The sequence below is a fragment of the Sphaerodactylus townsendi genome, linkage group LG06 (assembly GCF_021028975.2).
Source record: "Sphaerodactylus townsendi isolate TG3544 linkage group LG06, MPM_Stown_v2.3, whole genome shotgun sequence".
Classification (NCBI taxonomy): Eukaryota; Metazoa; Chordata; class Lepidosauria; order Squamata; family Sphaerodactylidae; genus Sphaerodactylus; species Sphaerodactylus townsendi.
Window position 1 is genome coordinate 115,780,542 of NC_059430.1, and position 140,754 is coordinate 115,921,295.

The 140,754-nt window shown below is 56.1% G+C and overlaps 2 protein-coding genes across 6 annotated transcripts in view; one reads left to right on the top strand and one right to left on the bottom strand.

Annotated features, from left to right (window-relative positions):
* Positions 1–15,335: 15,335 nt before the first annotated feature.
* On the bottom strand, positions 15,336–107,443 carry KIRREL2 (kirre like nephrin family adhesion molecule 2). 5 transcript variants are annotated; one of them, XM_048501198.1, is made up of 16 exons: positions 106,997–107,443; positions 36,115–36,264; positions 34,820–34,969; positions 32,665–32,822; positions 30,419–30,569; positions 30,135–30,240; positions 29,757–29,905; positions 28,024–28,151; positions 27,488–27,614; positions 27,266–27,366; positions 25,646–25,844; positions 22,530–22,562; positions 21,842–21,952; positions 19,144–19,253; positions 18,406–18,489; positions 15,336–17,019 (listed from the first exon to the last, which is right to left on the bottom strand). In XM_048501198.1, the coding sequence occupies exons 1-16, from the start codon at positions 107,052–107,054 to the stop codon at positions 16,576–16,578; spliced, it is 2,259 nt and encodes a 752-aa protein (XP_048357155.1). In that variant the 5' UTR covers positions 107,055–107,443; the 3' UTR covers positions 15,336–16,575. The 5 variants fall into 5 exon arrangements, with proteins under 5 accessions (XP_048357155.1, XP_048357152.1, XP_048357154.1 ...); XM_048501195.1 differs by having other exon boundaries at positions 18,406–18,615; XM_048501197.1 differs by lacking the exon at positions 106,997–107,443 and adding an exon at positions 50,323–50,416 and having other exon boundaries at positions 18,406–18,615.
* A 30,870-nt stretch (positions 107,444–138,313) lies between these two features.
* The window catches only part of NPHS1 (NPHS1 adhesion molecule, nephrin), a 58,578-nt gene continuing 56,137 nt past the window's right edge, over positions 138,314–140,754 (top strand). Inside the window, exons 1-2 of the mRNA XM_048501640.1 lie at positions 138,314–138,423; positions 140,227–140,341. Coding sequence (XP_048357597.1) covers positions 140,281–140,341 — 61 coding nt within the window. The 5' untranslated portion in view covers positions 138,314–138,423; positions 140,227–140,280. The remainder of the gene's footprint in view (positions 138,424–140,226; positions 140,342–140,754) is intronic.

Here is a 140,754-nt window from a genome sequence, read left to right on the forward strand (position 1 = left end):
GAGGCGCTCTGTGCGTGCTCAGAGGTGCTCTGTAGGGAGGAAGAGGAGGCTTGTTCTGCGCCTGGCTTGGCCAAGGGAGGGGGGAGGCGCTCTGTGCATGCTCGGAGGCGCTCTGTACGTGCTCAGAGGTACCTGTGGGGAGGAGGATGGCTGTTCTGCGCCTGGCTCTGCCCAGGGGGAGGCTTTCTGTACATGCCCAGAGGGGCTCTGTGTGGAGGAGGAGGAGGGCTGTTTTGCGCCTGACTCGATCATGGGGGGGGGAGGCGCTCTGTACATGCTCAGAGGCGCCCCAACTTTATGTGGGAGGTCTACGGGGAAACCTTTGCCAGCCCTTGGTGGCGAAGCGAACGGGGAATCCTGTTGGGTTGTGTGTGGCGTGGACGTGGGGATGAGGTGGCAATTGCAGACGTCTGAAAGGGGCTTCTTTCCCCACTTTTCTCGGCTGGAGTGAAAACGTGTGTGTGTGTGTGTATGCTTGGGATCTCGCGCGTCCACAACTTACGCGTGTGCAGGTTCACGCGGGACGTCTCCGTTTAGGATTTAGGGTCTCGTCCAACTCCATAGGCTTTGGGATCTCTTGCGTCCAGAACCTACACATGTGTACAGTTTCAGACGTAACGCTTCTGTTGAGGTTTGGGGGCGGGACCAGTGAGCGCCTTTTCTTCACACGATCTGGGTTTTATTATTCGACATTCCAGAGCCAAATCCCGCTTTTTCCACCTTTATTTGTTCCCGGCAGGGTACTAACGGCTGCACGGGGGTGGAAGTCCAACCGGGGAAGATTGTCATTTACATTTTTCACCTGTTGAGCGTCTTCCCATCAGTGAAGAAACAGGAGGTCAACCCAGGTCCCTGCCCATAGTGAAATCTTGCAATACCTTCCGGGCTAGAGCCCTACTGGAAAGTGCACACATGATGTCACTTTCATTGGGCAACACTGCCTATTGGTGTTTGCTGGAGCCACTAACCTCTCCTGCCTTCCCTTGTATACCGCACAAGTTAACTGCCCCCCCCACCCCAAGTTTTTTTCCCTAAAGTCTTGCCTTGGCCTTATTGAGATTATTTATTTGCGCCTTTTAAGGTCTCCTGGAAATGGTTTTCTTGTGCTTTTTACGGCGCTATTTCATCCTGCCGTATCGTTGCTGCGAATCAATGTTCACGGGTCTTATTCTCTTTTAACAGATTGCAGCGGTTTTAATGCGGCAACGCTGCTTCAGACACGTTTCACGGCCGGCAAGAGGGATTCGGCGGGAGAAGTCAAGCTTCCTCCGTCTCCCTTCGCGCTTGCCGTAAATACGTTGGCCTAGTTGAGAGGTAATAGTCGGCTCAGGATGGCAAGTTTGCGGAGGGCTTCTTCACGCTACCTAATCTTCCCATCTTCGCCTTTTCCCCCCTTGTCTCTTCAATCCCTTCTCGCCCGGCCTGTCTACTTTGATGTCCTGCCTTCAGCTCAAAATGCACATATCCAAGTCAAGTGCCTAATTTTTATACCCGCTCAACCCCCACAACCTGTCAGAGATACTCTAAACTCATTTACCAAGCATAAACCCCCCTTCCACACACAACCTGTACCTTTCCCATCTCTTCGCTCATCTTCACCACTGTCAAATTGTGGTACTTCTTTATCCTTCCGTGTTTGTATTGTCTCGGGGCACCTAAGGTTGCCAACAGGCCTGGGGAAGAATGTACTGTCCCTTTAATAGAGGCCGGACTGGTGGCCAAAGCCCACAGAAGGTTTTCATTGCCTTGAGGTAAATTACATCCCATTAGGCCTCTCTTAAAGGAACAGGACGTTTTTCTTCTCCAGGCCTGTTAGTCACCTGGGAGCACCTGAGGCTGCAGCAGGTAACAACCCCATGGATGACAGTAAGTCAGTTTATTGCAATCGTAGACCAGTATATAAAAAACATGCTATCGGGAAGTTTTCAGGGAATTCATCAAAAGTCAAGTTTAAATACAATTTCCATCAATAAAACATGTACTGTATTGAAAAAATTAAAATGAGATTTTTAAACCTGGTACTACATTTAGCACTAAACCAGGGGTCTGCAACCTGCGGCTCTCCAGATGTTCATGAACTACAATTCCCATCAGCCCCTGTCACCACGGCCAATTGGCCATGATGGCAGGGGCTGATGGGAATTGTAGTTCATGAACATCTGGAGAGCCGCACGTTGCAGACTCCTGCACTAAACCCTCTGCGTGCTTTATATACAAAGGCGCTAAATTTGGCCACCCACCTTGAAGACATAAGATTATCCCCTGCAAGTAATTTTCAAGTTGTACTTTATCCGAGCGATCTTGGAAATTAACTAATAATGGATAAATCATCTTCGATAGCAACTCATTGTAAAAAGGACAATTTAAAAAACGTGCACCAGGATTTATTTCTTCTAAACCTGGGGTCTGCAACCTGTGACTCTCCAGATGTTTACGGACTACAATTGGCCATGCTGGCAGGGGCTGATGGGAATTGTAGTCCATACACATCTGGAGAGCCACAGGTTGCAGACCCCTGTTCTAAACCACATAACCCACTTCCAATGAAGAAAGCACTGGAAATGGGAAGAGAAAGAAAAGTCCACCTTTCACTCCCAGTTTTAAGGCCTGAAGCAAATGGTCAGTGTTCAAGGAGCTTCTTGCACGTCTTTTGGCAATATGCACAACAACCCTGTGAGGTAGGGCTACATTACCACCCTTCCTCTTTTGGAAATAAGCCTTTGTCCTAAGACTCCTCAGAAAACTTGGGACAGAGGCCCGATTCGAACTGGTGACCTGCCAGATCACAGCTCCTTCTGCTTCTCATTGTAAGGTTAGCTGTTCCCCTAAAATTGGCATCATCTTGGGCTGAACTGTACTGTTTAGTTTGCGCTGCCCCAAGAACCGTGAATCTGACCTTTGGCCCTTGAAGGTGAACTCTGGCAGCAGTTTCACAAAGTCTTAGACCAGTGACAATGAACCTTTTTTCGGAGAGACCGGAAAGGTGCACCCAAATTACAACCCAAGGAAACCCTGCTTATTTATCCGCGAGAGTGCACCAACCACGGTCCAATTTAACCCAGAATACTGAGGTTTTTGGTTAGAAAAAATGGTTGGCTCCGAGGCGTGCATTACTCAGGAGTAAGCTTGATGGTAGTCGGTGGCTTTGCTTTTAAGCAACCGTGCAACTCTTCCAACGGGTGAATCACGACCCTAGGAGTGTTCATTCAGAAGCAAGCCCCATTGCCAGCAATTGAGCTTACTCCCAGGTAAAGGATCGCGCTTTAGTTCTTTGTATGAAAATCAGTGAGGTTTAACAGCGCTTAACAGGGTTACCGACACTGCTTCCCCAAAACTTGGTCTTAGGTTTAATGCTAATAATCGAGCCCAGCAGCCCAGGCCAGCCTAGATGTGTGTGTGTGTGTGTGTGGGGGGGGGGGGCACTCTGTTTGCACGTGCCCATAGAAAGGGCTCTGAGTGCCACCTCTGGCACCCGAGCCATAGGTTTGCGACCATTGTCTTAGACTGAGGTCTTTTGCCTCACCTTGATCCTTTTAACTGAATAGACTGGGAATTGAACCTGGAATCTTGTGTGCACCAAATGGAGGCTTTGCTACTGATTGCCCTGCCCCCCATCTGTGTTGTTTTCTTTCTCACTGCGGGGAGGGCAGATCTGCTACCAGTTCTCTTCCTGTGCCAGTCCAAATAAAAGGGCCATCAAACTTTTTTCAGCTTGGAGAGGCACTTACCCCATTCCAGCACACGGTGCTTCAACTAAGTTTTTGCCTGCTTTGCAGAACTTAAAAGCACAGCAACCCTGCCAAAAGAGTTGACCGTCTTGAGCTATTGGTGCATATGGGCCTTGTGCCTCTCCTAGAATGGGGATGATTAACCTCTGCACTCTGTTTTCAGTCAAGGGAGCAAGAAATAGATTTTCTTCTACAACCTGTGACCCTCTGCAGAGGCGTCGGGTTGCTCAGTTGAAACCCAGAGATCCGGAAGGACACTTTGACACTGCCAGGTGGTTGCTGTTATGAATAGGTCTTGGAGGGTGCTACTCAGAGTCCATGGCTGCTTCTCGTACTGCATGTCAAGAAACAGGGCAGCCCTCTGAATTGAGGCTGTGTTTGCCAACTTGGTCTCCCTCTCTTTCATCTTCCTCCACCGTTTTCCCTGCAGGAAGATAGTAACACTTTTAATGAACTTTGCCATCTATGCTCTGTTCTGTAGAAAGATGATAGTTCGGTCAGTGGAGGTGCAGTGATTGAGAAAGTGGCATACTTTTGCATTAGAAAATAGTCCCAAACGAATATCATTCATTTTTACACACTGCCTTTGTCAAAACCATTATTTTGTGCATTATTGTGCTTTATTCATACAACCATTATTTTGTGCATTATTGTGCTTTATTCATATTGTGCTTTATTCATATTTATGCCAAAATGTATTTTTACTTTCAAACGGATGGTGGGGAGCAGAGCTAGGTAGGCACTAGGACCTAGGCGGATCATTCTACAACGAAGAAGATCTGGCATGCTTTGTTCTGTGGCAGAGGAATATACAATCTACTATCATCTTTCTGTGGAACAGAGTATAGTTGAGTAGATTTTAGGATGGGTAGAAATCTATTTAAATTATTGATTGATGTTAGTGTTTTATAAAATGTTGGTAGCCACCCTGAGTCCGCAAGGGGAAGGGCAGCAGATAAAATTAATGAAATAAATGTTTCGTTATTTCGTTGTATTGAATTTGCTGCTCTGCTTTCCCCAGTGAGATGGCCGGGCTCAGAGCGGCTTGTGCACATCAAAATATAAACAATATAATATAAAGTTCAAAGATGACAAAACACCAAAATATGGTTTAAAAAAGCAATATGTTCATGACTGTTCAGCAAGAATCTATAATAAAATCAGTGGCACCAAATCCTAGAGTTGCTAACTGACCAGAAAAAGATTCACTGGACCTCCTCTTGTGTCTTTCAGTTTGATCCACGTTGAAGCTTTTCATATTATAGGGGAAAATTATAGGGTTTTTGCCTGTTGGTATCTGAGCAACCTGTTAAAAGAGTAGGAGAGGGCAGCGATGGCATTACCGTGGTGGTGAACCTTTGGCACTGCAGATGTTATGGACTACAATTCCCATCAGCCCCTGCCAGCATGGCCAATAGGGGCTGATGGGAATTGTAGTCCATAACATCTGGAGTTCCAAAGGTTCGCCACCGTGGACCTAGGGGCAGCCAGGGCAAGATACCACCCATTACGTCACCCACTGTGTAGAATGAAAAACCTGATGGATGAAAACACTATTTCCATTTTTGTCTGATTGCGAAAAGTATTCCGTGACGATTCCTTCCTGATGTCGATCTGACATTTGCAAATGTGCTATTCCATGTGTGCCTGTAGGAGGTTTTTTTTAATGATGCCCAAACCTGGTAGATCTAGCTGGCTGTGTTCGTCAGTCCTAACTGGAATATTGGCAAATAAAAATACAGCCAAGACTCAAACTGCAGTATGTTTTTGAAGGGACAAGCACTGAAAAAAAATAGGGGCCTTATTCTGATGCAGAGTGGATTAGAGGGGGATAAAGGGGTGGGATGCCCCATTTCCAGGCCCACTGCACAGCAGTGAAAAACTTAGCAGCTCCAAAGGGTTTTAAAGTTTCAGAGGATAATCGGAGGTATCCGTGTGAAGAGCAAGGATGCTTCTCAAAACATCTCCCTGGCAGCTGGCCTGGCAGGAACAGGATTTGTACAAGATATTACTGTGGATGTTGTGGGTTTTCTGGACTGTGGGGTCATGGTCTGGTAAATTGTTGTTTCACCTGCATCTATGGCTGGCATCTTCAGAGGCATGCCATAGACAGTGGTGGCGAACTTATGGCACTCCAGATGTTCGTGGACTACAATTCCCATCAACCCGCCAGCATGGCTGATGGGAATTGTAGTCCATGAACATCTGGAGTGCCATAGGTTTGCCATCACAGCCATAGGAAGATGTGTTTCTCCCTGTGACGCAGTGTGGAGCAATGGTGGTGGTCAGTGGCGTACCGCACCCAGGGACATGTGGGGGTCAAATGACCCTGGGCACAACTGCAGAGGGCACAAAATTGCTCCTCCCCCACACCGACCCGGCTTGGAAGACAGCTGTGGCGCCTATCTGAGCCACCTCCTTCCCTCCCTAGGCCCTCGGGGGCACTGCCAGCCTGCTGCCACTGTAGTACCCATCGGAGCCGCCCCGCCCCGAGCTCCGCCTCCCAGTGGGGGGGGCACCTGGGGCAGGTGTTGTCCCCAGGTGTCATTTCCCTTTGATACGTCCCTGGGTGTGGTGGGGTATATATTTTGTCCACAGGGTTCATCTGCAGTTGTGTGCAGTCGCATTAGCATGTGTCTGGGTGGAATTCATCCGCAGTTGCACACTCTAGTTTTCTGGGGAACAAACACTACCAAATCACGGCCACATAACCTGGCAAACCCACAACAGCCAGTTGATTCGGGCTGTGAAAGCCTTCTACAGAACACAGTCCTGTGGCTCTATGCTTTGCTTTGAAAGCTTCTGCTTTGAATGCCAAAGCTCCCAGTTCAATCCCAGATATTTCTGGTGAAAAAAAGATCAAGCAGTAGATGATACAAAAGACCTCCCTCCTCCTGAGCCCCTGGAAAACCACGGTCAATCAGAGCGGACTGTATTGACCTTGACGGACCAGGATAAGACAGCTTTTTTGGGTTTTATTGAAGGAGATGAGACGTGGCACGCCGGGTAGATGAACTGCTTTGTTTGTGGAAGGCCCCTGGTTCAGTTCTGGCTATTTTCCATTTGAAAAAGACCATCCCCGGATTTTTCGGCTAACAAGATCAGGCAGCAGGTGATGTGAAATGAAAGAGTTCTACCTGCCAGTCAGAGAAGACAAAACCACCATGGTCTGATTTCAGGATCAGACCGTTTCATGTGTTCACTTCAAAGAAATACACTTTAGTCTGGATAATTACAGTTGTTCCTTCCAAATCGCTGGAAAACCATGTGAATTTTTGTGGCCCTCCATACCGAAGAAGAAGAAGAAGAAGAAGGAGGAGGAGGAGGAGGAGGAGGAGGAGGAGGAGGAGGAGGTGAGGCAGGTGGGTTTGAGAGAGATCCAAAGAACTGTGACTAGCCCAAGGTCACCCAGCTGGCATATGTTGGAGTGCCCAGGCTAATCTAGTTCCCCAGATAAGCCTCCACTGCTCAAGTTGCAGAATGGGGAATCAAACCGGTTTTCCAGATTGGAGTGCACCTGCTCTTAACCGATACACCACTGCTGCTCTCAGAAGAAGTCGGAATGTAAATACATTGATATTATCCAATACTATACACACATTTCGTGTGTTTCTGAATTTCTAAACTTTTCCCGAGTTTCTAAACATCATCTGTGTTTTGTCAAAGGCTTTCACGGCCGGAATCACTGGGGGGCTGTGTGGTTTCCGGGCTGTATGGCCGTGTTCTAGCAGCATTCTCTCCTGACGTTTCGCCTGCATCTGTGGCTGGCATCTTCAGAAGATCTTCAGATCTCCATCTTCAGCCACAGATGCAGGCGAAACGTCCGGAGAGAATGCTGCTAGAACACGGCCATACAGCCCGGAAACCACACAGCACCCCAATCATCTGTGTTGTCTGCTGGCCTTTGTGTGCCGGCTGCAACTTCCGCAAAACTGCTCCCCACCCCCCAAAATTCCCATTTAGTTTCTTATGCTGACCTGTGATATGTCAAAACTGCAACAGGGAAAGTTGTGATGTGGAAGGGACAACTGTATGTACATGCCTCAAAGCTGCACATTGGGTTGCAAAGCATTGAAGGGGGGGGAACAGTTTTGAAGTGGGGGGCAGATGAAACTGGGGCGGTGTTGCTCTGCTGTCCCTTCGTCTCTGTCTGCAGGACAAGGCGGGAAAGTAGAAGGTGACGTCTCTGGACTCATCTCTACCAGCACCCTCCTGTGGATGATCATTTGTTTTTGCACCGCACACCACAATACAAGGAGTGAAGTCTCCGGCTGCCATCTGTCGTGGAAGATGTCCTTCAGGGCAGATCAGATGATAAAAGGGGGCACTTTTCTCTGAGCGTTCTATTTATGCTAGTGGCAGCAGCCGAAGTGCGTGTCCCTGTTTAATTGCGGGAGGGAGAAAACACACGGGTGACGTCACTTTCTTTTCTGGTGAGAATCCCATATTTGCTCATCGTGGATGTACATGTACATGTTTCACAGGGGAAGCTTTTCCTGGTTTAGAAAGCAAGGGAAGGGAAAAGCTGTACTTGCATCTGCATAGGGAAATTTGATAAACCGAGAGGGAGGAGTCAGGAGAGATCAGCCAGCGTGGTGGAGTGCTTAGAGTGTCCGACTAGGGTTTGGGAGACCCAGGTTCCAATCCCCACTTTGCCATGGAAATACACTGAATGATTTTTGGCCCGTCACATACTCTGCAGTGGCATAGTAGGTTAAGAGCAGGTGCACTCTAATCTGGAGGAACCGGGTTTGATTCCCCGCTCTGCCACCTGAGCTGTGGAGGCTTATCTGGGGAATTCAGATTAGCCTGTGCACTACCACATATGCTAGCTGGGTGACCTTGGGCTAGTCACAGCTTTTCGGAGCTCTCTCAGCCCCACCCACCTCACAGGGTGTTTGTTGTGAGGGGGGAAGGGCAACGAGATTGTCAGCCCCTTTGAGTCTCCTCCAGGAGAGAAAGGGGGGATATAAATCCAAACTCTTCTTCTTCTTCTGTTTGGCCTGCCTCAAAAGGTTGCTGTGAAAATAAAACGGAGGGGAGGGAAACTATGTAAGCTGCTTTGGGATCCCATGGGGCTGCAAGGTTTGCTTATTTGCCAGGATTCTTGGATTTGAATGTCTGTGTTGTGTGAAGTGCTTCTGACTCACGGCGACCCTATGAATCAAGCCACTTCTGACTAATGGCGACCCGATGAATCGGTGTCCTCCAAAATGTCCTCTTGTTAGCAGCCTTGCAAAGTGAATGCTGTGGCTTCCTTTATCGAGTCAATCTGTCACACATTGGGTCTCCCTTTTTTCCTGCTGTTTTCAACCTTTCCTAGCAATATTGTCTTTTCCATTGACTCTTGCCTTCTTATAATGTGACCAAAGTACAATAGCCTCCGTTTTGTCATTTTGTCTTGTAGAGACAGTTCAGGTTTGATGTGATCTAGAACTCACTTATTTGTTCTGTTGGTGGTCCATGGTATCCTATCCTCCAACATCACATTCCAAGGGAACAGACTTTCTCCCTGTCAACCATATATAGTTCACAGGGATATTCAAAACTCCAGTGATGGATTTGAATGGCAAGCATCTTTTAAGGAGTGTGTGTGTGTGTGTGTGCGCGCGTAAAATTTAGTTTTAATTTGTAACGTTTTCATTATAATTTGCAGGCTGCCATGAACTAAGAGGAAAAATGGAGTATAAAAAAACACATGTTCATACATTAAGCAAAAAAGGGGATAGAAACTTCTAACTGGTATATGTTGAGGACTAAGTATGTGTCTGGAAGCCTGGCATTCAGAAAGTGGGGGAGAGACAGTTAAAAGGCAAAAAAAGAGGGAAGGGAGAAATTAATCTGATGAAATGCTGAAAAGAGATTTTGGTCATGGGATTTCCAAGTAGTTTCTCTTCTTACTCAACATGGGGCAATGTTGCCATTTTGGGACAGGAAGCAATTCAACAATTCTGTGTGACTCTTTCAAAAGGGATCCACAAGCACAACTGCCAGGGGCTAGTAAAGAGTGAAGATTTTGTTTAAATTTTTGACAGAAACTAGAAACCAAATCCTGGAGAGGGAGACCTTAGGCCTGGGGCCAGCGGAATGCACTCGTGCTGGGTCAAATCCAAAACATGCCCGGAATTAAAATCCAGGTGATTGGACTGACGGACGAAGCTCTAACCAAAGGCTGTTTTCGTAAACGCCGCTTACATAATTGAGCCACTCGATGGACGCGTTTTTGCAGGGTTGGGTGCTTGTGGAAGCCGGCTGTGCGCTTTTGTCGAGGGCTGTTTGCCAGTGGTGGGGAGCTGGTTCGGAAAGCGGCAGCTTGCTCAAAGGACTTGATCCTGTTACAGGGCAGTGTAAATACACACTCCCCTGTCACCTGTTTAACTCGCTGATGAAAACGACTTCACCTACTGATTGCGTTGCTTGCAAGTTAAAGGGGGAACAGTTGACCGGGTTAGTTTTTACTGGTCAGCTGGGAACCGTAATATGCAAATCGCATTTTATTTTAACAATCCAATGAGGCAGTGGCCTTTGACAGAACCAATCTGACAAATACCATCCGCTATTTGCACCCTTGAGTAGAAGCCAGAAATGTAGCCACAACCGAAGTACACCAGGATCAGTATCCGCTAGCAGGGAAGATACAGAGACAAGGGAAGCATCAGGAACTACCTGTGTACCCACAGGTCTCTAAAAGAGTGTAACTGAAATGCAGTCAATGAAAATATGAGTGTTTCAGTCGCCCCAGATCCATGTGCAAATAATCTATCCCGGAAGGGTAATTCTTGGAATCTACCTGCCAGAACATCAGAGAAAAGCCCTAAACCGCCCTGAGCCCTCTGGGGGAGGGCGGTATAAAAGTGGAATAAATAATAATAATAATAATAATACTTGAGGACAGTCAGTCTGGAAGGGCAAGAGACAGCGACAAATAGTGGCTAGTAGGTCAACCTTTCCAAAGATCAGTTCATCTCACAGACGTCTCCTAATCAGGTGAGTTTCAAATTCAATCAGCTTATTCGATACAAATGAAATACGTAAGAATCTCGGAAGCAGTCGCTACATTTTTAATTCGTGTCTTACAAGATGTGTAGCAGTGATCCTTTCAATGTAACTGGAATGTTCGGTACCTCCTGGATTTTATGCCTAATAAAGGTTTTTGGATTGGACTACAATTCCCATCGGCCCCTGCTCTGGGGCTGATGGGAATTGTAGCCCATGAACATCTGAAGTGCCAGAGCTGGACACCACTGGTGTCGAGCATACACTAAAAGTTCTGCTCAGAGTTAACTGGCGGGGAATCAGCAGTTCAAACACCCCACTTATTTTTGTAAATATTGATTCTCAATGGCTGTTAACATTCCTGGCTCTTGGGGCATATTTCGTCCTCATGTTGTTTGTTTCTCCCTTTTTAGCTGATTTACAATCCAGCCCCCCTATATATCTGTAGATATATATCTCAACATTAGTTCTCATGTTGAGATTCCCACCATGTTTTTAGGTGTTTTGCTGACATTATTTTTTTGATTGCCATGAGGGCCAGTCACTTGACAAGACTGACTTTAAATCTGATCCTTCTTGTTATTGTTGGCCTCGTTGATTTGTATTGTAATTGTATAGAATACAGATAGTTCTGTCAAGTATGGAATTAAAATGTATTAAATTAAAATTAAAAAAAAAAGAGTTGACTGGCTGCCTAACGCGTACGGAGCTCTAAGGATAGTTTAGCCACCCGTGGGCCACTAGACAGGAGGAACAAAGGGGACACCGTTCTAAAAGAAAGAAAGTTTGGATTCAATATTGGACAATCAGCGCAGAGTTTCCGAGTTAAGGTTGGGAAATGGAGACTTTTGGAGTGGAGCCTCATGAGGGGAGGGTTTGGCGAGGGGAAGAAGGAGAGTTTGGATTTATATCCCCCTTTTCTCTCCTGTAAGGAGACTCAAAGGGGCTTACAATCTCCTTCCCCCCTCACAACAAACACCCTGTGAGGTGGGTGGGGCTGAAGGACAGCTCCGAAGAACTGCGACTCACCCAAGGTCACCCAGCTGTGTTGGAGTGCACAAGCTAATCTAGTTCCCCAGAGAAGCCTCCACCGGTCAAGTGGCAGAGTGGGGAATCAAACCCGGTTCCCCAGATTATTGTGCACCTGCTCTTAACCGCTACTCCATGCTAGGAGAGTCCTCAGAGGGCTATAAAGCCACAGTCCCCCCTCCAAATAAGTCATTTTCTTCAGAGGAACCGATTTCTTTTGTGTGGAGATTAGTTGTAATTCTAGAAGATCCCCAGGCATCACCAGGATGTTGACACCCTACAAAATCAAAACATGAGGCTCGGACCGGGAAAAAACCTGTTAGGATCCTGTGAAAATGGGACCTTCAAATAAAAGTGAAAAATTATACACAAATAGCTGCTGCCTAAATGTATAGCACGGGCTTCCTTCTACCTGTATTTACACAGCTGGAACCACCTGTTTGTTCAGAGTCAGAGTCAAAACCTTTAATAGGCATCCACCTGTTTGTTCCATGGCACGTTTCTAAATCATTTTATACGCATCCTTTTTTTTTTTGGTGCGACTCGCAGTAAAAGTTTTTGCAAATCCCACCGTGGCAGGTGGCAACTATCTTCTCTCCAGAAAGATCAACCGTTCTTCGCCCCACCTTTGGTACGCAGCGGCGGCGAGAAATATTTTTGGCATGCGATGAAAAAAAACAATGCTTAGAAGGAAACCATTTCAGCAATGCTGAGATGTTGCAGATAAAGGCTGATGAGAAACAGAGACCGTCTGAGATCAACTCCCCCACCCCTCTCCGTTTTCAGAGACAAAAACACCACGACATCAGCCCATCTGGTTTCGCGAGAACAGAAAAAGCTGTGAAATACTTTGCATGTTAAAAAAAAAACACAAAACTGTTACAGGAAGGGGATCTTGCAGCCAGGAAATCACGGCTGGTGTGTGGAGCCGTGGCAGGGCCTGAGTAATACGCTTGGAGGGAGACCCTTTCTTGGCAAAGGAATCCTTTCTAGAAACAGGATTTTTTTCCAAGCTGTACTTCAAACCCGCTGTTGAAGATCACATAATGTTGACGGTCCCAACTGGACCCTGAACTACATCTGGGTTAGTCTTAGCATAATTTGTGTCCTACGGAGATCAAGGCACAATGTGTTTTTCTTTGCTTCCATTCCACTGTGCTTTCTTTGCTTCCCCTCAGAACAATGCTGCGAGGTAACTGAGGCAGGGAATGGCTGGTCCAAGAACAGCCATTGTAGCCCTGTGTGGATTTTCATCGCTGATCCTCGTTTGACATTCTAAGGCCGTGGTGGCGAACCTTTGACACTCCAGATGTTATGGACGACAATTCCCATCAGCCCCTGCCAGCATGGCCAAGGTTCGCCACCACTGTTCTAAGGCTAAGCACTGAACCACGCTTTTAGCTTTTACCCTGTGTCAAACTGGTGGAACCTGAGAGGGGTGAAGGATGATTGAAGGATTGGAGCACCTTCCTTATGAGGAGAGGCTGCAGCGTTTGGGACTCTTTAGTTTGGAGAGGAGACGGCTGAGGGGGGATATGATTGAAGTCTATAAAATTATGCATGGGGTAGAAAATGTTGACAGAGAGAAATTTTTCTCTCTTTCTCACAATACTAGAACCAGGGGGCATACATTGAAAATGCTGGGGGGGGGGGGGGGGGAGAATAAGGACTAATAAAAGGAAACATTTCTTCACTCAACGCGTGTTTGGTGTTGGGATTATGCTGCCACAGGAGGTGGTGATGGCCACTAACCTGGATAGCTTTAAAAAGGTGGCTATGAAGCTGTTCTTCAAAAAGAGTCGGCTATTTCAGAAGCCAGGAGAAAAATTTTCGCACCTCAGTTTTTGGCTTCTGATCCTCATGAGCCTTGCTGCTCTTAGCAAGGCCAGACTGGTGTCAAGAGCGTTGAAGTTGCAGGATTGAGTTATGAAAAATTAGAAAAGATAGATAATGCTTAATTCGTGCAGCCGTTATCCTCCAGTTCTAGGGACTGCCCGATGTAGAAATCTTATTGATCTCGTTCAGGAGAAAATCTAAAGCCAAGAATGAAGTTAGATTCTATTGTTGTTGCTGCTGTTCTAAGAAAAACCACCCACTTTTTATGCTTTTGAGTTCCAGAGTTCTTCTTCAGGCTTGGATGCTGAGCAAAACGAAGAGGGAAAGGGGTACAGAGAGATGTTATGGAGTGTGTTGGAAAAGCCAGGACTCCTGTTTGCAGCGTTCTTATCAAACAGAAGAAGGGGGCAATAAGTAAGTTTGCTTGTGCTAGGGCAGAAAGATCGCACGGGCACCTTCTGAGATGAAGAAACGAACACTGATTTCCTTTTGAAAGCCTGAAAAATAGCAATTATTTCACTGCTGTCCTCATTGGAAGACACAGATCTCCTGGAAAGCAGATTGGGAAAACATGGCAGTGGTAGAACACGCCATGAAATCAGAGCCTGACCTTTGGTGACTCTGACAGGCTTTCAAGGCAAGAGACACACAAGTGGGCCACTGCGAGTAGCAGAGCTGGACTAGATGGACTCTGATCTGATCCAGCTGGCATGTTCTTATGTTCTTAAGTGGTTTACCATTGCCTGTGTCTACAGAGCAACGATAGACTTTTCTGTTGGTTTCCCATCTAAGTACTAACCAGAGCTGACCTTGTTTAGCTTCACAGATCTTGTGAGATCAGGCTAGTCTGGGGCATTCAGGTAAGGGGGGGGGGGAGCATAATAGTTCTTATACTACCAAAGCTGGGGATTATTTTGACCGAGCAAATAATTGGGTAGTAGCAGTAGAAGAAGAAGAGTTTGGATTTATACCCCACCTTTCACTGTAAGGAGACTCAAGGTGGCTTACAAGCTCCTTTCCCTTCCTCTCCCCACAACAGACACCTTGTGAGGCAGGTGGGGCTGAGAGAGTTCCCAAGAACTGTGACTAGCCCAAGGTCACCCAGAAGGACTGTAGGAGTGCGGAAACACACCTGGTTCACCAGATAAGCCTCTGCCACTTAGGTGAAGGAGTGGGGAATCAAACCCGGTTCTTCAGCTTAGAATCCACCTGCTCTTAACCACTACACCACGCTGGCATACTATGTAGAAGAGGTATGAGGATATATTGTCAAAGGCTTTCACGGCCGGAATCACTGGGGTGCTGTGTGGTTTCCGGGCTGTATGGCTGTGTTCTAGCAGCATTCTCTCCTGACATTTTGCCTGCATCTGTGACTGGCATCTTCAGAGAATCCTCTGAAGATGCCAGCCACAGATGCAGGCGAAATGTCAGGAGAGAATGCTGCTAGAACACCGCCATATAGCCCAGAAACCACACAGCACCCATATGAGGATATACTTATAAGCACCTCATAAACAAGAATGTTCTGTTGCATGTTGTACCCGGCATTCCTAGGCTACAAACTCATCTGATACTGTATATTCTCCCTGCAAAGAAAGACAAGCTTTTGTTTTTAACAGATGTGTGCAGTGAAACTCTATATAGGCGAAAAATGAGGTGTTGTACAGTTTGTGTTTTGTTCTGGCTGCCTCTCTATTGTGGTTGTGCCATATGCAACCTAAAAATAAAGCATCACTCTGTTCCAGCTTTTTAAAATTAAATATAAATATTTGAGTTCTGCAGTAGGCAATACATTTACAATTTCCCCCGTTTTCCTTTCTATATGAAGCGCAACATAGACAGGCATGATAATAGCGTGCCGCTGCGAATTCCCATTCTAAATCAAAAAAATGCAAAAGGAAAATAATATACAGTGGTTCTGGAAAGATAAGATTAGAGAACTCAAAACGGTCACAGCAGGGAAATACATTTAAGGCAAAAAGAATAACTTTTTTTTTAAAAGAGAGAAAGATATAAACATATCCCATCTGCTTTTGGCTTCCTGTTTCATTCCGGGCTGCACCCTCGGTCTTTTTTTGTCAGATTGACTTTATAGAGGTTGTATGTGCCCTAGGAGTCCTTTCAGGTCTCGGCATGGTGAAATGGCATAAATTGTTGGGATGCTAGTGCCACCCCCTGGTCAGATGAGTTCACTGCAGGTGAATGAAGCGCGGATGTTTTATTTTGGTGCCTTCACCCTGGAACGAGGGTCTGGGTTTTATGAAACGGGAGGGGGTAGACAGTTGCATCTGTATTAATTCAGAGGTGCCCCCAAGTAAAGAGGGGAAGAGGGAATAATTTAACCGTAGCATCAAGCCAGGAAAAAGTAAAATGCAAGCATTATTGCCCATGCGTAGAGATTTCCCAGAAGCATGCGACTGCAGTAAGGTGTAAAGTCAAGTCTTCACGGCAGCAGGTTGCCCTCAGGGCAATCCCGTTAGAGAGCCAGACTGAGCATCACTTAGCCCTGTCGCTGAGGCTTTTATAGCACCATATTTTTCACCAGTTTTCAACGCCCTGGTCCACGGGCTTGTCAGATTTCCCTTGAATGACCAGCACTACCCACCCTTTTGAATCTAGATTCTGCCAGGCCAAGTTATCCTACAATCCATTGTAGCCTATTTCTACTGTCAGCAGAAGGCGCACCCTTGTTGGCTGCATCCTGACACAAAGAAGACAGCGCCGGTGTCCTCATGGCCACAGTCACGGGCCAGGCTCCAATTGGAAGATGGCAAACCGGCCGTCAGCCATCTTGGCTCCAACTTGTAGGTTGCTAAGCTGGCTGGCTGCCACCTTCTCTAGATGGTGAGAATTGTGTCCTCAGCTCAGGTCTAGGACCCCCAGTCTGTTGGCCTGGCCCGTTTGAGTCTGTCCGCCAAAGCGAGCGTCCGTTCCTTTTTCTGGCGACCTCCGAAGACGTTCAGAGTTGGGCGGGGTCAGGCAGGAGTCATACGTGGGTCTGCATGCGCTGCTGGGAAGGACGCCCGTAGTCAGACTGCTGACACAAGGACGTATACGAGAAGCGCGAACAGCCTGAGGCCTTGCTGGCCTGGTCCGACGGCTCGTATCCGCTCTCGGCCTTCTCGTAGTTGCTGGGCTTGACGTAACTAGTGAAGGCGCGGCTGTAGGGGGCTGTGAGGTAGGTGCTCCCGCTGTACAAGTTTTCCTGAGGGAAGAGCCGCTCGTGGGGGTCATAGGCCGAGCGGGAGCTGGGTGTGCCCAGGGTGTAGCGGTGGGAGTACTCATACAGCTTTGGTTGTACCTGCCCGGCCGAAGGGTACAGGGAAGAGGCCCCAAACAGAGGACGGGGGCCGGGGGCATATTCTGAGAAACTGCTCGCCAAGCAGGGCTCTTCATGAGCACGGACCTTGTAATAGCCGTTTGTGGGGTCCTGCAGGAGAAAAGACAATGGAAATGCCAATGAAGCACATTGAAGGCGTGCCCAAAAGGATCGGGGGGGTCCCATTAACTCCCGGTCATGTTACGTGGTCAAGTCACTCCAACGGAACTGACTCGCAGAATTCTTTGCTACACGATGTGGTGGTGACCATTAGCTCAGATAACTTTAAGTGCAGGGGAAGAGCTCCAGACCCATCCACCAATCAGTCTATCAGCAGGCTAGACAATTTAAAATGGAACTTCCATGTTCAGAGGTAGTATATCTCCAAAATACCTGATGCTAGGGACAAACGGTATAGATTTTTCTTTCATTATTAGTTTTTTAAAAATAATAATAAATCATATACTATATCTAAGGCGCTCTGGCGTGTGTATATGATCCGCTGTCTTGTTTTACTTTGAATAATATACATCCCCTAGGTGGGAATACAGCTGGAGAAGGGGTACAATTTAGAGCAGAGAAGGGACAAAGAGAGGTCAAATATCCCCCTTCCCATCTGCTGTTTCTCTGGTCTGAATTACTCCCTCTCAAAGTTGGTTTTCCCTAAGTGGGCAGCTAAATGTTACATCTAACTGTGCAGAAGAAATCTGGTGTGTGTGTTTGAAAAGCATACAAGGGTCTCTCTGTGCGAGCGATTTTAAACAGAGAAATAATGGCAAGGAGGGAACTGTTTTTCCAGAATACACCTTCAAGATAAACGTTTCAGAGGCGTGTGTTTAAAACAGTGATTTCTCCAGTATGGTGCCCATTTTCTTCTTCGCCCAAGCACCTTTTCCCCAAACCAAAGAGCCAATCTTGGTTTCCCTCCACATCATTAGAACAACAGCACCACAAAGAACCAATTTCATACCAGGAAGCTGGTTAGCATGTAACTTCCCACGATTTGGCGACTGATTCCAACAGAAGAGAAAAAGAGTTTAGATTTATACCCCACTTTTCTCAACTGTAAGGAGTTTCAAAATGGCTTACGAACTCCTTCCCTTCCTCTCCCCACAACAGACACCTTGTGAGGTAGGTGGAGCAGAGAGAGTTCTGAGAGAACTGTGATTGGCCCAAGGTCACCCAGCAGGATTCATGGGGAGGAGGGGTGAAACAAACCCAGTTCACCAGGCAAGAGTCCACTGCTCAAGTGGAGGAGTGGGGAATCAAACCCAGTTCACCCGATTAGAGCCCACCATTCTTAGCTACTACACTGGCTCTCACAACAGCCATTTTCTGACAGGCCCTGGGCCCTACATAGCAGCCATTTTGTGGCGATGCCCATTCTCAAATTCTAACAGCGCCCACAGGCTCAACCAGATTGGGGACCTCTCGTGTAAACATTTACTTGGTCCCTTCCTTTGTGGGGTGAATGCCATGTCACTTTGTCGGCCCTACCTTCAGCTCCTGACTCCCTTCATCATCTTCCAGAATTTCGCTGTGCTCCGTATGGGATGTCGCTGGAGATTCACTGCTAGTGGCCTGGAGAGAGATGAAGGGTGAAGGGTGAGCTTGGTAAAGCAGGTTCCCCGGTTCCAGCTTCAGCTCTTTATGTCCCTTCGTCGTAAGTACAGGTGACGGGGGCTTCCCCAAAGGACTGTACCACTGCTAAACAGAGAAAAAAACAACATGGCTTGATTAGGACAGGGGCGCTTTCTGTCATAACAGCTAAACAGAACCTCCAAGTCCTGTGGCAGTATACCTCTAAAACCCACACATATAATACAGGGAGGGGTACAGCCCATGCGACCCAATCAGAAGCATGTGGGTGGAACAGGATGCTGGGCTAGATGGATTTGCAGTCCCAATTCAATACAGCTCTTTTGACAACACTGGTGTTTGGTGGTGCGTAGAGCAGAAATAAGGACTTTTGACAGATCGAGGGGAAAGGTACCCATCAATGTTCGCCGTGCAGGCACCATATTGGTGCCGCGCAGATCAGGCGGCCACCAGCAGGGGGAGCTCACGCAGAGCTCTCACAGGCCGCTCTGTGCCACTCAATGGTAGGAAACTTCTGCGCAGTCTGCTACCACGGGGAGGAGGACTTTCAGTACCCAGGGGAGTACATTCAAGGATGGCGTGCTTCTTGGACTTTGAGCAGAGCTCCCTGACCTTGGAGATGCTGACTTTACTCACCATAGGTTCTTTGCTATCGTCTTCCGGCTCGCTTGGTCGGCTGGGGCTGCTCTCGCTGGTCGTGATCTGCACCAGGATGTCGGCCTTGGAGAGCTGCGTTCCCCGCTTGGCTGCAGGGCACACAGACGGACAGATTGAGCCGGAGGCACAAAGCGGCTCACGTGGTTCTCCCCTCTTCCATTTTGTGAGGCGGGCTAGGTGGAGAGTGTGCGCGTGACCCACGGTCACCTAGTCAACTTCCATGGCGGAGCAGGGATTTAAACATAGGTCTCCTAGATCCTGGCCCAACACTGTAACCCAACATGGGGCCTGTGGATGCTCTGGGGCCACAAACACCATTCCTGGGGCCTATTGAGTGTTTTTAGAAAGCTTTTGCTCACCAGGGCTTCTGATTGGCTGGGCAGATTTTTGAAATATTTAGCAACAACTGCCACCCCAGAGAAGGGATCTTCACTGGCTGGCTGAGGGCAAATGGCAGCTGCCCTGACACGAATGGTTCCACTTCCTGTAGCCGCCATTTTGTGGCAGCACCAACCACACCGTGTCAGAATTCCTAAAGTGCCCGAAGGCTCAAAAAGTTTGGGTACATGAGCTCCACGAAGGGAGGGCAGGATCTAAAAATTGTCCCAGGTAGGCAGATATCGATGTTACACCTATGTGTGAAAAGCAATTTTCAGTTTCTCCACTCCTACAGACAGAAGTGAGTATGTGTTGCATGCCACAGAGCTTGGGCATAACTGAAGAAGAAGAAGAGTTTAGATTTATATCTTCCCTTTCTCTCCTGTAAGGAGACTCAAAGGGGCCGACAATCTCCTCCCCACCCCCCTCACAACCAACACCCTGTGAGATGCGTTGGGCTGAGAGAACTCTGAAGAGCTGTGACTAGCCCAAGGTCACCCACTTGGCATGAGCTGGAGTGCAGAAGCTAATCTGGTTCACCAGATAAGCCTCCACAGCTCAAGTGGCAGAGCGGGGAAACAAATCCGGTTCTCCAGATTAGAGTACACCTGCTCTTACCCACTACACCATGCTGGCTCTTTCCATGTGAATATGAATATATCTGAATACACTAAATACCCTCGTTTCCCCCTAAACAGCTGCTCCTATATATCTTTATTCATGACCAGTAGCAATACACAAGGCAAATGTTGGCCTGGACCAGTCAGTTTTCTGACGTGTGGTTCTAAAAGATATCAGGGTGGAGCCTGACGATCTTTTCCCCAATGGCAGAAAGGAACTTTCCTGTCTCTCCCCTCCCACTGCAGCCCACTGATCTCCATGAAATGCTGGTCGGGGTGGGGGTGGGGGGTTTGAGGACCTTGAGGAACACTATGAGAGAAGGTCAGCAGTGGGGCGGGGAGAAATCGGCGCAACTGTTCCATTTAGTCTGGATCCAACCCACCGGCTGCAACATTCATCCAGCACTAAGGGGTGATTTGGACTTGCAGCCAAAGTCTACATCAAGTCCTCTCTCACAGACCCGGCTTATGAATATTAAAACCTAACTGGTTCTGGAGGGTTTTCCGGGCTGTGGTCTGGTGGATCTTGTTCCTAACGTTTCGCCTGCATCAGTGGCTGGCATCTTCAGAGGTGTATCACAGAGAAAAGTCTGTTTCACACTTTTCACATGAGACTTTTCTCTGTGATACACCTCTGAAGGTGCCAGCCACAGATGCAGGCGAAACGTTAGGAACAAGGTCTACCAGACCACGGCCACACAGCCCAGAAAACCCACCAGAACCAGTTGAATCTGGCCATGAAAGCCTTCGACAATACATTAAAATCTTAGTTCCTCACCGCTAACTTTGGTAGGTGAATTACTGACCCAAGGGGTGATGTCACATTACAACATTTATGGGTGGTGTTCCACATGGCCTGCCCCAGTTGTCTGTTCTTTGCCCCCAGCATGCTGGTTACTCATTTTACTGCCTTGGAAGGATGGAAGGCTCAGTCAAGCATGAGCCGGCTATGAGAACCCGCATGGTGTAGTGTAGGGGTGTCCAACTCTGGCGCTTCAGATGTTCATGGACTACAATTGGCCATGCCAGCAGGGGCTGATGGGAATTGTAGTCCATGAACATCTGAAGCGCCAGAGTTGGACAACCCTGGTGCAGTGGTTAAGAACTGGTGGACTTTCCACCTGGAGAACCAGGTTTAATTCCCCACTCCTGTTCATGAAACCGGCTGGGTGACCTTGGGCTAGTCACAGTTTGTTCAGAACTCTCTCAGCCCCACCTATCTCACAAGGTGTTTGTTGTGTGCAGGGTGGGGTGGGGGAGGGGAATGAAGGAGATGAAAGGTGGTTTACAGGAGAGAAAACTGGGGTACAAACCCAAATTCGTCTTCTTCTATCTGAAACGTAACTTCTGCCAGGATTGAACTCAGGTTGTGAGCAGAACTAAAACTACAGTACAGCAGCTTTCTGCTCTGCCCCATAGGGCTCCTATTCCAACTCTGGTAATGTAATATTTTATGTAATTAACGTGAACGGAGCGGCCAGAAAGGTCAAATGGTAGTTCTACAAACAGAACTCCTTTCCAGATGGAATTGCTGGAAAGGACTGGCACTACTGGTATCTTTTCACATTTGTTGACAATTTTACGTTTTATATAGATGTTTATATTTCTGCTGCCCTGAGACTGAAAGTGGAGGGGGAGCCTATTAAATCTAATTTAAAAAATTAAAAAAAATAACTCACCCTTTCCACAGCGTTTGCGCCGGTAGCAGAGAGAGACAGTGACTACCAGAAGCAGAATGGCCACAACACCAGAGGAAGCCAAAACCCCCAAGATCAGGACCGACAAGACCTCTGTGGGGAGAATTCCTTATTTTAATCACAGTTTTAGCCAGCAGTGTTTTAAAAGAAAACAAAACGGACCCGTAACTGGCAGATCAATACAAAAGTGAAGATAAAAGATTCCCCAAGACCATAAAACACCAGCCGTTAAAATAGAGAGAGAGAGAGAGAGAGAACACCCCCCAACAAACAATTAAAAACAAAGTTTATGTGCAGAGGGAAACTGAGGGAAAGGCAGTATTGTATAGTGGTTAGATGCAGACCCAAGACGGGGGCATTCAGGGTTCAAGTCTACTCTTAGCCACCAAGCTTACTATGTGACCTTGGGCCAATCAATCACTCGCTCTCAGTCTTGCCTACCTCAAAGGGTTCTTTTGATGGTTAAAAGGAGAACATAAGCTGCCCTGAACTTCTTAGAAGAAAGGCAGGATTAAAAAAAAATAGAGTGAAAGGTGGCAAACGGGTTAGTGTTAACACTACCAACAGCAAAAAAAGGATTACAATATTGTCAGCGAGCAATAAAAAGTAATATTGGGGGGGGGCTTACAGCGGGACGGAACAAAAGAGAGTTTTACTGTATACCACTTACCTGTAGGTTTTTCCCTGGTGGGGGTAAAAGCATCTGGGGGCATTTTCAGTGGGGAAAAAAGTGCAGAGGAAAAGGGGTTAAGGATCCCCTCTTCTCATGGGTTGGTTTCCATTTATTTAAACACTAAATGGTTGACTATCCCAGACAAGACTCACCGCGGCACACAAAACGCAACATGCCGCGCAGAAATAAAATACATAGAACCCCTCGATGCCACAGACAGTCACGGCAATCTGACAGTGACACAGATTTTAGGGTTGCCAACTTCCAGGTGAACCACAAAATGATCAACGCCAATAGATACTGTGTACAAACAGCACAGCACAACAGGGAACCAGCGTATCGAAGCTGCTTGCACACATTTACAAGATAACAGTATAAGTGTTTTAATAAATAAAGTGCAAATAGTGATCAGAAATGCAGAACACAATAGCTGATCTGTATCTAGACAAAGCGCAATAGCAGCTATATCTCTATATCAGCAACAAGCTGTCAACCAGTAATATACTACATCTCAAAGCCCACTTATTATAAATCCTTTTAAAATAACATTTTAATTAATTTTCTCAATACAGTTAACAAACTGAAAAAAGAAATACAGAAAAAAGAACCAAATAGAAAAAGATAATACAACTACCCCAAAACTGTATGAGTATTAATTCTAAAACGTTGGATGATGAAGAAGAGTTTGGATTTATATCCCCCCTTTCTCTCCTATAGGAGACTCAAAGGGGCTTATAATCTCCTTGCCCTTCCCCCCTCACAACAAACACCCTGTGAGGTAGGTGGGGCTGAGAGAGCTCCAAAAAGCTGTGACTAGCCCAAGGTCACCCAGCTGGTGTGTGTGGGAGTGCACAGGCTAATCTGAATTCCCCCAGATAAGCCTCCACAGCTCAAGGGGCAGAGCGGGGAATCAAACCCAGTTCCTCCAGATTAGAATCTTGAGATTACAAAGCTAATATTATCAGAAAGAACATTACACAGTCTTAAAATTCACTACCTTCTGTCCACAGGCTCTACTACAGCATCATTACTGAACAATTTCTTGTATCATGATCATTAGCAAATTAATATTCTTCCTGTTACTATTATTTTTACATTGTCAATTCAACCTCAAATAAGAAATGAAGTTCCCATTTCTCAACTCATTATAAATCCTGAAATGGGTATGAATATATGTCCCAAACGGTTTGCAAGGATATCCAGCCTTCCAATGGCATATAATACTTGTTATGTTGGTGTTCAAACACTTCTTGTAAATGGAAGACGACTGAAGAATCTAGTCTTCCAATTTAACACAGAGAAATTAAACTCCTGGGCAGCTGACAACCTCATAGAACAACCACATAAAAGATCTGTAGAGAAATTAATCTCCCAGGTAGTTGGCAACCACATGAAGCAATCCCAGGAAGAACGCCATTCGCAATAAGACAGCGTTTTCGTAACCGTCTGTCAACTGGCAAAGCTAGCCTCACATATAGGGGCTTAATACAGATTTAATGGAGGTCCGTTCCGCACTTTCAATCCCCTTTCAATGCACTTTGCAGCTGGATTTTACTATGCGGAATAGCAAAATCCACTTGTAAACAACTGCGGAAGTGGATTGAAAGTGCATGATTCTGCATGTGCGGAAGGGGCTTGAAACATCCCTCTATAGCAGGGGTGTCAAACTCGCGGCCCTCCAGATGTTTATGAACTACAATTCCCATCAGTCCTTCCCAACATGAGCATTGGCTATACTGGCAGGGCTGATGGGAATTGTAGTTCATGAACATCTGGAGGGCCGCAAGTTTGACACCTGTGCTTTGTAGGCTTAAATGCACATATCCGTAGCTGATATAGAGATATAGCTGCTATTGTGTCTTGTATATATATATATATATCTGCACTTTTGATCACTATTTGCACTTTATTTATGAAAACACTTACACTGTTATTTTGCATACGTGTGTATGCACCCTTGATCTACTGGCCCCTGTTGTGCTGTACCACTTCCAGGTGGAGCCTGCAGATCTTCCAGAATTACAGCTGATCTCCAAACAACAGGAATCGGTTCCCTTGGGGGAAAAAGGGCAGCTTTAGAGGGTGGATATGGTATATTATACCTCCCCAAACCCCACTTTCTCCAGGCTCAAGAAATTTCCCAGAGGTGGCAACCCTGCCAGATTTAGGGACCCTCAACGTCTCTCTTAAGCAGAGTCATTTTGCAACCGCTCCTGAAAACGGACAGCCAGGGGACCTGCCATGCCCAACAACAGAAACCTACTCCCGAGAGATAGAACAATGATTGAAAATGCTCCAGAACAGAGTCATGCTTTCCACACCTGCCTAACTGAAGACAATGTTAGGAAAGAATTGCCAGGCCGAACATGTGTTGGGCATATATTAGAAGAGGCGCTCCTTTCCGTCTCAGTTTATTTCGCCTTCAAATCACAGAATCAGCCACTGGTCGTACGGCATAAAAAGAGAGGAAAATGTCCCCGCAGAGAGGCATGGAGCGACACACAAAATATATTTGGGTGCTGTGTGGTTTCCGGGCTGTATGGCTGTGTTCTAGCAGCATTCTCTCCTGACGTTTCGCCTGCATCTGTGGCTGGCATCTTCAGAGGATCCTCTGAAGATGCCAGCCACAGATGCAGGCGAAACGTCAGGAGAGAATGCTGCTAGAACACGGCCATACAGCTCGGAAACCACACAGCACCCAAGTGATTCCGGCCATGAAAGCCTTCGACAATACACAAAATATACATTTGCCTCATGCATACTGCGAATCTGGATTACTTTCATGAATTACAAGTTGGAACCAAACTTCCCTTCCAATCTCTGGTTTATATACTGAGGTAAACCCACCCACCAATCTTTGATTTTATTGTTTTTTTTAAATTGCTTTATTTCTCTGCGATATTGACACATTTCTCCAGGGGGCTCAGGAGAGCATGTGAGGATGTAGCTAAATTTTATTCTCACAACAACCCTGTGAGGTAGGTTACACACACAGAGTGAGTGAGAGCTTTGAAGCTAAGCAAGGATGTGAACACGACGTCTCTGCTCTGTACTTATACCTAACCGGCTCCCGTATTGAGGGTGTTTTTCCGGCAGCGAAAATGGAGCCTCACCTTGGCGGCGCAGGCTGACAGCGGCGGACCGTACGCCGAAGCGGTTCCAAGCTGTGCAATTGTAGGGGAGGGCAAAATCGGCGTCATGGGTTGGGTCTATCAGCAGGGCCGAGAGCACCCCTTGCTCCGTCACAACAGTGTCCACTGTAAAGCGATCCAGCGAGCCGGAGTCCAACACCCGTTCACCCCATGCCCAGGCCTGCCACGAGAGGAAGGAGAGGGAGAGAGAATAAACCGAGAGCCGGGACAGATGGAGAAGCCAGAAGCCACGGGTGCTAAGTCAGAGTTGACTCCGAGCCAGCAAATGCACGATATTTGTGGCCGCTTTAAAAAATGCCTCCATATGGCCGTCACGTGGCTGGATGATAATGTGCAACAGTTCTCTGTGCCAAAAGAAAGGCATTTTTTGCTGCGCACCTCTACAGACCTTCTGTGGTGATCTGCCTTAGAGAGGAGGAAAATAAAACGGCAGATCTATGTGCCCGGCAACAGCCTGGTAACGCCTTGCAGAGCACTTTCAAGCTTCTTAAGACGCAAGGTGGCCAAGTCGTCACCCAGGCTGAGCTACGTCCCGCAAATGCTTTCCAGTTGCACTGCTGGCTTCCAAGCACAGCTTTGCGGGCTGCTTGGAAACCTCTGAGCCTGGAGCAAATCAAATGCCATCTCCAAGGTTTCTTGACACGCAGCCTCGCATACACCCTATCAGAAAAGATTCTCCCGTGCCAACGTGATAGACTCCGGCTGGCACACAAACGAAACAGAATGAAGGAACAGAATGCGGCGCGCCACTTCAGCCTATAGGCGGGGGGAACTTCATTCGCCGACCTTCCACTGTCGAAAATTAAAATATCTCTGCAAGAGGACTGACATTTCCACACAAACCTTTCAAAACATTTTGAGGCTGGAAAGAAAATGTTTCCTCCTCGGAGTTCCGGATTGATTTTGCCCCCAAATGTTTTATATCCAGCCTCAAAACATTTCAAATGAATCCCCTTTTAAAATGATGGAACGTTTTGAAACACATAATTCACACATGGGGGTAGACCAGTGATGGCGAACCTTTTCGAGACCGAGTGCCCAAATTGCACCCAAAACCCACTTATTTATCACAAAGGGCCAACATGGCAATTTAACCTGAATGCTGAGGTTTTAGTTTAGAAAAAACGAGGTGTGCGTTACTCGGGAGTAAGTTTGGTGGTAGTCGGTAGCTTTGCTTGGAAGCAACCATGCAACTCTTTGAATGGGTGAATCATGACCCTAGGAGGGCTTACTCAGAAGCAAGCCCCATTGCCAGCAACCGAGCTTACTCCCAGGTAAAAGATTGCGCTTTAGTTCTTTGCGTGAAAATCAGTGGGGTTTAGCAGCGCTTAACAGGGTTACCTACACTGCTTTCCCAAAACTAGGTCTTAGGTTTAATGCTAATAATCGAGTCCAGCGGCCCAGACCAGCCTAGATGTGTGCAAGTGTGTGTGTGTGTGTGTGTGGGGGGGGCGATTTCTCCACACATTACGAACTCTGTTTGCATGTGCCCACAGAGAGGGCTCTGAGTGCCACCTCTGGCACCCGTGCCATAGGTTTGCCACCACTGGGGTAGACAGATGAGGCAGCGGAAGCACTTACAATCCTGTCGGGGGGCGGGATGCTCCCCACCAAGCACTCCAGCCGTGCTTTGGCTCCCACCGCTGTCTGCTGGCTCGGTTCTGCGTTGATAACAGGCGGGCCTGCAACGAGAGTGCGGTCAGGGGGATGCCGCGGCCACTTTCCCCTCTTTGCCACGATCCCTTTGAACAGGTGCTGCGGCCTGCTGAGCCTGTCAGTCTAAAAGCAACCCTGGCCCCTCACCGTTCACCGCAAGCGTCACTTCCTTCTCCGCAACCCCGATGCGGGGCACAATCGCTTTGCACACGTAGATGCCAGCGTCCTCTTGTGTCACTGCCTTCAGGTGGAGGGTGTTTCCATTGCTCAGTACCTGCCAGGATGATAGGGCCGGAATAAGGCTTTCCAAAGACCATGGTTCGCCCTGGCATTCCAAAGACCATGGTTCGCCCTGGCACTCCAAAGACCATGGTTCGCCCTGGCATTCCAAAGACCATGGTTCGCCCTGGCATTCCAAAGACCATGGTTCGCCCTGGCATTCCAAAGACCATGGTTCGCCCTGGCATTCCAAAGACCATGGTTCGCCCTGGCATTCCAAAGACCATGGTTCGCCCTGGCATTCCAAAGACCATGGTTCGCCCTGGCATTCCAGAGACCATGTTCGCCTTGGCATTCCAAAGACCATGGTTCGCCCTGGCATTCCAAAGGGTAGGGGAGATCTCCTAGATTTCCTAGTACATGCAAGAGGCAGGCTACAGGGCACATGGACGCTCATGTCTTACCACGCTAGATCCCTTTTTGGTCCAGGCCAAGGTGAGAGGTGGATTCCCGGACCAGGTGCAAGTGAATGAGGCATCTGAACCCACATCAACCGTCAAGGGTTTGGGCTGAGATACAAGACGGGGTCCAACTGCAGAGAGAGAAAGAGGGAGGGGTAGAAGAGAATGGTGGTTAGGGTCTACGTCTGTGAGCTGGAAATCCCCTTGTGCCGTTCTTACCCCTGCCACGAGCGTCTAAATACTTCCATGCAAACTGTGCTCCAGCTTTTCATCTAGGGAGCATGCTAGCCTTTACAATACTGGATTAAGGGGAAAGAGTACATGATATGTCTTCAGTGCTCTACAGGAGGGGTTCCTAGACTGTCTGAGCCTGTAAGCACTTTGGGAATTTTGAGGGGGGTGGGGAGCACCACTCCAAAATGGCTGCTCTGGAAGGTGGAGCTAGACCCAAAATGGCTGCCTCAAATGGGAAACCCTCCTCTTCATTTTGTGGGAGAACTGCAGAAGGGGACGACAGAGAAATGTAGGAAAGACCAAGGGGATGGAGAAAGAGATGGGGAGGGGGATAACAAGAAGGAGAGCCTGAAGGGAACCTATCAGTTTCCCTGCTCAGACAATAACTCACTTGATGGGTTCAAGGATTTTACTGAAGACATGAGAGAAAGAGCAGAGTAAGGCAGTTCTGGTGAAAGGGCACCAAACCTGATGATAATATGTTGCAGCAAATCACCACCCCCACATGTGAACGAGGGCAACAGAAAGAGTCCAGCCCAAGAGCCCATCCCACCTGCAGGGTGTCAAGGCTGGAGCAACAGATAAGCGGCCCCTGCAAAAGACTAAGCGCTCCCCAACGATTCCCCCCTCTTTGCTAATGGCAGTCCTGACAGAACCACACTTTGACGAAGGAAAGTACAGGTGCTTATCCAGTCCTCTTGATCCTATAGTGACTGTGGTTGCCACTGCAGCAGAAGAGCCTTTCACTTAAATGACAATAGCCAATAATAAGCCCTCCTGATCCACTTTTGGAAAAGCCCAGGAGGTACCAGGGGAAGTACGCAGGGGGTGCCCCTGGGCACCACACTGGAGAACCATGTTCTAGAACCCATGGGCCAGAACCTTCAGATGTGTTTTTGAGCCCGACAGCCTGGGCTAGAAGCCCCCTCACAGTTGCCATTTCTGCATGGCCATTGAGAGGAGAAACAGGACAGTGTGTCCAAAGCCATTGGGCAGTGGAGGGTATTTCATGGCTGTGATCCTTGGTTATATATTCCGGTGTTTAGATTGTATCTCCTGTCCCCAGTTTTTTTGGAGTTGGATCCTATGGATTTTTTCTATGATGGCACCTTCCTTTGACACAGGGTGTCTTTCCCTGACACAACGTGTTCCTCTAGTAATGGAAGAACCTCTTGTGTTGGGGAAAAGACACTGCTGTTCATGGAATAGATCAGGAGTCTGCAACCTGCGGTTCTCCAGATGTTTGTGGACTACAATCTCCATCAGCCCCTGCCAGCATGGCCAGTTGGCCACGCTGACAGGGGCTGATGGGATTTGTAGTCCATGAACATCTGGAGAGCCGCATGTGGCAGACCCCTGGAATAGATCCATAGGATTCAACCCTTGGTGTGCTGTCCATGGTCCTGACCGTGACAACGGTATGGTCATAACCCCTTATATCCCTGCGGGCCTCCACCTTTCCATAACGTCCCCACCTATCTCGAACCCACTTCCTCACTCACAATGCACATCCACCAGTGTGCTGACGTTGGTGCTTCCCACAGCATTTGACACCTCACACGACACGGGTTCGGTGAAGAAGGACTGGTCGACCGTCGCCTCGTAGCTGTCTCCGTTGGCTTCTGGAACAGGCACGCCGCCTTTCGCCCACCTGTGGATCCAAGCACAACTTGTTAAATCATGACTCGAGGCACTTCGGGGAACGGGGCAGGGGAGGGAAGACAAGAAAAATTCCTGCGGGAGGACAGGACCCAAGATTTGACCCCGTCTTCCCAACTAGTGTGCCTGCAATCTCCCCAAATTGCCAATAGAGGGCATCAGAGCTACATTGTTTCCGCAGCCGGATTTCAGGCAAGTCGGATCCCGTGTTTCATCCTTACCTGTAACCTGTCACTTCGGGGTTGGAGGTGGCCGTGCAGAGGAAGCTGACCTTGCCCCCTTCAGGGACGGTTTGCGGCTGGACTGATAAGATGACGACAGGCGGGTCTGCAAGAGGAGGAGGCGAGCGGCTAAAATCTTGAGGTACAAAGGTGCCCAGGCAGGGATTCCCTGTGCTCATGGCTTCCTTATTGGCCAATCGCCCGTAACTATCTGTGTCTTAACCCTGTGGGGGATGCATTACCTATAAAGAAACCCCATTGGGTTCCCATCTGCTTAGACTCACATTGCACATTGAGGGTGACTGTTGTCTGCTTGCCAGCAGGGGCTGCTGGATTGCTGACCTGGCACGTGAAAGAGCACCCCATGTCCCTGCTGCTGGGGGTCAAGAGGAGGGTGCTGACCGCCACCTCCCGTTTTCTGTCCTCCATCAACACCTGCAGGAGAGAAAAGGGCCCTGGATCGTCAGCTGAATCCCGCGGCCCTGATTCCATCAGCCCTGATCCACAGTCACACAAACAGTACGGTGCAATGGTTAGAGCGGCTGATGAAGATTTGGGAGGTCCAGGTTCAAATCTGTCATGGGAAACCGCTTGGGTGACCTGGGGGCAGCCTCACAGCCTAACCCACCTTGCAGGGTTGTTGTGAGGATACAATGGGGGAGAGAGGATAATTATGTAAGCCCCCTTGAGTTCCCATTGGGGATAAGGGTGGGGAATAAATGAATAAATTGTACACTAGTCAGTCCTTTCAAAAATTATTTTATTCATAATGCTTGCATGCCACCTCTCCACATACCAGAAAGAACATCCCACAAAGTAGAATTACACCCAAGTAAATATCATGGCGTGTATCTAATCTGGAGGAACCGGGTTTGATTCCCAGCTCTGCCGCCTGAGCTGTGGAGGCTTATCTGGGGAATTCAGATTAGCCTGTGCACTCCCACACACACCAGCTGGGTGACCTTGGGCTAGTCACAGCTTCTCGGAGCTCTCTCAGCCCCACCTACCTCACAGGGTGATTGTTGTGAGGGGGAAAGGGCAAGAAGATTGTCAGCCCCTTTGAGTCTCCTGCAGGAGAGAAAGGGAGGATATAAATCCAAACTCCTCCTCCTCCTCCTCCTCTTCTTCTTCTTCTTCTTCTTCATCATCATCATCATCATCATCATCATCAGTTTCATTTAAAGCACAGAAGATCAATATTTAGGATGAATAGCGAGAAAATACACAAAATACAGGAATACAAATGAAAACTGATTATGAAGTCTGCGTGGTAACTCCCACTGTTAATGCTAAATATTGATCCATGCTTTAAATGAAACCGATGGCCTTTACTTGGGAGTAATTCTACTTCATGGGGTGCGCTTTCTGGTTTATATTATTTTATCTGCCACATGTTCCTTTGTTGTGCTACTCCTCCACATGCTGGATTGAAGCGGTTCGTGAAGTAAAACCAGTGAAAAGTATTATGAAGAAAGGAAGAACGATCAATATTAAAACAAACCAGGGGCATAAAAACACGTTAGGATGACGGCCACAGAATAATCCTTGGGCTATAAGGAGAGCTTAAAAAGTCCTCAGGAAAAAGAAAGGTTGGGCCTGGCCCCTAAAGGACAGCCAAGCAAGTTTCAAAGGGTAAACATTCCGGAGACAAGGAGCCACAAATGAAAAGGCCCTGCCTCTGATTGTCATTTCAGGCAGGGGAATAGATAGACTTTAGAAGAAGAAGAGAAGAAGAGTTTGGATTTATATCCCCCCTTTCTCTCCTGCAGGAGACTCAAAGGGGCTTACAATCTCCTTGCCCTTCCCCCCTCACAACAAACACCCTGTGAGGTAGGTGGGGCTGAGAGAGCTCCGAAAAGCTGTGACTAGCCCAAGGTCACCCAGCCGGCGTGTGTGGGAGTGTACAGGCTAGTCTGAATTCCCCAGATAAGCCTCCACAGCTCAAGCGGCAGAGCGGAGAATCAAACCCGGTTCCTCCAGATTAGATACATGAGCTCGAACCTCCTTATGCCAATTGCTGCTCCTTATTATATGGAGAGCTTAATAATCCTTAATATAAGGAGAGCTTTAAAAGTCCTCTTGTGAGGTTTGGCCTGGCCCCTAAAGGACAGCCAAGCAAGTTTCAAAGGGTAAACATTCCAGAGACAAGGAGCCACAAATGAAAAAGCCCTGCCTCTGATTGCCATTTGCAGGCAGGGGAATAGATAGACTTTAGAAGAAGATTTTCAGTTGGGGGGGGGTGCTGAACAGTACAGGAGGAAGCAATGGTAAAACTTCATACTGCGCTTCTTGGATAGATTTTGGAGCTTAAATGCATGGGGGAACACACCGGGGCCCCTTCCGCACCTGCAGAATAATGCACTTTCAATCCACTTTCAATGCACTTTGCAAGTGGATTTTACTGTGCAGAATAGCAAAACCCACTCGCAAACAATTGTGAAAGTGGATTGAAAGTGCATTATTCCGCCTGTGCGGAAGGAGCCTCGGACTTGCTGCCGTTCACTCATGCCACCCTGCAACGCAACCTCACCTTGGAATACACTGCAGAATCTTGCCGCTGCCCGTCTCGGTACCAGTTGATCTCGGCAGCAGGCTTGGCCCCGGCAGCCCGGCAGGATAGGTTGTAGGGGACGTTGGAGATCACATGCACGACGGGGCCATTTTGGATCTCTGGATCGTTGGGAGGGACTGGAAGGGGAGAGGGAGAGAAAGGAGGTCAGCCGCGGCCACGCTTGGCGAGGGGACACCCGCCTCACAGAGCGCGTGCAAAGCCTTCTGAAAAACGCAAGCTCCTTTGGAACCACGTTTGGGCTGGAGCAAAACAGAAGGGAAAGGTTTAATCCAAGCCAGGGCTCTATTCCAGATCTACTGAAGAGGGATCATTAAAGCATTTAATCATTCGCGACAGAACGGAGCTTGCCAGCGCCTTTCCCCCAGACAGCAGCCCCAGTGCAGGGATCTGAGCACTTCTCTCTCAATACATCAGAGGCGGGCAAATGCCACAAAGCTCAGGGAAGTCACTGGGGCTGTGTGAGGAAGACTCGGTCCCCAACACCTACGAGAAAAGCCTCCAGGCTCAGCACGCAGCTTTTACATCTTGCCCTGGAGAAGTAGAGCATCTGCTCGGCACGTACAAAGTTCTGGGTTCAACCCCCAGTGTCGCCAGCTGGCCGTAGGTCGTGCAGAACATCTCCACCTGATCACTTAAGAGGGCCACTGCCTGTCAGAGTAAACAAGGCTGACCTGGACGGAGCAATCGCCTGTCTCAGTAGGAAGCAGCGCCAGGGTGACAGGCTGTCAAAGCAACCCAGCCATCAATTTAGGTTCGGCTTTTGTAGTTGCAGGATAGACCAAAGAAAGCTGTTCTTCCCTCAACCCCTAACATGTGGAACTCACTGCCACAGGATGTGGCACTCCTCTAGCTTCCATGGTTGTCAAAGCAAATTAGTCAAATTAGTGGCAAATTAATGGTTTCCTATTAATGGCTGTTACCCATTTAACGGAAAGTCAGAAGGGTCAGTATTCTTATGAGTATCCTGTTGCTGGGAGCAATAACAGGGAAAGGCTTTGGTCTCTAAGACCTTGTTTATGGGTCTTTCAGGCGAAGAGGCATCTGATTGGCCACTGTGAGAAACAGGATGCCACTGTGGTGGCTTATCTCAGACCCTAGCTTACATTGTTCTCTGCTCCGCCACATTATCCTCACAACAACCCTGTGAGGTAGATTATGTTGAAAAAGAGTGACTGGCCCGAACAAGCTTCTATGGCAGAATCACAGAGTGAGGATTCAAGCCTGGGTCTCCCAGATCCTTGACTGACACTCTGACTATTCCAACAGACTGGCTGTCTGCTGTATTAGACTGCCTCTCTGGTGTACATTATTTTTTTAAAATATATATTTTATTTTAAGTGCTTAAGGTATAACATTTCTCAAATACATAAACATATATACATATACATATCTATCATTTATCTGTCTGTCTGTCTGTGTCTCTGTCTGTCTCTTTCTCTCTCTATATATATATACATTCCCCCTTAGTAGTGAGAAAAGGAAAAAAGGGGAAAAAAGTAAAAAGTGAAGAAATAAAGAAAGTACAGAAAACATACAAAAAGAGAAGAAGCATATCTTATTCTAATGACTATATAATTGAGAGGGTTAGGCAGTAGTGGTTGCACAATGAAGAGCATTCTCTCCTGAAGGACGCTTGTCAGTGATCCTCTGAAGATGCCAGCCACAGATGCAGGCGAAACGTCAGGAGAGAATGCTGCCAGAACACGGCCGTACAGCCCGGAAACCACACAGCACCCCAGTGATTCCGGCCGTGAAAGCCTTCGACAAGACTATAAATTGTTTTAAGAAAAAATATATCTTATTTAAATATTCAACAATTACAATATATTATGAACTGACTTCCGCAAGGACGTACTAAGTGGCGTATATTATTTTTAACATATTACAGAATCGAGTCTTGTCTCAGAACCAAAACTGAATGTGTCGACAGGTCTGGATTTTTCTTCCTTGGACAACACTTCTTAGGTTCCAAACACTGAACTGTACAACTTTCCGAGCCCCAGGATCACCCACACATGCATTGAGCGCTACCCGGCGGACAGTGTCACGTCAGGGGACCGCGGCAGAAGCGAGCAAGCCGTAGAGCAGACGTTGTGGAGAAAAGAAAACTCACTCAGGACAGTGAGTTTGGCACGTTGGGACCTCAACGCCGCTTGCGTAGCCTGGCATTCATAGACTGCGTCGTCATCCAACTCAGCGTAATCAATGCGTAAGTTATGCTGCCCGGCAGAGGCATCTCCAACGATGGAGTAGCGGGGCCAGCCTGCAATGAGGGGGAGGAGGACAATGTGGGATGGAATTAGTTCACAGGACCTGGAATGGAGGAAACACCCACAACACCCTACCCACAATTATTTTTTTATTTGAAACATTTATGCCAGTTATTTGGAGATCTCTGCGAGGCAGTTGACAGAACAACAACGAGGTGAAATGCATGACTGAAATCCAGTGGTGCATTTATTAAAGATGGTGGGGGTGCAATTTGACAGTTAGGGGCAGGGCTTCTTGGGTGGGTGGAGGCTCAGGGCTGCCTGGCACCCCCCCCCTCAAACAGCATCCGGGGCACCAGCCCTGGCTTGCCCCACCCTAGATGCGCCTTTGCTGAAATCAACATCCATCAGAAAATAGCTAGTGAAGTACCTGCCGCTGATCATAAAAGCACATGGAAGAAAAAACTCACTTTAAACTACCCTAATAACAGTCTAGAGCAGCGATTCCCAACCAGGGTTCCGTGGTACCCTGGGGTGCCGTGAGCATGTCCCAGGGGTACCATGGCAATGCTACCGGCCCCTCTCGCTTTTGTGATGTCTCCCACCAGCACCAGGAAGGATATGGAGCTGGCCCAGGGGGCAGGACCTGCCGCAAGGTCAGCAGCAACTTCCCCCCAATCCCCCCCCCCGTGCTTCCCTTCACCCTGGGAGGGGAAGGTGGGGGGTGGTGGTGGTGGCAAGCAGGGGAATTGAGAGGGGAAGGTGGGGGGGGGGGATGGCAGGTGTACTGTGAGATATGAAGAGTGAGGTCAAGGGTACCGTGACGTCGAAAAGGTTGGAAAACACTGGTCTAGAGGAAGACCAGGAGACAATTTAAAAGGTCAAAATCCCTATTAAAATGCCAACAGTCTGGAAAATGAGCAAGCACGGTGGCTAATGTCATGTGTGCCTGATCTCTCCAACTACACCGTCTACACTGTACGTCTCTCACTTTTACAGTTGCCAACTGCCAGGTGTGGCCTGGAGACCCCCCAGAATAATAACTGACTATGGAGATCGCTTCTCCTAAGAAAATGTGTGTTTGGAGGGTGGGCTGTAGGTCTTTATTCTCCACTGAAATCTCCTCCTCCCCGAGCCCTGTCCTTCCCAGGCCCCGTTGTCAGATCTTCAGGTATTTCCCACATCGTAGCAAACCTACCGGGCAGGTCTCTTTCTCCGCCCAAAGCCAGCCCATCCTTGGTCCACTGAACCATGCCTCGGTAGCCCATCACCACGCAGGCCAGAGTCACCGACTGTCCAGATACGATCACTTGATCCATAGGCTGCTGGAAGAAATAGGCAGCCAACCCTGTGGGGAAGGAAAGAAAGAGAAGGCTGCTAAATCAAGTCCCAAGAATCTGTGTAAACAGCCTAAACTTTGATTGGCTATGGTTTATTTATTTGCTTATACCCTGACCCCCCCCAATCCAAAGGGGCTTTCTTCAGTCTCCTCTCCTCCCTTTTATCCTCACAACAGCCCTGTGAAGCAGGTGGGGCTGGGTTGTATGACTGCCCCAAGGTCACCCGCTGAGCTTCTGTGGCAAAGTGGGGATTTGAACCTGGCTCTCCCAGATCCCAACACTCTGACCACCACACCACATGGACCGTCACAGCAAAGGTGCATCAGCTATCCTGTTACCTTGCTTGGATCGTGGTTAGCTTGCTCGGATCCATGATTCTAAAAGCACCCAAAGAGATGCCTCTGAAAGCGCGTGGCAAGCCACAAGAACCTTAATGGTAGCCGTTGTAAGGGCGTGGTCTGGGGGGGACTCAAGCCCCGGGGGCAACTTCAGAAGACCACACGGGGGAGTGCAGGAGGAGTTGCTGCTGTGGCTGCCGGTTGGCTGGCTCTGCTGCTGCCAGCCAGCCATAGCCTCGCCTCCAAAGCTTCCTCAGTCTCTCCAGCCTTGCCTCGATGGGCCCCTCTACTGCTTCCCTCACTCGTCCGGCTCCTCCCCCACATAGGTTGCCCTGGCAACGGGGAATGCTGGTGCTTCAGTGACCATTTGGCTTTGGATTGTTTGCATCTGCTGGAAGCCGGCCAGCTCTCCAGGAAGGGGTGGGGCTCAAATAGCCCCACCCCAGGAGAGGCTGAGGATTGTATTTGGCTGGGACCATCCACAGCTAATGCGCCTCTGGGTATCTTGACACCATGTTTTCCTTCCACACCAATTGTGTGCGTGCTTATGAAGATTGTGGGCCGAGCCTTTTGGATGTCTTCTGCATTTCTCTAGGATGGTGCCACGAGAGGCTTTGGCTTGAAAGGTGCGTGCCCCTGGCCCCGAGGCTACCCCTCTCTTCCACAATGGAATCACGGTTGACTGTAATGTTGCCTACTGTTGCGCATTTTGCCTCATGCTCTCATGTGCTCAAGGCAGCTCGGCTTCTCATGGGCGACTTGGTGAACCCTAGCCTGGGTGCTGCCACCACCATCTGGGCTGGGCTGCCAAAAGGGTCCCAAGCAGCATTCTCCCCTTCCACCATCACCCACTAGTGTTTTCCATTCTCCATGCCACTGAGCCATGTGTGTCATTGGCGTGGGCTGCGCCTGCCCACTCTTCTTCGGTGCAGACCAATGTTTGGGCCCCCTTGCTTGTTTTCCTACTGCCTTCCCTATTAGTCACTACACAGCTCGCACCCCCTCTAATGTCCCCTCAATGGGCCAGTGTGGGGTGCTGCCTCCGTTCCACTTTCTCCGAGCCCCTCGTCATGCCCCCAACCACCACCTGGTTGTCTTGCCCCCTCCCAGCTGCTACCTGCCTCCAGCAAATGCTCGTAAGTGCTCTAGCCGGCTACTGTGGCTGTGTGGGGCGAGCGTATGCGGATGGTGGGTGTGCCAGCATGCTTGGTGTCAGAGCATATTCATTCATTCATTCATTCATTCATTCATTCAATTCGTTCCACTTGTTATACCGCCTACCCCCGAAGGACTCTGGGTGGTGTACAGAAGATAAAACAATTAAAATCACAGTCTCATAATTAAAACAAAATTAATTTAAATACAGTCTCAATCAATACAGAAAACCTAGCATGAGATGGCAACCCGAAAGATAACAGGTAACCTTTAATGGCATAGTACAAAGACCTGAAACAAGATACAAAACAATGAAAAGACAACATACAAAACAAAATTAAGATTGTTTGTTTATGACTGTGCCGTTTGCTCTAGGGCATAGCTGGATTCATTGTTTAACAGATAAAGTGTCTTCTGCGGATCTGTCCAGCACCCTAAACCCATCAATAAGGTTGAGAGGAAACCTGAAAGAAACCTCCTATCCCCTGGGAGGGGATCGGGCACAGGACATGGCAGCCAATGATGATGGTATGTGGGGGGAATGGCGTGGGAGGTACCCCAAAAGCCCTGTGGAACAGCTATGTGGAACTGTCCAAGGTCCTGCAGGGCCCTGATAGCTGGAGGGAGAGCATTCCACCAAGCAGGGGCCAGGGCAGTGAAGGCCCTGTCCAAGGTCCTGCAGGGCCCTGATAGCTGGAGGGAGAGAATTCCACAAGGCAGGGGCCCGGGCAGTGAAGGCCCTGTCCAAGGTCCTGCAGGGCTCTGATAGCTAGAGGGAGAGCATTCCACCAAGCAGGGGCCAGGGCAGTGAAGGCCCTGTCCAAGGTCCTGCAGGGCCCTGATAGCTGGAGGGAGAGCATTCCACCAAGCAGGGGCCAGGGCAGTGAAGGCCCTGTCCAAGGTCCTGCAGGGCCCTGATAGCTGGAGGGAGAGAATTCCACAAGGCAGGGGCCAGGGCAGTGAAGGCCCTGTCCAAGGTCCTGCAGGGCCCTGATAGCTGGAGGGAGAGCATTCCACCAAGCAGGGGCCAGGGCAGTGAAGGCCCTGTCCAAGGTCCTGCAGGGCCCTGATAGCTAGAGGGAGAGCATTTTACAAGGCAGGGGCCAGGGCAATGAAGGCCCTGTCCAAGGTCCTGTGGGGCCCTGATAGCTGGAGGAAGAGCGTTCCACCACGCAGGGGCCAGGGCAGTAAAGGCCCTGGCCCAGGAAGAGGCCAGCCGCATCATTGAGGGGCCGGGGACCACCAGCAGATTTGCCTCGCGGGTCGCAGAGATATGGGGAGAGACGGTCCCTAAGGTATGAAGGCCCCAGGTGAGTTTGGGCACAAGAAGAGCTTCTTCCTGCAGCCACACTGCTTCAGCCTCCTCCACCCCATGGCACATGCATGGCAGAGATGCAACAGAAATGTCACACTTTTTGACTTTATTGAAGCAGCTCTCTGAGGCTTCTCCAAGATGAGAGGCATGGGAGTCCGGAGCTCCTAGTCAGTGGCAAGAGCCCCCCTTTCTCTTTCCTCCTTTATCTCCCTTCTCTCTCTCTTCCCTCTTTTCTTTCTCTTCCCCCTTTTCTCTCTCTTCCTCTAGGGTTGCTCTGTGTTCACTGCAATCCACTACCCCCCTGCAGCTGAGCCTGGTCCGGGGGGGGGGGGCACAATTTCAGTGCTTGCCCTGGGCACCAGCTTCTGTCCGATGCCCCTGACCTTAATCCCATATTTTGTCCCCCAGTGTTCAAAGGCATTCTACATACTGCATATAGAGGTTCCATGCCACAATTTTAGCTGTTGAAAGTCCCATTCCCCAGGTAAGTCCTGATTTACTCATGAGGTGCAATGAAATGCACAAACCTTGTGGTGACTGAGCGGATAGTACTACTTCAGAAAGCAGAGCCAGCGCAGTGGTGGTTAAGAGCGGTAGCTCTCATCTGGAGAGCCGAGTTTGATTCCCCACTCCTCCACCTGTGCTGCAAACTCTTATCTGGCGAACTGGATTTGTTTCTGCACTCCTGCACATGAAGCCTGCTGGCTGACCTTGGGCCAATCACAGTTTCTCAGACCTCTCTCGGCTCCACCAACCTCACAATGTGTCTATTGTGGGGAGAAGAAAGGAAGGAGTTTGTCTGTCGCTTTGAGACTCCTTACAGGAGAGAAAAGCGGGGTAGAAATCTAAACTTCTCTTCTCTTCCTCTTCAGTTAGGGGACAAACTGCAGCTTCAAATACTCCTATACCTAAAAACAAACTCCCTGCATCTAGAATGCTAATACACCAAGGAAGTGTGGAGTCCAGCTTTATGCTTGCACAGACGTTTTCAAAAATCTTAGCAATGTTGTGGGCTTGAGTGCATCTACCCTTCCCTGCATCATGGGTTATGAGGCATGTTCTCAAAGCGTTCCTCCTTGCTAGCGATTTTAGTTCCTCTGCCTCCGCACAGAAATGTGGTTGGAGAGACTGGGCGGGGGAGGGGAGGAATGTGAGGGGGAAAAGAGCGCTGATGGAGCACGTTTCAATTTTGAGGCAACGTAGCCGCCCCCGGGTCCCTGGCAGTTCCTTATCTCCCTGCCACAGACTGCTGAGGTGCCAGTTTCATAGGCTCGGCACATGCCCTTCGGTCGGGAAAAAAAGCACACTCCGATTCCGCTCCGCGCTGCCCTCATTCAGTGGTTTTCTTCTGTTCCCCTTTTCTTCCGGCCTCGCGAAAACGCACTGAATGAAACTTTGTGGAGCTGGGAGAACGAGACTGTGCAAGTCAAAACGGGGACTGCCCAAAACAGAGTTCTTCTGCTCGGCTTTGGTGGAAAACTGAGACTGATAGTTAGACCGAAGGAACCAGCTAGGGACAGGGCGGGAAGCCTGAAGGTCAAATAATACAGGACACTGAACTTCTGGGAATAGAGATCCAGACAAGCAGAACAGCTCTAGGGAGACTGGGGGTGGCAAAGCAAGAGTTAAACTGTTTTCTCCCTACACAACTTCTCCAATGGTACTCCTGGACAGCTTTTAAGACCCACTGATTGGAGGGAGAGAGGAGACCACTGCCATGTTTTGCTTCTATGGACTATGATACAAACAGGGACATTATACAAAGAGGGAGAAGAAAGGCCTTCCTTCCCCCAGCACCGTGGCCCCCAATCCTTCCCCCCACCGGCGGCTTTTCAAACTCCCATTATGCAGCCAAAGCTCCAATCACTTCAACATCACGCTGTGTGGGAATAAATCAGCATCTAGTTACATGGGACAGAGGGTTGCTTCATGTGGCGCATCGTGCTCAAAGGTTTCCACACAGCACTAAGTCATGTGCCAAGCGTACAGCAAAAGTTGTACCTCAAGCTGTTGACACTGCCCTGGCAAATGCTGGGAGGTTTTGAGAGAAGCACCCAGGGAAGGGGGAATTTGGGGGATGTGATGCCACTTCTGGGCAACACTCTAGGAGTTTCTCCTAATTTCTATGGGAAAGACCATAGGGACTTGGGAAATTCCTAGAGTGTCACTGTGGAGGGGATTTTTCTCCTTCTGGCCCTCAGTTTCTCAAGGGCATGGGATTGGGGCTGTGGGCGAGGGTTTACCATCACAAGCTGACAAATGGCAAGCCTGGCTGTATATCGGTGACATGTATGCAAGACAGCAGGGGCCAATCGCAGATGCTCTGTGTAGAGGCAGGAAAACAGACATGATTCAGTCCAATTGTGGATACCACAGGGGGACCTGTCCTAATCCTCTGGATGGCGGACACCCTTGTTTAATTACATTATACAAAGATTGCACTGGCTTGGTGCATTTTTTAAAATTGTGATCCGCCCTGACTCTGAGTGAGAAGGATGGGTTACAAGGATGGACTATATTTATTTATTTGTGTCATGGAAATGTCCGCTTACCAGAACTAGTTAACAATGCAAATATAAGCTGTAGCAGGCACACTACAACTAATGAAATACAACTGTCTGAAACTTTTTCCACAGATGCTGGAAAGTCCATCCCGTTTTCAGCCGTGCCTCAGTGGCCAAGACTCATTCTATGCAACCACCCAGGCTCCGCCCTCCGCCCTCCGGGCCACTGGAGTCTCTTAAGATTGGAGAGGCTGAAAAAGCCTTTATTGGCACACAGACCCCTCCATCTTGAGACTCTTATCTCCTCACTAAAGCCTGCTTAACTGCAATCCAATAAGGCCGGGCCTTTTGTCCCATTGTTTAAAAGTTTACCCACTCAACCAGGGGCTGAGCAGCCGGATAATCCCCTCAAGAGGGTCAAGACACAGAGGGAGCCGCAGACAAAGGATGGAAGGAGAGTCAGGAAGGCAGGCAGATTTCTCTCTCCCCGCCCCCCAACAGAATAAGTCTGGCTAATCATGCTGGACGGATCGGAGCAGCACCAAGTCTGGTACCAGCCGGAACTTCTTTTCTGGGTCCTCCACGTGCCCCAACCAATGGACAGATTCATAACCAAGAAAGAGAAGGGCTCCTGAGAATGAAAACCTGGGGAATTTCTGCAAGCATCGTTAGGAACGCGTCCCTATTTTATGGTTTACAGAACTGGCGTCTTGGCTTCTCCTGTGCTCCCGGGCGATCCAATAAATCCAGTCCCAACGAGATGACAACTGCAATAACGCCAAATGCTAAAATACACCTTATTTTACTGTTGCAAATGTGGTTCAGCTTTAAAATGTTTTAAAAAGGGAGTGCCGTTTTGACAGGAACGGGCTCCAGAAACACCCCAAGGCAGAATCCATCTGCTGCCCCTTCCCTCAACACAACTAGCATGCAAAACAGGAGCCCCCGGGGCACCTGAAAGACTAACAACATTTATTTCCAGCAGAAGAGCTTGCGAGTTGGTTCGCTTCATCAGATGCAAGTGGACTGTAAATTTGCTCAGCTCCAAGTGAAGAAAACGATGCATCTAAGATGATGAAGCACACTGCACGTGTGACTGGGTGAGCTGTCCGGAGCACACTGCCCTCCAAGGCTCTCCCCCCAAAAGCATGGAATTGTGGGTTCACGTGACCTAGAGTTGCCAACCTCCAGGCGGGTCCTGGCGATCTTCCTGGAATTATAACAGATCTCTGAATTACAGAGATTAATCCTCCTGGAGATAAAGCCTGTTTTGGTGGGTGGACTCTTAAGGCATTATGCCCCATTAAGGTGCCTCGCCACCCCAAACTCATCCATTCCCTAGGCTCCCCCCCCAAAAAAAAATCTCTGGGTATTTCCTAGCCCCATGGTGGTGAACCTTTGGCACTCCAGATGTCATGGACTACAATTCCCATCAGCCCTGCCAGCATGGCCAATTGGCCATTGTGACCTAGCCAGTTGAGGCAAACCTCAGCTGACCCCACCTTGCTCTTTTAAATAGCATCAACTATTTTACCTGGGTAGCTTTTTTTGCAGCCCAATCCAAACTGCATCTCACCTGCCCGGGAGAAACAAATGCAAGAGGTTCTTGTCCCGGCACCTTCTCAAAACAGGCACTGACCCAAACTGCCCATTTCACTCTATCATAAACTTTAGCTCACTGGATTCCACTATCTCAGCTACAGAAAAGCCACAGCAAAGATGAATTATGATAAAACCCAAAAAAAGTTGGCGGCTGTGAGTTTTTGGGGCTGTGCGGCCACGGTCTGCTAGTTTTAGCTCCTAACGTTTTGCCTGCATTTATGGCTGGCATCGTCAGAAGCACGTCATGGTAAGATGTGTTTCTCTCCATGACACAGCATGGAGTGTTTTGTGCAGTTGGGCGTTTGTTTGTCCACCTCTGAGGTGGGAGGGGGATGAGGGGCATTTGCATGTATCCAGGTGGAGTTCATCTGTGTCAGGGGTAGGGAACCTGCGGCTCTCCAGATGTTCAGGAACTACAATTCCCATCAGCCTCTTGTCAGCACGGCCAATTGGCCATGCTGGTAGGGGCTGATGGGAATTGTAGTTCCTGAACATCTGGAGAGCCGCAGGTTCCCTACCCCTGATCTGTGTTCATCTGCAGTTGCATTTGTATGTGTGTGTCCTGGTGGTTTGAATGTGCGTGAATCAGCTCAGAAATCAGAGTGAGGAGCAGCAATGGTGGGGGAGGGGCAAAGTTTGTGGCATCTGGTGGATTGTTGAATGGTGTTTGAAAAGTCCTGGTTTTTGTTTTGGTTTTTTTTAGTACCAGTAGTCAGGTTTTGTTGATTTTCAGACACTCTTCCTTTTCCTGGAAACTGTCTCGGTGTTTGTGAATTTCAGTGGCTTCTTGGATGTGGTTTCCCTGAAGTCTTGATATGCTAACTCCTGATGTGGTAAGCCAGCATGGTGGAGTCATTAAGAGCAGTGGACTCTAATCTGGAGATCTAGGCTTGATTCCCCACTCCTCCACATGAGCAGTGGACTCTTATCTGGTGAACTGAATTTGTTTTCTTGCTCCTCCCCATGAAGCCTGCTGGTTGACGCTGGCTAGTCACAGTTATCTCAGAATTCTCACAACCCCACCTAACTCAAAAAGTATCTGTTGTGGGGAGAGGGAGGGAATGAGTTTGTAAGTTGCTTTGAGACTCTTTACAGGTGAGAATTTGAGACTCCTTACAGGTGAGAAGAATGGGATATAAATCCAAACTCTTCTACTGGTCCTAAATGATTCCATCCATTCCTTTCCTCCTATGCAGACTTTAGCTCAACAGGTTCAGCAATGTAGGAAACCTTAAAGATTAATCCAGTTGGTTAAGCTTTGCTTTCCAGTTCTTGACCAAGGGGCAAACCAAGCAAATCCCAGAGAGAATGGGGGTCTAATACAGTGTGGTGTAGAGTGTTGGATTAAGACAGAGGTGTCCAACTCTGGTGCTTCAGATATTCATGGACTACAATCCCCATCAGCTCCTGCTGGCATGGACTTTATAGGGAGACAGCAGGGGCTGATGGGAATTGTAGTCCATGAACATCTGAAGCACCAGAGTTGGACCCCCCTGGATCAAGAGATAGTAGGATCCAGGCTAAGACAGTCATGTACTCTGACCAACCTCACTGGGTTGCTGTGAGAATAAAATGGAGGAGAACAATGTAAGCTGCTTGGGTATAAACAAAATAAATAAACTTGCTGGCAGGCCTTTATAGGGAGCTGGGTTTGGAGAAAGGGATGGTCCATCACACTTTCTCTGGGGACATCCTGAAAGATTCGCAGTTGGTTAGCTTCAGCCCTTGGCCAAGTTTTCCAGCCACTCAGCCATCACTATTTTATGGTGATGCCAGATCATCAAACCACTGCAAAGTACTTTGTTGACATAAGGACCCTGGACAGCACCAATCATAAAAAGGAGGTGCTGGCCCATCATAACCCATAAAGAAGACTGCGTTGTGCGAGGGGGTAAATTGATACCCAATGGGGAGCTGCCGGTATGGCGGGTGCTGCATCTAAAGGACCGGCTGAATAACAGAGAGGTTGGAAGGCAGCGCTCGGTGTTGATTTGCAGCGGTGTTAATGGGAAGGGCCTTCACCGGCCTCAGAATCGCTTTAATGGACACGCCGAGGCTGGAGCCGTCGCAATTTTCTCCATTAAGCACCGAAATTATACTATTTGCACATTCCCTAAATGCAAGCTTTATGTTCGCCGGGGGACATCCCACAAATTTTGTTGCTTTTAACATAACTAAACTAACGTAACTAAAAAAAAAAAGTGCACTCTCTCTCTCTTGCGCGCGCGCGCACACGCATACTCTTCTTGAACACACACAGCTGTAGGAACGACCCCCACCGCGAGCCCACAGGGAGAAGTCCATCTGGGCACCCATCTGGTGCCATTCAAGCAAATTTTGCACCGCAAGGCTGTGCCATGCCTCAATTCAACGACGGCGCTGCATCGGATCACCTCCTGTCATACCGCCCAAGAGGAAACGGCTACCGGGCCTGTAAGTTCGCTGCTTAAGGTGCCTGCTGGTTGTGGCAGACATGTTTCCTTTAGGGGTGCGATGTCTAGGCGGGGCATGGAGTTCTCCCTGAATTACCAACTTATATCCAGACGACAGAGATCAATTCCTCGGGAGCAAACGGCAGCTTCAGAAGGTGGATGGAATGGCATACCATAGAGTCTAGGACAGTGGTTCTCAACCCAGGGGTCGGGACCCCTGTAGAGTCCACTCTCCAAAGCCGCCATTTTTTCCAAGTTGCTGGAGTCTGGAGTTCAGTTGTAATTCCAGGAGATCTCCAGATGCCCCCTGGAGATTGGCAGGCCTATCTAGCTGCCACCATCTAGTTCAGCGGTTCTCAACCTGTGGGTCATGACCCCTTCAGGGATCGAACGACCCTTTCGTGGGGGTCGCCTAAGACTCTCTGCATCAGTGTTCTCCATCTGTAAAATGGATAAATGCTAGGGTTGGGGCAGAGGTGGGATCCAGCAGGTTCTCACAGGTTCCCAAGGGTAGGTTACTAATTATTTGTGTGTGCCGAGAGGAGGTTATTAATTGGTGATTTTGCCGCGTGATTTTTGCCTTAGTTACGCCCCTACTCTCAGCAGTAGCGTGCAGAACTTGAAGCAGTCTAGCAGGAGGTGCACCAGAGTGCGTGGCAGCCTGCGCCTGCATGCATTCGTTTCCCACCCACAGCCCCGCCCAGGAATGCCCTGCCTCTGGAATGCCCGGCCATGCCCCCGTCAAGCCCCACCCAGCCCCATTGGTGCTACGCCACAATTTGAATCCCACCACCATGGGAACCTGTTATGAAAATTTTTGGATCCCACCACTGGTTGGGGGTCACCACAACATGAGGAACTGTATTAAAGGGTCACGGCATTAGAAAGGTTGAGAACCACTGGTCTAGGAGAAATACAGGCCCTAGGGTGGCATCATTTTCCTGCTGAGCTCCTCCACTTCCCCCAGGGATGCCCTCTGCAAGCACCAGTCCCCAGGAATTTCCTAAACTGCATCGGATTGTCAGGATCATGCTGACTGGGCGTTGATGTTTTCTATGAGTGAAATGCTAATGTTATTGCCATTGCAATGTCCCTCTCTTCCTTCCCCTCGGCAACCTCCGGGCGCTGGTCTACCTCTTCAAGAGAGGTGGGAAAGATTCAGCTCCAGCTCAGATCCAACTTTCGTATGTTACTCTTCGCATCTAGAATAAACGCTGTCCCTCTTCCTCTCATAGGAACCACAAAGACTAGGAACTTTGAACATATAAAAACTATAAAAACCTGCCAAGTGTTCACCTTATTTTAATCACGATCATTTCACTGCTGTTAACAGCACAGCTAACAATGGCCATTGCAGAAGTTGGCAATCTAATAGATAAGAAAGACAAAAGAAATAAAAGAAGTAGACATTTCCCGCTCACCTGACACACGCTTCTAAAGAAAAGTGGAGTTCAGTGCCGAACTGGAAAGATAGAAATCTGGGACTAATGCAGAGTTTTTAAAAAGCGATCCTGCATATGCGTCAGACTGTGGGAACGGATGTTTAACCTAGTGTTTAGAAACCATCTGTGAGTCATCATCAAGAGGAGAAGGAACTGTGACAGATTTTAGGGGGAAAGAGGGATCAAAAATCCTCTGCAGGCATTTCATTTTGACACTAATTCAGGTGGCTTGGTTCCCCACCCTAAGGAATTCTAGGAACTGTAGTTTGAGATTGTTCGCTCCGCCCCCTCACAGAAGCACAGTTCCCAGTGTAAAAAGCATGAGGTTTTTGTAGACAAGTAGCTTCCAGGGAATTAAGAGTTGTCAACCTACATGTAGGCTCTGGAAATCTCCTAGAAACAGCACTTCTCTCCAGATGTCAAAGATCTGATGTGCCGGGAACATGGCTGCTTTTGGAGACTGTATGGCAGTGATGGCGAACCTTTTCGAGACCGGGTGCCCAAACTGCAACCCAAAACCCACTTATTTATTGCAAAGTGCCAACCCGGCAATTTAACCTGAATGCTGAGGTTTTAGTTAAGAAAAACCGGTTGGCTCCAAGGCGTGCGTTACTCGGGAGTAAGCTTGATGGTAGTCGGTGGCTTTGCTTTGAAGCAACCGTGCATCTCTTCTAGCGGGCAAATCACAACTCTAGGAGGGTTTACTCAGAAGCAAGCCCCATTGCTAGCAACCGAGCTTACTCCCAGGGAAAGGATCACGCTTTTGTTCTTTGCATGAAAATCAGTGGGGTTTAACAGTGCTTAACAGGGTTACCTACACGGCTTCCCCAAAACTTGGTCTGAGGTTTAATGCTAATAATCGAGCTCAGCGGCCCAGGCCAGCCTAGATGTGGGGGGTGGGGCACTCTGTTTGCGCGTGCCCACAAAGAGGGCTCTGAGTGCCACCTCTGGCACCTGTGCCATAGGTTCGCCACCACTGCTCTATGGCACTGAACGGCCCCAAGGTCCTTCCCTGCCCCCCAACCCCACCCTCAAAACTTCAGGAACTTCTCAACCCAGAATTGGCAACTCTATGAACCTGGGGACGGGGTGTCAAGGGGTGTGGCTCCCAAGCCTCAGTCCAGCTTTTGTGTACCTCTCACCTGGAGTATTGTGTACAGTTCTGGAGGCCTCACTTCAAAAAGGATGCAGACAGAAAGGAATAGGTGCAAAAGAGAGCAAAGAGGATAATAAAGGGCCTGGAGACCATGCCCTACGACAGTGGTGGCGAACTTTTGGCACTCCAGATGTTATGGACTACAATTCCCATCAGCCCTTGCCAGCATAGCCAATTGGCCATGCTGGCAGGGGATGATGGGAATCGTAGTCCATAACATCTGGAGTGCCGAAGGCCATGCTGACAGGGGATGATGGGAATTGTAGTCCACAACATCTGGAGTGCCAAAGATTCGCCACCACGGCCCTACGAGGAAAGGCTGAGGGACTTGGGAATATTTAGACTGGAGAAGAGGCAATTGGGGGTGGGTGGGTGGGTTGGAAGGGCTGTCAGAGGAGGGCAGGGAGCTGCTCCTGCTGGCACCAGAGGATGGGACTCACAACACTGGGTTTAAATTATGGGGAGAAAGCTTCCTACTGGATATCAGGGGGGAAAATATTTGGCACTGAGAGTTGTGTGACAGTGGAATCAGCTTCCTAGGGAGGTGGTGAGTAGCCTTTAAGCAGCAGCTGGACAAACACTAGTCTGGGATGCTTTAGGCCAGGGGTTGGCAACCGTTGGCACCCAAAGAGCCATTTGGCCCCGCCTCCCCAAGCCCTGCCCCCGCCCCCGGCCTCCCCAAGCCCTGCCTTCAGCCAAGTGGGCTGGATAGACAGAGGTGGGATCCAACCAGTTCTCACCACTTCTCTAGAAGTGTTTACTAATTTTTTCTGCCAAGAAGGGGTTAGTAAAGCAACCTCCCTGCCCAATAGGGACTGGAGGTGTGTGTGTGTGGCGCCGCCACTGTTTGAATCCCACCACATTTTTGGATCCCACCACTGGGGATAGACAGTGGCGGCGATGCCAACGACCGGCAAGTTGCACTTGGGATACGGCGAGCGTGCCTCCTTCCCCGCCCCCTCCTTCCTTCTTTCCTCCCCCCACGTCCTTTCCTCTCCCCACCCACCTCACAGGGTGTCTATTGTGAGGGGGGAAGGGCAAGGAGAATGTCAGCCCATTTGAGTCTCCTTGGGGGATATCAATCCAAACTCTTCTTCTTCCTTCCCAGGTGCCAGATGAGGAAGGCGTTGCTGCTGCAGAGCCACAGTATGAGGACGAAAGAGCCGCATGCGGATCTGCAGCCGTGGGTTGCTGACCCCTACTTCAGGCTGATCCTGCTTTGAGCAGGGGGTTGGTCTAGATCAGGGGTGTCCAACTCTGGTGCCCCAGATGTTCATGGACTACGATTCCCATGAGTCCCTGCCAGCATGGCCATGTTCATGGACTATGATTCCCATCAGACCCTGCCCATGCAATTGACCATGCTGGCAGGGGCTTAGGGGAATTGTAGTCCATTAATATCTAGGGCGCCAGATTTGGACACCTCTGGTCTAGATGACCTGTTTGGCCCCTTCCAACTCTGGTTCTCTAATGTGGGAGGCTATTACAGCCTAGCTCAGTGATGGCAAACCTATGGCACTCCACATGTTCATGGACTACAATTGGCCATGCTGGCAGAGGCTGATGGGAATTGGAGTCCATGAACGTCTGGAGTGCCATAGGTTCGCCACCACAGGCCTAGCTCCTTGGCAGAAGCTGCCCTTTACGTGCTCCTTCAAAAGGCCAGTCGGAGAGAGTGCTTGAACCGAAATTAGCTCATAGCCTAGCGATCAGGGCCCAGGAAGCTCCTCATCCCATTTCTAACACTCCCCCCACCCACAACACACTTGTTGGCTCCTCTCTACCCCCTCCCACTTCTCCCTCATCACCTCCCCGCAGGCTCCTGGACGCCCGAGCCTTGCATTTCCACGCTCCGTGGCAAATCCTTTTTGAAGCTGTGCAGAGGCAAAGGCGAGCCGCTAAATTCCTGCTCGCTAATAGGCGTGAAATCGGCGGGCCATTGTGCCAGAGCCGCAGGGGGAAGGGAGATGAAAGCCGCCCGGATGGCACGAAACCGCGCTTGCCAAAGCTCCTTGGCCGCCCCACGGAAATGGAGCGGCAGCGGCGTCGGGGAGGGGCGTGCGATGCCCCTTCCCCTCCGCGGATTTTGCCCCCAGAAAGGAAAGTCGGAGCAAAAACTCACCTTTGGTTCTTCCCGCCACTCCACTCCTGGCCGGGACAAAAGAGGCCTCGGTGGGACCCGCGGCCTAGTAGGCCCCATTCGCCCTGCTGCCAGCTTTCTCTGCCCCTCCGCTTGGGAGTTAGCAGGGAAGCCACCTCCTCTCCCTAGACAACAGGAGTCAAAAATCCTCCCCTCAAGAAAACAGAACTGAAAACGCACAAAGAAGGGGGGAAAAAGCCAATCAGGCGGCATTTCTTTGCAGCGCCGGTGTGGGTTTTTCTTGATGTTTCCCTCGCCTATGGCGACACAGTGGCAAAGCGGATTCCCCGCCATGCGGCATAATTAAGAGAAGGCCCTACAATGAGGAGCCGGGGAAAGAAATGTTTAAAAAAGCATTTGAGGCTGAGCTGCATTTAAAAAGAGGGAAAAAAAAACCCTGTAGAACAAGCATGTGTGTGTTTGTGTGTGTTTTTAAAAGGGTGAAAACGTAAACCTTCAAGGCCTGAAAGCCCACACTTTAAAGACTGGCAGATTTGTCATGGTGTAAGCGGGCTTTCCCAGAGATAGTCCATGAGGATTTGGGTGATGGGTGGGTTGACAGAAAAAGTATGGGGAGGACACGCTGTGACTTGTCACTGAAGGCCAAAACAGCATGCATAGAAGAGAAGAAGAAGAGTTTGGATTTATATCCCCCCTTTCTCTCCTATAGGAGACTCAAAGGGGATTACAATCTCCTTGCCCTCCCCCCTCACAACAAACACCCTGTGAGGTGGGTGGGGCTGAGAGAGCTCCGAGAAGCTGTGACTAGCCCAAGGTCACCCAGCTGGCGTGTGTGGGAGTGTACAGGCTAATCTGAATTCCCCAGATAAGCCTCCACAGCTCAAGCGGCAGAGCGGGGAATCAAACCCGGTTCCTCCAGATTAGAATGCACCTGCTCTTAACCACTACGCCACTGCTGCTCCCTAGTGGTTTGCTTCACGTTATGAGGATGGCGTTTAGGGTTGAAAACTGTGTTTGAGGAATTCCTGGAGGTTTCGGGACGTCACCTGGGAAGGGTGAGATTTGGGGGAAGGGGGAACCTCAGCAGGGTACACTGCAATACACCATACCCCTGGGGTATGCGTCAGAGCATTTGGGGGTATGCAAAAATGTAATTTGATTATATGGGGGGGTGCAATTTTAGGGAAATGGGTTGCCAAGGAGTCCGCAAGTGAAAAACTACTACCATAGAGCGAACCCTCCAAAACAGCTATTTTCTGCAGGGGAACTAGAGCTGCCAGTTCCGGGATAGGAAACGCCTCAAGATGTTGGGTGTGAATCCCAGAAAGGGTGGAGTTTGAGGAGGTGCGGGACTTCAGCTGAGTATAACACCACAGAGTCCACCTTCCAAAGCGGCCATTTTCTGAGGTTGAACCTGAGGTGACCCTGAGGTTGAAAACCCTAAGGCAGCGGTGGCGAACCTATGGCACAGGTGCCAGAGGTAGCACTCAGAGCCCTTTCTGTGGGCACACATGCACAGAGTTCATCATGTGGGGGGGGGTGGAAAATCACCCCCCCACACATCTAGGCTAGCCTGGGCACGATCCTTTACCTGGGAGTAATCTCGGCTGCTGGCAATGGGGCTTGCTTCTGAGTAAACCCTCCTAGGGTGGCGATTCACCCATTCGAAGCATTGCACGGTTGTTTCACCAAGATTACTCCTATAACGTGCGCCTTCTGCAGGAGCCAAACCAATGCTTTTTTCTTAAAACCAAAAGCTCAGTATTCAGGGTTAAATTGCCGTGGTTGGCACTCTGGCGTATAAAACTCTAAGCATAACGCGGGGTTGCCTTTGGGGGTTGCAATTTGGGCACTCAGGTCTCGAAAAGGTTCGCCATCGCTGCCCTCAGGGGATTGATCTCTGTTATCTAGGGAAGGGTTGTAATCGCAGAGCTCCAAGCCTCATCTGGAAGCTGGCAACGGCGGTCACGTTCTTGGCGCTTGCTTTTGGGACAGCATGCTGCAGGCGCCGTGCCGTTTCAAAACGCCATTTCGTTACATCCAAGCGTTTAGAACGGCCCCTCTGCAAAAAGAAATCCGCTTTGCACAAACGCGACCCTTTTCTCTGCCATATTGGCTGACCAGAGGTAGCCAGGCGCTGTCTGCCTGGTAGGATCGGGGTTCGGTGGCTGCCGCCGCCCCAACCAGTTGCTTTAAGTCTCTTGTTCGGGAAGAACCCTTCTCTGAGACCAGGCGGCAGAAGCCGGAGACCACGGGGGAGCCCCTTGCACCACAAACCCCACATTGTCGTTTTGCGAAGCGGGCAAAGGGGGAGCGGGTTACCAGAGCTGGCAGCTTGTGAGTGTGTGAGCCAGCAGCTGGACAATAGCGGCTTTGTATTCCGGCCTCATTCAATTGCCATCAGTTCCGCATCCAGCCATCCCCTGGGCAGTCTGGGCTGCACCTCCTCACACTCCAGAGCTCTGCCAAGATTCTGGGAGCCCGATCTTCATCATACCCCCCTTTGGCTCAACAATTCCCTAAATCCTGGTTTTTCTGCTCAGCAATCTGAGAAAGTTTCCTGGGAAGAAAGATGACAGGCTGTTGCAATAAGTCAAGGCCCCAGGAGTACTGTTTTATTCCAGGACGGATTTTCCTCCTCGGATCTGCTGCCGCAGGACGTGTGGTGATTGGCCATTAGCTTGGAAAACTTTAAAAGGAAGGATTAGGCAAATTGGTGGAAGAGAGGTTCATCTGTAGTTGCTACCCGAGATGGCTGAAGGGAGCCTGCAGATTCACAGGAAGTAACCTCCTAAATGCCCTGACCCGAAAAGCCCATGACAGCCCGATTTTGCCACATCTCAGAAGCTAAGCAGGGTCAGCCCTGGTGAGTACTTGGATGGGAGACCACCGAGGAAGACTATGCGGTTGCTATGCAGAAACAAGTAAGGGCAAACAACCTCTAAGCGTCTCTTTCCTTAAAAAACCCTTCACGATTCCCATACATCAGCTGTGATTTGATACTCCTCCCTGCCCCCTTGCAAAAAGTACTGGAGGTGAGAATCAGGAGAATCCCTAAAAAAACAGGATGCTGGGTTGAGATCTCTGCTCTTAGGCCAATACACATGAGCCTTTTAAGGTTAATCAGATGCCACTTTGGGGTGCTGTGTGGTTTCCGGGCTGTGTGGCCGTGTTCTAGTGGCATTTTCTCCTCACGTTTCTCGCCTGCATCTGTGGCTGGCATCTTCAGGGGAACTGATGGTATATACTCCACTTGCTTTACTACCATCAGATCCTCTGAAGATGCCAGCCACCGATGCAGGCGAAGCGTCAGGAGAGAACGCTGCTAGAACTCAGCCATACAGCCCGGAAACCACACAACGCCCCAGTGATTCCAGCCGCGGAAGCCTTCGACAATACAGATGCCATTTTTTTTCTCTCCACATGGGTTATGGGGTGCTTGTCATATGAATGTGACACCAGCAGGCCCGGATAAGGTATGGCCTCACAAATCCATTGCAGCCTAAGGAAAACAAACATGCAGCATGGTGCTTACCATGAATTACTAGCCCTCATTGAGGAAGGGAGTCGTGCCTGGAAGCTGTGGTAGATAAGCCATAAGAACAGACCAGTGGTTCATCTAGTCCACAATGCTATTTCACACTGCGGTCAACAAGTTGTCCTACTGTTGCAGGCTGGGTTGATGTTTTCATTCATCTTACCATTACAACCCCCAACAGGGGCGTATCGCCCAGGGGGACATATGGGGTCAAAAGTCCCCAGGCTGTAGCCATTTAGTCAAGTGGGGGGCGTAAAATCACCCCCACATCCCTCCCCCTCCCCCCCCACCCCCTGAGCCCATACACTAACTTAAAGACCTGGTGCAAAAAAGTTGTTTGGTCATGGTAGGGGAGGGCGGCCGCTCATATGGGGCGGGCTCCCCCCCGCAGAAAACTCAGATTTTGCGCTGGGCTATATACCCCCTAGATATGCCTCTGCCCCTAGATCTCTTTCGGTCTCAGTCAGTTTGTGCCCTGTTGGCACATTTTTAAAGTTAGGACTTTTACATCCCAATATGTATCATCTTATACTTACCACACTGAACCTCATTTGCCATGTTGTTGCAAATGTAGCCAGATCCTCCTGTAGCTCTTCACGTCCTAACAAGGTTTTCACCACCCTGATTCATTTAATATCATATCCCAATTTCACTTGCTCGGTATAATGGTTAAGAACGGTGGACTCTAATCTGGTCAACCAGGTTTGTTCCCCTACTCCTTCACATGAAGCCTGCCGGGTGACCTTGGGCTAGTCACAGTTCTCTCTGAACTCTCTCAGTCCCACCTACCTCCCAAGGTGTCTGTCATGGGGAGGGAAAGGGAAGATGATTGTAAGCTGTCTTAAGACTCCTTACAGGAGAGAAAGGTGTAGTATAAAAACCATCTCTTCTTTTTCCACTGCTATGACACTGCTCACCCCCAATTTCAAATAATTTTGGACAAATTAAATATTTCTGCTCCCAATACCGATCCTCTCTGCTTACTTCACTCTGCTGTGAGTGTGGCACCTTTATTCCTTCTCTCTGCATCCTACCTATTCTGTTTTACTGTAGCCACTTCCACCCATGGGCAAAACAGAGAAGGGTCTGTGGTTTACAGGAGGAGAGCATCTACTGGACATGCAAAATGTCCCAGGTTCAATCCCTGCCTTCTCCAGTTAAACAACTTCCGGTAGCAAACGTTGGAAAAGATCTGCCTTTCCCTGAAATCTTGGAGAGTTTCTGCCAGTCAGAGGAAACAGTGCTGACTTCAATAGACCAATGGGCTGACTGTAGAAGGCAGCTTCATTCGTTCTCGTTCAGGGGAAGAGCTGTGACTCAATGGCAGGGCATCTGCTTTGCACACAGAAGGTTCAAAGTTCAATCCCCAGCATCTCCAGTTGAAAAGGTCAGGCTGTAGAAGTGATGTAGAAGACCTTTCCTACTGCCAGTCGACTAGATCTCTGAACCTCCGAAGGCGCTTTATGGTCCATCAGACCATTGCTCCATTACAGTCAGCACGGGCTGGTTGCAGCTCTCCAGGGTCGTAGGCAGAAGTCTTTCCCATCACCTATTACAGTGGTGGCGAACCTATGGCACGGGTGCCAGAGGTGGCACTCAGAGCCCTCTCTGTGGGCACGCGTGCACAGAGTTTGTCATGTGATAATAGTGTAATTATTTCAGGGAGATTATTAGCATTAAACCTAAGACCTAGTTTTGGGGAAGAAGTAGGTAACCCTGTTAAGCGCTGTTAAACCCTACTAATTTTCATGGGAAGAACGAAAGTATGATCCTTTACCTGGGAGTAAGCTCGGTTGCTGGCAATGGAGCTTGCTTCTGGGTAAACCCTCCTAGGGTCATGATTCACCAGTTCAAAGTGTTGCACGGTTGCTTCAAAGCAAAGTCACCAACTACCACCAAGCTTACTCCTGAGTAACGCGCACCTTGGAGCCAACCGTTTTTTCTAAACTAAAACCTCAGTATTCAGGTTAAATTGCCGCGTTGGCACTTTGTGATAAATAGGTGGGTTTTGGGTTGCAGTTTGGGCACTCGGTCTCAAAAAGGTTTGCCATCACTGACCTATTACCTAATCTTTCAGCTGAAGCTGCCGGGACCTTCTGCAGATGTTCCACCACTGAGCCAGCCTGGGCTTTGGTAAACCAAGCATCCAACTCAAGATAAGGCGGCTTCGTGTTCTTGTATCCAACTGGAGCAAAGAACTCCTTCTTTGGTTGACCTTCTCATTACCCAACTGGGAGAACCCATCAGATGCCTGACTGTGCGGCACCAGCAGATCTTGGCGACGAGGGCACACCTCCCTCATTCACCAGCCCTTTGTGCCCACGGGCTCGCCATCGAGCTTTGCGCACCCCTGCAGTATGTTGCCATAGCTTCCTGGCACCAGCTCAGCTGCCAGAAATTAGGTCATCCCCAGAAGCCAACAGATGTTAATTTTCTGCATTTGTCTCCGCTAAAGCTGGCCACTCTGTGCCTCTGCTCCCCCTGCCCTGAATCACAAGGCCTATGAAAATCCCCTGTGCACATCTGCCCTTCCTCTCTACAGCTTAATGCACACATCTTGGGCTGAGCACAACCCTGGCGCAGGCCAGTCCATTTGCCCTGGGGCCTTCCCAGATGGCAGCAAAGCGCTGGTGGTCTCCGTTTGACCCACTAACTTCCCCCTGAACCGAAACCAAGCCCAACTAACCCCGAAGACGGTCCCTCCAACGTTTCACAGATGCAAACATACCATTGTTTGTACTGCAGTCGCCAGAGCCCAAACACATCTTCACATATTTTTTTTTTCTGATCTCCTTTTCCTGAAGTATTAATTTGCCACGCCATGTTCCGTCCTGTTCGGGTTCCCAAGGCACCTAAGCCGACCCATTTGTTTTGTTAAAAACGGAGAATCCCCGAGATGAGTCGCGTTGTTATTACAGAACAGGTCCGACTCAAAGCCAAATTGCTACCTCGATAGGAAGTTAACAGCAGTGCCGGGAGATATAAAAAGAAAGCCGGTGAACTCACGCGCATGCTTGCTAACTTTGTTTTAGGGGGAAAAAAGACATCTCCTAAATTTCCCCCTCAGGCAAAATAAATGCAGTGTGATTTACCATGCGCAAGAACATAGCCACTCTCCCTAGTAAAATAGGGGCAGTTGGAGTATATTCCAGGAAGGTTCTTTTCTAAATATATGCGTTGATTCTGTTTTGCGAACTGCCCTACAAAGCACAGAGGTAACATTCGGGGCTTTTAAAATCCAGCCCACTTGCTCGGAATGCTTTACGCTCCGGCTTGTTTATTATTGTTAATTTTTAAGCTGTCATCTGTATGTTTTTATTGGATCATTTTCCTTTGCAGGCTGCCTCCAAAGCGAGTCTCCGGTGAGTCTGCATACCCATTTTCTGAACAAATAAACAGGCACGGAGAAAGCAAAAGGGGTTTAGAGGTCAGAGCAGAGACGCCCCCCCCCCCCGGCACAAAAGGCACAGAGCGCTGGGAAAGATGGAGGCTGATTTGCGACAGAAGACGGGCAAAGCGCCGCCATATTAAGAGCGGAGTTGCTGAAAGGATACAGAAGATTTTCATTGGCAACCGCCTGTTTTGTTGAGGAGAAAGAAAGCATGGCCTTTCCCAACTGGGGTGCCAGCAACCACTTGGAAGGCCAACAGGCCAAAACTAAAAGTCAGTGTGGAAGAATGGTCTGGAACCAGAACACCTGCCGGACTGCCTCTCCCGACACGTCCCCCAGAGAACACCACACGCTGCTTGAAACAACCTGCTGGTGGTCCCCAGGCCCGAAGAGTGTCTGGCTGTCCTCTCAGGTCGGGTTTTCTTAACCTTTTCAGCACATGCAGAATAATGCACTTTCAATCCACTTTCCAAATGTACTTTGCAGCTGGATTTTACTGTATGGGACACATAGCAAAATCCACTTGCAAACAATTGTGAAAGTGGATTGAAAATGAATTATTCTGCAATGTGCGGAAGGGGCCTTGGATGTGACCCCTGGCCTGGTGAAATGCTCTGCCAAATGAGACCAGGGCCCTGAGGGACTTATCTCAGTTCCGCAGGGCCGGCAAGACAGAGCTGTTCCACCAGGCCTACCACTGAGGGAAGCCACGGGTATGTTTCTTCTCAGCTGGTCTTCCTCTCTTTCCCTTCCCTTGTTTAGTTATACTGCATTTGTTTTAGGGCCGTGGTGGTGAACCTTTGGCACTCCAGATGATATGGACTACAATTCCCATCAGCCCCTGCCAATTGGCCATGCTGGCAGGGGCTGATGGGAATTGTAGTCCATAACATCTGGAGTGCCAAAGATTCACCACCACTGTTTTAGGATATGGGGTTGGGAACTTTCTGACCCACTCCATCCTTCGTTGGACCAAGCGCCACCTTTAAGTTTTAGTGCATTATTTTTTATTGTGTTATAATTTTATTGCTTGCATCCTGTTGTGAGTTGCTCTGAGCTTGCTGTACTGAGGGGGCGGGTGATGATAATGATGTAGTGAGGGAGTGGGTGAAAATAATAATAGTTCGAGTGCCAGACTAGATGCTGGGAGACACAGGTTTGAATACCCGCTCCACTATGGGAGCTGCTAGGTGAACTTGGGAGAGTCACATACTCTCAGCCCTACCAGCCTCACAGGGTTGTTGTGTGGATATCATGGAGGACAGGAGAAGTGGCTTTGGGTGCCTTTCTGGGGAGAAAGGCGGGGTATGCATGAAATAGACACATAAATAAAATAGTTCCTTGTTGCTCTAGTCTTCTGGGTAAAGGTGAGATTCTCAGCTTTTTGGAAATGGGACCCACTTCTGAACTAACTTTAGCCTTAGGGGGGCCTCCTTGCAAAAACCCCCTCCTCGCTGATGCTGGCAAGTGAATCTAACGAATCGAATCTTAATCGGTAACTAAATTTAACGAACGGTGAACTTAACTTAACTAACTAACTGTAACTAACTAACTAAACTAACTTAACCAATCAATCCAATCCAATCCAACTAACTAACTAACTAACTAACTAACTAACTAACTAACGGACCACCAAATACATAAGACATGAAACTCTACAATGGCAGAGTTCTGCATGATCAAACTATGTGAGAAGTCGATCTATGGCTACCAATCTTGATCCTCCTTGATCCGAGATTGCAAATGCCTTAACAGACCAGGTGCTCGGGAGCAGCAGCAGCAGCGGAAGGCCATTGCTTTCACATCCTGCATGTGAGCTCCCAAAGGCACCTGGTGGGCCACTGCGAGTAGCAGAGTGCTGGACTAGATGGGCTCTGGTCTGATCCAGCAGGCTCTTTCTTATGTTCTTATCCTGGACTGAATTAATTCCTTGTCAAGACTTCAACGGAAGGTGATGCGACCACTATCCCAGACAACCCTTCTTCCAATTTTCCTAACGCACCAACTGAACAGGCCAGCTTGGCTTCTCTTGGCTCAGGGGAAAGGATTAAAGGTGACCTTCCTGGTGGTCACTGAGAGGTCAGTTTTCATGTCGTAAGCCCACCTGATGTGCTGGCACACATCAGCTGCACACACTATCTCACATTCTCACACCTCGTGAAGGAAGGAGACAGAGACACGTTAGTAAGTGCAGCTCCCGCCAACCTCTTCATCTTTTTCCTGTTGTGTGAGCATTGGAGAGGCAGTCTGCCGTGACTTCTCAGTTTCGGAATGTGTACGTCCACCAACACCTGATAAAGAGGTGATGTGTCGGATGGTCCGTCCCACGCACAAATGCCGTTTCTGCCTTGTTGGTGTGGAGAAGTGGGGTGGGAAAAGAAAATTCCTCTTTTAGGGTTGCTGACACACAGGTGGCATCTGGAGATCTCCTGGAATTATGCCTGACCCCCAGACTACAGAGATCAGTCATCCCCTGGAGTAAAAGGCTGCTTTGAAGGGTGGGCTCTGTGGCATTATGCCCTGCTGAGGCCCCTCCTCTGCCCTCCCTAGGCTCCACCCCAAATCTCCAGGAATTTCCCAACCTGGAAGTGGCCCCTTTACTTTTCCCCAATCACTGGCCTTATTTAGGGTAGGGCAAGCCAGGGTGTGAGCTCTGGCCAGTGGTGTATCTAGGCAAACTGGAGTTTTATGCCCCCCCATGGGTGGAGCAGCCCAGCCGCAGCACTCACCCTTCCCAGACGGCTCCAGCAGCCCAAGTTCACCAGAGGCGGAGCACCCATCCTCCTGCTCTGCCTTTGGTGGGTTGTGGGCCACCATACAGAGTGGGCGGGGCTTAGAAATCAGGCACCCCCACATGACGAAAAATTTCTGCGCCTTGGGCAACTGCCCACTTTGCCCATTGGGCGGTACGCCACAGGCTCTAGGTGCTCCTTGCCTAGGAGCACCCAGAGAGTGAAAGTTTTGGATTTATAGCCCCCCTTTCTCTCCTGCAGGAGACTCAAAGGGGCTGACAATCTCCTTGCCCTTCCCCCCTCACAACAAACACCCTGTGAGGTAGGTGGGGCTGAGAGAGCTCCGAGAAGCTGTGACTAGCCCAAGGTCACCCAGCTGGCGTGTGTGGGAGTGCACAGGCTAATCTGAATTCCCCAGATAAGCCTCCACAACTCAAGCGGCAGAGCTGGGAATCAAACCCGGTTCCTCCAGATTAGACACACGAGCTCTTAACCTCCTACGCCACTGCTGCTCCCAGGCAACCCTTTTGCAAAGAAGGAAGCTGTGGCGCCCCCTGCACACTTGCCGCCACGTTTTTGCTATTGTTATTCCATTAAGAAATGCTGATATTGTTAATATTGTTGCTATGCTATGTGTAGTGATGTTTGGTAAGCTGGGACTGTGGTTTTGGGATACTTGTTGCTGTTCATATTTATTTATTGTTCATATTTGCTATTTGATGTTCATATTAATTGGTCTGTTATTCTGTTTTGTTGGTTGCTAGCCGCTCTGAGCCCTACTGGGGAGAGCGGGGTACCAGTCTAATAAATGAAATTAAAGCGTTGGCCTACTCCCCATTAAGAAGCAATGGGTAGACCCTGCTACCACAGAGGACAGGTTAATTCTTGGATAGGAGACCACCAAGGACATCCAGAGTTGCTATGCAGAAGCAAGCAGGGTCTGCCTTCATTCGTACTTGGACGGGAGACCACCAAGGATATCCAAAGTTGCTATGCAGAGGTAAGCAGGATCCATCCTTGTTAGTACTTGGATGGGAAACTACGAATGATATCCAGGGTTACTTTGTAGAGGTAAGCAGGGTCCTCCCTTGTCGGTACTTGGATGGGATGCCACCAAAGATGTCCAAAGTTGCTACGTGGAGGGAAGCTGGATCCATCCTGTTTATTACTTGGATGGCAGATCACCAAGGATGCCCAGGGTCCACCCTGATTAATACTCAGATAGGAGACCACCAAGGATGTTAGCAGGGTCTGCCTTGGTTCACAGTTGCATGGGAGATCATCAAAGACAGCCTGAGCAGAGGTATGCAGGGTCCACCCTGCTTAGTACTTGGATGGGAAACCAACAAGGATGTCCAGGGTTGCTACGCAGAGGTAAGCGGAGGCCACCCTAGTTAGTGCTTGGATGGGAGATCACCGAGGACATCCAGGGTTGTTACACAGAGGCAAGCAGAATCTGCTGTGGTAGTGCTTGGATGGGAGACCACCAAGGAAGTCCAGGGTCGCTATGCAGAGACAGGCAATGGTAAATCACCTCTGAATGCCTCTTGCCTTGAAAACCCTATGGGGTCCATAAGTCAGTTGTGACTCCACCCACCACGAAGGCACAGCAAAGTTCACAAACATCTGTCGGACATGTAACCATCGCCTCATCTCATGTGCCCTGGGATGTTTCCAGCTTCTTACTATCCTAGACGCCTCACTACATGTACAGTGAGCAACTGGCGTTGATTAGGGATTGTGCCTTTGGCGTGTCCATCCACACACTGTATATTCCAGGATGGAGGCATTCAAATATATGCATGTTGATAGAATGAAATATCTGGGAGAGATTATTTGGTACACATACTTCTCACCAGAGGCGTACTGAGGGAAAATGGTGTCTGGAGCAACAACTGCTCTGGGCACCCCCTGCCCCCCACTTACCTTAGCAGGTGGTGGGCACCCCTGCTAGATCTGCTGACTTGTGGCCAGAGGGGCCTGCAGGGGGGGAGGTCTGCCGTTGCCTGCTGCCACCACCAGGCTGCTCCTTCAGCCGGCGGGGCTGGGCCAAGGGGTGCCCGGTGTGCCCCACATAAACTGGTGGGGAGTGCCCAGGGTCAATTGACCCCCCATGTCCCTCTGGCAGATACGCCACTGCTTCTCGCAGACTATGGACAAATACTGCAGAAGGACACTTTAAACACAGCCATTGTGATTCATGTTCCTAGTCCTTAAAGTTGAAGGCCTTCACAAATCCAGGAAACGCAATAAAATATGAAAGACATTATCGCAGAAACTGGAGCCGGTAGCAATGACAGTACTGTGTAGTGACAAGCAATCTTTGCCTCTCCCCCATTTTATCTTCACAACAACTCTCTGAGGTAGGTTAGGTCAAGAGTGTGTGACTGTCACCCAGCAAACTGACATGGCAGAGTGGGTATTCGAATCCAGGTCTCCCAGATCCTAGTGTGACACTGTAACCACTACCTCAGGAAATGTCCTTTCAGCCTGCTTTAAGCACCCAGTAGGGCAAAAGAAAGGAGCTTCGTGGCGTAGTGGTTAAGTGCTTGCACTGCCACTCACACGGTCAGGAGTTCGAGCCCCTTGTGGATCAGATATCCTGGCAGCTGGCTCATGGTCAACTCATCTATCCATTTCTTGGTCGGTAAATGAGTACCTAGCTCATAGCTAGGGGGTAAAGAATAGCCGGGGAAAGCAAGGGCAAACTACCCCACAAAAGAGGCTTGCCTAGAAAATCACTGCTTGCAGTGGTACCCCAGGGTCAGATACGACTGAAGGGGAAACTTTAGGGCAGGGGTCTTCAAACTACAGCCCTCCAGATGTTCACGGACTACAATTCCCATCAGCCCCTGCCAGCATGGCCCAATGACAGGGCTGATGGAAATTGTAGTCCGTGAACATCTGGAGGGCCATAGTTTGAAGACCCTTGCTTTAGGGTAAAAGAAATCATGTAGAATTTGATATTTAGAATGCGGCACACTTTAGAATTCAGCTCAGAGTCACCAGCTGACCCAGGGAGACGTTTCGGCAGATGTAGTTTTTGTGCTTTTTTTACCCATCATTTGTTGTGCTAAGACCTTCCAATCATCACACACTCCCTAGGAGTTCACATGCATCTCTTCTGATAAGACTCAGGATGCAAAATATTAATTAAAAATACGGAGAATAATTAACCTCCCTCTGGCCCTCCTTCCCCCTCCTTTTTCTCCCATGAGCAGCAGGGCTTTTGTATAGACTCAGGCAGATGCTTAACAGAGGAAGTTCGACAAACTCTCTGATCCAATCTGGGAACAATTCCGTTCAGCAGGACGCTCCTAGAAGATCTGATTACGGGCACTAAGACACAAAGTCCACGCTCTTTCTCTTATTAACCGTGGAAATTATAACCCCGTGTGGTGGTCTGATATCCGAAAGAGTATCAATTCAAACAGATAGCTGATTGGCTTCCCATTGATTTGCAAAGATTTTAGCCCTATCAGGATGTGGACTAAGTTTTACAAAGGACAGAGACCTGATCGTGTACAGTTTTCAGTGCTTTGTATTTTACCATTAACTTATTTTCCTATGTATTTTTTGGAGATGGAGACTGTATTCTAGTAAGCCAATGAAATGATAGGCAGGTGGGGCTGAGAGCGTTCTAGAGGACTGTGATTGGTCCAAGGTCACCCGGCAGGCTTCATGTAGAGGAGCAGCAGGGAAACAAATCCAGTTAATCGGATAAGAGCCCACCTCTCATGTGGAGGAGTGGGGAATCAAACCCACTTCTCCAGGTCAGAGTCCACCTGTTCTTTATCACCACACCAAGCTGGCTCTCACCATTAATGTTTGATCTTTTTAACTGGTGATGTCGGGTGTTGAACTTGGGATCTTCATGCCAAGCAGATTCTCTACCACTGAGCCATTGCCCCTCCGCTATTTTTGGTGTTGCACATTTGCTGGTTCCAAGACAGGGATCTGCAACCTGTGGCTCTCCAGATGTTCATGGACTACAATTCCCATCAGGGTGATGGGATTTGTAGTCCATGAACATCTGGAGAGCCACAGGTTGCAGACCCCTGTTCCAAGGGCAAGCGCAGGGCCGAACCCTATTGCCCTCCACAACGTTGCGGGGGCCACTCACAGCCTTGTGCACAAGCTGAATTTTCTTGGGGACAGCACTGATGCTTTTATGGGATCTGATTTACACAGTGCCAGACAACTGTCCCCAATAAAGCAGCGAAGTGGGGGCAAGCAAGAATGTAAAGCAGATTTTTATTACGCTTTTAGCAGCCAGGGGGAACCTGACAACATATAAGCATAAGGCCGGACAATATATCAGTGACCTCTGGCAAGGAATCAAACTTATGAGACAGGTAATTTTATTCCTCCTTCCTTGCGTGTCCCCACACAACAGGAGAGGTGACGGCTGAGAGCAGAATCCTCTCTTGGCAATGGGACCAATGCATCCGTTACTCCCACGGTTGAGTACGTTCCAGAGTTGGGGCTCTGGCAATAAAAACAGGTTATGTGGCTAAACCAATATGTCATGCTAAAGCTGGCTCTGTTAGAAGCAGTAATTGCGGGGGGGGGGGGGGGGGGGAACATACACATGGCCCTCTGCATCTCTTCCTTTCGCTGCAAAATATGCACGGCAGCGACAAAGTCTTTGGGATGCTGCCAATCTATCTAGTGCCCATCAAGCATGTAATAATTGCAGGGCCTTTTTTTTTCTTTCTTTCTATTTTTTTTTCTTCCCCAAAAGGCTTCTGTCTTCTCTCTCTCTCTCTGGAAAATTCGATTTTCCTCTCTTTTCCTCCAACAATTTTAGCTGGTAATAATCAATGGATATTTTAAAGCAGCACTCCAGACATGTTAAAAATCAATCCAAATGTTTCAGCCGCAGGAAATTAAAGGATCACACAATTACTCGGTGACAGAGAACCAGGCTCCGGGTAAAAAAAAAAGAAAAGAAAGAGCTTTATTATTAATTTCTGTTTAATATCAGCCACTGCTCTGAGTCAGCAAAAATGCCCCCGCACCTTGACGGAGCATGCCAATATTTAGACAGATCCAGGTATGCGTTTTATACAGTCGACGGGGCTGCTAGTTTTTTTAAAACGAATCTATAGACATCCCTCCACTCCCCCGTACTGTGTATTGGGTTTGTTTGATGCGATAAATGTTTATTGAGACACCTGAAATTTGCAAATGGAATAAATCCGTTAGAAGGCCAACAGCAGCGACTGGCACAGCAGGGCCGTTTCGCCAACCGTGCCAATCTTGGGAATCCTGGCTGGAAGGAAGATTATGGATGGTGATGCTCCTCGTCCCAGCACTAACAGCGCAACTGGGTGGTGGGGCATGGCACCACGGTGGTACCGCCCCACCTCCTCCGAGAGACCTCCAGGCAGAGTGGGAAGCCCCAAATAAAACCGATAAAACCCCGGCCGACTACAGTCCTTCAAAGGGGATAATGGACGGACACCACACAAAACATGGCACATGTCTGAGGCCGGCTCCATCAGTGTGTGCGGGTTGGTGGAGCAGTGGAAGCCGACTATGGTCAGCTACGCCCACTGCCACGCCTTCAGAATGCCCCTAGCCATACTGGCACAGCTTTGTTTGCCCGCAAGCCTGGAGGATGGTGCAAGCTTCCGGGTTGGGGACTGTGGAGCTGCGCAGCGCCCACCTGCCTGCATATCTCCTCCTTCTGCCAGCTCTTTTGCCCCTTGTGCCAGCGGGGCGGGTACCCATGGCGGTGCAAGTCACCTCCTATGGTGAGCCCTCCCCCTCAACTGGACTGGGCTGCCCATCGCCGAGGGGACTGGGTGACCCTCTGCCAAATTCAGGACCAAATTCTACAGTAGCCTTTCTGGCAATGTGGAATCCGTCCAAGGTGCCCAGTGGCATGCCCAACCAGGTCACTGGAAATGCGGGACCCACTCCCCAACCTGTCCTGGTATTCACTGAGTGACCTGGAACATATCACTGTCTCTCATCCAGGCTGGTGAACTCCTGAAGATTTGGGGGTAGAACATGGGGAAGGTGGGATTTGGGAACAGAGGGACGGGGGTTGGCAATTCTGCACTGAGAAATTCTTGGAGATTCAGGGATGGAGGGTGGGGAGGGTGGAGGGACCCCAGTCGGGCATAACGCTATAGTGGCCACCCTCCAAAGCAGCCATTTTCTCCAGGAGAACTGATCTTGGTGATCTGGAGATCAACTACAATTCTGGGAGAACTCCAGGCCCCACCTGGAGATTGGCAACCCCTGGAAGGACCTTGGTAGCATATAATGCCATGACAGTCTTCCCTCCAAAGCATCCACCATCCAGGGAATCTGATCTCTGTAGAGGTTATTAATATTGGGGGATGTCCAGGTCCCACCTGGAGGTTGGCGACCGGACTCACAAAGCTGCTGTTGTTGTTGTTGTGGTGGTGGTACAGGAGAAATTAAACCTATGACCACTGCCCCAGTTCCCGGAAGGAATAGCAGGAATGCTGCCAGATAAAGATGCGATATTCCATTCTTCCATTTATTCAAGCAAGTCTATCTATATAGCACATCGGCTTTTTGATAAAACAATGATAACAATAGATATTCTACTCTGTGCGACATGAAAAGAGGCATATCTCATCCCAATCTATTAACTTTTCCTCTTCAGCCGGCACGACTGCTGCTTTCTCGTCTGGCTGACATGATCGGGCAGGCTTCCCTGGGCCTTTATCTGCAGAGAAGTACGGCATCGTCTGTGGCGGGCCGGATGGAGGCGGCAGGGTCACGATCCCCAGTGCAGCCAGATGGCAAGAGCGATAAATGGGAAGGGTCAACTCCCTTGTGCCTGACCTGTCTCAAGGATTCCCACATTCAAAGTTATGCACTTCTGCAAACCCACGTGTTCGTAGTATAAAACAAACTTATTTGTCTTAACAGCTTTTGCTACCGTGTTTCCCTGAAAATAAGACAGGGTCTTATATTCATTTTTTGCTGCAAAAGATGCATTAGGGGTTATTTTCAGCGGATACCTTATTTTTTGCGCCCCAGAGGCGTAGCGTCCAGGGGGCAGGTGTGTTCCGGGGCATGGCAGGCAGGGGCATTCCGGGGGCGGGCGTGGCAGGGGCTGTGCTGGGGAATCTGTACCTAGGGCTTATTTTTGGAATAGGGCTTAGATTTCAAGCATCCTCCAAAAATACCGAAAAATCATGCTAGGGCTTATTTTCGAGGAAGGTCTTATTTTTGGGGAAACACGGCAAGCATGCGCAGGTTACTACAGCCCCAAGCCATAGCACCTTCCTTCTGAGAACGTTCCAGAACAAAGCCCACGTGGCTTAAAGAAATACTAAACATGGGCCAAGGGAACTACATTCTCTGCTTAGCTAAGAAACTTGGCTAATTGGGGCAAGGCGCTCTTTCAGTTGGCCCTGCCTTGGAGGTTTGTTGTGGGAGATAAAGCTGGTGCATGCCAGCCCCCCTGAGCTCCTGAGAGAGGAATGGGAATGTGAGAAAGTCAGTTCTATGCAGGGCAAGGTAGTCAGATAGTCAGCTCTTGGTTGGAAAATACCTGGAGACTTTGTGGGCGGAGCCAAAGGGGGCGGAGTTTGGGGAGGGAGGGACCTCAGGAAGATATAATGACATGCCATCCACCCTTCAAAGCAGTCTCCGGGGCAGGGGTCTGCAACCTGCGGCTCTCCAGATGTTCATGGACTACAATTCCCATCAGCCCCTGCCACCATTGGCCATGGTGGCAGGGGCTGATGGGAATTGTAGTCCATGAACATCTAAAGAGCTGCAGGTTGCAGACCCCTGCTCCAGGGGACTGATCTTGGTTGTCTTGAGAGCAACTGAAATTCTGGTAGAACTCCAGGCCCCACCTGGAGTTTGGCAACCCCACTAAGGAGCTTATAAGCAAGTCACTGCCACAACACATTAGAATATTCCTTTCCTCTTAGGGCAACGGGACAGGCCTACTTCTATTTAGCAGGATGGGAAAAATCTGCCACAGACTGTATTCCTTCACATGCAAGCAGGTAGACTTCTCTCCACCCGGGCCATTGGGCATGTATTTATTTAATCCTCCACTCATACCCCATCTTTTTTTGTCCTACGAGACAAGCATATAGCTAATCTTATTTTGTCCCTCCTCCTTCATTTTATCCTCAAAACGGGTATCGCTAGCTGAGAGCTGCGGACCGCCCATAAGGTTACCTGGCACGCCCGTGGCAGAGTTGAGATTCTCAAACCGGGTCTCTCCCAATGTAGCCTACACTCCAATCGGCGACACGGTTGGTGTTCCGGGTTTGGCGCAAGGCAGCTGGGAGAAGCTCAACGCAGTATTTAGGGGGAGCAGATAACTGAAAACGATCTTTCGGTTTCTAATGAGGGCTACCCACCCCTTGAGGGCAGATTTCCATGGCTCCTGGCATTTTAAAACCAGAAGCCAAGTGCAACAACAACGACGGTGACGATTCCGGGTGCAGGGCGGAGGGAAAAAAGGAACCCCGTCCGTGTCCTGTCACACCTCAAAAGATCACCTTGAGATTCCGTTTCTAGCTGGATCCATTTTGACAGCTAATTGTTTGTTCGGGCCTTTACCGAGGGCCTTTTCCCTTCATCCCTCTCCTGGGGTCTGCAGCCAGCGATTCCAATTTCCCCCCCCACACCCTCTGCTTTCAGTATCAGCAAGTATTGTGGGCAGAGGAGGTAAGTCATTTGTATTGCTTCCAAACAGGCAGCACAGCATTAGCATTCAGACAAATGCACTCCTTGCAACTTTGCCAACTTGAGATCACTGCAAATTTGGAGGGATTTCCACAGAGACAACAGAAGGCACATCCCCCCAGGCCAGCTTCCGCCTTGCCAAATTTCAGTCACACAGGCCCCTCAATGAGATGATGGGATTTTTCTTCCTCTTTTAAAAGATGATGGGGGGTGGGGGAATTATCCTTTTCTATCATTCTTTGGGAGCCAGCTGGAAATTTTCTTTTTTCCTTTTTTTTCCCCTTTCGCTGGAACGTGCAGGGGAGGGGGGGGGGGGCGAGAACACTGGGAAGCAAAGAACATAAAATTCCCAGCCCGGATAATGGGCTCGGAGCTCTGAACGCCGGACAATAGGAAAAGTTTTACAACACAGTCGAGATTTTCAAACCGGACCTAAGCCAGGCCTCCAACACACACTTTCGGTTTTGTTCCAAACACCTTTGGCTCCGCGGCAGCTGGAAAGCTTTATGGGAGGAAAAGAAAAATGGAGCTCTCGCTTCTAAAAAATCTATTTGATGTCACTTCCAAATACTCGGGCTCAATCTAGGGCAGTGGTTTTCGCCGCTGCCTCGAGGAATTCTCGCAAGGTGTCTGGAGGTTCCGTAAAGATTTATTGTGGCAAAAGCTTTCAAAGGATTACAGGCCACTCTAGGCCACAATCTCATCTGTATGCCAAGCAAAAAAACATCTTCAAAATGCCATGTTCGGGGAAACAAAGGGCTGGAAATGGGTAGCTGGGGAAATGGGGGGGAGGGAGCTGCCACAAGCCAGCCAGGTAAGCTTCCTCAACTAAAATGCTAAGGAACAAACTTCCTGGCAAGATGTCTGCCAAACCCCTATCCTTTGCACTGAGACATTACAGCAGAACGCGGCACGCCAGCATGCCATGTCGAGTCAATGCTGGGCAGTCCAAGAGCCCTACCCAGCAGGGGTAACCGGGTGCACGCCTGGGACATATGGGGTCAATGTCCTCGGCTGTGGCCATTTAGTCACGTATGCTGCAGAAAATCATCCCAGCACCCCCCCTCAAGAACCAAAATGTATGTCCCCAAATATCCCTAAGGATTCTCCACACATTCCGAGGCCAAGATATACAAAGGATTGTCTGCATACAAGATGATATGGGAAGAGATCAGAAGATGGAACTTTGAAAGGCAAGGAGTTTTCAACTGGTTTTAGTTTTCCCAGACTGGCACCAAAACTAAGTTAGCCTAATTCTGGCGCTTGTAGACTTTGGAGTCCCCCCCCCCCCCCCCACCACTCTGTTTTCAAAAAAGACAATGACAGATGGATTCTGTAATTATTTTCAAAAATAGAAAAAAAAAACTTGCTTCATTTTTTACCCCACCTTCATCCCAAGTAAATTTCAAGTGACTACAACATCTCCCTTTCTTATTTTGCCCTCACACAACCCTGTGAAGTAGTAGGCCAACAGTAAGGTGACTGGCTCACAACCATCAAGCTTCCATGATAGAGTCATGATTTGAATCAGGTCTCCCAGCTCCTTAGCCAACACTCAACCACTACACCATGCAGGTTCTTACAACACATGTAAAATTCATCATGGATCAATTCCATTAGAAAGAGTACATTACCACAGATTGTATCTATCCATTTATAGTCCCCAAGCTATATGTAGTTCTTTTTCCTAACCACAACCCTGTGAAGGAGACCAGGCAGCTGCGTGTGATAGTCTCAGAGTCAATTCAATAAGCTTAGGTGGCAGAGGAGAATTTAATTTGGTTTCCCCAAATTTGCCCAACCACTGTACTGCTATATAATTATCAGAGTCGAGAATTAGCAAATGATGACCATCTCTGCGCTTTATTGTATAAGAGGTCAATTGCACTGGAAGTTTTTTAACCTACCACTTCATCATACACGGTGTTTTAATAGCTGGCTGCAAACATTTCTCGTTCATTATCAGGTAAATAACTCTTTACAACAATCCTGCAAGCTAGACAGTATTATTATATCGATATGGGGTGGACCCAAGGCAAGGAAGAAACAAGACAGCCAGTAAGCTTAGGCTGAGATGAGATTTGAACCCAGAATGGGTGATCACCCAGGCTTACAACTGATTCCACGGGCCAGAGACCAGTCCTCCCAGGAGAAAAGGACCGTATTGCATTATATTCCCCCCCCCCAGCTCTTCAACCAAGTTCTTTCCAAGACACCTCCTCCAAATCTCCAGGAATGCACTAACCTGGAGTTGGCAACCACACCCACATACCTTTCCAATCCCCTGCTATGTACCAACTCATCCAGAAAAACTGATTCAAACAGCATTTTTAACTGAACCACATTCCATCGGTAAGACCAAGTGCAAGCTTTTGAATCACACAGAATTCTTCCTGTGGCCCAGAAGCACAGACCAAACGCGGTTCTCCATGGTGTGATTTTATTTCTCAGACAGTTTTATCTCTTTAAAAACAGGAATGGAGCTCACTTGGCACGCAGTTGAACATGTACCATTCCGGATACCGCTGTAAGCCTTTTCCTTCTACCCCAGATCTATTTTCTGGGTTTGGGGGAGGCTGCTGTCTCAAGACACATCATTATTAGATTCTTATTTGCCCCCCCCCCCCATTTATGCAGAACTTGATGCAACGTGGCCAGCGAGGCGCGCAGCGCCCCAGGATAAGAGAGCGCCACAACCACTCAGCAATCATTAGTGTTAGCACAAAGGGAACACACATAGCCGCGGGCAGGGACTAAGCCAGGCGTATAAGGGAACTCGCTCTGCCCCTCGACACCTCGGCTCCCCTGCCCCCCCCCAGCGCGCTGCCCTCCCGGGGCCCCTGTCTGCACTCCCATCGCCGCCACTGAAGGCATCTGACAGCCTCTGGTGCCAGTGCGCGCCGCTCGGCGCTCTGCCCCCGCCCCGCGCCCGGAGCCGGCTGCTGCGCCTTTAAGAGCGCACCGAGAACTTCGGTGGCTCTTCTGCCGTCTCCGCAGCACTGGTGACTGGAGGAGGTGGAGCGCCGCCCTTTAAAGCGACACGAGGCCTCTTGCCAGGCGCCCACCTGCGGCTCCGCTCCAGTGACCCACTGCCGGAATGACCCGCGGGGTCCGGCGGCAGATTTGGGGGCCCGGGGTGGGCAGGGCGAGTAGATCTGACCCGGCGCTTCCGATGAAACTCCACCGCGGCGGCGGAGACAAACCGCCCACCTCCCCAAAGACGCCCCTGGGCATTTCAGAGGAGCTTGCGCAGGAGCATTCCCGACGCGGGAGCCGCGACGTGGACGCCACGCCACGCGACCCTGAACCCAGCCCGCCTTTATAGCTGCGGCGGCTCCGCTACGGGAGCTCCTGCCCACTCCGAGGCAGGGTGGAGACTGGGCGTGATTGGCTGCCCGCCGAACCGGGACGCCCCTTCAGCGTGCTTTTGATCCAGGCCTGGCTCTTCCGGCCCTGCCCCCTCTCCCATCGCCAGTTGTGGGACGTACGGTCAATCCCGAAAGCATGTGTAGATAGCCTTTTGCGCCCTCCTAGCCAACCGCAGCCAGGCGCAGCGCAATTTTCTGGGATTAGGAAGAAAACTCTTCGGGAAGCCGGAGGAACGCAGTGCCTCTGATAGAGGCCGGGTGTGCAGGCACCATCAGCGAGGACTCCAGTCTTTCTAATGCTCAACCCCTGTTCGCGTGGTGGGGCTTACTTATGAGGAGATCCGGCTAGGATTGCTTAACAAACGTGGCAGGGCCCAGCGTGGGATAGGGCAAGCGTCTTCAACTGATGCCCCGAGAAGGCTGGTCCGAACGGAGAAAGGCGTTTCAGGACTCTATTTCAGGGAGGCGCCGGGCCGCCTCCTCTGCCCCAAAGCATTGCAGATCGAAAGCCGGCTGTGCATGTTCATAACCGAGCGCCTCGACTGGCCGAGTTAGGGACCCAGGGAATGAATAGTACGCCCGGTCGTCGAGATGGGTGGGTAGCCAGCCTGCTCGCCCGAAATGCCGTTCGCTGTTAGCCACGAGGGGAGTCTCGCCGCAGCACACCACTTCTCTCAACCCTAACCCCAAGGACCCGTCCCCCCGGATTGCACTTAGGAACAAGGCAGGAGCGGGTGAACCACCTCGGTCCCCACCTGCATAGTTTAGAGATCGTCTCTCCTCCCTCCCTGCAAAACAGACAAACAAGGATGGCTCCATTACTTCGGGGCATGAAACTGCAACGTGTGATTTTAAAAGGGGGGGGGACCTCCTCGGGGAAAGAGAGGACGCCCCCGGGGCAGCCGGCAGGTAAATCTTCAATTTATCCCCCCCGCCCATCCCTATGTCAAAGCAGCAGAGGGAGAAGCCCGCGATCCCGGCCGATCTTGCTTCAGCGTCATCCATACATCCTGCTGCTGTATCGATAGCACGCTTCGGACATCGCTCTCCCTCTGACCCTCCCTCAACAATCCCGAGCTCTATACTGCCTCCCCTTCTTCCCAAAGGGACCCAGGAGTCCTGGCCATCCGGAGTTAGAGACCACCACCATCATCCGCCAACCGGAGTTAGAGACACGCCCCCCCCCAATAATTCCTTCCCAAATCCACCCCCTGCTCCTGTCCAAACCTGGCTCCCAAAGTGGGCGAATCGGGCTCCAAACTCCCAGATCTGGAGTCCCTCTCCAGAAGGGCAGGCAGAGACTCCCTCCATTAAAGAAGCCCCCCCAGCTCATACCTGTGGGTGCGAAGTAAATCAAGGCTACGATCCAGGGCCAGCTGGTGAAGTGCTGCGTTCCCATAATGGGGCTGGGGTGGGGCACAGCGCGGACGGAGACTGACAGCCTCGCCACCGACGGCGCTGGCTGCGGGACTTTCTCCAGTCTCCCCACGGCTGCCCTCCCTCTGCATCACGTCTGCCGGAGAATGTTCCGCGAGAGCTAACTCCCCAACCTGGCGCGGCGCGCCGCCCGTCCTTCGCCTGACCTTGCGCTATTGGGGTGACTTCCAAGAGCCGTGCGTGCAAAGGCCGCCGGCGGGAGTTTGCAGACGCCCTCCTGCTTAATTGCAAGGAGGAGAGTGAAAAGGGCGCCGGTCCCCGCTTCAGGCGCGCGCCCTGACCACTCTTGCCCCTTGCCCGGTGCCACTTTCGCCGCTTTGCTCCGGCTCTGCACACTGGAGCATTCTTCACCTCTAGGAGCTCCGACTCATCTACAGCAAGGCAGCAGCGCTGGCCACGCCCACTGCGGTTCCCGATTGGCTGCTGCTGAAGAGGCTGCACTCATTAAGAAAAAAAAAGGTACTGAGCAGCCGCGGGCCGACGGCGGAGGACCGGGCCGGGGGGGCGGGGGCTGCCTAGCTAACCCTCCAATCCGCCTTGTAAAGATCCGATCGCTGGCGCGGGACTGGAGAGTATGGGGAGGAGGCAGCCGCTGCTGGCAAACGTGCCTAGTGTAGATTTCTCCCAAAAGGAAAAAGGAAAAGAGACGGATTGCATCGGTGTCACTCTTTAGTGCTTGCCAGGATGTCCTGGTTTCAAAGGCTCCTCCGGCTCCCAAAGATTGCATTCGGATAGGATTCCCACAGCACTCCCTCCCGCCGTTCGGTGCCTCCCTTCCTTCCTTGGGTAGTTTCCTCTCCTCCTCGGCAATGCTTTGAGAGTGTTCCCCCCCCCCTAAGGAGAGGGAGGTTGTGCTTAGTTTCAGCGATTCTCCTGCCCGGGTTGGCAAGGCCGGATGCAGTGGGCGGCTCCGCTTTTAAGAACTGGGGAAGTTGCGTGGGATTTCTGGGCGGAGGGGTGGGCTCCGGGCGATCTCTCTTCCCTGACCCGCTTTGCAGGGAGGAAGGATGGCGAGAACAGCTGCTGTTTTCCCTGGGGAGTCAGGGTGGTGGTGAGAGAAACCAGTCCCCACACAATAACAACCTGATGCAACTCCGTCACAGAGAGAAAGCGGCTTTCTGAGTGGCACGCCCCTTCCTCTCCCCCCCCCACTGCTCCGCCTTAGGTGCCAACTGGGCCGTGGCTGGCCACCCCTTCTTTGCTTGCCCCCAGGAGGGCTGCCAGAGAGACTGGCATGGCGGGACTCTGCAGCAGAGGTCACAGGTCAACAGGGATGGCTTTCCCATGATTGCCAGTTCTAGGTTTGGACATTCTTGAAGATTTGGGAGCAGCTTCTGAGGAGTGATGGGTTTCTTTGAAGAGGGACTTCAGCAGGATATATAATGACATAGATCACACCCTCCATACAGGAGCCACGCCTCCCGAGGAAACTGATTCTGGGAGATCTCAGTGGTCTCCCACCTGAGGTTGGGCAACCCATCCCATCCCAAAAAACGATGTATCTGGTCAGCTGGATTTCCTAAGGAGTTAACTCTAGAAACATTTTTTTCCTACAGCCTTCCTGTCAGGGCCTTTGCTTCTGGCTAGAGTACGTGAGCTTTTAATGATGAAGAGGGTGCCCCTCTGACAGTCTGCTTTTATCTGAGGGCTGGGACAACTGCAAACCAGCCTCCTGGTGAAGAAGAGAAGAAGAGCTGGGATTGCATCACCCTTCTCTCTCCTATAAAGAGACTTCAAGGCAGGTTGTTGTGGGACTTTCCGGCTGTGTAATGCGTCTGGTAGATCTTGTTCCTAACGCTTTGCTCTGCATCTGTGGCTGGCATCTTTCAGAGTGGTATCCAGATGTGGGATCCAGCAGGTTCTCAAGCAGGTTCCCGAGAGTAGGTTTTCACATTAATTAGGTGTGTGTGCCGCAGAGGGGGGTTACTCATTGGTGATTTTGCCACAATGATTTTGCCTTAGTTACTCTCCTCAGCAGCAGTAGCCTCCACAGAACTTGAAGCAGACTAGCAGGAGGGTGCCAGGCTATGACAGGCTCAGCCTGTGCCTGCAGATCTGCTTCCCACCCAAGTGACCGGCGAGTGGCTGTGTCCTTGCCATACAGGCTCAAGCTGTCAATGGGCAACTCACCTCGAATGCCCTGCCATGCCCCCCGCCATGCCACGCCTAGCCCCATTGGCACTACACCACAGTTTGAATCCCACCACCATGGGAACCTGTTAATAAGATTTTTTGGATCCCACCACTGGTGGTATCATAGAGAAGATGCCACCCACAGATGCAGGCTAACGCTAGTCTACCAGACCATGGGCCAGAAAGCCCACAACAACCCACTTGAGTCAGGCCATGAAAGCCTTCACGGTTAATAGACTCCAGGCAGTTTACAAACTCCTTCCTTCTTCTCCTCAAGAACAGACACTCTTTGTGGAACTGAGGGAACTGTGACTGGCCCAAGGTCACCCAGCCGGCTTCAGGTGTAGGAGGACGGAAACAAACCCAGTTCACCAGATAAGAGTCCTCCACTCATGTGGGAGGAGTGGGGAATCAAACCCGGCTTCCAGACTAGAGTCCGCTTACTCCACTATTAAGCAATTCATGCCGTCTTGAGATTAGAGGGGAAGCCATGTGGGTGTCAATTGTTCAAACCATCTCCAACGTTGGTGCTTCTCGCTTCTGAAATGAATCGCGATATCTACAAACGTATAAATGCATTTGGGCCAGTGCTGTTCTCAGTGGTCAACAAATGAGCCAGTGTGGCCAGCAATTCCAAAGGTGTCCCCGGGCTCATAAAAATTAGGAGCCCGTCCTTTAGAGCAGGGGTCTCCAACCTGTGGCTCTCCAGATGTTCATGGACTACAATTCCCATCGGCCCCTGCCAGCAGGTTGCAGGCCCCTGCTTTAGAGCATTTTAGTGGCTTCGTGTTGTGTGAATGATGTGCGCCAAAAAGGCATGATATTTTAGTTTGGCTATGTGCTATGTGCCATTAAAGGTTGAATTGAATTGAATTAAATTTTTTCGTCTGGGATGGAGGTGGGGCTCGGATGAACTGAGCAGCTGCTTTGCATTTCTGAGACCAGAATGCCACTTTGTCAAAATTAGGGCATGGCGGTTTTCGGGACGGCTGGAATTGGCCCCACTTAGCCCTGCATTCCTGCTCACCACACTGACCTCCGGGGTGTGGACGGCACGATCAGCAGTGTCGGATTGATTTCATCTCAGTGCCGGGTCAGGTTCTCCCGACCTGTAACCAGGATCGAATCGATGAGGTCGGGATGAGCGCGGCTTCCCCTTTCTCTCTGTCAGCCTTGTGGCTTACCGGGAAAAGCGGCCGCGTTCACAAGTGCGGCGATGCTGGCTCTGGAGAAAACGCTGCGCGCCCGGCAGTCGCTGCAGCCCCAGGTTCTTCTACCCAGCGCAGGCCCCAACAGTTGCGTCAGGCCCCCATTCCTGCCATGTGTTTCCAACGTTTTAGCCAGTTCTCATGCACAAAATGAAGACTGCCCTGTGTCTGACCTCCTTCCCAGTTCCTGGGTGGGATGCCCTTCTGCAGCGCAGAACTGAGATGCCGTTGGGATGTGGACCCCCCCCTTGCCTTCTCCCCCCTTCGCACACCCCTTTCCTGCTAGCATCTGTTCCCAATTATCTCTTGGAAGCGTGCGCAACAGGCAGCTGGGGTAGTACTGGAGCACTCGGGCAGTTCGCTTACCCTTCAATCCCGGTCCCCGACGTTACATTTTCCTTGACCCTTTTAAAACGAGGCTGTTCTGTGCAGAAAAGGGCGCTCGAGTGCTGACCTTTAAGCGATTTCCCCTTCCTCGCAAAGTGGTCTTTGCTGTGCTCCCAGAGTTACAGAAATTACTCAGCGCTCGCTTCGACCTCTTCTCTCCAAACACTAAAATGAAACCCAGATTATCCTTCCCATTTTTCTTTGTGACCTGCCCTTTAAGAAGGTCAAGGTTGTGGTGTTAACAATTTTTCCCTCTTCTTGTTTTATTCTCACAGCCCAGATGTTACCTTTGTGCACTCTGGGGGCCGACCAATCAAATATAGTAGATGTGCATGCTGCTAGTGAATTCCAGGGGCCAGACTGCATGTGCTAGAGCTCGTATGCACACGGTAAACGTGTTTATTGCCCGTGTTCACTAAACACGGCAGGACCCAGATTTCAGGAGGCTGGGCTATCCTTACTTTCTCAGTTACCCATACTTGCAAGCTGTAATGTCTGAACAAGGCTAATGCGACTGGCCACCTAGTGCGCGAGGATCTGAACCCAAGCCTCCGGAATCCTAGTCTAGCATCTCAGCCAGGGCGATGTAACAGTTGGGAGTTTCAGATTATGATTTGGATTTGAATGCTTCACTCTGCCATGGGAGCTTCCCGGGTCAACTTGGGCCAATCACACCCTCTCAGCCTCACCCACCTCACAGGGCTGTTGTGAATGAAATGAAGTAGGGGAGAGGGAATGGAGCGGTAAGCCACTTTGGGTCTTTGGAGGAAAACATGGTATAAATATAGCCAGATGCATAAATAAATAGCACAGGCTCCGCCAGTAATCACTTAATCCAAATCGCTGACCATTCAGGCACACGTCCCTCAGAAGTTTCTGCGTCCCCACCCATCCTGCGTTTGTGCACCCTTCCTGCCCAGATCTGAAAAGCTTTGAAGTGCTGGTATCGAGACCTCACTTTTTAGAGCACTTAGCCCCGTGCTTTGAGAATTAACCAGTGTCACAGGTTAGTCCCTTGTGTAAAGCCCCACAAATGGGAAGCAGATTGCTGATCAAAGGGAGGGAGGGGGAGATTTAAAGTGATTTCGGCTGGTTTAGATTTTCTTTTTTTGTGAGGTGGAGATTTAACCAGGCCAGGGAGATCGGCCGCGGGCTCAGCACCACACACGCACACGCACACACACAAATATTATGCTTCGCCGGCATCGTTCCCTTCTAAATCCCCCATATGTGTTGGTTTTCCAGCCCCTGATGGAGCAGCGTTTACACACAGGCACCCGCTCAAGCGATTGGGGGAGGAGGCGCACGCAAGAGCCCGTAACACCGTGCTTACAAACAGAGGTGTGTGCCTGTGCGCTGGTGTTGTGCATGTGTGTTTGTCGATGTGTAAGTGGGATCCTGGGTGAGCGCGTTGCCGCTGGCTGGGGGAAGGGAGCTCTGAGACAACAGAGAAGCAACTGCTGAAAATCCAGCCCAAGAGGATTTGAAAAGAATATTCTGAAGATTTGGGGATTAGGGAAGGAGGGGTGGGGGTGGGATTGGTGTCTGGATGAAGTAGGGAGAGGAGCGGATTGTGCTCTAGCAAAGGAATCGTATTTGGTGCCTGGATGAGGGAATTCTGGAATTAAGCCCGTGGCCCCAAACGTAGCCCATGTGGGCACTCTAGGCTTGCGGGCCCAAATGTAGCCTTGTGGGGTTGCCAGCCTCCAGGTGGGGCCTGGAGCTCACCCAGAATTACAACGATCTCCAGGCTATGGAGATAGTGTTCCCTTTGAGAAAATGGTGGTGTCAGTGAAAATGGGTGGATGGCATCACACTGGTTTGCCAAGTGGTCCCTACAAATCTTCTACTATTGTAATTGGTCTCCAGGTGACCAAGATCAGCTACCCAGAGGTGGGATCCAGCAGGTTCTCACAGGTTCCCGAGAGTAGGTTACTAATTATTTGTGTGTGCTGAGAGGGGGTCACTAAGTGGTGATTTTGCCACGTGATTTTTGCCTTAGTTACGCCCCTCCTCTCAGCAGTAGTGTGCAGAACTTGAAGCAGTCTAGCAGGAGGTGCACCGGCGTGCGTGGCAGCCTGCGCCTGCGTGCATTCGTTTCCCGCCCAAGGACCGGTGCAGCAGCTGCGTCCTTGCCACAGCCCCGCCCAGGAATGCCCCGCCCCCGGAATGCCCGACCACGCCCTCGTTGTGCCCCACCCAGCCCCATTGGCGCTACACCACAGTTTGAATCCCACCACCATGGGAACCTGTTACTAAAATTTTTGGATCCCACCACTGCAGCTACCTCAAAGAAAATGGCTGCTTTGGAGGATGGAGTTGATGGCATCATATCCTGCTGAGGTCCCTCCCCTAACCCTGTCTTCCCCTGCTTCCACCCCCCCTCCACATATTTCCAGAACCAAAGATGGCAACTCTGCTGTCACATTCCTGTGTTCCCTCCCTTCTCCAAAACCCCCAAGTATTTCCCAACCCAGAATTAGCAACCCTGTAACGCAGTACTGATGTGTTTCCCGACACCCTCATTTATCTTGAGTGTTCCAGGAAAATGTCCCAAATGGATGGTTTGAGACACTCCCTACCAGCTGACAGGAAGACCATGCATTGCAGTCATCCCAGGTGGGGGCATCACAGCCCTGCATCTTCTGTGTGGTGCTACACGGAAATTTTCTTACGTCCCTGGAGTTGATAATTACTCCCAAGGGCCCCGGAAGTGCAAAGTCCTCCCCTTTGTCTGACGTTGCAAGGATAGCAAAATGACAGGCAACAGCTGCAATGACCGCCATTTTGTAACGGCGCCATTCCTGGGGCCAACACTTTGTCATTGGCTGCACCTACTCTTGGCAGCCATTTTGTGAGGGGGCCCACCACCCTTTCTCAGGCTCAGTAAAGTTGGAGTTGGGGTTATCTAGGCATCAGTACACTACTGCTCCATGGTTCACCTGCAATGGAGAGTGTAGATAGTTCTTTCCACTTTGGGGTGTTTTGCCTCATGGGAGCATAGGGGTGCCAACTTCTAGGAGCAGCCGGGAGTTTTCCTGGGATGACAAATGGTGTACAGGCTACAGATATCTGTTGCTCTGGAGAAAATGACAGCTTTGGAAAGCAGAATCTATAGCATCACATTCCAACATAATGTAGTGGTTAAGAGCAGTGGGCTCTACCTGGAACATTAGGTTTAATTCTGACTCCTCCACAAGAGCAGTGACGCTAATCAATGAACTGGATTTGTTTCCCTGCCCCATCCCATGAAGTCTGCTGGGTGGCCTGGGGCTAGTCACAGTTCTCTCAGAACTCTCTGAAGACCACCTACCTCACAAGGTGTCTGTTGCGGGGAGAAGGAGGATAGGACTTTATAAGCTGCTTTGAGAATCCTTATGGTTGAGAAAGGTAGGGTATAAAGCCAAACTCCTCCTCCTCCTCCTGTTGAGCTCCTCCCCCAAACTCTGCCCTCCCCCGGCACTGCCCACAAATATCCAGGAATATCCCAAAATGGATTGATGATTCTATGTGGGCCGGAAGCATCTTCAAGGGCCAAGACCGTGGCTCAGTGGTACAGCATGCATTTGGAATGCAGAAGGTCCCACATTTCAGTGCTGACTTCTACAATTAGCAGGATGACGTGGTAGTAGGGGATACGGAAGAGCTCAACCCAAGCCTCTGGAGGGCAGCTGCCAGTCAGAGTAGACAATACTTACCCTAATGGACCAAAGGTTTGATTCAGCTTTGTGTATGTTCATGTAAGTGACCCAAAGAGCAGCCGGTCCCTCTGCCGATTAACCATCCCAACCCAGATCACCATGGGCAGCTTCAAAATAAATTGAGGCCAATGCTTCAGAGGGCAGATTTGGGAGGTCGTGAAAGATGGCAGAATGGGATGGGGGGAATCATCTTACGCCCCCCGGTCCTCTTTCTTTTGGGTAATAGCTAAGTAGACCATGCAAGATAGGAGACAGCTCTCCCCTGGTAGGCAATGGAGAAATCCCCTAATACCGTGGTGACGAACCTTTGGCACTCCAGATGTTATGGACTACAATTCCCATCAGCCCCTGCCAGCATGGCCAATTGACCATCCTGGCAGGGGCTGATGGGAATTGTAGTTCATAACATCTGGAGTGCTATAGGTTCGCCACCACTGCCCTAATAATACAATGCTATGTGCCTTTGTGCTAATAAAATGCATTTTATTTACATTGCTTCAAGGATTCTAGTGAACTGGCAACAAAATGCAGAATAGAACTTGCTGTGTCAGGATGCTGACGTACGAAACTAGCCCAAAGAGGCTTTAGGTCTCTAGTGAAGTGCCTGAATTGTGCAGTCGAGATATTGGGTGCCGTATGAATCCAATTAATTGCTATAGCCGTTCTTCTAAATCATATTCTGTCTGCGAGAACATTCCTACAAATGAGGATCTCTTCCTTCTAACTGCTGAGATGTGTCCTCTAATAGGAGAATAGAAGAAAACAAGGACATTTGTGTATTTTTAACCGCTGTTACGGCAAAGTAACACTACCACTCCCCCCCTGTTTTACCTGCCTGCTGTACATTAATTCATAGCTGTGTTAAACTGATTTCTGAAGCATGCTGAGTTTGTAAACTGATCATAAATTTCCTTCTTTTCCAAAAAGCAAAGAACCCTAAGAAAAGAGTTTATAATGTAGAGTTTACAATTCAATCCTAAATGGAGTTATGCCCTTCTAAACTGATTGGAGTCAACCGGGGGTGAGAAAGGTATAAATTCTTGTTAGGATTATACTTTTAAAAGGGTCAGACTAGGAAATTCAAGCTCTTATTCTGCCCTGAATAGGTCACTTGGTGGCCTGGGTTAAACCCAGCCTAATCCACAGGGTTGTTGTAAGGATACAAAGCAAAGGAAAAGTACCTATTCTGCCCTGAACTCTTTAGGAAAACGTTGAGATAATAAATATATGTGAAAGTGAATATCTAATTTTACAAAATTCCTGAATATTCTTAGAATGGGAACTCAGATGCATTTGGCAGCATTTATTGTGCAGAAAGCTGTTTGGTATACTTGTGTGTGTGTGTGAGAGAGAGAGAAAGAGAAAGAGAAAGGCACTTACATTCTGTTTCCATATGTACACTTAGATGTTTGTGCATCAAGCCAGTGGAGTTTTAGTTTCTAGAATCATGGAACGGAGGACTGAAACACAAATTACTTTAGTGTATTAGTCTGTAGAGCGTGGCGGCGGGGGCGGGGGCTTACCAACTTTGTTGAGCTTTGTGGAATTTTGATGGGGACGCCGTCACAAAATGGCTGCATGCAGGCTGATCCCAAAATGTGGATTGGTTGCAAACCAAGCCTCTTTAATGGATGCCTCCTGGATGTACATTACAGGTCATAGATCTGCAAAGCTGCTATTTCTTCCTGGGGAACAAGTCTTTGTATTCTGGAGATCAGTTGCAATTCCCTGAAGATCTCCATACCCTACCTGGAAAATGGCAACAGATTCACATACGATAGGTCTATCAGCATGGAGACAGTGTAGAGGCAGCGTGGTGTAATGGTTAACAGTGGTGGATCCAGGGGCGTAGCTACAGAAAACTGCGCTTGGGGCACGAAGTGAAACTGCACCCTCCCAAAACATCCTCAATGACCCCCCCAATTGGCCCTGAAAAAAACCTCTGTGGTTCCTTTAAAATTAAAGTAAGCTGAATTTTAAAGGAACCACAGAGGGGCTTTTTTGCCGGGGTAGTAGGGGAGGGGCGACAGCCAGGGTGCCTCCAGGTATCTGTTGTCCATAGCAAGATATCCCTTGCCCCTGGGTGGACTCTAATGAATCAGGTTTGCTTCCCCACTCCTGCCTGTGAAGCCTGCTGGGTGACCTTGGGCTAGTCGTCGTTCTCTCAGAACTCTCTCAGCCCCACCTGCCTCCCAAGATGTCTGTGGTGGGGAGAGGAAGGGAAAGGAGTTTGTAAGCCACTTCAAAATTCCTTACAGTTGAGAAAAGCGGGGCATTATAACCTGCCCTGAAACCGTGATAAAAGGAGGGGAATAAATGTAAATGAATAACTAAATAATAAATAAATCCAATCTCTTCTTCTTCAGGTTGCTGCTAGCTGTGGTGATTAAGGGATCCTCCGCATTTGGAGGGAGTAGGTAGGTAAGTAAAAATTTATTGCATATGGCCAAAGGCTATTTCAATATACGAGTGAACAAAAACGAACGACTGCCCAGGCAGTGATAGATAAAATAATAGTAAAAGCAGAATAAAATAAAAAGCGATGTTAAACTTTCCTGGGGAAAAATGTAATGGAGGCAATAAACCTCTGAATCCCAGTGCCAGGAGGCAATAGGGGAAGAAGGCCTTGGTCTCTTATGCCCTTCTGTTGGCCCTCCAGAGGAATTGGTTGGCCCCAGTGTGAGGCAGGATGCCATACTACAGTGGTGGCGAACCTATGGCACGGGTGCCAGAGGTGGCACTCGGAGGCCTCTCTGTGGGCACACGCACACAGAGTTCGTCATGTGTGTGTGGGGGGGAACGCCCTCCCCCCCCACACACATCTAGGCTGGCCTGGGCCACTGGACTTGATGTGTGTGCACCTCAGTGAGCAGGGAGGACTTGGCTGGCGGGCCTGGTGCCTGTGCTCCAGGTGACTGCTGCCCGGGGGGGGGGGGGGCAGAGGCGGCAGACATGCTAGAGAGGCGCAGAGCGGTGCATGTGGAACTTGCTGGAAGCTACCCCAGGCAGGCCCCTGCTCGAGGGGGTTATTCAGGTTAAATTGCCGCATTGGCACTTTGCGATAAATAAGTGGGTTTTGGGTTGTAATTTGGGCACTCTGTCTTGAAAAGGCTCCCCATCACTGCCATACTAGATAGACCTCTGGTCTGGTCCAGTAGAGTTCTTCTCATGTTCTTTGGGCAAGGTGACCAGACGTCCCACTTTTGGCAGGACAGTCCCGCCTTAAACCAATTTGTCCCGCGTCCCGCGGGGTTTTTTTCTGTCCCGATTTTTGGAAGGCTGCCGCACTGCCTTCTTGGGTGCTCCCCTTTTCCCGCCCTGTCACAGGGCGGGAAACCGGGGAGCGCCCCAAACGAAATCTTGCAGCTCCCTCACGCGCTTGCGTGATGCGTGTCGCGTGATAGCGATGTCGTCGTGCCCACCCTGGTCCCAGTTTTAAAAGGTGACAATCTGGTCACCTTATCTTTGGGTTGCCAGCGTCAACTTGGAAAAATTCCTGGAGATTTGAAGGTGGTTGCACGGTTGGCAACTCTGATGTGGGAATTTCCTACAGATTTGAGGGCAGAACCTGGCAAAGGTGGGGTTTGGGGAGGCAGGGGGTCCCCTTGGGGCCTAATGCCCCCGTGTTCACCCTCCAAAGAAGCCATCTGCTCCAGAGGAAACAATCTCTGCAGTCAGGAGCTCGATTGTAATTCCAGGAGATCTCCCAGCCCCACCTGGAAGGTGACAACCCCACCTCCTGCTGTTACGAAGCGGGGGGGGGGGGAGCTCAGCATAACTCTTTGCTTCGGGGAGGAGACCCTTTGTTGAAGAAGAAAATGGGTGCTTGGAAAACCCAATGTGGGAAACCACATTGCCGCTTGGGCATCACGTCAGGGGTTTCTGATGTCCCCATTTGAAACAGGTGCCCCCAGCATCTCCACGGGACAGTGTTTTATCAGAGGCAGGTACCGGAATGCAGCCTGTCCGCATTCAATAGGGACTGTGGGACGCTTTGCTTTTGCCCTGGCATTATTCAACCAAGAATGGCACCCAGATGCTCTCGTTCCCAAGCTCCATCCTTTTCCCCAACAGACACTCTGTCTGTAGGGCCTGGCCTCCCACCCGCTCGTCCCCTGTCTCTATTCACTCAACCCCAATTCCAGCACTTCGCTTTGCGGTGTGTAGAAGCTGTTTGATGGCAGCTGGGCCGCAGCGTGCCAGGCCTGGGATCTGGTGGGAGAACGGCCACATGTTGCCAGGGCTGGCCGGCAGCGGCTCTGGTCCCGGCCTCCTCCTCCTCCTCCTCAGACTGTTTCAAATGGATGCCTTCAAAACAAAGTTGGAGAATGGAGGAAGGGGTTTGGCCTTTTCAGGCATCCCCCCGTCCGGTTTTGTCTTCCCCACCTCCCCCTCGCCCGCCTCTTCTGCCAGGCTCTCAATAGGGTCACAGCAGGCCCCGTTACCAGGGGCGACGAGGCCGGTGCCCGACTCTTGCTGGGCCTGGGAATTCCAACAGCTTTTTCTGATGTCTTTGCCAATTGATGGGTCCGCCCCTCCTCATCTGAAGCAATGCAGTAGGAGCGAGTGGGGCGGCCCGGCTGGCCGGGGGACGAATCTGAGACAGGTGGGAGTTAGCAAGTATGGGAACCGGGCGAGAATCCCACTCGAGGGCCACTGGGGACTGGTGGCTCAGCCTGTCCTGAGGTTGCCAATAGTAGGTCACCTTTCGCCAACTGTTGTGGTCTTCCCTAATACCGAGTGCACTCTTGTTGGCAGTGGCAGTGACTGCCCTTTTATTGATAGCCGCAGCAGGGAGGCAAAGAACTGAATGGGCTGGGAAATTTGAATTTCCATTTCTGGTCCCCCCCCCCCTCCCCTCTCCCTGCTGCTGAAAAGAGGCTGTGGTGTGTAGAAAAGCTGTCCAGGCCCAGTTCACGTGCATTCCCTTCCACTCCATATCTATTTCCCGTGAAGGGTATAAAACTATTTATTCACACAGCAGCTGTGTTGTTTCTCAGGTAGGGCAGGAGGGAAGAGGCTGGGTCGGACTGAGCACCCAGCTACGGCGCCCTGTGTCCCAGCCGTGCCAGTTTGATTTGTAGAGCTCTACCAGCCTCGTGTGTCTGCCTGAAAGTCATGGCTTTCTCTAGGGGCAGGCGATCTTTCTGTCCCAAGTGCCAACTCCTTTCCCATATCGGTTACAGTGAATGCACATACATCTGTTTGTGACAAAGAACCAACACGCATGCACTTTATAGTTGGAACCGGAGAGTAGAACCAGTAAATCACACATTCTGGCGGACGTGCGTTGAAAATCCCATGAGCCTTCCTCAAGATAAAGACACCGCAAATGTATGCTGTCTAAGGTTGCCAACTTCCAGGCCTGGAGTTCTCCCAGAGCAGTGACCTTTTCGAGACCGAGTGCCCAAATTGCAACCCAAAACCCACTTATTTATTGCAAAGTGCCGACACGGCAATTTAACCTGAATACTGAGGTTTTAGTTTAGGGAAAAAACAGTTGGCTCCGAGGCGTGCGTTACTCGGGAGTAAGCTTGGTGGTAGTCGGTGGCTTTGCTTTAAAGCAACCATGCAACTCTTCCAACGGGTGAACCCCGACCCTAGGAGGGTTTACTCAGAAGCAAGCCCCATTGCCAGCAACCGAGCTTGCTCCCAGGTAAAGGATCACACTGTAGTTCTTCGCATGAAAATCAGTGGGGTTTAACAGCGCTTAACAGAGTTACCTACACTGCTCCCCAAAACTAGGTCTTAGGTTTAATGCTAATAGAACCCAACAGCCCAGGCCAGCCTAGATGGGTGGGGGTGGGGGTGGGGGCGACTCTGTTTGCGCGTTCCCACAGAGAGGGCTCTGAGTGCCACCTCTGGCACCCGTGCCATAGATTCGCCACCACTGTCCCAGAGTCAGTCCTAGTTCCTATTATGCTTTGAGTGCTCCTCCCAGGTTGCATTAGAAACCTCCTTACTTACAGTCTGCTTTTTTTTCACTCAGATTACAAAATTAAAAAACAACAACCCAGCACACTAAAGCAAAGCAGTATAAGACGAACGATAAACCACGTAACAGCTGGATGGCACACATGAGAAAACAGTGCACTGCAAACAAGATATTACATAAAATAAACAGTACCAGGAACTACAACCCTGTTCTTTTTCAAAATGCTCTGGACTACAGTTGCCAATTCTAGGTTGGGGAATTCAGGAAACCTGGGGGTGGAGTCTGTGGAGGGAAGGGCTTGGGGGAAGAGGGAGCTGAGCAGGGTAAAATGCCATAGAGTTCATTTTCCAAACCAGCCGTTTTCTCCAGGGAACTGGAGATGTGTAGTTTGGAGATCTGTTTTAATGCTGGGAGAAATCTAACCACTAAGGATGTCAGCCTCCAGGTGGGACTCTGGGATTACAACTCATCTCCAGAGTACAGAGATCGGCCCCCCTGGATGCTCTAGGACACAGGTGTCAAACTTGTGGCCCTCCAGATGTTCATAAACTACAATTCCCATCAGCCCTTGGCAGTATAGCGAATGCTCATGTTGGGAGGAACTGATGGGAATTGTAGTTCATGAATCTCTGGAGGGCCGCGAGTTTGACACCCCTGCTGGTCTAGAAGGTGGATTCTATGACACTGTACCCCAGTGAACAGGGGCGGATCTTCTAAAGATGTTGCCCACCCCAGGGCAAGTGTTGAGCTGCGCCTCCCTTCAACTCGACATGGAGTTTGGGGGTGCAGCTGGAGGTGTACCCAACCTTCAACAGTGTCCCCGCCCCGATCTTCACATAGGCACAGTTCAACAATGAGCAGAGCTTGTGGGGGGTTTCGGGTTGCCTGGCACCTACCCCTTAAGCAGCCCCCAGGGCACAAACCTCAGCTTGTCCCACCTTAGTTACGCCCTTGTCAATATGGTCTGTGTCCTCACTAGGCTCCAGGAGTTTTCCAACCTGGATCTGGCAACCATTTCCCTGCCCCATTCCCTGCGGTGGCCAAGGGGGGACTTACCAAGTGGGCAACTATACACATTCATCTTCTGTTTCATTCAGTTGCCAGAAGCCACTCAATGTTTCTAACTTCAGGGTGAGTTATCCCTAAAGTTTAAGGGGTTTTTGCTTGAGGAAGGGAGGGTTTGGGGAGGAGAGACATCAGCAAGGGCATAATGCCATCACAGCTATTTTCTGCCATTTTCCAAAGCAGCTATTTTCTGCCGGAGGATTGATCTTTGTAGTCTGGAGAGGTGGTCATTCTGGAAGATAGCCAGGCCCCACCTGGAAGTTGGCAACCCTACGGTGGCAAAGCTGTGAGAATTGGCTGCCAACACTGGGTTGGGAGATTCCTTGAGATTTGGGGAGTGGTGCCTTGGGGGAAGGGTTTGTGGGTGGGAGCCATCTTCGCGGGGTATAACAGTATAGAGTCCTTCCTCTAAAGCACACTTTTCCTCCAAGGGACCTGATATCCATAGTCCAGGAGATCTCTAAGTTCAGTCTGGATCAGAGGTGGGATCCAGCAGGTTCTCACAGGTTCCCGAGAGTAGGTTACTAATTATTTGTGTGTGCCAAGGGGGGGGGGGTTACTAATTGGTGATTTTGCCACGTGATTTTTGCCTTAGTTACGCCCCTCCTCTCAGCAGTAGCGCGCAGAACTTGAAGCAGTCTAGCAGGAGGTGCACCGGCGTGCGTGGCAGCCTGCGCCTGCCTGCATTCGTTTCCCGCCCAAGGATCGGCGCAGCGGCTGTGTTCTTGCCACAGCCCCGCCCAGGTATGCCCCGCCCCTGGAATGTCTGGCCACGCCCCCGTCGTGCCCCGCCCAGCCCCATTGGCGCTACGCCACAGTTTGTATCCCACCACCATGGGAACCTGTTACTAAAATTTTTGGATCCCACCATTGGTCTGAATGTTTGTTCATTTGTTTGTTTATGGAACTTATTCCCCACCCTATATGGAGATCTCAGGGTGGCTTATGGCATTGAAAACTACAGCAAAAACAACATCAAATAGCTCCACATCAAATAAAAGCAACAGAAGAACACCATAAAACAAAGCACCAGAATACAAAATGGATCAGTAATTAAACAATATCAAACAGCTCCTCACCATCGAAAGCTCGCCTGGTGTCGTGGTTAAGAGCAGGTGGATTCTACTCTAAGTGAACCGGGTTTGATTCTCCACTCGTCCACATGAGTGGTGGACTCTTATCTGGTGAACTGGATTTGTTTACCTACTCCTGTGTTCCTGCTGGGTGACCTCTTTGGAACTCTCTCAGCCTCACCTACCTCATAAGGTGTCTGTTGTAGGGAGAGGAAGGGAAAGGAGTCTGTGAGCTGCCTTGAATCTCCTCACAGGAAAGAAAGACGGGGTGTAAATCCAAACTCTTCCTCTTCATATTATAAAACAATAATAAAAAACACCATAAAACACTTGCAAAATATTACCTACCGGCAAGCTCCAGAAGGGGCATGAAGGGGGTCAAAGACCAAAAGCCTGCTGGCAACCCTCTGTGAGTAAGCAGAATGCTTAAGTACTTTGTATTGTCGAAGGCTTTCACGGCCAAAATCACCGGAGTGTTGTGGGGTTTCCGGGCTGTATGGCCGTGTTCCAGTAGCATTTTCACAGATGCAGGCGAAACGTCAGGAGAAAATGCTGCTGCTACATGGCCATACAGCCCGGAAAACCCACAACACTTACCCTGACAATAAGACATCCTCTGAAAATAAGACGCAGTAGAGGTTTTGCTGAAGTGCTAAATATAAAGCATCCCCTGAAAGTAAGACGTAGCAAAGTTTTTGTTTGGAAGCATGCCCGTCGAACAGAATACCAGAAAAATAAGACATCCCCTGAAAATAAGACATAGCGCATCTTTGGGAGCAAAAATTAATATAAGACACTGTGTGTGTCTTATTTTCGGGGAAACAGGGTAAGTACTTTCCTTTAAGCATTCAGTGGTGAAGGTGACTACATTGTGGTCCCGATTCAGAGAAAGTGACGCGACTGGATGTTAAACCGGTCGTGAGTCACTTGTGCTATTTGCTTCAGTGGGGCTCCGAGAACTTTCTCTGGAGTAGGGCCAAAATGCAGGCGTGGCCGCTGAAATACGCAGCCTCTCGGGCCTTCAAAGGAGCCCAGAAAAAATGTTAAGGACAAGGACATGGAACTTCGTTTCATTACAGCCTCCCACTGTCCACTTGTCTGTGTTTGTACCCTGAGGAAAGTCCAGAGGGATTGCTGGGTGAGCTCATGGAAAAGATCCGGTAGAACCAATACAGTAATTACCTCCAGAGGGAGGTAATCGCAGTTCCGTGAATGGAGTTGAGGTCTGCTTTGGACTGCAGCTCAGAATGGGTGGGGGGAAGACTGGAGCAGAAGCAGAGGGAAAATAAACAGCATGCTAACGAATTGCTAATTAAAGCTCAATTTTCCAGACAATAATAACTTGCGTGCCTCCTGGGAAAGGAGATTTTTTTTTCCATTGCAAGAGCTGATTCAATGCCTCATGCAAGCTTAGTTAACAGAAGAGACCGGGAGCCCAAATCCCGAGATAGCTTAGCTGGCTGCATGATCCGTTCCAGCGGTGAGGGTCGTAAAAATGTGCTCCTTTGTAAAAGGCTTGAGGGGGAAACAAAACCCTTTAGTTATTAATGTGGAGGAACTTTCCAGAAGGATTTAAAATGGCAACGCTTGTGTTTTTATTTAGAGATTTATTTCATAGCATTATAGGAAAGAAGAGTTGGAAGGGTCCTCCAGGCAGGGGTGTAACGAGGTGGGGTGAGAGGGGTCTTGAGCCTCGGGCAATCTTTGGGTGGGGGTGCAGGCAGAACTCCCCTGACCGGAATGGCTATGGAGGCTACGCTGAGTTGACAGAGGGCTACTCAGCTTGGTGCCTCCTGGACTCAGTCACACTATCCAAGGGCTACACTACAGAGGCAGAGTTTGAGCAGGGAAATCTGGAGCCCCAGCGTGGCCTTTACTGTCCCTCCTCAGGAAGGACTCTGGAGGCTGTGCTGGGGTGGCAAAGGGTGGCTCAGCGCTCCCCAACCTTGCTGCCCCAGCATGGCCTTCACAGCCCTTGTGAAGGCCACACAGGGGCAGTGGAGTCCAAGTGGAGGAATCTTCAGGCTCCTGAGGATCCCCCCTACCCGGAATTCGGCAGCCCAGCATGGCCTCTGCAACCCTTCCTTGCTGAAGAATGGCTGTCAATGCTGTGCTGAGGTGTCAGAGGGTTGCTTATCTCAGTGCCCTGCCTGCCTGCCTTTCCTTCTTTCCTTCTTTCCTTCTTTCCTTCTTTCCTTCTTTCCTTCTTTCCTTCCTTCCTTCCTTCCTTCCTTCCTTCCTCCGTCCTCCCTCCCTCCCTCCCTCTCTTGTGTGGAGGCTGCACTGGTGTAGTGGAGTCAAGGGTTGTGTGTGTGTCTCAGTTTCAGTGCTTGTCCCGGGAGCCATTTTCTGGAGCTACGTCCCTGCCTCCAGGGTCATCTAGTCCAATCCCCTGCACTATTTAAGGAGAGGTTTGTACCCCACTTTTTTCCTCAGTGGGGACACCCACCCAAATACGGCTGCCAGCCTCTAAGCAAGAGAGATTAGCTCCTCTGGAGAAGATGGCTGCTTTGGTGAGTGGACTGTGGTATTATACATTGAGGTCCCTTCCAAAACCCTTCCCCAGGCACCACCCCCTAAACCTGCAAGTATTCCCAACACCTGTAGCAACTGACAATATTCCTTTTCCATTTTATCCTAACAACGACAACCACACAAGACCTGAGCTGAGAGGGTGTGTGACTACCCAAGGGGCATTGTTCTTAATGTTCCATTAATGCTTTATTTACTTCAGTCACGTGCCACCTTCCACTCCAATGGGAAACCACAGCAGTTTACATTAGTCTCCTGCCCTCCATTTTATCCTCAAATACAAGCCGTGAAACAGCTTTGCTTTGGGCCAGCAAGCTCTCTTGGCAGTGGGAATTTGAATCTGGGCCTCCTAGATCTTAGGTCAACACTCTAACCAGTGTGCCAAGCTGGGTCTCACCTCAAGGGGTGAGGAAAGAGGGGAGGTTGGGGGGAATTACACTGGAACTCTCTGGTTAAGGACTTGCATGCAGATAATTCCATGTTAAATCCTAAAGTAATGCATTCTAGGTACCAGGTGTCGGGAACAAGCTTTCTTCACCGAGACTCTGTCTGGAGAGTTGTTCACACTGTACTTGCCAGACCAAAGGTAGCATTGTGGGCATGGTAACCCGGTCATCTGTATATATGCCCCTCGTTTGGTTATCCTTCTGCTAACCCTTGTTAGTACTGCATTCCAGAAGACAATAGCACTTTCCTCATAGACACTTTAAAACATTTTCAGCAGGAAATTAAACACTTCCTTTGAGGAGTTCTGCAACATTTTTAGCCCCAAAACGTTTTATTTCCAGCCTGAAATCATTTAAAATACCTCCTTGATTTTAGTGATTGTTTCGAAAAAAAACATTTTCAAAACGTTTTCACTTGTGCGATCCCTTTAAGACAGTGATGGCGAACCTTTTTGAGACCGAGTGCCCAAATTGCAACCCAAACCCCACTGATTTATCGCAAAGTGCCAACCCGGCAATTTAACCTGATTACTGAGGTTTTAGTTTAGAAAAAACCGGTTGGCTCCCTCTTCCTCCACCCCACCCACTCGAGCAGGGGCCAGCCTGCTCTAGCCTCCAGCAAGTCCCGCATGCACTGCTCTGTGCCTCTGTAGCATCTCTGCCTCCTCTGTGCCCCCCCCCCTTGGGCAGCAGCCAGCCGGAGCACAGGCACCAGGCCCGCCTAAAATGCCGAGTCCTCCCTGTTTATCAGCAGTGCCAGTATCGCCAGTTGTGCTCCAGTGGCCCAGACCAGTTCAGATGTGTGTGTAGATTTTCCACTTCCCACAAGTGATAGAACTCAAGACACGTCTACACAGAGAGGGGCTCCGAAAGCCACCTCTGGCAATCGTGCAAGCAATAGGTTCTATCACTGCTTTAAGAGGTTTCCCACGCCTCTCTACAGTCCTTGGACTTTCTCCCTGGTGCCATTTTCTGAGCTCGCTCAGTTGTCTCGCCTGTTTATTTTCATCGGGGGTTTTTTTTCAATTTTAAAGATATTTGCGAAGCTGTGAGTTCACGACCTATGAAGAACAAGCAGCAGGAGGCTTCGGAACATTGAATCCACGGAGAAGTAAAACCCACCAAAACATTACAAAATGGTGGTCTGGAATTGTCTCAAGAGGCTGAGTGTGAACAAATGGGGTGTGTGTGTGTGTGTGTGTGTGTGTGGGGGGGGGAATTGAAAACATTTTGTAAACGTTTTCAAATGTTTTCATTGACGTGTGCAGCCAGTACCAATGGAAAACCATTTCTGATAATCTCTTATCTTGAAAACCTCATGAGACAAGAAAAAATTCATTGTGCTGGAAGACAGAACCTCCTGGTTGGACGGCACTCAATCAGCTACTGGGGAAGAGCAGAAGACAACTGCTAGTAGTGGTATTCTTAACAATGCAACTGGATCAAAGCTGGACAGATGTGAATGGATAATTTTTAAAGTGGGGTTGGTCGGACGCCTCTATTATTGCTATCATTATTGTTTGTATCGCTGTTTAAAAGATTTTAGTAATTCATTTTATTTACGCTTTGTTGTACACCGCCCAGAGCCCCTCGGGGATGGGGCGGTATTAAAGCCGAAACAATAAAACAAACAAACAAACAAACAAACAAACAAACGAACAAAGGAAAGTCCAGAGCTGTTTGAAGTCGCAGCCCTTAGCTTCCAAGACCTGAGCAAGGTTGTTAGCAATAGGACGTTTGGGAGGTAATTAATTCCCAGCGTTGCCATAAATCTGAAGGTGTCTGACAGCACTTAACACACACACACACACATTTGATTATTGTTGGGTGCACAGTGGATTGCTGAAGTCCACCACCATTAATGAAAGTTGAGGTTAGCAGGCTTTGGGGAGTTAAAATTCTGGACCTTTAATAGTTTTGGGACAGGTGGGTTTAGGGGAGAAGGGACCCAATGAGGGTATGATCAGTGGTGGGATCCAAAAATTTTAGTAACAGGTTCCCATGGTGGTGGGATTCAAACTGTAAGGAAAGTGCCAATACAGATGGGAGGGGCATGATTGGGGCATGGCTGTACATTCCTGGGGGCATTCCAGGAAGGGCTGTGGCAAGGACTAAGCTGCCATACTGCCGGTCCCATGGGCGGGAAATGAATGCACACAGGCGCAGGCTGCCACGCACGCCGGTGCACTTCCTGCTAGACTGCTTCAAGTTCTGCGCGCTACTGCCGAGAGGAGGGGCGTAACTAAGGCAAAAATCACGTGGCAAAATCACCCATGAGTAACCCCCTCTCGGCACACACAAATAATTAGCAACCTACTCTCATGAACCTGTGAGAACCTGCTGGATCCCACCTCTGGTTATGATGCCATTTTATCCAGGGGAATCAATCTCTGTTGTCTAGAGATCAGATGCAATTCCAGAAGCATTTCAGGCCCCATCTGGCAATTGGCAACCCTAGTTTGAGTCGTGATTTTGTGATTGCCTGTTTTGCAGCCTGAGATTTGCAATTCTGAAAAAGCATGTTAAAGCAGGATGGGTTGAGTTGCAGTCCACACGATGAGTCACTCACAAGGTTGGTTCAGCTCTGCCAAGCCCCCTATGGAAGACCTCCCCAATCTTGTTTACCGACTCCAACAGGTAGAAAAATTGTGCACCAGACGGCGAGGTGAAGAAACTTGTTGCGTATCTCCACATCCCAGTGTCCTCTTGCCCTATTCCAGTGCCCGTTGCTTCCCTCCTCATCCTTTTTGCCTGTGGTCTGTTGTTCTCCCCCTCCCCGTCGAGTGCTCCCATACACCAGTGACAGCCAGGATGATGAACGGCGTATGTGGCCGGTCACCCATCTGCTTCCCATACGGGGACAGTGTGGCAGAGAGCTGTCCTCTCTGCTGGGGACGGCATTTGAAGGGGACAGTTCCAGATGGGGTTTCTCTTCGTCTATAGCAGAAAACAGCCATCTTTGCCCAGGATACGTACAGGAGGGGGCAGAAGGGGCAGTGGGTGGGCCCATACATACAGGGAGGGTTTATTAGCATTATCTATATGCATGAGAACAGGGTGGTAATGCAATTCTTGAAGATTACAGAGTTGATGTGGGAAACAGACGCATCCAGCATGGCTTAAGCCACGTGATGGGCTGGAGTCTTATCCCCTGTATGGGCAAGAGGGTAAAAATGGGCTATCTAGTCTCTGGAGAGAGACGATCGCACAGCCCCATAAATCTTTTACACATAACATAGATGTTGCTCAGTTTAAGGGAGTGGACTGGATTATAATCCTTCTGCGCTTCAGTACACTTTCCAATTATTAAATTAAGCCTTGCGTAGGTGTCAAACTCGCGGCCCACCAGATGTTATGGACTACAGTCCCCATCATCCCCTGCCAGCATGATGGGGACTATAGTCCATAACATCTGGAGGGCCACGAGTTTGACACCTGTGCATTAAGGCAAGTCCTCAAGGCGGTTTGCAAGCTTGCCTGTTTTTGCACTGAGTTCTGCATATTGTGGTGTGTGTGTGTAAATATATATATATACTGATATGCTTTTATTCTGCGCATATATAACTGGTATGCTTTTATTCTGCACCTTTTATTCTGCAGCAGTGGCATAGGAGGTTAAGAGTTCATGTATCTAATCTGGAGGAACCGGGTTTGATTCCCAGCTCTGCCGCCTGAGCTGTGGAGGCTTATCTGGGGAATTCAGATTATTTATTTATTTATTTATTTATTTATTTTTTAAGCTTTTATACCGCCCTATCCCCGGAGGGGTGACCTTGGGCTAGTCACAGCTTCTTGGAGCTCTCTCAGCCCCACCTACCTCACAGGGTGTTTGTTGTGAGGGGGGAAGGGCAAGGAGTTTGTAAGCTCCTTTGAGTCTCCTGCAGGAAAGGGGGGATATAAATCCAAACTCCTCCTCCTCCTCCTCCTCCTCCTCTTCTTCTTCTTCTTCTTCTTCTTCTTCTTCTTCTTCTTCTTCTTCTTCTTCTTCTTCTTCTTCTTCTTCTTCTTCTTCTTCTTCTTCTTTATATTTTAATGGGCTCTTACGCTTTTGTGCCCTTGCAACTTGTTGCTGAGCTGTGAGTCACCTTGAGTCTGAGGAAAGAAGGTAGAATAGGAATATTTTAGACGAATAAATAAAATAGCACATGGGCTGCCTGCTCCTGATTGGAAACCCCTGTAGATTGGGGGTGGAGCTTGTGGAAGGCAGGGTTCGGGGAAGAGAGGGACCTAAGCACAGTGTAATGCCATAAAATCATCCCTTTAAAGCACAGGTGTCAAACTCGCGACCCTCCAGATGTTATTGACTACAGTTCCCATCATCCCCTGCCAGCATCACGCTGGCAGGGGATGGTGGAAACTTGGGGTGGGGGGGGGGGGGGGTGGGGGGGGGGGGGGGTGGGGGGGGGGGGGGGTGGGGGGGGGGGGGGGTGGGGGGGGGGGGGGGTGGGGGGGGGGGGGGGTGGGGGGGGGGGGGGGTGGGGGGGGGGGGGGGTGGGGGGGGGGGGGGGTGGGGGGGGGGGGGGGTGGGGGGGGGGGGGGGTGGGGGGGGGGGGGGGTGGGGGGGGGGGGGGGTGGGGGGGGGGGGGGGTGGGGGGGGGGGGGGGTGGGGGGGGGGGGGGGTGGGGGGGGGGGGGGGTGGGGGGGGGGGGGGGTGGGGGGGGGGGGGGGTGGGGGGGGGGGGGGGTGGGGGGGGGGGGGGGTGGGGGGGGGGGGGGGTGGGGGGGGGGGGGGGTGGGGGGGGGGGGGGGTGGGGGGGGGGGGGGGTGGGGGGGGGGGGGGGTGGGGGGGGGGGGGGGTGGGGGGGGGGGGGGGTGGGGGGGGGGGGGGGTGGGGGGGGGGGGGGGTGGGGGGGGGGGGGGGTGGGGGGGGGGGGGGGTGGGGGGGGGGGGGGGTGGGGGGGGGGGGGGGTGGGGGGGGGGGGGGGTGGGGGGGGGGGGGGGTGGGGGGGGGGGGGGGTGGGGGGGGGGGGGGGTGGGGGGGGGGGGGGGTGGGGGGGGGGGGGGGTGGGGGGGGGGGGGGGTGGGGGGGGGGGGGGGTGGGGGGGGGGGGGGGTGGGGGGGGGGGGGGGTGGGGGGGGGGGGGGGTGGGGGGGGGGGGGGGTGGGGGGGGGGGGGGGTGGGGGGGGGGGGGGGTGGGGGGGGGGGGGGGTGGGGGGGGGGGGGGGTGGGGGGGGGGGGGGGTGGGGGGGGGGGGGGGTGGGGGGGGGGGGGGGTGGGGGGGGGGGGGGGTGGGGGGGGGGGGGGGTGGGGGGGGGGGGGGGTGGGGGGGGGGGGGGGTGGGGGGGGGGGGGGGTGGGGGGGGGGGGGGGTGGGGGGGGGGGGGGGTGGGGGGGGGGGGGGGTGGGGGGGGGGGGGGGTGGGGGGGGGGGGGGGTGGGGGGGGGGGGGGGTGGGGGGGGGGGGGGGTGGGGGGGGGGGGGGGTGGGGGGGGGGGGGGGTGGGGGGGGGGGGGGGTGGGGGGGGGGGGGGGTGGGGGGGGGGGGGGGTGGGGGGGGGGGGGGGTGGGGGGGGGGGGGGGTGGGGGGGGGGGGGGGTGGGGGGGGGGGGGGGTGGGGGGGGGGGGGGGTGGGGGGGGGGGGGGGTGGGGGGGGGGGGGGGTGGGGGGGGGGGGGGGTGGGGGGGGGGGGGGGTGGGGGGGGGGGGGGGTGGGGGGGGGGGGGGGTGGGGGGGGGGGGGGGTGGGGGGGGGGGGGGGTGGGGGGGGGGGGGGGTGGGGGGGGGGGGGGGTGGGGGGGGGGGGGGGTGGGGGGGGGGGGGGGTGGGGGGGGGGGGGGGTGGGGGGGGGGGGGGGTGGGGGGGGGGGGGGGTGGGGGGGGGGGGGGGTGGGGGGGGGGGGGGGTGGGGGGGGGGGGGGGTGGGGGGGGGGGGGGGTGGGGGGGGGGGGGGGTGGGGGGGGGGGGGGGTGGGGGGGGGGGGGGGTGGGGGGGGGGGGGGGTGGGGGGGGGGGGGGGTGGGGGGGGGGGGGGGTGGGGGGGGGGGGGGGTGGGGGGGGGGGGGGGTGGGGGGGGGGGGGGGTGGGGGGGGGGGGGGGTGGGGGGGGGGGGGGGTGGGGGGGGGGGGGGGTGGGGGGGGGGGGGGGTGGGGGGGGGGGGGGGTGGGGGGGGGGGGGGGTGGGGGGGGGGGGGGGTGGGGGGGGGGGGGGGTGGGGGGGGGGGGGGGTGGGGGGGGGGGGGGGTGGGGGGGGGGGGGGGTGGGGGGGGGGGGGGGTGGGGGGGGGGGGGGGTGGGGGGGGGGGGGGGTGGGGGGGGGGGGGGGTGGGGGGGGGGGGGGGTGGGGGGGGGGGGGGGTGGGGGGGGGGGGGGGTGGGGGGGGGGGGGGGTGGGGGGGGGGGGGGGTGGGGGGGGGGGGGGGTGGGGGGGGGGGGGGGTGGGGGGGGGGGGGGGTGGGGGGGGGGGGGGGTGGGGGGGGGGGGGGGTGGGGGGGGGGGGGGGTGGGGGGGGGGGGGGGTGGGGGGGGGGGGGGGTGGGGGGGGGGGGGGGTGGGGGGGGGGGGGGGTGGGGGGGGGGGGGGGTGGGGGGGGGGGGGGGTGGGGGGGGGGGGGGGTGGGGGGGGGGGGGGGTGGGGGGGGGGGGGGGTGGGGGGGGGGGGGGGTGGGGGGGGGGGGGGGTGGGGGGGGGGGGGGGTGGGGGGGGGGGGGGGTGGGGGGGGGGGGGGGTGGGGGGGGGGGGGGGTGGGGGGGGGGGGGGGTGGGGGGGGGGGGGGGTGGGGGGGGGGGGGGGTGGGGGGGGGGGGGGGTGGGGGGGGGGGGGGGTGGGGGGGGGGGGGGGTGGGGGGGGGGGGGGGTGGGGGGGGGGGGGGGTGGGGGGGGGGGGGGGTGGGGGGGGGGGGGGGTGGGGGGGGGGGGGGGTGGGGGGGGGGGGGGGTGGGGGGGGGGGGGGGTGGGGGGGGGGGGGGGTGGGGGGGGGGGGGGGTGGGGGGGGGGGGGGGTGGGGGGGGGGGGGGGTGGGGGGGGGGGGGGGTGGGGGGGGGGGGGGGTGGGGGGGGGGGGGGGTGGGGGGGGGGGGGGGTGGGGGGGGGGGGGGGTGGGGGGGGGGGGGGGTGGGGGGGGGGGGGGGTGGGGGGGGGGGGGGGTGGGGGGGGGGGGGGGTGGGGGGGGGGGGGGGTGGGGGGGGGGGGGGGTGGGGGGGGGGGGGGGTGGGGGGGGGGGGGGGTGGGGGGGGGGGGGGGTGGGGGGGGGGGGGGGTGGGGGGGGGGGGGGGTGGGGGGGGGGGGGGGTGGGGGGGGGGGGGGGTGGGGGGGGGGGGGGGTGGGGGGGGGGGGGGGTGGGGGGGGGGGGGGGTGGGGGGGGGGGGGGGTGGGGGGGGGGGGGGGTGGGGGGGGGGGGGGGTGGGGGGGGGGGGGGGTGGGGGGGGGGGGGGGTGGGGGGGGGGGGGGGTGGGGGGGGGGGGGGGTGGGGGGGGGGGGGGGTGGGGGGGGGGGGGGGTGGGGGGGGGGGGGGGTGGGGGGGGGGGGGGGTGGGGGGGGGGGGGGGTGGGGGGGGGGGGGGGTGGGGGGGGGGGGGGGTGGGGGGGGGGGGGGGTGGGGGGGGGGGGGGGTGGGGGGGGGGGGGGGTGGGGGGGGGGGGGGGTGGGGGGGGGGGGGGGTGGGGGGGGGGGGGGGTGGGGGGGGGGGGGGGTGGGGGGGGGGGGGGGTGGGGGGGGGGGGGGGTGGGGGGGGGGGGGGGTGGGGGGGGGGGGGGGTGGGGGGGGGGGGGGGTGGGGGGGGGGGGGGGTGGGGGGGGGGGGGGGTGGGGGGGGGGGGGGGTGGGGGGGGGGGGGGGTGGGGGGGGGGGGGGGTGGGGGGGGGGGGGGGTGGGGGGGGGGGGGGGTGGGGGGGGGGGGGGGTGGGGGGGGGGGGGGGTGGGGGGGGGGGGGGGTGGGGGGGGGGGGGGGTGGGGGGGGGGGGGGGTGGGGGGGGGGGGGGGTGGGGGGGGGGGGGGGTGGGGGGGGGGGGGGGTGGGGGGGGGGGGGGGTGGGGGGGGGGGGGGGTGGGGGGGGGGGGGGGTGGGGGGGGGGGGGGGTGGGGGGGGGGGGGGGTGGGGGGGGGGGGGGGTGGGGGGGGGGGGGGGTGGGGGGGGGGGGGGGTGGGGGGGGGGGGGGGTGGGGGGGGGGGGGGGTGGGGGGGGGGGGGGGTGGGGGGGGGGGGGGGTGGGGGGGGGGGGGGGTGGGGGGGGGGGGGGGTGGGGGGGGGGGGGGGTGGGGGGGGGGGGGGGTGGGGGGGGGGGGGGGTGGGGGGGGGGGGGGGTGGGGGGGGGGGGGGGTGGGGGGGGGGGGGGGTGGGGGGGGGGGGGGGTGGGGGGGGGGGGGGGTGGGGGGGGGGGGGGGTGGGGGGGGGGGGGGGTGGGGGGGGGGGGGGGTGGGGGGGGGGGGGGGTGGGGGGGGGGGGGGGTGGGGGGGGGGGGGGGTGGGGGGGGGGGGGGGTGGGGGGGGGGGGGGGTGGGGGGGGGGGGGGGTGGGGGGGGGGGGGGGTGGGGGGGGGGGGGGGTGGGGGGGGGGGGGGGTGGGGGGGGGGGGGGGTGGGGGGGGGGGGGGGTGGGGGGGGGGGGGGGTGGGGGGGGGGGGGGGTGGGGGGGGGGGGGGGTGGGGGGGGGGGGGGGTGGGGGGGGGGGGGGGTGGGGGGGGGGGGGGGTGGGGGGGGGGGGGGGTGGGGGGGGGGGGGGGTGGGGGGGGGGGGGGGTGGGGGGGGGGGGGGGTGGGGGGGGGGGGGGGTGGGGGGGGGGGGGGGTGGGGGGGGGGGGGGGTGGGGGGGGGGGGGGGTGGGGGGGGGGGGGGGTGGGGGGGGGGGGGGGTGGGGGGGGGGGGGGGTGGGGGGGGGGGGGGGTGGGGGGGGGGGGGGGTGGGGGGGGGGGGGGGTGGGGGGGGGGGGGGGTGGGGGGGGGGGGGGGTGGGGGGGGGGGGGGGTGGGGGGGGGGGGGGGTGGGGGGGGGGGGGGGTGGGGGGGGGGGGGGGTGGGGGGGGGGGGGGGTGGGGGGGGGGGGGGGTGGGGGGGGGGGGGGGTGGGGGGGGGGGGGGGTGGGGGGGGGGGGGGGTGGGGGGGGGGGGGGGTGGGGGGGGGGGTGGGTGGGGGGGGGGGGGTGGGGGGGGGGGGGGGGGGGGGGGGGGGGGGGGGGGGGGGGGGGGGGGGGTGTGGGGTGGGGGGGGTTCTGGGGGGGGGGGGGGGGTGGGGGATTGGGGGGTGGGGGGGGGGGGGGGGGGGGGGGGGGGGGGAGGGGGGGGGGGGGGGGGAGGGGGGGGGGGGGGGGGAGGGGGGGGGGTAGGGGGAGGGGGGGGGGTGGGGGGGGGGGGAGGGGGGGGGGGGGGGGGTGGGGGGGGGGGGGGGGGGGGGGGGTGGGGGGGGGGGGGGGGGGGGTGGGCGGAGGGGGGGGGGGGGGGTGGGGGGGGGGGGGGGTGGAGGGTCCGTTGGGCTCTAAAGAGCTGCAGGTTGCAGACCCCTGCTCCAGGGGACTGATCTTGGTTGTCTTGAGAGCAACTGAAATTCTGGTAGAACTCCAGGCCCCACCTGGAGTTTGGCAACCCCACTAAGGAGCTTATAAGCAAGTCACTGCCACAACACATTAGAATATTCCTTTCCTCTTAGGGCAACGGGACAGGCCCGCCTATTTAGCAGGATGGGAAAAATCTGCCACAGACTGCATCTCTTCACAGCGCAGGTAGACTTCTCTCCACCCGCCATTAAGTATGTATTTATTTACTTCACTCATACCCCATCTTTTTGTCCCACAGAGACAAGAAGCATCTTATTTTGTCCTCCTCCTTCATTTTATCCTCAAAACGGGTACGTTGGGCTGAGAGCGCGTGACCGGCCCAAGGTTACCTGGCACGCTCCGGTGGCAGAGTTGAGATTCGAACCGGGGTCTCTCCCAATGTAGCCGACACTCTAATCGCGACACGAAGCTGGGTGTCTAGTTTGGCGCAAGGCAGCTGGGAGAAGCTCAACGCAGTATTTAGGGGAGCAGATAACTGGAAAAACGAGCCCGGTTTCTAATGAGGGCTACCCACCCCTTGAGGGCAGATTTCCATGGCTCCTGGCATTTTAAAACTAGAAGCCAAGTGCAACAACGACGGTGACGATTCCGTGCAAAGGGCGGGAGGGAAAAGGAACCCCGTCCGTGTCCTGTCACACCCTCGAAAGATCACCTTGAGATTCCGTTTCTAGCTGATCCATTTTGACAGCTAATTGTTTGTTCGCCTTACCGAGGGGCCTTTTCCCCTTCATCCCCTCCTGGGGTCTGCAGCCAGCGATTCCACCCCCCCCCCACACCCTCTGCTTTCAGTATCAGCAATAGGCAGAGGAGGTAAGTCATTTGCATTGCTTCAAACAGGCAAAGCACAGCATTAGTATTCAGACAAATGCACTCCTTGCAACTTTGCCAACTTGAGATCACTGCAAATTTGAGTGGATTTCCACAGAGACAACAGAAGGCACATCCCCCAGGCCAGCTTCCGCTCTTGCCAAATTTCAGTCACACAGGCTCTCAATGAGATGATGGGATTTTTCTTCCCTCTTTTAAAAGATGATGGGGGGTGGGGGGAATTATCCTTTTCTATCATTCTTGGGAGCCAGCTGGAAATTTTCTTTTTCCTTTTTTCCCCCTTTCGCTGGAACGCAGGGGAGGGGGGGGGGGGCGCAGAACACTGAAGCAAAGAACATAAAATTCTTCAGCCCGGATGGGCCGAGAGCTCTGAACGCCGGACAATAGAAAAAAGTTTTACAACACAGTCGAGATTTTCAAAACCGGGACGGCGCCAGGCCCCAACACACACTTTCGGTTTTGTTCCAAACACCTTTGGCTCCCGTGCAGCTGGAAAGCTTTAAGGGAGGAAAAGAAAATGGAGCTCTCGCTTCTTAAAAAATCTATTTGATGTCACTCAAATACGGCTCAATCTAGGGCAGTGGTTTTCAAGCGCGGCTCGGAGGAATTCGGCAAGGTGTCTGGAGGTTCCGGTAAAGATTTATTGTGGCAAAAGCTTTCAAAGGATTACAGGCCACTCTAGGCCACACCATCTGTATGCCACAAAAACATCTTCAAAATGCCGTGGGAAACAAAGGGCTGGAATGGGTAGCTGGGGAAATGGGGGGGGGGGAGGGAGCTGTCACAAGCCAGCCAGGTGCTTCCGAATTAAAATGCTAAGGAACAAACTTCCTGGCAAGATGTCTGCCAAACCCCCTTTCCTTTGCACTGAGACATTACAGCAGAACGTGGCACGTTTTCAGCATGCCATGTCAGTCAATGCTGGGCAGTCCAAGAGCCCTACCCAGCAGGGGTGTACCGGTCAGGGGGACATATGGGGTCAAATGTCCCCGGGCTGTGGCCATTTAGTCACGTGGGCGGCAGAAAATCATCCCAGCACCCCTCAAGAACCAAATGTATGTCCCCAAATATCCCTAAGGATTCTCCACACATTCCGAGGCCAAGATATACAAAGGATTGTCTGCATACAAGATGATATGGGAAGGAGATCATGAAGATGGAACTTTTGAAAGGCAAGGAAGTTTTCAACTGGTTTTTAGTTTTCCCCTTTGCAGACTGGCACCAAAAACTAAGTTAGGCCTAATTTCTGGCGTTGTAGACTTTGGAGTCCCCCCCCCACCACTCTGTTTTCAAAAGACAATGACAGATGGACTTGTAATTATTTTCAAAAAATAGAAAAAAAAACTTGCTTCATTTTTACCCCACCTTCATCCCAAGTGGGGGCCTCAAGTGACTACAACATTTCCCCTTTCTCTATTTTGTCCTCACAATAACCCTGTGAAGTAGGCCAACAGTAAGTGACTGGCTCAAGGTCATCCATCAAGCTTCCATGATAGAGTCGTGATTTGAATCAGGGTCTCCCAGCTCCTTAGCCAACACTAACCACTACACCATGCAGGTTCTTAAGCAACACATGTAAAAAATTCATCATGGATCAATTCCAGCTAGAAAAGAGTGGCTATTACCAATATAGATTGTATCTATCCATTTATAGTCCCCAAGCTTATGTAGTTCTTTTTCCTAACCACAACCCTGTGAAGGAGACCAGGCAGCTAGTGTGTGATAGTCTCAGAGTCAATTCAATAAGCTTAGTGGCAGAGTGAGAATTTAATTCTGGTTTCCCCAAATTCTGCTCCAACCACTGTACTGGTTATATACTATCAGAGCCGAGAGAATTAGGTAAAATGATGACCATCTCCCAAGTGCTTTATTGTATAAGAGGTCAATTGCACCAGTTTTTAACCTACCACTTCATCATACAATGGTGTTTTAATAGCTTTTCGGGCTGCAAAACATTTCTCGTTCATTATCAGGTAAATAACTCTTACAACAATCCTGCAAGCTAGGACAGTATTATTATATCGCATATGGGGTGGACCCAAGGCAAGGAAGAAACAAGAGTCAGCTAGTAAGCTTAGGGCTGAGATGAGATTTGAACCCAGAATGGGTGATCACCCAGGCTTACAACTGATCTCCACGCTTCGTAGACCAGTCCTCCCAGGAGAAAAAGGGACTGTATTGCATTATATTCCCCCCCCCAGCTCTCTTCAAACTGTGCCTTTTCCAAGACACCTCCTCCATAAATCTCCAGGAATGCACTAACCTGGAGTTGGCAACCACACCCACATACCTTTCCAATCCCCTGCTATGTACCAACTCATCCAGAAAACTGATTCAAAACAGTATTTTTTTAACTGAACCACATTCCATCGGTAAGACCAAGTGCAAGCTTTTGAATCACACAGAATTCTTCCTGTGGCCCAGAAGCACAGACCAAACGCGGTTCTCCATGGTGTGATTTGTTTCTCAGACAGTTTTATCTCTCTTTTAAAAAAACAGGAATGGAGCTCACTTGCACGCAGTTGAACATGTACCATTCTGACATCACGCTGTGCCTTTCCTTCTACCCCAGATCTATTTTCGGGGGGGGGGGTTTGGGGGGGGAGGCTGCTGCTGTCTCAAGACACATCATCATTAGACTTTATTTGCCCCCCCCCCCCATTTATGCAGAACTTGATGCAACGCCAGCGAGGCGCAGCGCCCCAGGATAAGAGAGCGCCACAACCACTCAGCAATCATTAGTGTTAGCACAAAGGGAACACATAGCCGCGGGCAGGGACTAAGCCAGGCGTATAAGTGCGAACTCGCTCGCCCCCCTCGACACCTCGGCTCCCCGCCCCCCCAGCGCTGCCCCGGGGGCCCCTGTCTGCACTCCCATCGCCGCCACTGAAGGCATCTGACAGCCCCGGTGCCAAGTGCGCGCCGCTCGGCGCTCTGCCCCCGCCCCGCGCCCGAGCCGGCTGCTGCGCCTTTAAGAGCGCAACGGAGAACTTCGGCAGGTGCCTCTTCTGCCATCTCCGCAGCACTGCGACTGGAGGAGGTGGAAGAGCGCCGCCCTTAAAGCGACACGAGGCCTCTTTTTGCCCAGCGGCCCACCTGCGGCTCCGCCCAGTGACCCACTGCCGGAATGACCCGCGGGGGTCCGGGCGGCAGATTTGGGGGCCCGGGGTGGGCAGGGCGAGGCAGATCCGACCCGGCGCTTCCGATGCAGAAACTCCACTGCGGCGGCGAGACAAAACCGCCCACCTCCCCAAAGACGCTCCTGGGTGCATTTCAGAGGAGCTTGCGCAGGAGAACTTCTCCGACGCGTGGAGCCGCGGCACGTGTGGACGCCACGCCACGCGACCCTGAACCCAGCCCGCCTTTATAGCTGCGGCGGCTCCGCTACGGGGAGCCTCGCCTTTAATTCGAGGCAGGGGTGGAGACTGGGCGTGATTGGCTGCCCGCCGAACCGGACGCCCTTCAGCGTGTGCTTTTGGATCCAGGCCCGGCCTCCGGCCCTGCCCCTCCCCTCCCCATCAATGCCAGTTGTGGGACGTACGGGTCAACTCCGAGCATGTGCAGAGCGCCTTTTGCGCCCTCCTAGCCAACCGCAGCCAGGCGCAGCGCACTCTTTCTGGGATTAGGAAGCAAAACTCTTCGGGAAGCCGGAGGAACGCAGTGCCTCTGATAGAGGTCATGTGCAGGCACCACTGGGCGAGGACTCCAGTCTTTCTAATGCTCAACCCGTTCGCGTGGTGGGGCTTACTTATGAGGAGATCCGGCTAGGATTGTTTAACAAACGTGGCAGGGCCCAGCGTGGGATAGGGCAAGCAAGGCTCAACTGATGCCCCGAGAAGGCTGGTCCGAACGGAGAAAGGCGTTTCAGGGACTCTACCAGGGAGGCGCCGGGCTGCCTCCTCTGGCCCAAAGCATTGCAGATCGAAAGCCGGCTGTGCATGTTCATAACCGAGCTCGACCGGGTCGAGTTAGGGACCCAGGGAATGAATAGTACGCCCGGTCGTCGAGATGGGTGGGTGAAGCCAGCTCGCTCGCCCGAAATGTAGCCGTTCAAGGTTAGCCACGAGGGGGAGTCTCGCCGCAGCACACCACTTCTCTCAACCCTAACCCCAAGGACCCGTCCCCCCGGATTGCACTTTAGGGAACAAGGGCAGGAGCGGTGAACCACCCCTGGTCCCCACCCGCATAGTTTAGGAGATCAAGTCTCTCCCTCCCTCCCCTGCAAACAGACAAACAAGGATGGTCTACTACATTTCGGGGCATGAAACTGCAAACGTGTGATTTTTAAAAAGGGGGGGGGGACCTCCCCGGGGAAAGAGAGGACGCCCCCGGGGCAGCCGGCAGGTAAATCTTCAATTTATCCCCCTCGCCCATCCCTATAAACAAAAGGCAGAGGGAGAAGCCGCGATCCCGGCCGATCTTGCTTCAAGGTCATCCATACATCCTGCTGTATCGATAGCACGCTTCGGACACGTTCTCCCTCTGACCCCCCTCCCCTCAACAATCCCGAGCCTTACCGCCTCCCCCCTTCCCAAAGGGACCCAGGAGTCCTGGCCATCCGGAGTTAGAGACCACCACCATCATCCGCCAACCGGAGTTAGAGACACCCCCCCCCCCAATAATTCCCTTCCCAAATCCACCCCGCCCCGTCCAAACCCGGGCTCCCAAAGTGGGCGAATCGGGCCCAAACCCCAGATCTGGAGTCCCCTCCAGAAGGGCAGAGACCCCCCCTCCATTAAAAAAGAAGCCCCCAGCTCATACCTGTGGGTGCGAAGTAACTCAAGGCTACGATCCAGGGCCACAGAAGTGCCGTTCTCATAATGGGGTTGGGGTGGGGCACAAAGTGGACGGAGACTCGACAGCTCGGCCACCGACGGCGCTGGCTGCGGGACTTTCTCCGCCCCACGGCCGCCCTCCCCTCTGCACGTCCGCCGGAGAATCGCTCCGCGAGAGCTAACCCCAAAAAACCCGGGCGCGGCGCGCCGCCCGGGCTTCCTCGCCTGACCTTGGCTATTGGGGTGACTTCCAAGAGCCGTGCGTGCAAAGGGGCCGGCGGGAGTTTGCAGACGCCCCCTCGCTTAATTGCAAGGAGGAGAGGAAAAGGGCGCCGGTCCCCGCTTCAGGCGCGCGCCCGGACCACTTTGCCCCCTTGCCCGGTGCCACTTTCGCCGCTTTGCCCGGCTCTTTGCACACTGGAGCCCTTCACCTCTAGGGAGCTCCGACTCATTCAGCAAGGCAGCGCCGGGCCACGCCCACCGCGGCTCCCGATTGGCTGCCGGCGAGGCTGCACTCATTAAGAAAAAAAAAGGTACTGAGCAGCCGCGGGCCGACGGCGGAGGACCGGGCCGGGGGGGCGGGGGGGCTGTTTCAGCTAACCCCCCCCCCTCCAATCCGCCCTTGCAAGATCCGATCGCTGGGCGGGACCGGAGTATGGGGAGGAGGCCGCTGCTGGCAAAACGTGCCTAGTGTAGATTTCTCCCCCCCCCCCCCCAAAAAAAAAAAGGGAAAAAAAAGAGACGGATTGCACGGTGTCACTTTAGGCTTGCCAGATGTCCTGGTTTCAAAGGCTCCTCCGGCTCCCAAAGATTGCATCTGATAGATTCCCACAGCACTCCCTCCCGCCGTTCGGTGCCCTCCCTTCCTTCCTTTGCAAGCTCTCCTCCTCGGGCAATGCTTCTTGGAGAGTGTTCCCCCCCCCCCTAAGGAGAGGGAGGTTGTGCTTAGTTTCAAGCGATTCTCCTGCCCGGGGTTGGCAAGGTCGGATGCAGGGCGGCTCGCTTTTAAGAACTGGGGAAGTTGCGGGATTTCTGGGCGGAGGGGTGGCCCGGGCGATCTCTTCCTGACCCGCTTTGCAGGGAGGAAGGATGGCGAGAATAGAAGCCGGTGCCCTGGGGGAGTCGGGGGTGGTGGTGAGAGAAACCAGTCCCCACACAACAACCTGATGCAACTGTCGGCAGAGAGCGGCTTTCTGAGTGCACGCCCCCTTCCTCTCCCCCCCCCACTGCCCGCCTTAGGTGCCAACTGGGCCGGCTGGCCACCCCCTCTTTGCTTGCCCCCAGGAGGGGCTAAGAGAGACTGGCAGGCGGGACTTGGCAGCAGAGGTCACAGGTCAACAGGGATGGCTTTCCCCATGATTGCCAGTTCTAGGTTTGGACATTCTTGAAGATTTGGGAGTGAAGCTTGAGGAGGATGGGTTTTGAAGAGGGACTTCAGCAGGATATAATGACATAGATCACACCCTCCATAGGAGCCACGTCTCCGAGGAAACTGATTTGGGAGATCTCAGGGCCCCACCTGGAGGTTGGCAACCCATCCCATCCCAAAAAACGATGTACTGGTCAGCTGGATTTCTATGAGTTAACTCTAGAAACATTTTCCTACAGCCTGTGTCAGGGCCTTTGCTTGGGAGTACGAGCTTTAATGATGAAGAGGGTGCCTCTGACAGTCTGCTTTTTATCTGAGGGTTGGACAACTGCAACCAGCTCCTGGTGAAGAAGAGAAGAAGAGTTTGGATTTGTACTCCACCCTTCTCTCCTATAAAGAGATTCAAGGCAGGTTGTTGTGGACTTTCCGGGCTGTGTGGCCGTGGTCTGGTAGATCTTGTTCCTAACGTTTTGCCTGCATCTGTGGCTGGCATCTTCAGAGTGGTATCCAGATGTGGGATCCAGCAGGTTCTCACAGGTTCCCGAGAGTAGGTTACTAATTAGGTGTGTGTGCCGAGAGGGGGTTACTCATTGGTGATTTTGCCACATGATTTTTGCCTTAGTTACGCCCCTCCTCTCAGCAGTAGCCCACAGAACTTGAAGCAGACTAGCAGGAGGTGCACAGGCGTGCGTGGCAGCCTGTGCCTGCGTGCATTCGTTTCCCACCCAAGGACCGGCGCAGTGGCTGTGTCCTTGCCACAGGCCTGCTGTCAATGTCCCGCCCCGGAATGCCCTGCCATGCCCCCGTCATGCCACGCCCAGCCCCATTGGCACTACACCACAGTTTGAATCCCACCACCATGGGAACCTGTTACTAAGATTTTTGGATCCCACCACTGGTGGTATCATAGAGAAGATGCCACCCACAGATGCAGGCGAACGTTAGTCTACCAGACCATGGCCAGAAAGCCCACAACAACCCACTTTGAGTCAGGCCATGAAAGCCTTCGACAATAGACTCCAGGCAGTTTACAAACTCCTTTCCCTTCTTCTCCTCGCAACAGACACCTTGTGGAACTGAGGGAACTGTGACTGGCCCAAGGTCACCCAGCGGGCTTCGTGTGTAGGAGGACGGAAACAAACCCAGTTCACCAGATAAGAGTCCTCCACTCATGTGGAGGAGTGGGGAATCAAACCCGGCTTTCCAGACTAGAGTCCGCTACTCACTATTACACCATGCTGTCTTGAGATTAGAGGGGGAAATATGTGGGTGTCAATTGTTCAAACCATCTCCAACGTTGGTGCTTCTCGTTTCTGGAAATGAATCGTGATATCTACAAACGATAAATGCATTTGGGCCAGTGCTGTTCTCAGTGGTCAAATGAGCCAGTGTGGCCAGCAATTCCAAAGGTGTCCCCGGGCTCATAAAAATTAGGAGCCCGTCCTTTAGAGCAGGGGTCTCCAACCTGTGGCTCTCCAGATGTTCATGGACTACAATTCCCATCGGCCCCTGCCAGCAGGTTGCAGGCCCCTGCTTTAGAGCATTTTAGTGGCTTCGTGTTGTGTGAATGATGTGCGCCAAAGAGGCACGATATTTTAGTTTGGCTATGTGCCATTAAAGGTTGAACTGAATTGAATTAAAAATTTTCATCTGGGATGGAGGTGGGGCTCGGATGAACCGAGCAGCTGCTTTGCATTTCTGAGACCAGAATGCCACTTTGTCAAAATTAGGGCATGGCGGTTTTCGGGACGGCTGGAATTGGCCCCACTTAGCCCTGCATTCCTGCTCGCCACACTACTTTCCCGGTAAGCCGCAGGGCTGACCTCCGGGGTGTGGACGGCACGATCAGCACAGCCCAACCCAGGAATGCCCCGCCCCCGGAATGCCCGGCTATGCCCCCGTCGTGCCCCGCCCAGCCCCATTGGCGCTACGCCACAGTTTGAATCCCACCACCATGGGAACCTGTTACTAAAATTTTTGGATCCCACCACTGGCCTCAGCCGGATATTATGCCACAGAGCGAACTTTCCAAAGCAGCCTATTTCTCCAAGCAGCTGATCTCTGTCACCTGAAGATCAGTTGTAATAGTGGGAGACCTCCAGGTGCCACCTGGAGGTTGGGAACCCTACACTTTTGCCCTGCACCTTGGTCCGCTGGGGATGCTTGTTACCCTATAACTCTTTTGGAAGCCTAGGTTTGCTGAGCGGACAGCCACGGCTACATGAAACAACAAGTATGGGGAGATGTTTTGATTGTTAAAAATTGGTTCAGGAAAATGTCTAAGACCTGCAGCCCGGGATTAACCATTAAGCAAAACACGCATGTGCTTAGGGCCTCAAGGAAAGAGGGCCCCATCGAGGTTCCCCCCACTCCCTTCCTTATCTCTGCTCAGTATTGAAGCAGATTTGTTACATCAGATTAATTTTGAGGATACGATCAAAGACTTAGCAATTAAAAATGAAGGAAAACTTTTCGAGGCATAAATAAAGCTATAAGAAAGCCGCGGTAAACATTGTTTGGCATCTCTAATTTGATTAAGTTAAAATGCTGTGTATCTTCAAGGCAAGAAAGCGGTGGAATAGTAGGTGTTTTGCTTCATACCAATAATATTTATTATTTATTTTACAGTTTACTGTTGTTTTTATTTTGAACTAGCGGGGCCCGGCCACGCGTTGCTGTGGCAATTGTCTTTCTCATCACAGTCTGCAATCCACACAGAGGTCCATGCAGGTGCAATGATCCCCAGCATAGCCTTTTGGGGTGGTCAAATGGAATCCCTCTTTGCCTTTTCAATTCACATTGTTATATGGTGGCGTCTTGTTTTTTTAGTATAAGGTCACCTTTTCCATTCCACAACGGAACTGTCCAGAGTGCGAATCTTGCTGTCCATGAGGCTGGTTGACACGCACAGTCCTGGCTTGGGTAAGGCAGAACTGGGGCAAGGAGGCTATTCCAGTCAGGTAGCAGAGGCAGGGTGGTGAGGCGCTCAGATCGAGGCCAGCTCCCTGGGTTCTTAAAGGGCCATGTACAAAAGAAGCAGAGCCAGTAGTGTTGCGGATTTTCTTAGAAGAAAAAGGCAAACTCCAGCTTGCTTTTAGTAAAAGAGAGCTGTGGCAAATATGGGTGAGGAAGTGGGTAACTGGTGGTTGGATGTGAGGGAGGCCAGAGTTAGGTGTGTGAGGATGAGCTGGATGTGGATGAGAGTATGTGTGTTGTGTGGTAGTAGTGGATGAGGCACAGAGAATGAAAGTTACCTGCATGTGAGGGGGGGAACCCCACCTGGTGTCTCACACGGCAAAGTGTGTATGTGTTTCACTTCCACTCGTATTACCTAACAGTATTGCCTATTTACTGTTTTCACTGCTCATCTCTGCCCATCTGCATGAACATTCTAAGCCCTCAGGCCATAGACAGACAGGCTGCACGAACGTTCTAAGGGTGACAGTTAAACACAAACAGCTTCATGGCCTGGTGCGCCAGGAAAAAGACATTTTACCTGGCTCAGGTATGGACTTTCGGTGATTTGAAGGTCCGATTACCTGCCCGCAACAGAGAGGAACGTCATGTGAAAATATGGGGGCGATCCGTCCAGCCGTTTCGGCGTTAGGGAGTGACTAACAAAGTCACTGTTAGCTTTTTATATATATAGATTACATATACAGTATATGGGGGGACCATAATCTTTTCAGGGCTTAGGGCCTCTAAAGGTCTGGAGCCCGGCTACTACCTTGGAATGTAGGTTTAGGTCAGGACTGTACAACCTGTCAGCACAAAGCCCCTGAAAGAACTTCCATTTTTGCTGCTGGCCTGGGATTGTCAACAACAGGGCAGTTGTCGAAGCATTCAGCTCTGGATGGGCCAGCTGGTGGTTGCATTTGCACGTGATGTAGTGGTCAAAGTTTTGGACTGGGAACTGGGGAATCTAGGTTCGAAACCCCGCTCTGCCGTGGAAGCTTGCTGAGTGACCTCGGGCCAATCAACACTCTCAGACCAACTTACCTTGCAGGGCTGTTGTGAGCAGAGAGGAGAATCATGTAAGCTGCTTTGGGACCCCACTGGGGAAGGAAGGTGGGATACAAACAAAAATAAATAAGTTGTGCACCCCTAACCGAGATGTTCAATAGCAATTTGCCTTCAGATCAAACAGCCTAGGGGAACGGTTGGATTTATTTTTCTCAAACACTTTTAAGGAAAAGCACCCCAGTTCCCCACTGCATATGCTGCCTGGCTTGAGACTCCCTAACCCTGCTGTGATGACTGAAGAGGTAAACCAATCACAGCCACAGATGTGATTTTTCCCCTCCCTTCTTTTCCTACACAGGGAAAGTGACAGCTGTGTGACATCAGAGCAGATCAGAGAAACTGACAACATGGTGACATCAGAGCAGGTCAGCCACTCACTGATGAGCTGTGATGATGTGAGTAATTCTAGGATAGGCATTTTCAGTTTGTGACCCATCAAGCTGATTGCGAATTGCTGGCCTTGTAAAATCAGAAATGATCTTCATGCTTCTAGAAAAACCTACCCAAGCCCAAAGCTGCGTGGTGGTCAGAGAGATTGGGGAGAGCCCCGTTCAATATCTCCTGTCAGCCATGATCTTCTTGGAAGACTTTGGACCAGTCATAATCTTTCCACATTGCCAGCCTCGCAGGGCTGTTGCGAGGATAAAATGGAGGAGGGGAGAGTCATGAAAGAAATGTGCTTTAGGTTTTACAGACCTTGCTTGCTTGCTCAGGCATCTAGATGTATATCAGTAGCAGTGTTTTCCAGTTGTGTTTGGACTTACAAATCACCTTGTCAGCTAGATAAGATCATTCCAGTTTTCCCAGATGGAAAACTGAGGCCAACCGAGGAAAACCTTGGCGAGAAACACTCTTCAGAAGCAACCTTTGAAAAAGAATGATCCTACCGTAAAAAACCCCCCAAACCTCCATTTAATGATTTCCTTGATCCACAATGCTTGACACGGGGAAGCGGAGAGAAGAGAAGGATCTACTTGTAGGAGAACCATAGGGTGAAACTCAGACCGCAAACTCAGTGGAGTGTATCAGACTTCTCTCATTGATACAGCTCTGAAGATGCCAGCAATAGATGCAGGTGAAACGTTAGGGACAAGATCTACCAGACCACGGCCACACGGCCCGGAAAACCCACCACAACCAGTTGAATCCGGCCGTGAAAGCCTTCGACAACAGATTCAGTGGAGTTTACTTCCAGGAATATGTTTTTAGAACTGTATTGCCGTTGAGCCGTGTATATGCACAAATTAGCAGAAGGGTTGTCTGCCACTGTTATTTCTCCACAACGATGTGACTAGCATCAAATGTGAAGTGATCAGAACGAACTGGTTCTCTTCTTGCAATTGCTCATGCAGATGACTACTTTTAGCATTCAGCTGGAAGGACAGAACCAAGGGGAAAAAAAGATCCCACTCTGTTTCCACTTTGACAATAACCACCACCCTGGAAGTTAGGCGCTCAATGCCAGAATACATTCTGCCTGATGGCTCAGGGTCCTGTCATCTCCTGCGGGGGAAACAATGGCAAAATGAGCAGATTGCTACCCCATTGACAAAACGCTGCTTTAGTGCCTCATTAACACCCGTTGGATTGATACTCCCTAATGTTTTGTGGCAAGGCCGCTGCTGCTGAAGCTCTGGAGCAGGATGGTGAGAGATTCGGCTCTCACTGTCAGGAGGATATCTGCCTGCCCAATGGTGAAGCCACAGAAATGTTGGGGCCAGCAGGTAGAGATCTAGAAAGTGACAAAAATCTGGCTCTACCTACATTAGACCAGAGAATGATCTGCGTCTCTCTCTCTCTCTCTCTCTCTCTCTCTCTCCCTCTCTCTTTCTCTCCCTCCCTGATCTCTCTCTCTCTCCCTGCTCTCTCTCTCTCCCTGATCTATCTATCTATCTATCTATCTATCTATCTATCTATCTATCTATCTATCTATCTATCTATCTATCTATCTATCTATCTATCTATCTATCTATCTATCTATCTATCTATCTATCTATCTGTCTGTCTGTCTGTCTGTCTGTCTGTCTGTCTGTCTGTCTGTCTGTCTGTCTGTCTGTCTGTCTGTCTGTCTGTCTGTCTCATCATCATCATCATCATCATCATCATCATCATCATCATCATCATCATCATCATCATCATCATCATCATCATCATCATCTGCTTGCCTGCCTGCCTGTCAGTCTATCTATCCCTTCCTACCTGTCTGTCTGTCTGTCTGTCCTTCCCTCCCTCCCTCCCTCCCTAAAACAAATTATGCCAATATTGTTTGCAGATAGCACTGCCAGTCAACCACAAAAAATCACAACCCAAATGCCAGGAAATGCCTTTTTCATAGGATCAAACAAAAGAAGATTTTTTGGAGAGGTTTTGTTCTACGTCCCACCACTGGGCTGGCTGTCCCTGCAGAAAGGCACGGCAAGGCTTTGGTTTTAAGACAATATTGTTCATTCCAAGGCAGTTTGGTCTTGGAGCATGTCCGCTTGCAAGCTGCACACAATCTGTCATCTTCTCGTGATGGAATTTTCATCTGCTAGATGGCGAGATACGCGCTCCTCAGAGAATCAGAAACTGAATACCTATTGCTCTTATTCCTTGGACCTGAGTGGGTATAGCAGTATGTTTCTTTCCCTTTCTTTTTTTTTTTAAAAACCAAACCCAGTAAAACAATTCTAAATTCTAGCTCGTTGGAGTAAATACCGGCCTCGTTACAAACCATTAGTGCTTTCGCAAGTTGAATGGGCTGCTGAGTTTTTATTACATGCATTTAAAGTAATAAGAGGTTTGAGAGCAGGAAAATAGTGCTTTAAATTTTAAAGCAAGTGCTTTAAATTTTAAAGAGACTTCCCATCCATATCTGTCTGTCGGTCCGTCCGCTGTCTATCAGCCAATGTTGTGTAGCGGTTAAGAGTGTCAATCAAGTATCGGAGAGACCCAGGCTTGAACCCCACTTGGGCCATGGAAGCTTGCAGGGGTCCTTGGGACAATCATGCCCTCTTGGCCTGAGCTACCTCACAGGGCTGTTGTGTGGATGAAATAGAGGAGAGGCGAACGATGCGAGCTGCTTTGGGGAGAAAGGCGGGGTACAAATGAATTAAACAAATATCCATCCACAACTATCACTCTATGTATGTATGTATGTATGTATGTATGTATGTATGTATGTATGTATGTATGTATGTATGTATGTATGTATGTACCCTGTTTTCCCGAATATAAGACATCCCCGAAAAATAAGACATAGTAGAGGTTTTGCTGAAGTGCGAAATATAAGGCATTCCCCCGAAAGTAAGACATAGTAAAGTTTTTGTTTGGAAGCATGCCCGACGAACAGAACACAGAAAAATAAGACATCCCCTGAACATAAGACATAGCATATCTTTGGGAGCAAAAATTAATATAAGACACTGTCTTATATTTGGGGAAACATGGTATGTATGTGTGTGTGTGTGTGTGTGTGTCTGTCTGTCTGTCTGTCTGTCTGTCTGTCTGTCTGTCTGTTCCTTGGTGCCCCCTCCCTCCTTGACCCCTATCCCCCCTCCCTCCAAGTCTGGCAGTTGGTTTAATCTATAACCAAGTGTGGGGCCCTCCCCACTGTCTTTGTGCCTCTCTACTGAGGCGGGAGGAACCTCTTTCACCATGGAGATTGCCCCCCCCCTCCGCACCCCCACCGGGGTCGAGGACCTGCATTGTCCCCAGGCGTTTTGCTTCATTAAATCTTTATCGGAGTTCATTAAAAGTGTGGTTCGGACATTCCTGCATAGTCTATTAATCCTGCCTGACACTGCCCCCTCCCCCACGCTCCCAGCAGCCCCTCCATTATCCCCCACCAAGGTCACAAAAGCACCATCTGTTTCTGCCGTGTTTACTCCCTCCTGACATGTTGGTTGGCGGCGGCGGGGGAGGGGGAAGGGTGATCCCAGCCACAGCCTGCTCCCCCCCCTCCCCAGTCCCCGGCCCTGCTCCCCTCTTCTCCACAGAGGCCTCTGCCTCTTTGTGGGAATGCCAACCTGAGTCCCACGTACCTGCCCACGTTCCTGTCTGTTGCTCGCCACGCTTGTTTCCCTTCATTTGTCTAATGGCCTATGATGGATTTACTGGCTGTGAGTCTCCAACAAAAGGGGTGGGTGGGTGGGTGGGGGGGAAACGAGATGAATGATAGGACCTGTTTTCGCGTTGGTGGAAGCGCTGCCGCCAAAGCCAGGTGTCAGCTTGCGGAGAGGCACAGGGAACCCAGGTGGACTGACGCGGAACACGGTATGACCTGGAAGTCGGCAGGTTTGCAGAAGACTGCCCGAATGGAGGGGTCTAAACTCAGCCCACACCTGGTTAGCCCAGCCCGGACCTGGATGGCCTAGGGTAGCCCAGGACTCATTAGATTTCAGAAGCTAAGCAGAATCAGCCTTGGCTAATATTTGGATAGGAGACCACCAAGGAACATCAGGGCGGTCATGGAAACAGGCACGGCAAACCACCCCTGAGTGTCTCACGCTTTGAAAAACCCACGAGGCTTGTCACAAATCAGCAAAAAGGTTGCCAGCCTCCAAACAACAGAGGTCAATTTCCCTGGAGGAAAGAATTTCAGAGGATAGCTGTGTAGGCCTGCAGTAAAACAATTAGATTTGACTCCAGAAGCACTGAAGGGACCAACAAGTGTTTCTGGGCGTACGTTTTCGAGAGTCAAAGCTTCCTCTGTCAGAAATTGCAGCGTTGTAGGGTGGACTCTGTGGCATCATCTGCTTGCCCAGCCCCCTCCCTAAACTCTGCTGTCCTTGGACACTGCCCCCAAACAGGCAGGAATTTGCAAAGGCAGAGTTGGCCATTTGTGTGTTAGGATTATTGGGGGGTATGTGTGTAAAGTGCAATCAAGTCTCAGCAAACTTCTGGCAACCCAGCACAGGTGTCAAACTTGCGGCCCTCTAGATGTTATGGACTACAGTTCCCATCATCCCCTGCCAGCCCTCTATATGTTATGGACTACAGTTCCCATCATCCCCTGCCAACCCTCTAGACGTTATGGACTACAGTTCCCATCATCCCCTGCTGGCAGGGGATGATGGGAACTATAGTCCATAACATCTGGAGGGCCGTGAGTTTGACACCTATGCGAGTGGGGTTTACAAGGCAAGAGATGAACGGAGGTGGTTTGCCATTACCTGCCTCTGTGTAGCAATCCCATCCAAGTGCTAACCAGGGTCTCCCATCCAAGTGCTAACCAGGGCCGACTCTGCTTAGCTTCTGAGAGCTGGTGAGATCGGGCTAGCCAGCTCAGGATTAGGACTGTTTTAAGTATCCTCGTTTACAAGTGAACTGGCTCTATTGCTTTGAACGTTAACAGGGTTCCATTCAGAGGCGTGGGGAGGAGAAATGGCACCCCGGGGCAAAACCTGCTCTGGGCGCCCCCCCACCCCCCACCCCCCATGCCTGCACCCCCACCATGCCCCACTTACCTGGCTGGGCTGCTGCCAAGTGCCCCCCGGCCCTACCCTGCCAGGCTGCTCCTTTGGCCAGTGGAGGCTCCGCTGGTTCAAGGAGCAACCTGGTTGGGCGGGGCCAAGTGGAAGGTAATTCTGTGCCTCCCCCACGTGACCAGCTGGCGTGCACCCAGGGACATGTGATTCCATGTGTCCCCGTGAACGCTCCATCTCTGGTTCCAGTAGGGGTGCAAAGGGTGTAATTACTGTGGTGGCGAACCTTTAGCACTCCAGATGTTATGGACTACAATTCCCATCAGTGGGGGGGGGGGGTGGGGGGGGGGGGGGGTGGGGGGGGGGGGGGGTGGGGGGGGGGGGGGGTGGGGGGGGGGGGGGGTGGGGGGGGGGGGGGGTGGGGGGGGGGGGGGGTGGGGGGGGGGGGGGGTGGGGGGGGGGGGGGGTGGGGGGGGGGGGGGGTGGGGGGGGGGGGGGGTGGGGGGGGGGGGGGGTGGGGGGGGGGGGGGGTGGGGGGGGGGGGGGGTGGGGGGGGGGGGGGGTGGGGGGGGGGGGGGGTGGGGGGGGGGGGGGGTGGGGGGGGGGGGGGGTGGGGGGGGGGGGGGGTGGGGGGGGGGGGGGGTGGGGGGGGGGGGGGGTGGGGGGGGGGGGGGGTGGGGGGGGGGGGGGGTGGGGGGGGGGGGGGGTGGGGGGGGGGGGGGGTGGGGGGGGGGGGGGGTGGGGGGGGGGGGGGGTGGGGGGGGGGGGGGGTGGGGGGGGGGGGGGGTGGGGGGGGGGGGGGGTGGGGGGGGGGGGGGGTGGGGGGGGGGGGGGGTGGGGGGGGGGGGGGGTGGGGGGGGGGGGGGGTGGGGGGGGGGGGGGGTGGGGGGGGGGGGGGGTGGGGGGGGGGGGGGGTGGGGGGGGGGGGGGGTGGGGGGGGGGGGGGGTGGGGGGGGGGGGGGGTGGGGGGGGGGGGGGGTGGGGGGGGGGGGGGGTGGGGGGGGGGGGGGGTGGGGGGGGGGGGGGGTGGGGGGGGGGGGGGGTGGGGGGGGGGGGGGGTGGGGGGGGGGGGGGGTGGGGGGGGGGGGGGGTGGGGGGGGGGGGGGGTGGGGGGGGGGGGGGGTGGGGGGGGGGGGGGGTGGGGGGGGGGGGGGGTGGGGGGGGGGGGGGGTGGGGGGGGGGGGGGGTGGGGGGGGGGGGGGGTGGGGGGGGGGGGGGGTGGGGGGGGGGGGGGGTGGGGGGGGGGGGGGGTGGGGGGGGGGGGGGGTGGGGGGGGGGGGGGGTGGGGGGGGGGGGGGGTGGGGGGGGGGGGGGGTGGGGGGGGGGGGGGGTGGGGGGGGGGGGGGGTGGGGGGGGGGGGGGGTGGGGGGGGGGGGGGGTGGGGGGGGGGGGGGGTGGGGGGGGGGGGGGGTGGGGGGGGGGGGGGGTGGGGGGGGGGGGGGGTGGGGGGGGGGGGGGGTGGGGGGGGGGGGGGGTGGGGGGGGGGGGGGGTGGGGGGGGGGGGGGGTGGGGGGGGGGGGGGGTGGGGGGGGGGGGGGGTGGGGGGGGGGGGGGGTGGGGGGGGGGGGGGGTGGGGGGGGGGGGGGGTGGGGGGGGGGGGGGGTGGGGGGGGGGGGGGGTGGGGGGGGGGGGGGGTGGGGGGGGGGGGGGGTGGGGGGGGGGGGGGGTGGGGGGGGGGGGGGGTGGGGGGGGGGGGGGGTGGGGGGGGGGGGGGGTGGGGGGGGGGGGGGGTGGGGGGGGGGGGGGGTGGGGGGGGGGGGGGGTGGGGGGGGGGGGGGGTGGGGGGGGGGGGGGGTGGGGGGGGGGGGGGGTGGGGGGGGGGGGGGGTGGGGGGGGGGGGGGGTGGGGGGGGGGGGGGGTGGGGGGGGGGGGGGGTGGGGGGGGGGGGGGGTGGGGGGGGGGGGGGGTGGGGGGGGGGGGGGGTGGGGGGGGGGGGGGGTGGGGGGGGGGGGGGGTGGGGGGGGGGGGGGGTGGGGGGGGGGGGGGGTGGGGGGGGGGGGGGGTGGGGGGGGGGGGGGGTGGGGGGGGGGGGGGGTGGGGGGGGGGGGGGGTGGGGGGGGGGGGGGGTGGGGGGGGGGGGGGGTGGGGGGGGGGGGGGGTGGGGGGGGGGGGGGGTGGGGGGGGGGGGGGGTGGGGGGGGGGGGGGGTGGGGGGGGGGGGGGGTGGGGGGGGGGGGGGGTGGGGGGGGGGGGGGGTGGGGGGGGGGGGGGGTGGGGGGGGGGGGGGGTGGGGGGGGGGGGGGGTGGGGGGGGGGGGGGGTGGGGGGGGGGGGGGGTGGGGGGGGGGGGGGGTGGGGGGGGGGGGGGGTGGGGGGGGGGGGGGGTGGGGGGGGGGGGGGGTGGGGGGGGGGGGGGGTGGGGGGGGGGGGGGGTGGGGGGGGGGGGGGGTGGGGGGGGGGGGGGGTGGGGGGGGGGGGGGGTGGGGGGGGGGGGGGGTGGGGGGGGGGGGGGGTGGGGGGGGGGGGGGGTGGGGGGGGGGGGGGGTGGGGGGGGGGGGGGGTGGGGGGGGGGGGGGGTGGGGGGGGGGGGGGGTGGGGGGGGGGGGGGGTGGGGGGGGGGGGGGGTGGGGGGGGGGGGGGGTGGGGGGGGGGGGGGGTGGGGGGGGGGGGGGGTGGGGGGGGGGGGGGGTGGGGGGGGGGGGGGGTGGGGGGGGGGGGGGGTGGGGGGGGGGGGGGGTGGGGGGGGGGGGGGGTGGGGGGGGGGGGGGGTGGGGGGGGGGGGGGGTGGGGGGGGGGGGGGGTGGGGGGGGGGGGGGGTGGGGGGGGGGGGGGGTGGGGGGGGGGGGGGGTGGGGGGGGGGGGGGGTGGGGGGGGGGGGGGGTGGGGGGGGGGGGGGGTGGGGGGGGGGGGGGGTGGGGGGGGGGGGGGGTGGGGGGGGGGGGGGGTGGGGGGGGGGGGGGGTGGGGGGGGGGGGGGGTGGGGGGGGGGGGGGGTGGGGGGGGGGGGGGGTGGGGGGGGGGGGGGGTGGGGGGGGGGGGGGGTGGGGGGGGGGGGGGGTGGGGGGGGGGGGGGGTGGGGGGGGGGGGGGGTGGGGGGGGGGGGGGGTGGGGGGGGGGGGGGGTGGGGGGGGGGGGGGGTGGGGGGGGGGGGGGGTGGGGGGGGGGGGGGGTGGGGGGGGGGGGGGGTGGGGGGGGGGGGGGGTGGGGGGGGGGGGGGGTGGGGGGGGGGGGGGGTGGGGGGGGGGGGGGGTGGGGGGGGGGGGGGGTGGGGGGGGGGGGGGGTGGGGGGGGGGGGGGGTGGGGGGGGGGGGGGGTGGGGGGGGGGGGGGGTGGGGGGGGGGGGGGGTGGGGGGGGGGGGGGGTGGGGGGGGGGGGGGGTGGGGGGGGGGGGGGGTGGGGGGGGGGGGGGGTGGGGGGGGGGGGGGGTGGGGGGGGGGGGGGGTGGGGGGGGGGGGGGGTGGGGGGGGGGGGGGGTGGGGGGGGGGGGGGGTGGGGGGGGGGGGGGGTGGGGGGGGGGGGGGGTGGGGGGGGGGGGGGGTGGGGGGGGGGGGGGGTGGGGGGGGGGGGGGGTGGGGGGGGGGGGGGGTGGGGGGGGGGGGGGGTGGGGGGGGGGGGGGGTGGGGGGGGGGGGGGGTGGGGGGGGGGGGGGGTGGGGGGGGGGGGGGGTGGGGGGGGGGGGGGGTGGGGGGGGGGGGGGGTGGGGGGGGGGGGGGGTGGGGGGGGGGGGGGGTGGGGGGGGGGGGGGGTGGGGGGGGGGGGGGGTGGGGGGGGGGGGGGGTGGGGGGGGGGGGGGGTGGGGGGGGGGGGGGGTGGGGGGGGGGGGGGGTGGGGGGGGGGGGGGGTGGGGGGGGGGGGGGGTGGGGGGGGGGGGGGGTGGGGGGGGGGGGGGGTGGGGGGGGGGGGGGGTGGGGGGGGGGGGGGGTGGGGGGGGGGGGGGGTGGGGGGGGGGGGGGGTGGGGGGGGGGGGGGGTGGGGGGGGGGGGGGGTGGGGGGGGGGGGGGGTGGGGGGGGGGGGGGGTGGGGGGGGGGGGGGGTGGGGGGGGGGGGGGGTGGGGGGGGGGGGGGGTGGGGGGGGGGGGGGGTGGGGGGGGGGGGGGGTGGGGGGGGGGGGGGGTGGGGGGGGGGGGGGGTGGGGGGGGGGGGGGGTGGGGGGGGGGGGGGGTGGGGGGGGGGGGGGGTGGGGGGGGGGGGGGGTGGGGGGGGGGGGGGGTGGGGGGGGGGGGGGGTGGGGGGGGGGGGGGGTGGGGGGGGGGGGGGGTGGGGGGGGGGGGGGGTGGGGGGGGGGGGGGGTGGGGGGGGGGGGGGGTGGGGGGGGGGGGGGGTGGGGGGGGGGGGGGGTGGGGGGGGGGGGGGGTGGGGGGGGGGGGGGGTGGGGGGGGGGGGGGGTGGGGGGGGGGGGGGGTGGGGGGGGGGGGGGGTGGGGGGGGGGGGGGGTGGGGGGGGGGGGGGGTGGGGGGGGGGGGGGGTGGGGGGGGGGGGGGGTGGGGGGGGGGGGGGGTGGGGGGGGGGGGGGGTGGGGGGGGGGGGGGGTGGGGGGGGGGGGGGGTGGGGGGGGGGGGGGGTGGGGGGGGGGGGGGGTGGGGGGGGGGGGGGGTGGGGGGGGGGGGGGGTGGGGGGGGGGGGGGGTGGGGGGGGGGGGGGGTGGGGGGGGGGGGGGGTGGGGGGGGGGGGGGGTGGGGGGGGGGGGGGGTGGGGGGGGGGGGGGGTGGGGGGGGGGGGGGGTGGGGGGGGGGGGGGGTGGGGGGGGGGGGGGGTGGGGGGGGGGGGGGGTGGGGGGGGGGGGGGGTGGGGGGGGGGGGGGGTGGGGGGGGGGGGGGGTGGGGGGGGGGGGGGGTGGGGGGGGGGGGGGGTGGGGGGGGGGGGGGGTGGGGGGGGGGGGGGGTGGGGGGGGGGGGGGGTGGGGGGGGGGGGGGGTGGGGGGGGGGGGGGGTGGGGGGGGGGGGGGGTGGGGGGGGGGGGGGGTGGGGGGGGGGGGGGGTGGGGGGGGGGGGGGGTGGGGGGGGGGGGGGGTGGGGGGGGGGGGGGGTGGGGGGGGGGGGGGGTGGGGGGGGGGGGGGGTGGGGGGGGGGGGGGGTGGGGGGGGGGGGGGGTGGGGGGGGGGGGGGGTGGGGGGGGGGGGGGGTGGGGGGGGGGGGGGGTGGGGGGGGGGGGGGGTGGGGGGGGGGGGGGGTGGGGGGGGGGGGGGGTGGGGGGGGGGGGGGGTGGGGGGGGGGGGGGGTGGGGGGGGGGGGGGGTGGGGGGGGGGGGGGGTGGGGGGGGGGGGGGGTGGGGGGGGGGGGGGGTGGGGGGGGGGGGGGGTGGGGGGGGGGGGGGGTGGGGGGGGGGGGGGGTGGGGGGGGGGGGGGGTGGGGGGGGGGGGGGGTGGGGGGGGGGGGGGGTGGGGGGGGGGGGGGGTGGGGGGGGGGGGGGGTGGGGGGGGGGGGGGGTGGGGGGGGGGGGGGGTGGGGGGGGGGGGGGGTGGGGGGGGGGGGGGGTGGGGGGGGGGGGGGGTGGGGGGGGGGGGGGGTGGGGGGGGGGGGGGGTGGGGGGGGGGGGGGGTGGGGGGGGGGGGGGGTGGGGGGGGGGGGGGGTGGGGGGGGGGGGGGGTGGGGGGGGGGGGGGGTGGGGGGGGGGGGGGGTGGGGGGGGGGGGGGGTGGGGGGGGGGGGGGGTGGGGGGGGGGGGGGGTGGGGGGGGGGGGGGGTGGGGGGGGGGGGGGGTGGGGGGGGGGGGGGGTGGGGGGGGGGGGGGGTGGGGGGGGGGGGGGGTGGGGGGGGGGGGGGGTGGGGGGGGGGGGGGGTGGGGGGGGGGGGGGGTGGGGGGGGGGGGGGGTGGGGGGGGGGGGGGGTGGGGGGGGGGGGGGGTGGGGGGGGGGGGGGGTGGGGGGGGGGGGGGGTGGGGGGGGGGGGGGGTGGGGGGGGGGGGGGGTGGGGGGGGGGGGGGGTGGGGGGGGGGGGGGGTGGGGGGGGGGGGGGGTGGGGGGGGGGGGGGGTGGGGGGGGGGGGGGGTGGGGGGGGGGGGGGGTGGGGGGGGGGGGGGGTGGGGGGGGGGGGGGGTGGGGGGGGGGGGGGGTGGGGGGGGGGGGGGGTGGGGGGGGGGGGGGGTGGGGGGGGGGGGGGGTGGGGGGGGGGGGGGGTGGGGGGGGGGGGGGGTGGGGGGGGGGGGGGGTGGGGGGGGGGGGGGGTGGGGGGGGGGGGGGGTGGGGGGGGGGGGGGGTGGGGGGGGGGGGGGGTGGGGGGGGGGGGGGGTGGGGGGGGGGGGGGGTGGGGGGGGGGGGGGGTGGGGGGGGGGGGGGGTGGGGGGGGGGGGGGGTGGGGGGGGGGGGGGGTGGGGGGGGGGGGGGGTGGGGGGGGGGGGGGGTGGGGGGGGGGGGGGGTGGGGGGGGGGGGGGGTGGGGGGGGGGGGGGGTGGGGGGGGGGGGGGGTGGGGGGGGGGGGGGGTGGGGGGGGGGGGGGGTGGGGGGGGGGGGGGGTGGGGGGGGGGGGGGGTGGGGGGGGGGGGGGGTGGGGGGGGGGGGGGGTGGGGGGGGGGGGGGGTGGGGGGGGGGGGGGGTGGGGGGGGGGGGGGGTGGGGGGGGGGGGGGGTGGGGGGGGGGGGGGGTGGGGGGGGGGGGGGGTGGGGGGGGGGGGGGGTGGGGGGGGGGGGGGGTGGGGGGGGGGGGGGGTGGGGGGGGGGGGGGGTGGGGGGGGGGGGGGGTGGGGGGGGGGGGGGGTGGGGGGGGGGGGGGGTGGGGGGGGGGGGGGGTGGGGGGGGGGGGGGGTGGGGGGGGGGGGGGGTGGGGGGGGGGGGGGGTGGGGGGGGGGGGGGGTGGGGGGGGGGGGGGGTGGGGGGGGGGGGGGGTGGGGGGGGGGGGGGGTGGGGGGGGGGGGGGGTGGGGGGGGGGGGGGGTGGGGGGGGGGGGGGGTGGGGGGGGGGGGGGGTGGGGGGGGGGGGGGGTGGGGGGGGGGGGGGGTGGGGGGGGGGGGGGGTGGGGGGGGGGGGGGGTGGGGGGGGGGGGGGGTGGGGGGGGGGGGGGGTGGGGGGGGGGGGGGGTGGGGGGGGGGGGGGGTGGGGGGGGGGGGGGGTGGGGGGGGGGGGGGGTGGGGGGGGGGGGGGGTGGGGGGGGGGGGGGGTGGGGGGGGGGGGGGGTGGGGGGGGGGGGGGGTGGGGGGGGGGGGGGGTGGGGGGGGGGGGGGGTGGGGGGGGGGGGGGGTGGGGGGGGGGGGGGGTGGGGGGGGGGGGGGGTGGGGGGGGGGGGGGGTGGGGGGGGGGGGGGGTGGGGGGGGGGGGGGGTGGGGGGGGGGGGGGGTGGGGGGGGGGGGGGGTGGGGGGGGGGGGGGGTGGGGGGGGGGGGGGGTGGGGGGGGGGGGGGGTGGGGGGGGGGGGGGGTGGGGGGGGGGGGGGGTGGGGGGGGGGGGGGGTGGGGGGGGGGGGGGGTGGGGGGGGGGGGGGGTGGGGGGGGGGGGGGGTGGGGGGGGGGGGGGGTGGGGGGGGGGGGGGGTGGGGGGGGGGGGGGGTGGGGGGGGGGGGGGGTGGGGGGGGGGGGGGGTGGGGGGGGGGGGGGGTGGGGGGGGGGGGGGGTGGGGGGGGGGGGGGGTGGGGGGGGGGGGGGGTGGGGGGGGGGGGGGGTGGGGGGGGGGGGGGGTGGGGGGGGGGGGGGGTGGGGGGGGGGGGGGGTGGGGGGGGGGGGGGGTGGGGGGGGGGGGGGGTGGGGGGGGGGGGGGGTGGGGGGGGGGGGGGGTGGGGGGGGGGGGGGGTGGGGGGGGGGGGGGGTGGGGGGGGGGGGGGGTGGGGGGGGGGGGGGGTGGGGGGGGGGGGGGGTGGGGGGGGGGGGGGGTGGGGGGGGGGGGGGGTGGGGGGGGGGGGGGGTGGGGGGGGGGGGGGGTGGGGGGGGGGGGGGGTGGGGGGGGGGGGGGGTGGGGGGGGGGGGGGGTGGGGGGGGGGGGGGGTGGGGGGGGGGGGGGGTGGGGGGGGGGGGGGGTGGGGGGGGGGGGGGGTGGGGGGGGGGGGGGGTGGGGGGGGGGGGGGGTGGGGGGGGGGGGGGGTGGGGGGGGGGGGGGGTGGGGGGGGGGGGGGGTGGGGGGGGGGGGGGGTGGGGGGGGGGGGGGGTGGGGGGGGGGGGGGGTGGGGGGGGGGGGGGGTGGGGGGGGGGGGGGGTGGGGGGGGGGGGGGGTGGGGGGGGGGGGGGGTGGGGGGGGGGGGGGGTGGGGGGGGGGGGGGGTGGGGGGGGGGGGGGGTGGGGGGGGGGGGGGGTGGGGGGGGGGGGGGGTGGGGGGGGGGGGGGGTGGGGGGGGGGGGGGGTGGGGGGGGGGGGGGGTGGGGGGGGGGGGGGGTGGGGGGGGGGGGGGGTGGGGGGGGGGGGGGGTGGGGGGGGGGGGGGGTGGGGGGGGGGGGGGGTGGGGGGGGGGGGGGGTGGGGGGGGGGGGGGGTGGGGGGGGGGGGGGGTGGGGGGGGGGGGGGGTGGGGGGGGGGGGGGGTGGGGGGGGGGGGGGGTGGGGGGGGGGGGGGGTGGGGGGGGGGGGGGGTGGGGGGGGGGGGGGGTGGGGGGGGGGGGGGGTGGGGGGGGGGGGGGGTGGGGGGGGGGGGGGGTGGGGGGGGGGGGGGGTGGGGGGGGGGGGGGGTGGGGGGGGGGGGGGGTGGGGGGGGGGGGGGGTGGGGGGGGGGGGGGGTGGGGGGGGGGGGGGGTGGGGGGGGGGGGGGGTGGGGGGGGGGGGGGGTGGGGGGGGGGGGGGGTGGGGGGGGGGGGGGGTGGGGGGGGGGGGGGGTGGGGGGGGGGGGGGGTGGGGGGGGGGGGGGGTGGGGGGGGGGGGGGGTGGGGGGGGGGGGGGGTGGGGGGGGGGGGGGGTGGGGGGGGGGGGGGGTGGGGGGGGGGGGGGGTGGGGGGGGGGGGGGGTGGGGGGGGGGGGGGGTGGGGGGGGGGGGGGGTGGGGGGGGGGGGGGGTGGGGGGGGGGGGGGGTGGGGGGGGGGGGGGGTGGGGGGGGGGGGGGGTGGGGGGGGGGGGGGGTGGGGGGGGGGGGGGGTGGGGGGGGGGGGGGGTGGGGGGGGGGGGGGGTGGGGGGGGGGGGGGGTGGGGGGGGGGGGGGGTGGGGGGGGGGGGGGGTGGGGGGGGGGGGGGGTGGGGGGGGGGGGGGGTGGGGGGGGGGGGGGGTGGGGGGGGGGGGGGGTGGGGGGGGGGGGGGGTGGGGGGGGGGGGGGGTGGGGGGGGGGGGGGGTGGGGGGGGGGGGGGGTGGGGGGGGGGGGGGGTGGGGGGGGGGGGGGGTGGGGGGGGGGGGGGGTGGGGGGGGGGGGGGGTGGGGGGGGGGGGGGGTGGGGGGGGGGGGGGGTGGGGGGGGGGGGGGGTGGGGGGGGGGGGGGGTGGGGGGGGGGGGGGGTGGGGGGGGGGGGGGGTGGGGGGGGGGGGGGGTGGGGGGGGGGGGGGGTGGGGGGGGGGGGGGGTGGGGGGGGGGGGGGGTGGGGGGGGGGGGGGGTGGGGGGGGGGGGGGGTGGGGGGGGGGGGGGGTGGGGGGGGGGGGGGGTGGGGGGGGGGGGGGGTGGGGGGGGGGGGGGGTGGGGGGGGGGGGGGGTGGGGGGGGGGGGGGGTGGGGGGGGGGGGGGGTGGGGGGGGGGGGGGGTGGGGGGGGGGGGGGGTGGGGGGGGGGGGGGGTGGGGGGGGGGGGGGGTGGGGGGGGGGGGGGGTGGGGGGGGGGGGGGGTGGGGGGGGGGGGGGGTGGGGGGGGGGGGGGGTGGGGGGGGGGGGGGGTGGGGGGGGGGGGGGGTGGGGGGGGGGGGGGGTGGGGGGGGGGGGGGGTGGGGGGGGGGGGGGGTGGGGGGGGGGGGGGGTGGGGGGGGGGGGGGGTGGGGGGGGGGGGGGGTGGGGGGGGGGGGGGGTGGGGGGGGGGGGGGGTGGGGGGGGGGGGGGGTGGGGGGGGGGGGGGGTGGGGGGGGGGGGGGGTGGGGGGGGGGGGGGGTGGGGGGGGGGGGGGGTGGGGGGGGGGGGGGGTGGGGGGGGGGGGGGGTGGGGGGGGGGGGGGGTGGGGGGGGGGGGGGGTGGGGGGGGGGGGGGGTGGGGGGGGGGGGGGGTGGGGGGGGGGGGGGGTGGGGGGGGGGGGGGGTGGGGGGGGGGGGGGGTGGGGGGGGGGGGGGGTGGGGGGGGGGGGGGGTGGGGGGGGGGGGGGGTGGGGGGGGGGGGGGGTGGGGGGGGGGGGGGGTGGGGGGGGGGGGGGGTGGGGGGGGGGGGGGGTGGGGGGGGGGGGGGGTGGGGGGGGGGGGGGGTGGGGGGGGGGGGGGGTGGGGGGGGGGGGGGGTGGGGGGGGGGGGGGGTGGGGGGGGGGGGGGGTGGGGGGGGGGGGGGGTGGGGGGGGGGGGGGGTGGGGGGGGGGGGGGGTGGGGGGGGGGGGGGGTGGGGGGGGGGGGGGGTGGGGGGGGGGGGGGGTGGGGGGGGGGGGGGGTGGGGGGGGGGGGGGGTGGGGGGGGGGGGGGGTGGGGGGGGGGGGGGGTGGGGGGGGGGGGGGGTGGGGGGGGGGGGGGGTGGGGGGGGGGGGGGGTGGGGGGGGGGGGGGGTGGGGGGGGGGGGGGGTGGGGGGGGGGGGGGGTGGGGGGGGGGGGGGGTGGGGGGGGGGGGGGGTGGGGGGGGGGGGGGGTGGGGGGGGGGGGGGGTGGGGGGGGGGGGGGGTGGGGGGGGGGGGGGGTGGGGGGGGGGGGGGGTGGGGGGGGGGGGGGGTGGGGGGGGGGGGGGGTGGGGGGGGGGGGGGGTGGGGGGGGGGGGGGGTGGGGGGGGGGGGGGGTGGGGGGGGGGGGGGGTGGGGGGGGGGGGGGGTGGGGGGGGGGGGGGGTGGGGGGGGGGGGGGGTGGGGGGGGGGGGGGGTGGGGGGGGGGGGGGGTGGGGGGGGGGGGGGGTGGGGGGGGGGGGGGGTGGGGGGGGGGGGGGGTGGGGGGGGGGGGGGGTGGGGGGGGGGGGGGGTGGGGGGGGGGGGGGGTGGGGGGGGGGGGGGGTGGGGGGGGGGGGGGGTGGGGGGGGGGGGGGGTGGGGGGGGGGGGGGGTGGGGGGGGGGGGGGGTGGGGGGGGGGGGGGGTGGGGGGGGGGGGGGGTGGGGGGGGGGGGGGGTGGGGGGGGGGGGGGGTGGGGGGGGGGGGGGGTGGGGGGGGGGGGGGGTGGGGGGGGGGGGGGGTGGGGGGGGGGGGGGGTGGGGGGGGGGGGGGGTGGGGGGGGGGGGGGGTGGGGGGGGGGGGGGGTGGGGGGGGGGGGGGGTGGGGGGGGGGGGGGGTGGGGGGGGGGGGGGGTGGGGGGGGGGGGGGGTGGGGGGGGGGGGGGGTGGGGGGGGGGGGGGGTGGGGGGGGGGGGGGGTGGGGGGGGGGGGGGGTGGGGGGGGGGGGGGGTGGGGGGGGGGGGGGGTGGGGGGGGGGGGGGGTGGGGGGGGGGGGGGGTGGGGGGGGGGGGGGGTGGGGGGGGGGGGGGGTGGGGGGGGGGGGGGGTGGGGGGGGGGGGGGGTGGGGGGGGGGGGGGGTGGGGGGGGGGGGGGGTGGGGGGGGGGGGGGGTGGGGGGGGGGGGGGGTGGGGGGGGGGGGGGGTGGGGGGGGGGGGGGGTGGGGGGGGGGGGGGGTGGGGGGGGGGGGGGGTGGGGGGGGGGGGGGGTGGGGGGGGGGGGGGGTGGGGGGGGGGGGGGGTGGGGGGGGGGGGGGGTGGGGGGGGGGGGGGGTGGGGGGGGGGGGGGGTGGGGGGGGGGGGGGGTGGGGGGGGGGGGGGGTGGGGGGGGGGGGGGGTGGGGGGGGGGGGGGGTGGGGGGGGGGGGGGGTGGGGGGGGGGGGGGGTGGGGGGGGGGGGGGGTGGGGGGGGGGGGGGGTGGGGGGGGGGGGGGGTGGGGGGGGGGGGGGGTGGGGGGGGGGGGGGGTGGGGGGGGGGGGGGGTGGGGGGGGGGGGGGGTGGGGGGGGGGGGGGGTGGGGGGGGGGGGGGGTGGGGGGGGGGGGGGGTGGGGGGGGGGGGGGGTGGGGGGGGGGGGGGGTGGGGGGGGGGGGGGGTGGGGGGGGGGGGGGGTGGGGGGGGGGGGGGGTGGGGGGGGGGGGGGGTGGGGGGGGGGGGGGGTGGGGGGGGGGGGGGGTGGGGGGGGGGGGGGGTGGGGGGGGGGGGGGGTGGGGGGGGGGGGGGGTGGGGGGGGGGGGGGGTGGGGGGGGGGGGGGGTGGGGGGGGGGGGGGGTGGGGGGGGGGGGGGGTGGGGGGGGGGGGGGGTGGGGGGGGGGGGGGGTGGGGGGGGGGGGGGGTGGGGGGGGGGGGGGGTGGGGGGGGGGGGGGGTGGGGGGGGGGGGGGGTGGGGGGGGGGGGGGGTGGGGGGGGGGGGGGGTGGGGGGGGGGGGGGGTGGGGGGGGGGGGGGGTGGGGGGGGGGGGGGGTGGGGGGGGGGGGGGGTGGGGGGGGGGGGGGGTGGGGGGGGGGGGGGGTGGGGGGGGGGGGGGGTGGGGGGGGGGGGGGGTGGGGGGGGGGGGGGGTGGGGGGGGGGGGGGGTGGGGGGGGGGGGGGGTGGGGGGGGGGGGGGGTGGGGGGGGGGGGGGGTGGGGGGGGGGGGGGGTGGGGGGGGGGGGGGGTGGGGGGGGGGGGGGGTGGGGGGGGGGGGGGGTGGGGGGGGGGGGGGGTGGGGGGGGGGGGGGGTGGGGGGGGGGGGGGGTGGGGGGGGGGGGGGGTGGGGGGGGGGGGGGGTGGGGGGGGGGGGGGGTGGGGGGGGGGGGGGGTGGGGGGGGGGGGGGGTGGGGGGGGGGGGGGGTGGGGGGGGGGGGGGGTGGGGGGGGGGGGGGGTGGGGGGGGGGGGGGGTGGGGGGGGGGGGGGGTGGGGGGGGGGGGGGGTGGGGGGGGGGGGGGGTGGGGGGGGGGGGGGGTGGGGGGGGGGGGGGGTGGGGGGGGGGGGGGGTGGGGGGGGGGGGGGGTGGGGGGGGGGGGGGGTGGGGGGGGGGGGGGGTGGGGGGGGGGGGGGGTGGGGGGGGGGGGGGGTGGGGGGGGGGGGGGGTGGGGGGGGGGGGGGGTGGGGGGGGGGGGGGGTGGGGGGGGGGGGGGGTGGGGGGGGGGGGGGGTGGGGGGGGGGGGGGGTGGGGGGGGGGGGGGGTGGGGGGGGGGGGGGGTGGGGGGGGGGGGGGGTGGGGGGGGGGGGGGGTGGGGGGGGGGGGGGGTGGGGGGGGGGGGGGGTGGGGGGGGGGGGGGGTGGGGGGGGGGGGGGGTGGGGGGGGGGGGGGGTGGGGGGGGGGGGGGGTGGGGGGGGGGGGGGGTGGGGGGGGGGGGGGGTGGGGGGGGGGGGGGGTGGGGGGGGGGGGGGGTGGGGGGGGGGGGGGGTGGGGGGGGGGGGGGGTGGGGGGGGGGGGGGGTGGGGGGGGGGGGGGGTGGGGGGGGGGGGGGGTGGGGGGGGGGGGGGGTGGGGGGGGGGGGGGGTGGGGGGGGGGGGGGGTGGGGGGGGGGGGGGGTGGGGGGGGGGGGGGGTGGGGGGGGGGGGGGGTGGGGGGGGGGGGGGGTGGGGGGGGGGGGGGGTGGGGGGGGGGGGGGGTGGGGGGGGGGGGGGGTGGGGGGGGGGGGGGGTGGGGGGGGGGGGGGGTGGGGGGGGGGGGGGGTGGGGGGGGGGGGGGGTGGGGGGGGGGGGGGGTGGGGGGGGGGGGGGGTGGGGGGGGGGGGGGGTGGGGGGGGGGGGGGGTGGGGGGGGGGGGGGGTGGGGGGGGGGGGGGGTGGGGGGGGGGGGGGGTGGGGGGGGGGGGGGGTGGGGGGGGGGGGGGGTGGGGGGGGGGGGGGGTGGGGGGGGGGGGGGGTGGGGGGGGGGGGGGGTGGGGGGGGGGGGGGGTGGGGGGGGGGGGGGGTGGGGGGGGGGGGGGGTGGGGGGGGGGGGGGGTGGGGGGGGGGGGGGGTGGGGGGGGGGGGGGGTGGGGGGGGGGGGGGGTGGGGGGGGGGGGGGGTGGGGGGGGGGGGGGGTGGGGGGGGGGGGGGGTGGGGGGGGGGGGGGGTGGGGGGGGGGGGGGGTGGGGGGGGGGGGGGGTGGGGGGGGGGGGGGGTGGGGGGGGGGGGGGGTGGGGGGGGGGGGGGGTGGGGGGGGGGGGGGGTGGGGGGGGGGGGGGGTGGGGGGGGGGGGGGGTGGGGGGGGGGGGGGGTGGGGGGGGGGGGGGGTGGGGGGGGGGGGGGGTGGGGGGGGGGGGGGGTGGGGGGGGGGGGGGGTGGGGGGGGGGGGGGGTGGGGGGGGGGGGGGGTGGGGGGGGGGGGGGGTGGGGGGGGGGGGGGGTGGGGGGGGGGGGGGGTGGGGGGGGGGGGGGGTGGGGGGGGGGGGGGGTGGGGGGGGGGGGGGGTGGGGGGGGGGGGGGGTGGGGGGGGGGGGGGGTGGGGGGGGGGGGGGGTGGGGGGGGGGGGGGGTGGGGGGGGGGGGGGGTGGGGGGGGGGGGGGGTGGGGGGGGGGGGGGGTGGGGGGGGGGGGGGGTGGGGGGGGGGGGGGGTGGGGGGGGGGGGGGGTGGGGGGGGGGGGGGGTGGGGGGGGGGGGGGGTGGGGGGGGGGGGGGGTGGGGGGGGGGGGGGGTGGGGGGGGGGGGGGGTGGGGGGGGGGGGGGGTGGGGGGGGGGGGGGGTGGGGGGGGGGGGGGGTGGGGGGGGGGGGGGGTGGGGGGGGGGGGGGGTGGGGGGGGGGGGGGGTGGGGGGGGGGGGGGGTGGGGGGGGGGGGGGGTGGGGGGGGGGGGGGGTGGGGGGGGGGGGGGGTGGGGGGGGGGGGGGGTGGGGGGGGGGGGGGGTGGGGGGGGGGGGGGGTGGGGGGGGGGGGGGGTGGGGGGGGGGGGGGGTGGGGGGGGGGGGGGGTGGGGGGGGGGGGGGGTGGGGGGGGGGGGGGGTGGGGGGGGGGGGGGGTGGGGGGGGGGGGGGGTGGGGGGGGGGGGGGGTGGGGGGGGGGGGGGGTGGGGGGGGGGGGGGGTGGGGGGGGGGGGGGGTGGGGGGGGGGGGGGGTGGGGGGGGGGGGGGGTGGGGGGGGGGGGGGGTGGGGGGGGGGGGGGGTGGGGGGGGGGGGGGGTGGGGGGGGGGGGGGGTGGGGGGGGGGGGGGGTGGGGGGGGGGGGGGGTGGGGGGGGGGGGGGGTGGGGGGGGGGGGGGGTGGGGGGGGGGGGGGGTGGGGGGGGGGGGGGGTGGGGGGGGGGGGGGGTGGGGGGGGGGGGGGGTGGGGGGGGGGGGGGGTGGGGGGGGGGGGGGGTGGGGGGGGGGGGGGGTGGGGGGGGGGGGGGGTGGGGGGGGGGGGGGGTGGGGGGGGGGGGGGGTGGGGGGGGGGGGGGGTGGGGGGGGGGGGGGGTGGGGGGGGGGGGGGGTGGGGGGGGGGGGGGGTTGGGGCCCGGGGGGGGGGGGGGGAGGTGGGGGCCGGGGGGGGGGGGGGGTGGGGGGGACAGGGGGGGGGGGGGGGGGGGGCCGTGGGGGGGGGGGGGGGGAGGGGTGGGGGGGGGGGCGGGGGGGGGGGGGGGTGGGGGGTGGGGGGGGGGAGGGCCGCGAGTTTGACACCTGTGATCTAGTTGCCCCTCCTCTTAAAGTGACCTGTTTTGCATCTACTCGAGCCCGTTTCTTCTCTACAGTGGTTCCCTCTTTGTGGAACGGGTCCCCTAAGGATGTGAGAAGGGTGCTCTCCTTAGAAGTGTTTAAGACATGCGGGAAGACTGTTTTATTTGTGAAGGCTTTTTCTGGGGTTGAAGCTGCTCTTTGGAAAAGGGTTCTTCTGTTTTGTATGTTTTCAGCTTTTGGAACTGTAAGCAGCCTAGAGCTGTAAGGAAAAGGTGTGGTACAAACATTTTAATAAAACCAACGGACCAATAAATAAATCGTGGCTTTCTGAGAATGCGTCTACTGGGCCGGTGAGGAGAACTGCACAGTTTTACACCAGAGATATTCAACCTCAATCATGTGTGCAGATTGTGCATCCTTGCACCTCTTTGTGTGGTCTTGAGCAAACGACGCTGTTTTTTTTAGCCTCAAGGGCTGTCCTGGGAACCATTGAAAGATGAGAGCTTGGTGTACCACAAAGTGGTGCAGAAATTAATAACAATCAATTAATCCCATAAAGAAACACCTGCTACGATATTAGTTCTGTTTCATTGCTTCGATCCGAAGAAAACCGAAACCAAAATAAAACACCCCCACTTTGAATTTTTTTCTAGAGGAAGGCTTCTTCCCTGTTTACAACCGAGGCGACTTCTTTTCAAAAGAGACTGCGTTTCCTAAAATAAAATATTACAATTCAAAAGAGGTGCCCAGTGATTAGGAGCAAATTTGGAAGGGGGGAAAAATGGGGGAAGGAGAGCGAAAGAAATGTGCACACAATCCATAATGCTTGTGTAATTTACTCTGCCATACAGGTGGCCAGCCAACTGGTATTTGTGCCGCTGAAAGATGCGCAGTGGGGCATGATGCGCTGATGAAATTATCCTATAAGATTCGCCACAGATGGGCCTCCAGTCGGGCATTGAGAGAGGATTCCAAGAGGCACCAAATTCAGAGCCGACGTCTTTTACTAGCCGGCTCTTGCCAGTGTGCCCCGCTGAGCAGGAATCGTGCGGTGCAAGACGACTGGGCGCCGTGGTTGCCATTTCCACAATCAGCTCGGATTGCAAATGCAATAGCAGCCGGGGGTGTGTGAGATCTGCAATGCAGCTGACATACATTGGTGGTGAATGAGGACACGCTGGGGCAGTGCGGAGTGGATTGGTTGGGTTCTCAAGACGTGTCTTCTGCATAAAGCCCAACACAAGGGCATCAGGGCAAACTCCGCCAAAGGTCTGCCAAGCAAAGGGGGGTGGGGGGTGGGATACTTTCCAGGCTAAAGGTCTCTTGCTTTTGATCATTTATTTGTGAGAGATGCTCTTGAAAGATGGATGCATAAACAAACCTGTAACCTTGTATGCAGAGCCTGAGTGCTTGACCTTTGAAAAGGGTTCTTCTTTGTCCTACTTTTTGAACTTGGAAAGCCTCTAAAGACTTCAGCTAGGCTGACAGGCCACCTGGTAACTTAGCGTGTGTGATGCTGCTGCCCTCTGCTGGCAGACGCTTGCCTGCCTTTGGGAGGGGCTTTATCGTATGTGCATTAATGCACCCCCACCAAAAAAGAGGGTTTTGGGGGTGATTGGGTGGATGGAACGTCTTCAAGTATGCAGCAATAGACATATAAGTCTTTAAGGTGCCACAAGACTCCTTTTTGTTTGTTTGTTTTGTTACAACACATTAACACAGCTGCTTTTCTGGACTTTGTATTCCTAACTATATTATTCCCTAATGGAATCAGATAATAGCAGAATTGTATTTGCAAGCAGAAGGGTGTTACTGCCCTTCATTAGGAGGGCAGAGATAACACACAGCTCTAATGCAGACATGGGGCAATAGCTGGTTGTGTAGCATGTCTGCTTTATCAAAAATGACCCCCCTCTGGGGTGTTTCTGTATGTGCAGTAGATACCCACGTAGGGGGAAAAGTACACAATTAGACCAGAGATGTTTAGAGAACTGAAGGTGATTTGAAAGGGAGCTTGCGATGTAGGCAGTCACCATATTTTTGCCTTTGGTAAACCGGTCTTGCAGGTTGCTGTGTTGCTTCAAAAACCTGCACCACCTGTTTGACCAAAGGAGATAGCAGGACACACACAACAGGTGCACAGGACAGGAAACTTTTATTAGTACATTCATTCATTCGTTTAAAGTATTCATGCCCTGCCTTTCTATTGTCCATATTCAAGGAAGCTTACAGAATGCAATAAAATCCAACAACAGCGGATAACAATAAAATCCAATAGAATTCACTAAACACTCAACACAATAAACACAATACAATACAATTACCCAATCCCATTAAAAAAATCAAACCCACAAAAAATTCACTTGAAAACCTTCATCGCCGTTTGCTAACTCTTCTGTCTTGCTTTGCTGCAGAATTGTTTTATCACCCAGTGGTCATGAAATCCCTCCAGTGACCTGTGCTTCTAGGATTCTGCCATCCCTAAACACATGAGCCACAATCTCACACAGAATGAAACCTGCTTAGCTGTGCAATGTCAGAGCTCCAATAGCCCAGACTAGCCCGATCTGGTCAAACCTCAGAAGCTAAGCAGGTTCAGAGCCTGGTTGGGGGACCAGCGAGGAAGATTGGGACGTGTGTAAAACACCTCTGGTCATCTCTTCCCTAGAAAATCCCTCGAGGGGGAAATCCATTGAGGTCCCCATGAGTGGGTTATGACTCGATGGCCCCCTTTAACGGGGCAATCATAAGAATGCTTTCCTGGCGTCAGCCCCATTGAGTGCACTGAGTAGGATTTCCACTATTCGTGTGTGCAAAGTGCCAGACAAAGCTTAACCCAATCCGCTTCTTCTGCAAGTGTGGAAGGGGGTGGGGTTAAACCAGTGGTGGGATCCAAAAATTTTAGTAACAGGTTCCCATGGTGGTGGGATTCAAACAGTGGCGTAGCGCCAATGGGGCTGGACGGGGCACGATAGGGGCGTGGCCGGGCATTCCGGGGGCGGGGCATTAATAATTTCTCTGTTACTGTAAAAAACTCTTACTGTGAAAAAAAAGTTCCTAATTTCCAGCTGGTATCTTTCTGTCCATAATTTAAACTCATTATAGCAAGTCCTATCATCTACTGCCAACAGAAACAAGTACTTCTCCTCTAATTGACTGCATGTCAAATACTTAATACTTTCAAATACTTAATTTTGTTTCTAGAAATCAAAAGAAGGATACTTTCCTTAAACAAGGAACTTTACCAGATTTCTAAAACATGTTTTTAAAACAGCCCAACAGGGAGAATTATCCTGTTTTCTACCTTCGCTAACCAGCCACATAGGAAGCAACAGGACTTTATGATTTTTGGACCTAATGGAATTTCTAACGGAAAAGCAGACCCAATTAGTAACCCCCTCTCGGCACACACAAATAATTCATAACCCACTCTCGGGAACTGATGAGAACCTGCTGGATCCCACCTCTGTGTTAAACCCCTCTCTAGCTTCAAGAAAACATGTAGCATTTCAGTGACAGCCAGCATGGCATAATGATTAGGGTTGGATCTGGGGGAGCAGGGGTCGAATTCCCAGAAGGTGACACTGGGGCAGTCACACAATCTCAAGTTACCTCACCACTCTCACAGGATTGTTGTGAGGTTAAAATGGAGGAGGGGGAAAAGAGTGATGTTGCAGCTATCTTCTGGTGACCCCAGCAAGGGACTTTCAGGGTAAAGGAGAAGTAGAGGTGGTTTGCCATTGCCTTCTCCTACACAGCCTTCCTTGGTGGCATCTCTTCCAAGTACTGACCCTGACAGTCAGCATGATGTAGTGATTAAAGTGTGGGTGGTGGACTCTAATCTGGACAACTGGGTTTGATTCCCCACTCCTCCACATGAAGCCTGCTGGGTGACCCTGGTCTAGTCACAGTTCTCAGTGAACTCTCTCAGCCCCACCTACCTCACAAGGTGTCTGTTGTGGGGAGAAGAAGGGAAGGAGTTTGTAAGAAGCTTTGAGATTCCTTACTGTTGAGAGAAGAGGGGGTTTAAAGCCAAACTCTTCTTCTTAGCTTCCCAGATTGGGCAAGATCAGGCTATACCATGCAGCCTTCCCTTCCAGACTGCACGATAAGCAGGTCAAAATTTGTGTGTTAGATGTATTAAACAAATTGAGGTGATAGAATAACGAGAAATGCGGTTCCGGGCAATTGGAGGAATGCCTATCCTAGGAATACCCCTACCAAACCAAGACCCCTTCCGCACATGCAGAATAATGCCCTTTCAATCCACTTTCCATGCACTTTGCAACTGGATTTTACTGTGCGGAATAGCAAAATCCACTTGCAAACAACTGTGAAAATGGATTGAAAATGCATTATTCTGCATGTGTGGAAAGGGCCTAGCCCTCATGGGCAGAATCCCTCTAAGGTCGATTCCGCACTTGCGTTATCGACCAAGTTCAAGCTGCGTTCGACCTAAGTGCTCCGCACAACCACTGGGATCGACGTGGTTTTGTACCAGCTTCGCCCCGTGTAACTGTCAAATTTCTGACTCCAGTTGGGAACTACTACTTTTTCAGGGAACAATGCTCGAACTCAGCTCGATTCCAGTAAAGTGCGGAATCTCTTGTGCCAGGAGTCCCCCATTCAGCCAATCACAGCTGAGTGTTTCGGGCATGCGTACAGCTGGCCAATCAAAAAATGCCACCTTCGTCCCTCCATTCCTGTGGCAGTTTTTTTAATAACATGTGTGGGGATAGATGGAACATGGCAGTAGAACAGTAGCCAATCGGAACGGAGCGGCGAAGAGGCACAGGATGATTCCGCCCTCCGAGCTGGGATCAAGCTGGTTGCAGTGGGGAACAACAATGGCTTAGACCTAGGTTAGTACCCTTCTCAGGCAACTGGGTTGAACCTATTTTACTCGTGTGCGGAATCGCCCTAAATGAATTTCAAACAGTCCTGGATAATAATGATCTTTACCTCTTGGAGAAGGTGACAAAGGAGTTATGAATCAAAACCTGGCGAAAAATGGCATTTTGGAAATTGATTTTTTTGAAGGGGCGGGGAAACCCTTTGGCTTGGAACCTCCTCAGTGACAGGGAATGAGGGTCTCTTTCAGTGTGCTGTATATTCGTGGGATGAGAAGAGTGAGAGTCTATCAGTGGGGCATGTGGAGGAGGGACAGGAGCTGGAATTTCAGCAATCTCACTGACTCGGCAGTCCTTCTCTGGGAGAGGCACTTTGACGAGACCATCGGAGCATCTATTGCAGGGAGCAAGGTAAGATCACGGGAAGAATGTGGGGTGAATTCTGCAGGGGCGTCTAATCGTTTATTAGTGTCTAGGCAGGACACTGACAATAGCCTGTGTGGTGCAGTAGTGAGACTGCAGGACAAAAAAAAAATCAGAAAGGCCTAGGTTCGAATTCCCCCGTGGAAACTTGCTGGGTGACTATCACCCATTCTCAAACCCAAATATTGTTGTGGGGAAAGAACAGGGGGAGGGGAGAATGATTCAGCCGCTTTGGGCTCCCCCTGGGGAGACAGGTGGTGTAGAAAACGAAGTAAGTAAATGAAGAAATACAGCCTTTGTCGTGCAAGTCTTCTGAGTAAAGCAGGGATTCTCAGCCTTTTGGAAGGGGGGACCTACTTCTGAACAGATAGCGGCTTTTGGGATCTTGTTGCAAAACTATTCCTCACTGCCTGTCTTGCGTCTCCCACCCATGGCCACAATGAACATCCCAGTTGGCATGGCCAAGCAATATGCTTTTCATGTGGTCTATTCATACATTTATTGCACCGTTGGAGCAACAAGCTGGATTTCATAAGGGTTTCATGCTCCAAGGGGGCGGGGGGGAGGGGGTTGCATGATGCCCAGGCACACGCCCCTGTGGGTGTGTGGCGAGGGCATCCTGGGGGCATGGTGGGTTCCAGGGTGGGACGGTGCGGAGGACGCACCAGTGCAATGGGCGCTTTCCCCCCTTGGTATGCCTCTGGTTTCATGCGCCACACAAAGACAAACCTACTGAGTCTCCCAGGGGGCCTCCTTGCATAGGGCATGGTGTTCCTCCTCCTCTCCCCCCTAGTTTTAAAATTCATTTGGCAGTTATGATCAGTGGTGGGATCCAAAAATTTCAGTAACAGGTTCCCATGGTGGTGGGATTCAAACTGTGGCGTAGCGCCAATGGGGCTGGGCGTGGCACGATGGGGTGTGGCCGGGCATTCCAGGGGCGGGCATTCCTGGGCGGGGCTGGGGGGCAAGGACGCAGCCGCTGCACCAGTTTTTGGGCAGGAAACAAATGCACGCAGGCACAGACTGCCACGCACACCGGTGCACCTCCTGCTAGACTGCTTCAAGTTCTGCGCGCTACTGCTGAGAGGAGGGCGTAACTAAGGCAAAAATCACGTGGCAAAATCACCAATGAGTAACCCCCTCTTGGCACACACAAATAATTAGTAACCTACTCTCGGGAACCTGTGAGAACCTGCTGGATCCCACCTCTGGTTATGATCGATTTTTGGGTCTGAAACCACACTTTCAGAACCACTGGTTTAGAGCTTCAGCTAGCAGGTAGCCATCTTGTGTACTTGTATGTTTGTCCAAATGGGGCAAATAGCAACTCCTAGGGTCATTTCAGAAGATGCAGGCAGGGATGCTAATTTCCCCTTTCCTTTTGCTGTGGTCCCTGTCCAAATCCCCCTTCCCATTAGGCTGATTTTTCAAGGAAAAAAATTCCACTGAGAACTCTGTCCATGGAATTCCCAGAGTTGGATTTTCGGTAGGGTTGAGAAATTCCTGGATATCTGAGGTCAGAACCTGGGGACCATAGAGTCGGGAAAGGGAAGGAGCTAAATGAAGTGGTGATGTCACTCTAGGACTTCAATGTCTCTTAGTCTCTTTGATATATCATAGAGTCTGCTCTCCAGAGTCGCCATTTCCTCCAGGAGAGCTGACTTCTGTTGTCTGGAAATCAGTTATGATTGTGGGAGAACTCCAGACGTCACCTAGATGCGGATAACATGTCAACATTATCTACTGGGTCACAGAGGATGCTATTCCTCACAATGTTCTGATTACTTCCAGGTTTCCAGCCTCCCAAGACACTGATTCTTACCTCTAAAGCACCAGGGAGTAGGGATGGTGCCCTGGGGCCTTGGAGCGATGCTCATCTGCCTTTTCTTGGGTCTGACAGAAGAAGGTGAGAACGTTCCGCCGAAGGGCAGCTCCTCAAAGAAAGCGTTCTACCGGAATCGATGGGAGTACAGTTTGATCTCCTTCTGCTTCAATGGCTCATAACTTCCCCAAATGAATCCCTTTAGGGATGGAAGCTCTGAAAGGGAGTATTTTGTACTGTGTAATGGGTAATTTGGCCATGTCAAACCGCTTCTGCCCCCCCGCCCCATTTTCACACCCTCGTGGGACCTTCTGAAGATTTATCTGGTTTGCTTATAGAACAGGATTGTCAAATGTAAGGCTTCTTATTTCCTCAAACAGCCAGTGTGGGGCAGAGGTTAGAAGCACTGGAAGGCCCTGGTTTGAATCCCTCATCTGCCAAAGAAGCTAAAAGGAGCAGCAGTGGCGTAGGAGGTTAAGAGCTCGTGTATCTAATCT

Coding starts and splice junctions, on each gene's coding strand:
- KIRREL2 (XM_048501195.1), bottom strand. CDS start 107,054: ATGAGAACGGCACTTCTGTGGCCCTGGATCGTAGCCTTGAGTTACTTC. Junction 27,367..27,487: donor AGTGACGCTTGCGGTGAACG/GTGAGGGGCCAG, acceptor CTCTCGTTGCAG/GCCCGCCTGTTATCAACGCA. Junction 19,254..21,841: donor GCGCAAACGCTGTGGAAAGG/GTGAGTTATTTT, acceptor TGTGCCCTGCAG/CCAAGCGGGGAACGCAGCTC.